This window comes from Ailuropoda melanoleuca, chromosome 8 (assembly GCF_002007445.2).
Source record: "Ailuropoda melanoleuca isolate Jingjing chromosome 8, ASM200744v2, whole genome shotgun sequence".
Classification (NCBI taxonomy): Eukaryota; Metazoa; Chordata; class Mammalia; order Carnivora; family Ursidae; genus Ailuropoda; species Ailuropoda melanoleuca.
The window spans coordinates 34,472,110-34,616,288 of NC_048225.1; the positions used below are offsets into that span (position 1 = coordinate 34,472,110).

At 39.2% G+C, this 144,179-nt stretch overlaps 3 protein-coding genes and 1 pseudogene across 8 annotated transcripts in view; 2 read left to right on the top strand and 2 right to left on the bottom strand.

The window, feature by feature from the left end:
• Positions 1-61,119: 61,119 nt before the first annotated feature.
• Positions 61,120-64,552, bottom strand: LOC100474914 (annotated as a pseudogene).
• A 3,965-nt stretch (positions 64,553-68,517) lies between these two features.
• Positions 68,518-72,348, bottom strand: JRKL (JRK like). Its single transcript, XM_002925708.4, has one exon. It carries the CDS (start codon positions 71,701-71,703, stop codon positions 70,129-70,131), a length of 1,575 nt encoding a protein of 524 aa, XP_002925754.1. The 5' UTR covers positions 71,704-72,348; the 3' UTR covers positions 68,518-70,128.
• Positions 72,349-72,423: 75 nt separating this feature from the next.
• Positions 72,424-105,834, top strand: CCDC82 (coiled-coil domain containing 82). Of its 5 annotated transcripts, XM_019806425.2 has the most exons (9): positions 72,429-72,496; positions 72,884-72,965; positions 77,347-78,095; positions 78,576-78,786; positions 89,429-89,521; positions 91,866-91,990; positions 95,613-95,783; positions 99,760-99,945; positions 104,879-105,834. In XM_019806425.2, exons 3-9 carry the CDS (start codon positions 77,361-77,363, stop codon positions 104,942-104,944), a joined length of 1,587 nt encoding a protein of 528 aa, XP_019661984.1. In that variant the 5' UTR covers positions 72,429-72,496; positions 72,884-72,965; positions 77,347-77,360; the 3' UTR covers positions 104,945-105,834. The 5 variants fall into 5 exon arrangements, with proteins under 5 accessions (XP_011231237.1, XP_019661985.1, XP_034522023.1 ...); XM_011232935.3 differs by lacking the exon at positions 72,884-72,965 and having other exon boundaries at positions 72,424-72,496; XM_019806426.2 differs by lacking the exons at positions 72,884-72,965; positions 104,879-105,834 and adding an exon at positions 100,322-103,662 and having other exon boundaries at positions 72,424-72,496.
• A 3,688-nt stretch (positions 105,835-109,522) lies between these two features.
• The window catches only part of MAML2 (mastermind like transcriptional coactivator 2), a 335,688-nt gene continuing 301,031 nt past the window's right edge, over positions 109,523-144,179 (top strand). Inside the window, exon 1 of one of the 2 annotated variants that reach the window (XM_011232934.3) lies at positions 109,523-111,325. In XM_011232934.3, the coding sequence (XP_011231236.1) occupies positions 110,813-111,325 (513 nt within the window). In that variant the 5' untranslated portion in view covers positions 109,523-110,812. The remainder of the gene's footprint in view (positions 111,326-144,179) is intronic. The other variant, XM_002925710.4, reaches the window with a different exon arrangement.

Genomic DNA, 144,179 nt, shown 5'->3' on the forward strand with positions numbered 1-144,179 from the left:
CAATACTACTCAGATGAAAGGGACATATAGGAATGAAGATTTCTAAGAACTCTGATAATTTATTTACCTTTATTTCCACTTATAAATTTGATTTTGTGCCTGTTGTCATCTCAGAATGAAGACTATTTCTAGATCTGTTTCAAAAATTAAATGAAAAGAGAGAACATAATTATGTCAAAAGATGCTTTTTTTCTTCCCTTTTTGATAAAGCTTTTTTAAATTAATTTTAAGTAGATCAACTATATAATGCCATGAAGAATTTTCCAAAAGCTTACAGAGTCAAAGAGAAAAAGGAGATATAAAATTAATGAACCCCCCCACAAAAGCAGTGAACTTGCATGTATAGGACCTAGACCGTGTACAAGACACTTCAAATACACTTTCTCATTTAATTTTTGACACGACACTACAAAACAAGTGAGATTATTCTGGATTAATGAATGAGAAAATTTTAAGTAATCTCATGTTGTATAACCAGTAAGTAGCAGAGCAAGAGTTTGGTAGAGTTTTGCTTAATTCAAAACACAGGCTTTTTCTACCACACTAAGCTGCCTTCAAGAAAATTAACCTCTGAGAGGTAGTCAAAAGGTTTTCAAGGTTAACTGTTGTTATGTTTTGATTTATTTTATAGGTTACAAAACCCAATAGTGGGTAAAAGCATTTTTAGACCCCACAATGCTGAGGTTAATAGACAGTTGTTTCTCTATTGGTTTCAGTTGTATTAATGTGTTGACTTCAGCATGTTCAGTAACTATCCTCAAGTTCCTGTGTTAGCATTTGCTAAATAATGTGTTCAACTCAAAATTCCCAGTGAGGATCCTCTGGTACAATGTTCTCATTGATCATTTCTTCTAAAAATAAAATAATGAGATCTCATGGCATTGATATGCATTAGTAAAGCAAAGAAAGTGAAATTTGTTTTTTGATTTTCAAGAGACCAACTGAGGAAATTAACATAAGTCCTCTGAATCTATTTCATTTATCCATTCCTCCATTCACCCATTCACTTATTTATTCATTTGTTCACTAAATATATATATATAATTATGTATATATATTTATGTATAATTATATAGATATATAGATATATAGATATATAAATTGGGCACCTCCTTGACGCCTGGCAGTACTTCTACTATGCATGCATACAAGTAAATGAGACACAGTTTCTCCCCTCATCGAACTTATGTTTTAGTAGATCAGAGAGTGGAGCAGAATTAAGTCCAGTATGTATTCACCAGCTCCTTCCCCACAAGGATTAAGTATGAAGTATGGCGGCTGTGTTCCTCCATCTTTTATTGCTCCTTCAGGTGTCCCTCTCCACACAATTACTCTTTCCTGATTCTAGGGCTTAAAAGGGGTAACTTGTCATAGCTGAGGCTACTGCAGTATCCCTGCGGATTACTTTAATACTGCCCACATCCTTAACAAACTTCTCTCGTGACCCTGTTTGATTGTGCCGTGTATTTCCAAGATCTTGGAGACTTTGATTCTTATATTTTTCCAAGTCATACCTTCTCTACTGCCTGCTAACACTTCTAAGAATTTACATGAGGAAGAGAAATGTAGGCTAATTATAAATACAACATCTCCAGAAAAAAAGGTAAGAACAGGAAGGTGAGGGAAAAAAGGAAAAAAGTAGTTAATAAAATGATAGAATGACAAAAGAGCCAAAGAAACAAGGGGGTTACAAAACCAAAATGAAACAGACTGTCCTGGTTTAGTAGCCCCTTCTCGGAACTTTCCCTGGGCTAATCACATAGTCAGTCCGTGTGTGTGTGTGTGTGTGTGCGTGCATGTAGACGTCTGTCTCTGTCTGTGTGTCACTCCCTTTCCTTGTGGTTCTTCTCTGAAAAGCTCTGGTATTTTTTCACAACCACAATAAAGCTGCCTAAACCTGAAAAGGATGTGTCTGCTCTTCTATGTCATTCATTGGTTTACCTTAGGTCACACACCTGTCAAAATAGAAGGATAACAGAAAGAGAAAAATCACCATCTTTCCAGGCAAATGTAATATTTTATTTAAGCAAGGGTTATTAGTATCTACAAAAAGCATTGATAAAGTGTTGTTAAGAAACAAGATATTCACAAATTCCAATATATTATATTACAGGTTATTTAAAACTATAAAGGGAAAATATACCTTTATAATTGAGACTTCTAGCAGTCAGCACCTTAACTAAGTGATCAAACTTGTCACCAATAATCTGATATGCCTCAGAATGGGATGGGCTATGAAGTATATAGATCACCACTTATCAAACATACTTGTCAAAAATGATTAAGTTGTAGCTCGTCAAAACTCTGGGCCTGAATTCAGTTTCCAGGAAAGAGAATAGAGAAACAAGTTAATCAACACTGTGAGGGAAATAATCAGATGAAAGGGACATTCTGCAAGACAGATGATTAGAACTCTTTTAAAAGTGAAAAGAAGGGGCACATGAACCCCAATGTTAATAGCAACAATGTTCACAATAGCCAAACTGTGGAAGGAGCCGAGATGTCCTTCAACAGATGAATGGATAAAGATGTGGTTCATATATACAATGGAATATTACTCAGCTGTCAGAAAGAATGATATCTACCATTCACATTGACATGGATGGAACTGGAGACTATTATGCCAAGTGAAATAAGTCAAGCAAAGAAAGACAATTATCATATGGTTTCATTCATATGTGAAACATAAGGAATAACGCACAGGACAATAGAGAAGGTAGGGAAAACTTAATGGGAAGAAATCAGAGAGGGAGACAAACCATATGAGACTCAACTCCAGGAAACAAACTGAGGGTTGAGGAAAGGGAGGTGGGTGAGGCAACTGGGTGATGGTCATTAAGGAGGGCACGTAAAGTGATGAGCACTGAGTGTTATATGCAACTAATCATTGAACATTATACCAAAAACTAATGATGTACTATATGTTGGCTAATTGAGTTTAAATAAAATAAAAATAACAATAAAAAAATAAAAGCCAATGTCAGAAGACCCTTAATAGCCAAAGCAATATTGAGAAAGAAGAACAAAGCTGGAGGGATCACACTTCCTGATTTCAAACTATATTACAAGCTTAGAATAATCCTAACAGTACGGTATTGATATAAAAACAGACACATAGATCAATGGAACAGAATAAAGAGCCCATGCACAAATCCACATATATATGGTCAATTAATTTACAACAAAGAATCAAAAATATACAATGGGGAAATGATAGTCCCTTCAATAAATGATGTTAGGAAAATGGGACAGCCATATGCAAAAAAAAATGAAACTGAACACCCATCTTACACCACACACACACACACACACACACACACACACACACACACAAAATCAACTCAAAATGGGTTAAAAACTTAAATGTAAAACCTAAAATCATAAAACTCCTGGAACAAAACATAGGTGGAAAGCTCCTAGACATTGGTCTTGGTGATGATTTTTTTTATTTGACACCAGAAATGGATTTAAAAATGTAAAACTACATCAAACTAAAAAGCATCTGCACAACAAAGAAAACCATCATCAAAATTAAAAGGCAACCTATGGGATGTGGGAGAATATTTGCAAACCACATATCCAGTAAGGGGTTAATACCCAAAATATACAAGGAACTCACACAAGTCAATAGTAAAAAATAATAATGGCGAAATAATAATAATAACCCAATTAAAAAGTGGGTAAAGACCTGAATAGACATTTTATCAAGGAAGATATTCAGATGACCAACAGGTACATAAAAAATGTTCAACATCACTAATCATCAAGGAAATGTAAATCAGAACCACCTTGAGATTTCACCTCATGACTGTTAGGATGGTTACTGCCAAAAAGACTAGAGATAACAAGTGCTGGTGAGAATGTGAGAAAAGAGAACCCTTGTATACTGTTGGTAGGAATACAAACTTGTTCAGCCACTATGGAAAACAATATGGAGATGCCTGAAAAAATTAAAAGTAGAACTACCACATGAACCAGCCATCCCATATACCTAAACAAAATGAAATTATATCTCAAAGAGACACCTGTATTCCCATGCTCATTACAGCATATTCCCAGTATCCATGATACGAAAGCAACCTCACTGTTCATTGATGGATAAATGTATACACACACACACACAAACACACATGCATACACACATAATGGAATATTATTTAGCTCTAAAAAGGAAATTAATCCTATCATTTGTGACAGCATGGATGAAACCTGAGGGCATTACATTAAGTGAAATAATCTAGACAGAGAAATACAAATACCACATGGTACCACTTGTGGTATCTAAAAACCAAAGGCAAACAAATAAACAAAAAAAACAAGTTGAACTCAAAAACAGAGAGTAGAAAATGGATTGCCAAGGACTGTGGCGGGGAGGGACAATAGGGAGAGGTTGGTTAAAGTGTACAGACTTTCAGTTACAAGAAGAAAAAGCTTTAAGGATCTATTGTGTAGTTAAACTTGCTGAGAATAGGACTTAAATATTCTCACACACACAAAAGGTAAAAATGTGGGGTGATAGAAGTGTTAATTAACTCAATGGGGGGAATCCTTTCACAATGTATACATATATCAAATCAACAAGTTGTGTATCTTATGATTGTGCTTGTCAATTAGACCTCAAAGAAGTTGAAAAAAAAATCAATGTCAGGAAAAACTATGGAGGGCTAGATTAAAAGAGAGCAAAAAACTAGATTAAAGGAGAGCAAAAAAGATTCAACAACAAAATAAAATATGGGCATCTTCACTGGATCCTGAATTTTTTAAAACAGCTATACAGACATTTGGTAATATTTAGAGAAATTTTAAATATTGACTATTTACTATTATAGAATCATAGAATTTATAGCAGATTGTCATTATTCTTAGAAGATATATGATGAAGTAGTTTGGGTTGAAATCTCACAAAGTCTGCAATTTATTTTCAGTTTTTTTTAATAAATAAGAGAGAGAGAAAGAGAAAGAGAGAGAGCAAAAGTAAAAAAAAAGTTACAAATTGAAATTTAAATGAATGGCATGTGGATATTTACTGTTCTATTCTTTCTTTTTTTTTAATGATTTTTTATTATATTATGTTAGTCACCATACAGTACATCCCTGGTTTTTTATGTAAAGTTCGATGATTCATTAGTTGCGTATAACACCCAGTGCACCACGCAATACGTGCCCTCCTTACTACCCATCACCAGCCTATCCCATTCCCCCACCCCCCTTCCCTCTGAAGCCCTCTACTTTATTATAGGTTTGAAATCTTTTGTAATAAAAAGTCGGAGAAAATAGAAAACAGAAAGGATACTCATCAGTCAGTAACAATGTGTTAAGCACCACTGATCATGGGACATGGTCTAAGGACATTTCCTTGAGCGTATTTTCAAGAACACTAGCCACGTGTTATATCAAAAAAACAAAGACTCCACTGTCAGGCGTGCTTATAGAACCTGCATAAAGTTTCTTTGTAGAAATTCACAATTGCACATTAATGATAATTGCACTTGCATTAATTCGTTAGTTTCATAAAAATTGTATAAAGCTACCTACCTCATAATCTAGAAACAAAAGCACATAAAGGTTAAGCCATTTATCCAAAATCAAAGGTCACGCTCATAAAAGTGTTGAGATGTGAACTGAAGCAGCCAGGTTCCAGAGACACAACCACTAACCAGTGCTCCAGAGACAGAGAGTTCTGCATTAAAGAAGCTTGTGCTCTCTGTCTGACTTGTGTCACTGAGCATGATACCCTCTAGGTCTATCCATGTTGTCACATATGGCAAGATCCCATTCCTTATTGGGGCTGAGTAATTTTCCATTGTGTATATGTGTGTGTGTGTGTGTGTATACACATATATATATAGACCACCTCTTCTTTATCCATTTATGTATCAGTGGACACTTGGGTTTCTTCTACTGTCTTCACTATTACCAATAATGCTGCAATAAACATAAGGATGCTGGTAACCTTCTCAAAATTGTGTTTTTGTTTTTGTTGGGTAAATAGCAGTAGCAGAATTGCTGGATCATGTATTTTTAAGTTTTTGAAGACCTCTATACTGTTTTCCAAAGTGGTTGCACTAATTTACATTCCCACCGATGGTGCATGAGAATTCCATAGTCAATAATACTGTAATAACACTATGTGTTGACAGATGGTGACTACACTTATCATGATGAGCATTGAATAATATATAGAATTGTCTAATTAGTACGTCGTACATCTGAAACAAGTATGTTATACTTCAATAAAAATTAAAAACAAATAAAATAAACATTTTTTAAAAGAAGCTTACTTAATTCAAGTAACACCCCATATTTGTCTCACCTATTATTTCCTGCATTTTTTTTCTGTGCAATACTTTTTAGCCTCCTTAAATATCTGACAAACTGTTTTATCTTGCTTTCAAAGATCATACCATTGTGTTTGACAGATAAGACAACATACATGTAGCAACAAAACAAAGTAGGGCAGATTCAGGTTAATTGTGGAGAACAATCTAGAGAGATTTATTTTGTAAAAGGAAGATTAATGAAGATATCTTGAACTAGAAAGATATTTTAGAAATGCTTAATAGTCAAGAAAAAAGAAGAAATGATCCAGGGAGCATTATTTAAAAATTGATTTTTGAGTTATAATACAAGAAAAGGCGGTTTTATTGTAAACCTTGCCCCAGAATTTGAGTCTGTTCTACTGTTGGTCACTGCTTGACTAAACCAAGTACAGTTAATTTATTATTTTTAGAAAAGATGAATTTAAGTATATCAAGACGATGACAGAAAAGACCATTAGATAGATACCCTTCATTGACCAAGCAGAAAGTTTCTTACCTACTTACTATCTATTCTGTAAGTATGCCTGCCAAAATTGAAGAGCAAATATTCTTTTCAGGCTTAAAACTGTGTTGCAAGAAAATGATAAAGAGCATTCTTTTCGTATGTATAAATATAAACTAAAGCAAAAATGGGGGGAAAAAGCCATACTTTGAATTTATCTAGAACTTCTTGCCTTTTCAAACATTCACACGTGTTTTAGATCATTCTGCGGCAATACCCTCAGGTCTACAATCACCATGAGCAGCAACATTCAAAATTATCCTCAGCAGTGAACACTTGCCTCACCGCGGCATGTTAAAGCATCATATTCTAGAAAATTCACAAAAGGAACTCTATTATAATTTAAAACCATTGTGTCTTTAATGAAGACTTTTTTCTAGATCATGAAGCATTTTAAAATTGCAAACTTACCTTTTAATGGGCAAAACTAGTGGGGTTGTGAGCTGTTGACACCATGTTTCCCATTATATAGAGTTTTCAAAAATTAGTTCTAAATTCTACATCAAGTCTCTCTCCTTATTCTGATACCATTCTCCTTCCAGGCCATAGTGTAAATCCTTACCTTCATATGACGCTTTCTACTTTCTCTACAGATAAGTTTCTGGCATCAAGGATACCTAGGCAAGATTAATATGACTTTCCGACTTAATATAAATCTTTTGATTTGTTGCTGAATGGACTGTTCAGCATTGCTCTCCAACTTCAAGGGACAATGCTGTTTATCATCTGTTCCTGAAAGCAGTCAACCACATCTGGATATTATAGTACTTTGAATTCAGAAACCATGAAATATAAATGTGCTACTATCAGCAGTGAGCAGAAATCAAATGAATCATGTTGGTTAGACATCCAAAGTGGTTTACATTTCCTTTACGTTTCTGATATGTTAGTTAAAAATAAAAAGACGATTAATGTTAGAAGTAGAGATATTTTTGGCAATCAGACTTCAAGCCGAGTAAACTCAGGAGACATAATTAAGGATTTCTTATATTTCACATTTGTACTCTTCCCCAAGGGTTTTTAAAGACTGGAATTTCAGCTAGTCTGTTCTACACACCACAGCAGAATATAAGGCATCTTGCCAAATCCTCATCCCCCAAATATGTTCCTAGATAATAAATTGAAGTCAAATTTTATGAAAGTGTCACCCTACAGGATTTAGGTTAGTTTGCTACCTTTCCCGTCTTCTATTGTCTGTAATAGGGTATACAGGAGATTGTCCAGAGCCAAGTTATGACCCGCACATGACTTTGCTCTAGTAACAACACACCAAGTGTAGCAACTTGCAGTCAGAAGCAGCGTGTGGCTAAGAAACCATTAGGCAGATTTGCTTATCCAGGCCATAGACTGATTCTGAACGCAGCTCTGAAAAAAGAGTTCCAAAGATGATTTCATATATTCATTCAATTGTTCATTCATTTCAAAAATGCCTACTGCAGTTTTATGTTCTAAAAATTTTGGCAGCATCCTTTTAACAAACTTATAGAGTCTAATGAGGCTGCTTTGGGGGACTATAAACGTATCAATGTATAAATTAATTTATTCCTTCAAAAAAATACTAAATGGGTGTCTGCCATGTGACAGTTTTCTAGACACTGGGGGATAAAGCTGTGAATTAAACAAACATGAAAACCTTTCTGGAACATACACTCTGGTGGAGAGACAGGGTAGATAAACAACAAATTATTTTATTTTATTATTTTTTTTTAGATAGTGGTGAGTACAAAGAAGAGGCATGAAGCAAGAGAAAAAGATATGGAGTTTCAGGAAGGAGCAATTGTAGATGGAGTGGCCAGGGAGGTCTCACTGAGAACATGACAGGGAGGACATGTAAATATGTTCTAGTGTAAATAGGGGTGCCTGGATGGCTCGGTGGGTTGAGCGTCCGACCCTTGATTTTGGTTCAGGTCGTGATCTCTGAGTCATGGGATCCAATCCTGCTTCAGGCTCAGTGCTCAGTGTGGAGTCTCTCTCCCTCTCCCTCTGCCCTTCCCACTGCTCACGCTCTCTCTCCCTCTCAAATAAATAAGTAAATCTTAAAAAAAAAATTCTAATGTAAACAATTGTACTTGCCTTTTTGTCCTCAAAGAGAATGGGTTTCTCCCAAGCGAACATGTGAGATGTTGCCTGGGAACACCAACGGCAAACCTGGCCGCTTGCCAGCTCAGTCAAAGGATGTTACAGCAGGCCCAGCTCCAAACAGCGGTGATATGAAAAATCTGGGCCTTACAGAACAGTTCTTACCTGAGGATAAAACATGCTAAAGCCTCACTAACTGGAGCTTCAAGAAAACTTGGAGGATTATGCTGTTTAATCCTGAAGTGACACTCAGTACACAACTTTTGTATCAAGAACTCTTTCTTCCACTGACATATTTGATTAGTGTTCTCTCTTTAAGCCACGTTCCCATTACTCTCAAGTTGCTCTTCTTAAAGAGCCCATCCATTATCCAGGATGCTGTACGTTGTTCACTGAAGCCCCTGGGCACTTTTATTTCTGAAGCAGGGGAGCAAGCGTTGTTCTGAACTGACACCATAACTGCTTAAACAGAACAATAGCAGCCTCTGGGACCTTCAAAAGGCCCCCCACGTACACACTGTGATCCTGTAAGGTAGCAAAGCAGGCATTAGAGAATCTGCATATTACCCAGAGAGGCAACCGTATCGTAGGGACTACAGTAGCAGAGACAAGGGAGACAGCAGGATTTTTGTCCTGAATGCACATTGAACTCTAGCCTGAACAATGACCTCCTGAAGTTAGTGAGAGCAGAGTCCACTCTCTTACTGTTCAATTTTAGAAATCATGTCCTGAGTAACTCCTGCCCTTGGGAAACTTGGGACAACTTATGCTACCTTCCCCTTTCACACCTTTGCTAGTATTTCAGATTTGATGTCTGATGTGGTTTCTTTGAACATTAGGTCCTGGGAATAATTCACACTTCCCTATAGATGCAGTTGCTTTTTCCACTCTTGTGGGTGATCCCTCTTCCTGATCAAAACAGACCAATTGTCTATCATTCATTCACTCAGCAGGTAATATGTGAGGGCTTACTATATGCCAGGCACTGATCTAAATGCTGGAAAGATGGCAGAAAACAAGATAGACAAGAACCCTACCCTTGTGGAGCTGACTTTCTCACGGGGGAGAAAGTCAGTAAGCAATGAACGTAAACTAGACAAATGATTTTAAGTAGTTATAAGTTCCATAACGAAAATCAAAGGAAATGTGAAAGAAATGACTGACAAAGAAAGTTTTTTTGAATAGGGGACATTTCACTAAGTCTTTTCTTTTCCTGTCACCTACCAAAATTCCCATTTGTTATCCCTTACAATCATACCTTTCGTCGCCCTTCATGCCTGGCACTAGCTAATACTTCTCTATCAATGCAGTTTTGGGTTTTTGAAAATGTTTCATAAATGGAATCAAAAGTATGTAATATTTTGGGATTGGCTTCTTTTACTCAGTGTGTCTGAGATTCATGCAGGCTGCTGTGTGTATGACCAGCTCACTTCTTTTAATCATGGAGTAGTATTCCGTTATATGAATATACCACAGTTTGTTTATAAATTTACAGATTGAAAGAAATTTGGGTTGCTTCCAATTCTGGAGATTATAAATAGAGTTGCAATAAATACACATAAATTTTCATATCTCTAGGGTTCAAACGCCTGAGAGTAGAATTACTGGGTCCTATGACACATGTAATGTTTACATTGTAAGAAACTGCCAGACTGTTTTCCAGAGCAACTGTGCCATTTTACAGTCTCAGCAGCAACATGTGAGGGTTCCAGAGGCTCTACGTCCCTGTCAGCACTTAGTATTGTCAGCGCCTTTAATTTTAGCCACTCTCATAGGTATGTAGTAGTATCTCACAATGGCCTTAATGTGAATTTTCCTGTGGGCTAATGATGCTAAACATCTGCATTTCCTTGCTGTCCACACATCTTCTTTGGTTAAGCATCTGTTCAAGTATTTCACCACTTTTTAATTGGGTTGTTTGTTTTCTTACTGTTTAGTTTTCAGAGTTTTTATACACTGGAGTCAAGACCTGAGTCTTGACGTGCGATGACAAGCCCATCATTCTGGTTTGATCGAAGATTTTCAAAAGGGACATAAATAGAATAGGTAGAGACAAAGACACAGATCCAGAGAGATATAATTCTTATTTTATAATATGCATGTCATTGGAAGTGAGAGACACTAAATATAGATATATTATAGCAGTGGAAATATTGGAGAAAAATTTTTCAGTTAAGAGTTTGTTCATAGTTATAATAATAAAATTACAATGAGCTACAAGGATAAAGAGTAATCAGGGAAAAGATGCCTCATTTCTCATTTTAAAAATACAATTTTAATATGGAATCATAGGAAATCTGAAAGGAGAAAAGAATAAAAATACTTTTTAAAGTCATATTCAGAAACAGAATATTTTTTCAACTCTTTGTTTTGCATAGCTGTATTAAAATAGATTTTGCAGAGTTATATAAACTTTTTAACATCTGAGCTTATCTCATTATAAAGGAAGTAGATGTTCGTAGCTGTGAAACATAAAATTTGAAAAAAGCAAAATTTTAAAGGGGCGCCTGGGTGGCACAGCGGTTAAGCGTCTGCCTTCGGCTCAGGGCGTGACCCTGGCGTTGTGGGATCGAGCCCCACATCAGGCTCTTTCACTATGAGCCTGCTTCTTCCTCTCCCACTCCCCCTGCTTGTGTTCCCTCTCTCGCTGGCTGTCTCTATCTCTGTCGAATAAATAAATAAAATCTTTAAAAAAAAAAGCAAAATTTTAAAAACTCAGAAAACCACCATTCAAAGATTACAGTGATATCAATTTTATTTCCTTATGATATTTCACATATGTGTCTTTTCTTAATCTATTTGATATCATACAATATATACTGATTTTAGACAGAGATACCCAGATGAATATTCAAATATTTTGTTGGCTCATGATATGAAGACAAGCTTGGTAAAAGATAATTACTGCTATTGTGTATTTTCTTGGTTTTTACTCATTAAAAACTTCCATATGAGGTAGAAAAAAATAATAATATGCAAGTTGCTTGGAAAGGGGCACAGATTGTGTGGCTGTCAGCACTTCTACTATTACGGTTGTGATAACTATCAGTGTTGACCCCCAAATATTTTCTGTTCTCTGCTTCCAAGTACATTCTCACTTCTTTTTCTCCTTCCTTTCTTCCTTCTGGTTTCATCACTAGTTCTAGCCAACAAGTTATGAACGGAAGTGTACAATCACTTTTGAGAACAACTCATTTAGGTGTTAGTACCACACCCTCGAAATTCTCTTTCCTCATGCCAGGCTTGTGTGCAATGTTCCAGGTGGTGGTGCTCTGACAGCCTGGTCCTGGAGTTCAGACAGGTAGAGCACAGGCCACAGACCTGCTGTGACGAGCATGGTAGTATGAGTGAGAAACAAACCTATCTTGTTTGAAGTCACTGAGATTTTAGCCTTGTCTGCCATTGCAGCATAACCTTGCCTGTTCTAACCAATACAGAAATTGGTACCTAGAAGTCTAAGAATTGCCATAAAAAATAACCTAAAATATATAACATTGGCTTTGGGCTAGGCAGCATGTTGTGAGAAAGACTGGAATGATGATGCTTATGTGAAGCATGGCAAAACATTGGGTAGAACCATCACCTGCAATCCGTGGGGTGCTGGAGCTGGCTAGTGCCCAAGAGTCTCTTCCCAGCACCAGGTTTTAGGATGCTATGTTGATAACTTGAATCTGTCATGGTGAGAGAATTATACCAATAAAATTGAGAAACACCACAAATCACAGCCTTTTGCTTTTCTGGAGAGCTCGCTATTAAACATTTACCACCACATCGAATGCAATAATTTATAAGACAGATCACGCACCTAATGAGCCTGTATTTCTCTGGAGAGATTGGAACGCTAGCAATGTGTCCTAATTGAGGTCTGTTGTGCTTTGCAAAGTAAAAAGGTGAAAGAAAAGAACTGGAATAACAGAGAATAGAGAAAGTCTATGCATTCAGGGACTCAGAGGTGGAAGAGGCAAGTATTTCTCAATTCCAAACAGGAAAAAATTAAAACTTAGTCTAATGGCAAGTATTCATTCAAGGATGTGTCTTTAAACTTACTGATAAAAATCTCTGAGTAGATTGAGATGAAACCTGGAAAATCCATTCAATTTATCAAAATTGTTCAAGGAGAAAAAAGCCTCAAGTGTAGCTATATAGGTATATATAGATACAGGAGAAATAGAGATAAATATGGAGAGACAGAGAGAGAGAGAGGCAAAGAGAGAATGTCAAATAGAATGAGTGGAATCAAATAAATAAGAAGGCTAAGTTTTAAAAACACGTGTAATGAAAAATAAGTCAGGAGTCTGTGAGGGAGGAGGGGGGCAGAGAATGGGGAAGAAATTATTGAATCGCCAAGACTTAAAATGACTCCTAATCATCTTTGTGAAGAAAGCAGACTGATAAGAAGCTCAACTAAAGGGGAAGCCCATTCTCTAATCCTCACTTTTAGATGAAGTCAAAGAGGATAATAGGAAAGGAAGAAGCTCAGACAGAGTAAAGCTAAGGGCCTAGAGACCAATGGACCAGGGAGCCCCTCCTGGGAACCAGAATCAGGACAAATGCGAAGAACAGTCCACATCCCCAAGATAATAGGCCCTTGCAAATTCTGCCTAGTAGAATTGCTATAAATCAATGACTTCTGTGACTCTTCCTTTCTTTCCATTTCCAAACAAGAATGTTTAGCTGTCCTGCTCAATCATAGTTTATTAGGTTGTGGAGAACAGGTAACTAATCTTCTTGGGTCTATGGCTCTATGGATCAAGAGGAACCACAACCAGACCTAATGAAGAAATCACTGTGACTCTCCCTCCATCCCACAATTTAGAAATCACAATGAATCATCCAAAGAAATAAGCAAATAACTTGATATTATAAATGGATAGAACTTTTTAATTTTCTCCCACAGGGAAAGAGAGCATATATGTTGCTTATAGGAAAAATGAGCCAAAGACTTGTTACTAACTAGGTAGAATGTGAATGTCTTGAGTGATGTCCACTACATACTTCTAGTCTCTCACCTTCCAATCTCAAGTAGGGTTATACTCCTAGCCTCCTTTTGGTTGGCTGGGATTATTAAATTTCATCTGGCAAATGATTTGTGAATAAAAGTAACAAAACACTTATGAGCCAGAACATTTCACTTCCAAGGCATGACCTTCCACAGGTCATTTTTTTTCTCTTCCATGATGACTGTCAATGTCCCAAATGATGACTGCGCTGACAGCCTACATCCTGGAACAAAGTCAAGCAGAGACAGCTCTCTTTGCCCACCCAAGATGAACATGGGCATGAGTGAGACATTTTATAACTTTAAGCCCCTAAAAGTGAGGGATTATTTATGACTTCAAGGATAAATTAACACTCCGTTAATGATGCATTTTGATTTAAATCCTCCTCTCATAGTATCTCAAGTTTGTGAAACTTTAGCTCCTTGAACAAACATTGCTATATTAGATTACCACCAAGCAAGTGAAGAAATTCCGTCTAAACTTTGTGGCAACAGATATGGTACAAGAAATACATTTCACAGTGTTAGGAAATGTAAGGAGGTGGAAGGGGATCAGCTGAGCAAACCCAGAAGGCCGAGAACTTTGCCCATAAAGATGACATTAAGATGCTTTCTTGCAATACTTCCTTAGAACACCCATCTCTATTTTTATCTCATTCTATTGTCTTAACCATTCTCTTCTTGTGACTACTCTGTGTCAAGTACTACACTGGAGAACAAGCATTTCTTATTCTTTTATTACCTATAACAGATCACCTAAAAGGTTTGCTCTGTCTAAATTTCAGTGTGATGTTCCTTTATATTTAAATATAAGCCCCATGTGTTACTTCTTTTCCTCTTGTCTTACTCAAGTACGAGGAAATCATTGACTAGAGAAAAGATCTGTAGATGTCACTGGATTGACTCAGTGTCAATCTGTGTGTTCTTTGGTCAAATTGCCTTCTCAGACATTAATATAAACATATTAATATGCCTAAAATGTATTCAGTTTCCAAGAGGTAGCATGCCTTCATCCATAGAGCTCTTTTAATAAACAGGAGATAGAATTTCTGATGATTCCACAGCTTGATGCTCTAACGCTCTGAAGCAGTGCAGTTCATGAAAAGCAATCGTGTCCGGAATGCACCGTTTCCAACCAATTCCTATTCCCAATATAGTCTTCTACTGGTGGAGGCTACACTTCCAAGAATGTAAGATATCATAACTAGTTTCTACTACATTTTGTTGTTGTCTTCTTGAAGTTGTAGTCTTTTTAAAAATGTAGAACATGGTGCATTTGAATTCAGAAATATGAAAAAATCAGAGAACTGACAGTCTCACATAGCAAACCTTGAGAATAGAGAGAATTTGCTTAGTTTCTTGGTGGGCACTGGTTCAGGATCTCTGGTGGGGAAGAAGTATCTTCTAACGCTCTTCCAGATAGGTAGGGCTGCCACGTTTTGTGAGGCGAAGCATTCAACAGGCAAGAATTCTTTTCTCAATCCAGTTTTATGAGAAGCACTGTTGGTTGTTTATGCAACAGCCATTTCCCCATTCTTCATTGCTAAAAGAACCATATTTGTGTATACATGCATATGTGTGTGTGTGCGAAAGTTTGCTTATACCTAGACTAATTATTGGCCACACGATTGTATTTGCCTTTGAAATGAATGAGCTAGGAAGTGCTCATGTGACCCAGTTCAGGTTAATGATGTAAAAAGAAGTCTATGGAAGGCTGGTTCCATGGGGTGGGGTGTGATGTTTCCTCCCTAATGAAAGAGAAACGTGTATGTTTGTCCCTCCCCTCTTGCTTCCTGCTTAAGATACTGTTGTGTTGGAATGCGTTATCTGGAGCTGTGGCAGCTACCCTGGGACAATGAGATGAAAACCTGAGGACGAAAGGCCAATACATGGAGAATAGCAGTAAAAATAAATGAAAGAGCCTGTTTTCTTGGTGTTGATTTTAGGCAAGTGAAGTTTACAGGGGACACCTAACTTCAGGCTATTTGTTAAGTAAATAATAAGTGTCCTTATGTTCTAGTCACTGTTATTCTCTTACTTGTAACTAAATCTAACTATCTGAGAAAGCATAATTATCCTCTTCAAGTAACTTTCCCTCAGATTTTGGCATTTTTTTCTGTGAGTCTTCACCTTTAATGTTGCTATAAGATTTCATTTTTTCCCCTTTTTCTATTGAAAGATTTTCTGTGGAAATTTAGAAAAGTCTGCAGTAGGAGTGACTAGCAAATTTCCATTTTAAATTAAAATCCCATTATTCATCTTTTGATGAGTTTATTTCACCTTCAAAAATATTTGAAAATCTCTGCAATGGGTCCCTCTTACCCCCCCACCACACACACACACACTTTCTTCCTTCTCTATGCTCCATGACTCAAATAATCATATTGTCTTTCACGTGGCTAGTGCCTTACAAACAAACTGAACATGCATTAATACATTTGATCCTCAATTCACATCAATTCAACAAATATTTATTGTATACTTAATAAGCTCAAGGCGCTGGGTTAAGTACTGTGAAGAATACAAAGATGAGGAACTGTTTTCCTGCTCCCATATAGCCCACAAGCTAATTGAATTGATGATACATGTACACCTATCTCTAATACAATTATGACTGTGATATGTATAATTTGAAACATAAGCAATGTGCTTTGAAAACAAAAAGAAAGAATTAATGAATTCTCCACAGGGGAAAATCACTGAGTTCATAGCACAAAATGACCTGACATCCAGACATTAGCTTGTCCTCTTGAAGCTAGCACTAAAAAAGTATATTTATATTCAAGCGGCAGTGAACAAGGTAAGAGAAATAGATGTTTTATACAGCACACATCTGAATCCAGCTTCTATTAGTTATTGGCTATGTGATTTGGCACAAGTCCTGTGACCTCCATAAATGTCTGTTTGTTCATCTCTCACAAGTTGCTAACAAAACTGTATCTTAGGATTTGTTGCAGGGTTCAAAATAAGAAACATAGAGCATTCAGTACACAGTCTGTTTTATGTTGGCTTGTTAAAAATTATTTTTTGTGTTGCTATTATTATCCTTCATAATATCAAAATGGAAATGAAGATTCTGGATGACCAAGGACAGCACATAATGGTTTCAAATGGGTCTGAAATGTGAAGTTTTAGGCAACAGATGAGGGATGAAAGTGAAAAAAAATAAAATAAAAAGATTTTAAAAACAGGCAGAAGAACATTTTACCTTTTTGTCAATTCAGCCAAAGTTTGGCTTTGCTTATACATTCTCTGTATCACTTGGCCAGAGGCCATTTATTCAACCAAGAAGAAGAGGCATCCCATAATACTGCCAACATAGGTGGCTCTAGAACTCCCTTCAATTCTAGGCGGCTCCCACACCTATTATGATTAGGAAATTAGAAGGCCAAACTTTTTAGAAGTATGTATTATAGTAAGTTTTATTATTATTTAAGTATGGCAAGGCTAACAGATCAGGGACAATTGCTACTCAAGAGATAGTTTATTGTCCTCAGTTTCCAAGAAGAAAGGGCACGCCACACCACCCAGGGACACGTGGAGAAGCACTGGGATCAATCAAAAGACAGAGGGAAAAGGGAGACACTGTGGGCAAGCACCTTTATTATGCTTTCCATGGGAAAGAACAGGCAAGATGTGGTAAACAGGCTTAGGTTTAGCTGATAATAATTCCAGCAGTATGTGGGGCCCGGGGGCTTTCCCTACCAACAGGTTGGCTGATACTTGCCCCCTAGGGTAATTAGGGTAGGCGGATGGTGGCTCAGAGTGTGAGAGCTAGATAAAGAGGTGGTTATCTTAAGGGGTCTAGATTGCTTGGTTTGCATTTGAAAAGCATGCTCAGAGGCAAGTGGTTTACTCCCTCTAAAGATAGCTAACCTTAGAAGGAGCAATTCCTCCAGGGTCAACAGAGCCACAGATGTCAAAACATCAAAATATAGAAGAGAAAAGATACAGCTAATACAGGATGTGAAAAATAAAAAGAAATAGAGCATGGGTGTGGGTCATCGTCGATCTTCGCAATTTCAAAGACAAAATCCATAGTACCCTGCTCAGGACTGAGGCTAATCTCCTAGTTCTCTGCTGTTTCACATGGTAGAAGCTACTGGTTAAGTGAGGTATTTTAACCAATGTAGTATGTCACCAAAAATATCCTTATAATATCCCCACTTGAAATATCCCCACTTGAAATGTTCCGTGCTCAGTTAGTATGAATAAACTTCCTAATTCTAAATACTTAGGTTATCCCCAGAAGTCAAAATAAAAGAGAATATTTTTTGTTTGATTGATTGATTTTTGAGCTCATAAGACTATTCTCCTTTTGTTTCAATTGATTTAAACAAATGAGTGCTTGTATTGCTAAAATCGTTTTAACTGAAATTCTTGCAGAAGACTGTCCTGGGTGTAAAGTCATTTAACACCCTCTTCCATCACTCACCTCAGGAAGAAAGAGGTGCTTGTTTTCTTTTTTCTTTAAGAGGTCCTCATTATATCTACAGATGATATGACCACCAGGGATGGAAGAGGAGGGCGAGTCACTCACCCTGAGAAGACAAAATTAGATTTTCAAATGACCCTGGCAACAGGAGTCAGAAATAAAAATAATGACTTTCAAGTACCACAAAGGTGCATTTTGAAATGAGAGACAAAGGGCAAAAATTCAAGAAACAGTTGACATGATGGAGCTAGAAAGAGAGAGTCACAGACATGGCCAACTTCAAGCTAAACAGTTGTCAGGAATGGTACTGTTACTATCGGGGGTGGGTATTCTTGGGAAGCATAAACAAGGGAAGCAGTAACGTGAAGAATCCATGCCACATTTCTGGGCGATGCACCACTTCAGGGAAGATGTGTAAAATCTGGAGGTGATTCAAAAAGGAATAACCGTAATTTTTTTTTTAATTTTACGAAAAGCAGAATAGTTCAACCTTGGGACCAGAAAGTTATTGGGATTCTCAGGCGTCAGCTTCACGTATACCCAGAAGAGGCAGTTGCCCACATGCTGTGAAGGTGCTCTTGCCTAAAACTATCTTCTGCCAAGTTGGCACAATTCTGAAATTCTACCATTAGAAAATTATTCATAGACTCACAAGAGGTCATTTAAATCAAACCAATACCATCTGAATGTATAGACACTAACCTAAAAGTAACCAGTCTGTGATTAAACTATATCTAGTGACAGAGTATATGCTATTTAATGATGATGATAGTGATGATGGCCCCTCTCATCCTCTGACCACCTTCTGTGGGCTACAAATTATGCTAAGAGTTTTTATTTTTAAAGATTTTACTTATTTATTTATTTATTTATTTATTTGAGAGAGAGAAAGAATGCATGAGCAGAGAGAGGAGCAGAGCGGGGGGGATGAGGGGAAAGAATCTCAAGCAGACCCCACTGAGCGAGGGGCCCAATGTGGGACTCAGTCTCACAAACCTGAGATCATGACCTGAGCTGAAACCAAGAGTCAGTCACTTAACAAACTGAGCGACCCAGGTGCCCCTATGCTAAGAGGTTTTAAAACATAGCAACATTCAATTCTATTTTTCGATGGAGAAGGTAGAGCCTGGCATGGTTAAGACTCCTGCCTAATATTTCACAAGTGGCAGGACAGGTAATTGAAAGTGTGCAGTCTGATTTTAGAGTCTCTGCTCTAGTTGACCACTAGACTAAGCAGCTTCCCATCCAATAAATAAGGAAACCCAGGCCCTGAGAAGTCAAGCAACCTTCCAAGATCACGTATTGGTTAAGCCCAGAGTTCGGCTCTGAACAGAGGTCTTTTTGACTCCAAAGCCTCGTACTGGCACCACCATGCCACAGTGCTTTCTCCCTGACAGTCTTTTTTTTTTTTTTCAAATTCTTTTTTTTTTTAATGATTTTTTGTTATGTTAGTCACCATACAGTACATCCCTGGTTTCCAATGTAAAGTTCGATGATTCATTAGTTGCGTATAACACCCAGTGCACCACGCAATACGTGCCCTCCTTACTACCCATCACCAGCCTATCCCATTCCCCCACCCCCTCCCCTCTGAGGCCCTCAGTTTGTTTCTCATAGTCCATAGTCTCTCATGTTTCATTCCCCCTTCTGATTACCCCCCCTTTCTTTATCCCTTTCTTCCCCTACCGATCATCCTAGTTCTTATGTTCCATAGATGAGAGAAATCATATGATAATTGTCTTTCTCTGCTTGACTTATTTCACTTAGCATTATCTCCTCCAGTGCCGTCCATGTTGCAGCAAATGTTGAGAATTCGTTCTTTCTGATAGCTGAGTAATATTCCATTGTATATATGGACCACAGCTTCTTAATCCAGTCATCTGTTGAAGGGCATCTCGGCTCCTTCCATGATTTGGCTATTGTGGACAATGCAGCTATGAACATTGGGGTGCATATGGCCCTTCTCTTTACTACGTCTGTATCTTTGGGGTAAACACCCAGTAGTGCAATGGCTGGGTCATAGGGTAGTTCAATTTTTAACTTTTTAAGGGACCTCCACACTGTTTTCCAGAGTGGCTGTACCAACTTGCATTCCCACCAACAATGTAGGAGGGATCCCCTTTCTCCACATCCTCTCCAACAATTGTTGTTTCTTGCCTTGTCTATCTTTGCCATTCTAACTGGCGTAAGGTGGTATCTCAGTGTGGTTTTGATTTGAATTTCCCTGATGGCTAATGATTTTGAACATTTTTTCATGTGTCTGTTAGCCATTTGTATGTCTTCATTGGAAAAGTGTCTGTTCATATCTTCTGCCCATTTTATGATTTGTTTATTTGTTTCTCGTGTATTGAGTTTGAGAAGTTCTTTGTAGATCTTGGATACCAGTCCTTTATCTGTGGTGTCCTTTGCAAATATATTCTCCCATTCCGTGGGCTGTCTCTTAGTTTTTTTGACTGTTTCCTTGGCTGTGCAGAAGCTCTTTATCCTGATAAAGTCCCATAAGTTCATTTTATCTTTTATTTCTCTTGCCTTTGGAGATGTGTCGTGAAAAAGGTTGCTCTGGCCGATGTCATAGAAGTTGTTGCCTATGTTCTCCTCTAGAATTTTGATGGATTCCTGTCTCACATTGAGGTCTTTCATCCATTTGGAGTTTATTTTTGTGTATGGTGTGAGAGAGTGGTCAAGTTTCATTCTTTTGCATGTAGCTGTCCAATTTTCCCAGCACCATTTATTGAAGAGACTGTCTTTTTTCCACCGGATGTTTTTTCCTGCTTTATCAAAGATTAGTTGCCCAAAGAGCCGAGGGTCCATTTCTGGGTTCTCTATTCTGTTCCATTGGTCGATGTGTCTGTTTTTGTGCCAGTACCATGCTGTCTTTGTGATCACAGCTTTGTAGTACAGCTCGAAATCCGGCATTGTGATGCCCCCAGCTTTGTTTTTCCTTTTCAACAGTTCCTTGGAGATTCGGGGCCTTTTCTGGTTCCATACAAATTTAAGGACTATTTGTTCCAGTTCTTTGAAAAATGTCCTCGGTATTTTGATCGGGATAGCATTGAAAGTGTAGATTGCTCTGGCTAGCATGGACATTTTAACTATGTTAATTCTTCCAATCCATGAGCATGGAATATTTTTCCATCTTTTTATGTCTTCTTCAATGTCTTTCAAGAGTGATTTATAGTTTCTAGAACATAGGCCCTTTACATCTCTGGTTAAGTTAATTCCAAGGTAACGTATGGTTTTTCGTGCTATTGTAAATGGGATGGGTTCCCTAATTTCTCTTTCTTCAGTCTCATTATTCATGTATAGAAATGCAACTGATTTCTGAGCATTGATTTTGTATCCCGCCACATTACTGAATTGCTCTATAACTTCTAATAGTTTGGGAGTGGATTCTTTTGGGTTTTCCATATAGAGTATCATGTCATCTGCAAAGAGAGACATTTTGACTTCTTTTACTCATCACGCTGTCCTTCAAGCTTCTACTGTACAGAATTGTTGTAAATTGAAGAGCATGCCAGGCTCCTGATATATATTCATTGAACAAATATAATTGAATTTATGCAATAGCAAGTTGCATTATAAAATAATTACAATGTGAAAGCTATAGAAATCAAGTTCCATGAAGAGAAACAAATCTACCTAAAGAAATAAATGCTCCCTTTGCCACAATTTGGTTCCCAGAAGAGGTAACAGAATCCAACTGCTTTATAGCTATCTGAGTAACCTTGCAAGGATTTTCTCTAAAACTGGCCACTGCATCATGGCCAACTCATTTATTATTTGGTCTTTGTTATGACAAGGCAATAGCAGGGACTCAAAGCCCTGTCCACTCAGAAATGGATAGAGATAGCCAAGTCTCTGCACCTTCACCAGAAAATTGCTATCAACAGTAAATTTCACTCACTGTTAAACTGGAATCTGACTGGAGTCTGAGTAATGAAGACCTTGAAAACTTATCAACCATTTGATTCACCTTTGAGCCTGACTTTAAATATTCTGAACCAAGATAACCATGTTTAAACACTGGTGAAATACTCCCTTCAAGAAGAAATGTGAGGCAGAGAGCACTCGAGGAGTCTAAAGGAAGATGAAGTGGGCTGTGAAATTCTCAAATATAATTATAAACTTAATAGTGTGTGTATTTGGTTCTGATTGGTGTATAATCATTTAACTAATAGAAAGAAACTAATTTGCTATTACAGCTGTTTTGGAATTACATTTAAAGGCAGAATCACAGTGCACTGGGAATTGCAGCCAGAGAGCCACTGACAGAGTTTCAGCATTAAAAAATTTTTTTTCTCTCTCATTTCTCCATTAATAATGGCTACAAACAGTAACTAAAAATAGAATTAGCACTGAAGTCTGGCAGCAGCAACCACTAAATGAATGGGTCGGCACGTTGTCGTGAGGCTGCTTCAGAGATCAGAGGTGAGGAGACAGTTTACTAAGCTTTGATGACAACTAGTTTGTGGAATGACTTTTTGCTAGAACCTAAATGCTGAAAACCTTCATCAGAAATGGTCCAAAGACTTGGAAATGCTGACAAAGTTCCTTCATATTCATTTTTTTTTTGACAAGAACAGATCTGTTCAGGAGTCCACGTATTCTTTTGAGAACAAAACATCAGCTCATAACCTTGACAAATTAAGGAATTGTGACAAGCAGGATTAACACAGTACCAGACACTCATTATGCAATGTAGATTAATAGGTGTAGACTTAAATTAACAGTAATGATTTCTATCTATATGGATCAGATAATATCTTTATGCGAATCTCTATTATAAAGCAAGGTTACTCAACCTCAGCACTGTTGGCCTTTTGGACCAAATTCTTTTTTGTGAGGGGCTGTTCAGTGCATCACAGGATTTATAGCAATATCTCTGATCTCTGTAGTATGCACACCCCTGCCATGCATTGTGAAAACCAAAGATGTCTCCAGATATTTCCAAATGTCTGTTGGGAGGCAAACGAGTCCCTAGTTGAGAACCAAGGACATAAAGTAACAGCAGCAGAATATATGAATTAAACAGGCAGCACTACCACCTTATAGCATATGAGGACAAATTTCAGGAACAATAACTTTAAGTAATTTGAATAGCAGCTATAAAATGGTTTAATTTCTCAGGAGAAAAAAATGACCAGTTATCATTATTAGAACTTGAGATTCTCAGGAATCTATTTATAGACCAAAGCTAACAACTTAAAAAAAAATACAAGGTTAAAAATAATTTGAGAGTATACTAGTCCAGCAGTTAAGGGACAGCCCAGAACACAGGGGGCAGAGAATGGTGCTTACCTAGTGATATTTGGTTGAAAACAAGCTGAGCTGGCCACTGAATCCAAGTGGCCTTACCTCCGGACCCAACAACTAATTGATGACTGAAGTCAACACTTTCTATTTTTAACTTTAAGCAAGGAAAATGTTAATCACATCATTCCTTCATTTTAAAAAAGACATAATCTATTCCCTTAGACCAGACGAAGTGTGTGCTGCTAAATGCAGAAGATAAAGCTGTTTTTTCCTACCCTGATTTACAATAGACTATTATGACTACAAAGTACTTTGTCTTTTCTAAATTCTTTCTCCTGTTCTTTAAAAATAGAGTAATAATACCAGCATGTACCTCTCTCCTTAATAATAATCATATATGTTGGTTTTAAGCCCATCTTGGTAACATCTCCAAGGTATTTTGAGGTATTCACTGATAAAAGCAAAAATAAACTGTAATATAAAAATGATCAGATCATTCCACTGTGTAGACGATTTGGAGAAATTCATAATGAATCCCTAAGATGTGGCCAGTTTTGCTGGAGTTAATGGTGTTAATCCGTGCCTTCTAATCAACATACCAAAGATGTATGGCAGAGAAAATACGTTTGCCCTGGAAATAAACAAACCTGGTTATAGCCCTCATTTTACCACTTGCTGCCTGGGCAAGCAGTGATCAGCTCTTGGCCTGCATTTCCTCATGAGTATAATTAAATGGGCAAAATCAGTGATTTCTAAAGTGGTTTCCAACTCTAAAAGTCTATGATTCTTTGTTATTTATTTTCTTGTTACATGTGTTCAATACTATTTTGATTGGGGGTGGGGGGTGAATAAAACAGCGCAGCCTGTCAAATATCTTGGAACATTTTATTTTTTTAAAGGTTGATTGATTGCAGAGAGAGAGAGAGAGAGCACGAGCAGGAGGGGCAGAGGGAGAGGGAGAGAGAATCTCAAGCAGACTCTGCACTGAGCGCAGAGCCCAACTCAGGGCTTGATCTCACCACCCTGAGATCAGGACCTGAGCCAAAACCAAGAGTCAGCCACTTAACTGACTGCACCACCCATGCGCCCCTAACTTGGAATTTAAAAGACAAATTCACCAACACAGAAAATAATATGAGAAAACATAGCTATTCTTTTAAATGGAGACTACTGAGTGTGGCAAGAATTCAGAGAAAGGAGATAACAAAGGTTGGAGTCAGAAATCATGTTCCAGGTGACAATAAGGAGACTGGAAGGGATTGTGAGAGTTCGAGGTCCTACAACTGCAAGGGTTCTCAGAGTCCATTGGTCAAACTACATGAGAGGAAACAGAGTTTCAGAGCCATAGTCTGATTCACTCAAAACTCCCAGCTTTTAGCTGCAGAGCTAAAACCAAGATCCCTGTTCTTCTCCTTCCCTTTTTTTCCTGAAATTTATTCCAAATTAAAAAGCTATATCACTTATGAAATCCTTGATCCAATTTTCCAGGAACATCTATGTTCTCATAATTAGTACCTAGGAAGAAGCACAGGAAGAGATGAAATATCTCTTTGAAAGAAAATATATTAAAAAATTAACGCTGTGCGCTAGTCCAATAAAAAGCCTGAAGACTTAGTCATTCCTAATTCAATACCCTAGTCACTGATTTTCTCTATGGAACTAAGCAGAAAATAATCTTCATGTTCTGCTTTCTGCATATTTCCCAGGGATACAAAGATGAAGAAATAGAAAATCAAATCAAGCAAGAAAGTATTCATATATCATGAGAAGTAAATCAAATTCATGGTTCTCCACCTGGCTACCCTTCAGAATCACTTGTTGAACCAAGACACCACCTAAGACTTACAGAACAAGGACCCCACAGTATTGGGCCTGGGAATCTGTCACTTTACAGCTTGAAAAATGATTTTGATGCATGTCCCAGATTAAGAATCATTGGATCAGAGTTTTTAAAAATACCTTCAAATCCAAGATTTCTTGATTCATTATGACTGAAAGTAGACTTGAGTGAGATTTTACTGTGGTGTCAAATCTGAGCAGAAGCAAATAGTGACTGAGAAACTCACCTGGGACAGAAACCTACCTGGCTTCTGGGTACCATTACGAAGAATTCGGGGTGTGGAGACTTACAGTGAAAAGACCCTGTGAACAGAAGAACACTATCCATCAAAGGACCTGTGCCTGCTGAGTGAATTCCCCCAAAAAAAGTCTCTCCTTCAGGACCTCTAGGGGGCTAAAAAGATGATCATTTGAATGGGTGAAGGTGTTATGTCATCTGAATGGGTTGGGACATATCTTAAGTACCATAGGCTCTGAGATTACAGCTTCTAATTTGCCCATGACTTCCCAGCCTGTGGAAGAAGGAAGCAGGGCAGGGGGGAAGGGTGTTCCCTGGGACATGGAAAGAAACAGAAAAAAAAGAGGTATAACACAGAGGAAAGATATGGGTCTTAGAATCAGATTGCATGAGTTGGAATCCCAAATCTACGTTCTGCTTTTCCCTAGCTAGGTAACTAAGCAAATCACGTTAACCTTATGACTCTCAGCTTTCTCATCTAGAAAGCGTTGAAAATAGTACTGGCCCTTTATTGTGATACTTTCGCAATAATTAGACATAAGACATCTGCAGTATTTGCCCAAGTAGGTATTCAATTAATGGAAGCAATCATTAATAGTGCTGGCATTATCCAGTGACGAAAGACATTGTGAAAAGCCACCTAACAGCATGCACACTAGGTATGTGGAAGTACCAGCTAGAGGCAGAAAATTCCCAATAAGGCAGAGAAATGTTTCATCAATCGACTTCACAATTTAATGAAAGCCTAAATAAAATACTATCCTTAACATTGTTCAGCAGAGAATACCTCCCTCCTTCTGCCTCCCCTGTTCCTCCTTCTCCCTCTGTCTGACTTGCTCTCACTTTCTCTCTTTCCACATACATCCCCAACAAAGAAACAAATAATGGCACCTTTATAACCCAATGACTAAACTTGTGTAGCTGGCAAAAAAGAAAAGCCTTCTGCCACCAGTATCGCCAAGCAGGATGTGCTCAGAGGAGGCATGACAGCAGGGCCCCCAAACAATGGTGCTTTACAACCCAAAGTGGAGGTGACCTCAAGCAGATCAAAGCAAAGGAAATGTAGCATAAAAAAGAAAGTACAGCTTTGAGCAGAAAGAAGTCTGGGAAATGTCCATAACACTTCTGCAGCCAACCTGGCACGCGAAAGTCAGGAAGAGGGAGCTCTTTTGATCCAAAGTAATCATCATCCTTTGTAGGTAAAAAGGCAGGACTCCAATCAGCCACAAGCCCTCTACACAACTGTGTGTCCGTAAGTCAGACACAAGGTGGGCAGCATGGGAGGGACAGCTGCCCACTTAACCACTGCCAGCCACAGCATCTATTATGAAGGATGCTTTGCAGCACTAAAATCCGTCTAGGACTCTTGTCAGGGATCATAATCTGCAAGCAAAATGATCCCCAGGGACACTTGGACCAGCTTTCACCATAGGGAAAACTTCACAATGGATGAAGTTTGTTTAGAAAGCTATCCCCTGCCATTTTGCATCTATATAACTTTTCTGATTTCCTCTCTCTTCCTCTCTCCACCCCAAAGGTAAGCTTTTATTGAACGTTTGTTATGTGTAAGATGCTCAGGTAAGGGGATTAGGCTACAAAGATAAATAAGCCTTGAACATTGTGTTCAATATATCTACAGTGCGCAAACAAATAATGACAGGACAGTGTGAGAAGTACCAGGAGAGTGAGAACAAAGTGGGAAAGAGGGAGCTTCATCTGTCAAGGGAATCAATCAGGTGTCATGGAGGCAGAGACATTTGAGACAGACATTAAAGGATCAGTAAGTATTTATGGCTGACAGTACAAAAAACCAATCCAGGCAGAAGTCCCATCATGGGAGATGTGCTTGGGGGACTGACCGTGTTCTATGTGGGATTTAGTACAGGAGAATGACAGGTTGTAAGGCAAGAAAATTAGATTGGCAGAAGATCCCAAAGCACAAACTGTCCTTAAGCACCATTTGCATTGAGTCCTTTCAGGCATTCCTGTGTGCCGAGTGCCCTGCACAGGTCAGATACGGCACATGACCTGTGACCGGGGTTGTGCACTGCTCTTCTGGTTGCCTCACCCAGGTCTCCTCTACACCTTAACACTTCCAGCTCCAGAAAGATCCCCCTTACTGGACTCTGAATCCTCAGAGAATTACCCCCTACAGCCTTAGAAAAGTTAAATTTCTGTTCTTTCAGGGCGCCTGGGTGGCACAGCGGTTAGGCGTCTGCCTTCGGCTCAGGGCGTGATCCCGGTGTTGTTGGATCGAGTCCCACATCAGGCTCCTCTGCTGGGAGCCTGCTTCTTCCTCTCCCACTCCCCCTGCTTGTGTTCCTTCTCTCACTGGCTGTCTCTATCTCTGTCGAATAAATAAATAAAATCTTAAAAAAAAAAATAAATTTCTGTTCTTTCTTCCTAGTGGGTTTTAGCACTTTAGAAGGCAAGCTTGTATTAATGCAAATAGAAAAACGGGTGGGAAAATGTGTGAGCGGAAGGATCTTGCTGCCATTTTTCCAGTACTCTGTAGTATCACTTCTCATTCTATCCACTTGTCCTATTTCCAAACTAGAAGAGAAGCCCCCCTCCCCCCGCTTATTGGCACTGCACCTCTGATCTTTGATTTATCTCCACTTGAAGCCGTATCAGGTCTTACAGGAGTTTCAAGAGATTTCAGATTGCCCCTGCTACACATTCGCACAAAAAGTGAGGTTCCTGTGTGGGTGACATTCCCAAGTGCAGCTTATGTGGCCTGAAACACAAACAAATCAACCCGAGATTGTGTGCGGTAACCAGGGTGCTATAGTCTAACTGCATCCATGACCCTCTCACCTAGGAGAGTATGTTCTGATGGAAGCAATCCTAGGGTTATTACATGGATGATCTTGAATGCTCTCTGACGCATAAAAGAAAATTGTTAGCAAATGCCGTTAGTTCACAACTAGTATATCACATGGGATGTACTCTGAAGTGATTCTACTTTCTAGCGTGACACACTACCAAGTTGGAGAATCACTGGCTAAGTGCTGAACTGAGAAATAGAAACAGACATTTCTCAGTAGTACACTTTATGTCCATGATTCATATGTAGCCTTCCAAAGTGTCCGGTTCACATTTAAGGAATCATTACAAATGGTTTGATCTGACTCATTATTTCACTACAGATATATCATAGAGTCCTCCTAAAGCAACTCAGTGACCTTTTATTCTTTTACGAAATGCTTTTCCACTGGAAATATACTGTGTTGGAGGTTGCAACATCAGCAGGTGTTTGCTTCATTATAATAAGAAAAAACACATTTCATTGTATTTGGCATATAAGCTGAAATTTTTTGGAATGCTATGGTTAAAATAATTGGTTTTTAAAAAAAAAAACAAATTAATGTATGTATGTGTACTATCTCCTCTGAACAAAACTGCAAAAGGAATCTCAGACAAGATCTCATGTCCTACATCAGTCAGCTTGCCATGGAGCCAACGATCCAAAATCCCAGGGGCTTGCAAGAGCAAACATTTATTCTCACTCACACATCTGCATTTTTGGAGTAGACTGGGCTGCTTAGCTCTGCTCTGCATGTCCTTTCATTCAGGGACCTCAGGTAAAGGCTCCATGGGGATGCTCGTTTTCAAGGCAGAGATGAAGAATAAGAGGCAATCGCATTTGAAGCTCCTGTGTGTCTCATTGGCTCATATTCCATTGGTCAAAAACAGTCACACAGACTAGCCCAACACCAGGGGGGCAAGGAATATACACGCTCCCCCTAACAGGAGAGGGAAATCAATGTCGGAAAAAAATAATGCAATCTATCACAGACCACCTCCTGTGGGTATTCACTTGCCTTCCTTTCTCATTCAGACTCACTCACCCACTTCCAAGAAATGTACCCGGAATGTCTCATCCCATCATGGTGTCAGGTGCCAACTTGATCTCATGACAGCCTCTAAATCAGGTATAAAATCATTCAAACACACCATGTAAAATAGCGGAACAGAGATGGAATAACTACAGTAAAGGCCCCCACAGGTGAAGAGGAAGGAAGAGAGGCACTTCGCAATCACTAGTATGCAGCAATTCTGAAATTCTGCTGGACAAACATTAGGGGGACTCCTCTCCTAGGGAAGGGAATGTTCCTGAGTAGCCCCAGTTCTGCAGTCTGCAGGTAGCTCCCCAGCCCCTCATTGTCCGTGGCTCTCGACTCTGCCTCCAGGACATCTTTGGTTTTTTTCATCATTCTTGCTGGTTGCAAAAATCTTGGGAGGGCAATGGAGATCGTGTCATCCTAGGGGAATGAGCAGCTTTGTCAGCTACTTGCCCAAATTGTCTCAAAACATCATGATCTCTTTTAACTGAGGACGACAGTGCTTTGAACAGTATAACTCTTTCAAAGATTTTGTCAGCTCTTTATTTCATCTGATTCTTGTGTGCCAGTAGCCTACTTCGCAATTCTTTGGTGGACGGATGTTTTTCTCTAGACTTAAGGACGCTGTGGGGTTGTCAAGCTAGTGCAGAATTATGCCTTTAGGAATTGTGGCCACAATAATTTCTTTTCAGCCTACATCTTAATCAGTGGTTTGGGCTGGATGTATTTCTCAATTTTAACTTTTGTCAGGTGAAGATGAAAAACAGTCCCATTTTTCAACCCTGAAATTCCAGAATTTAAGGCTCTCTGTTTTCTCTTTCATCTCATCCTGCAAACAGGCCAGTTATTTTCTGGATTTGTTTCATTTTAAAAATACTGAACGCAGCTAATAACAACGCATGCTAGTAATATTCCATTTAAATACCTTTCCAGCCAAAGCCGTAAGTTCACCGGGGAGACTATCTGCCTCCCAATTTGCTGCCACTTTTCCAACCCCCTACAGCTTTCTCCAGAAGGAATTGCTACCAATTTTTATTTTCATAAAACGGCACCCCACTCTTCATACCAGTTTTTATATTAGTCCACAGGCTGCACAAAAAGCAACCCCAAAACTCCAGTAGCTAACAATAACAGACCCATTCCTTGCCCATGCAATGTGTTAGCAAGTGCCACTTGGCTATGAATACCTGGGCTGTTTCACATCTCTTCACTTTTCTTCACCGTCAGGGACCCTGGCTGAAGAGGCAACCGTTGCGTGTAACATAACATACGCATTCTCAGGACAGAAAGGAAGGACAGGAGATATTAAATCAAAGTTAAGATCTTTGCTTGAAAGGAGCAGTTACTTCTCACATTCCATTGACCAAGTTGAGCATAATGGAGTGGGGAAGTATTTTCTTCCCATTCTGAGGAAGGTGGAGTAAATATTTTCAAATAATACAATCTACCACGTACTCTACTGAGAAACCAAACTTATAAAACCTCAGAGTCCGGGATGTGCTAGACCAGCGCCATAAAATCAGTGCAATTATGAGGAGTTTTATAAGGTCAATTATTTATTTATCATTCTGAAAAATAGAAAAATAAAAAGAAACCAATGAACTATTTGGCTTTGTGCTATGAAATCTCACACAAAAATATGGTATCAGAGTGATCAATATGCAAAATTGTTTCTATAAAAGTGAAAATGTGAGAGAAGCATAAAGTTTATTGTGTGCTTTCTGTATTTTCTGAGAATAGAAATGTTGATAGTGAAGTACATTCTATGGACAGTTGCACAGGCAATCTGGATTTGCTGAATCCTTCCAGCTTACATTTGATTCAGTCAAGAACTTTACATCACGATAAACAGGAGCGCTGGGGGGGGGAAATCTCCGCATTGTGGGGTGCTTCTGATTATTCTTAAATAATTCACAAACCTTAAGAAGTGCGATATTCCCATTTGCATGGCAGCCCTTGCTGGGCAAGATAACAAAGCGAAGAGCTCCCTCTAGTGGTAATTCTTCGGCTGTAACTTGTAAACAGAACAGTCTGAGAATTTCATTTTCCTCATTTTGCTTCTTAATCTGGACTCTGAAATTTAAAAAAATAGAATGTTAGAAATATCAACAACATTCTAAAGTTTCTTCTCCCTGTGTCTGAAATCTGTTCATTTGATACTGAGAAGTATTAAGCAATTCAATACTCTTCATATAATAAAAAATGTTAGTCTGTTATTTTCTTATCCTTAAACCGTCACAAACATATATTCAACTTTATTTTTAAGAAGAAATAAAATCTTCACCCGGAGATGGAGCTCGAATAATCTGCAATTTAGATTTTGTTTTTATTGATTATAGGCCAGTGTAATCACGACGAAGAAATACCTAACAAGCTTCTAACTCTCGATATTTCCAGAATGATTACACATTTTATTAACGAAGGTCACAGTCACCTCATTTTATTGGTGTCAATGAAAACCTGATGCGATGTGTTAATTAAGAATCACCATGGCAATGAAAACGGATATCTTAAACGGTTGCTGCCGCCGCTGCTCTTGATGTGTGAGCTCCAAGCGCCCCCTGTTGGACAAAATGCAGCCGCTGAGAAAGCTCGCGTGCTGGGTTCTAGGTAAGCGCTCTCCCCTGGAGTTCCTATTCGAGCAAAAGTCCCATTAAAAACACATAGGCGCTCAGCCCATGCAGAGATAGAGGATCAGGCTTTATATTCAAATCCTGAAAGTAGGAAATTCATTGAAGCTTTATTGTATCTGAATGAATAGTTTTCAAATACCATGGTTTTTTTTTATGATTCAAATCTCATTTTAAATATGATTGCCTCTTTGAGAAACTAGAAACTATTAGAAAACAAGTCAATGACAATATTTTATACTCCGAATTTTCTTTTCAGCACTTAGAGTTATATTTCTTTTTTCACCTAACAGACCTGGAATCCCCTCTGCAGAAGTTTTTCACCCCCTGAGATGATGAGGCTGATCCGCTTAGGTGATCTCTACGTTACCCTAAAGGCAATGTGTCCACTGTGTACTTGAAAACCGCTATCTTTGTAGTAACCAAATCAGAGACTAGGATTGAGCAGAATGGTATAGTCTTAGGGGTGGGGGGAGGCTGCGGTTTTTTTTTTTTTTTTTTTTTTTTTTTTGCATCTAGGAGCTAGAAAGTGCCCTGGTTTTGGCAGAAGCTATCATTAATTCTCTTGGTCAGACTTCCAGCTGTAAGACAGGGATCTTGCCCTTATGAAGCCTCGTCTATGTTCCTTTTTTAAAAATTTTTCTCCTGGGGCACCAGCGTGGCTCAGTTGGTTAAGCATCTGACTCTTGATTTCAGCTCAGGTCATGATCTCAGGGTTGTGAGATTTAGTCCCATATTGGCCTCCCACCCAGCTCAGAGTCTGCTTAAGTTTCTCTCCCCCTCCCTCTGTCTCACCTCCCTACCTCTCTTTCTCAAATAAATAAATAAAATCTTAGAAAAAAAAAGATTTTCTCCTTCTCCTGTGGTCTCGCTAAGCCACTAAAACCCTAAATTTATGACCTGGAGTTCTGGAAAATCAGTCTTAAAAAAAAAAATGGAGAAATATAATCTGCCCTCCTGAACTCAGGAGCAAAACATCTTCTTTTTGTAAATGCCTTTCTCTCAAGAATTGTGAGTTTTATCAAACCATGAGGTGATAGCCTGCCTGCCTCTTAGTAAGCCAAAAGTAATATATTTGCAGAAATAGAAACTAGAATGAGCTTCCTCCATCCATGTCTAGCCATTTCATTTAGCTGCTAAAATATTAATAAAATAACCCCAAATATGATGACAATTGTGGATGTTGCTTATCTGCAATAAAAGTGTTATGGACTAAAGTGTTTTTAACTAAAAATGTATATGTTGAATTCATAATGCCCCAGTACCTTAGAATGTGACTCTATTTGGAGATAAGGTCTTTAACTAAGCTGAGATGAGGTCATTAGGGTGGGCCCCCATCCAACATGACAGGTATATTAACAAGAAGAGGAGGAGCTTAGCACATATACACACATAGAGGGAAGACCATGTGAAGACACAAGAGAGCATGACCACCTACAAACCAAGGACAGAGGCCTCAGAAGAAATGGACCCTGCCAACACCTTGATCTCAGCCTTCTAGCCCCCAGGATTGTGAGCAAACAAACTTATTTTATTTAATCCATCCAGTCCGTGCTACTTTGTATGTCAAACTAATACAAAAAGTGAGGTTGGCATTATTTCTATGACTCCATAATATCAGAAAAGAGATGCTAGTGTTTCTCTTAGCTTTCCCCTCACTTTTTGCCTCATGGCTGGCAGCCAGCTAATTCAGCTCCAGGTAACCTATCTACATCCAAGACAGGAAAAGAGGGGAGAGAATACTCTTCTTTTTATTAAAAATTAAAAGATGTGACTTCATTTTTTTATATATAGACTCATGTTGCAGGTATCAGAAAACTCAAAGAGGCTGAAACAAAATTTATAAGCTCAAGAATTAGAAAATCCAAGAGTAGTGGCAACTTTAGGTATGACTGGACTCACAGATTGAATATTATCTGGAGTGAGATTCTATCCCTTGATTTATTTTTCACCACATCTTCTCCACTCCTCAGAGCTATCCCTAGAAATTCTAGGATTTTTACTGATGGAGATAAGTTGGCTGCGTTCTTTCAAGGCTATCAAGAAAGAGTTCTGTCTCCCAGAATCCCTGGGTAAGAACACATACATGATTCTTCTTTGGTTCACCCTCCTGGCATAATTACGTAAGTACTTCTTCTTACTTCTGTCTTCGCCCAAGCACTAGGAAGTCTGTGTTCACTTAGCAATATTGATGACAGTCAACATTGTAAAGAGTAAAGGCCTACTCTTTATTAATCACTGACTATGCTCCAGGCATGATTCATTATCTCCTTAAATCATCACACAACCTAATGCAACAAGAATGACTATCCTACCTCGAGAAATGTTATTGAATATTGACATATTTTTATATAATTGATCTTAAATAAGTAAAGTAACTCAGCACACATAACTGAGATTAAAAAAAAAAAAAAAAAAAACCAGAGCCAGAAATTTAACACATTTCTGTCTGGCTCTAGAATCTTCCTCCTCTTAGCCAGTTTGCTCCTCTTGATTCCGTATTGTTTCTCAAGAAGTGTGAACAGCTCAACCTCATCTCTGTTTCAAGACGCTCCCCTGCCGTCACTGCTGCCCACAGTTCTGGTAAGTCCTGGTTACTAGAACTATGCCTCTCACGTACTCCACTCATGAAAGGCTAATTCTTTTTTTTTTTTTTTTCCTAGTTGGGTATTCTCTCTCTCTCTCTTTTTTTTAATTATGTTAGTCACCATATAGTACATCCCCGGTTTTTGATGTAAAGTTCGATGATTCATTAGTTGCGTATAACACCCAGTACACCATGCAACATGAAAGGCTAATTCTTTTTTTTTTTTTAAAGATTTTTATTTATTTATTTGACAGAGATAGAGACAGCCAGCGAGAGAGGGAACACAAGCAGGGGGAGTGGGAGAGGAAGAAGCAGGCTCACAGCAGAGGAGCCTGACGTGGGGCTCGATCCCACAACGCCGGGATCACGCCCTGAGCCGAAGGCAGACGCTTAACCGCTGTGCCACCCAGGCGCCCCTGAAAGGCTAATTCTTAACAAACAAAGCCTTCCCTCTCTCCAACCACTTTAATTTTAGGAGGGAAATCATCCCCTTATCCTGGTAAAGAGAATCATTTGAATTCATGTAGTCACTCAACCTCCGCCCCTTTACAACTTTATCTATCTTTTTAAAATTCCTCTGATTTTTTTTAATTATGAAGTTTTATTTTCCTTGAAGCATATTTAAAAGTCAGTCCTTAAAATAGGCTGGTCATGCAGAACACTTGAAAATAAATTGACAGAAGTTATACCAACAGATAAGGATCAAATGAGGGCCCCATTTCACATTACCTTCTTTTGACCAAAGATCTATTTTCAGTGCAGAGGTCAGATGAAGTCAATAGTACCTCTCTGCTTAAATCAGAAGCATGCTAGCATTATCAGCAGCAAGCAGGGTGTGGAACAGAGTGCAATGACAAAGGAAGTTGAATGATATGGACCCTGTCTCTTTAGCGATCACCAATCAAGAGGATATACGATCATATTTGATGCGTGCTTTTCTCAAGGCCTCATCAGTTAGGCGTAATTTGGAAATAATTTAGCCCCATCTGAAGGTTTCAGGAGTTCTGTTCTCCACCTGAACCCCAAATTCCTTTTTAAGAAGAGGTGCCCTTCCTCTGACATCTTTTTTTAAAAGATATATGTATTTATTTTATTTGAGAGAGAAAGGGAGAGAAAGCACATGCACAAGTGAGGGGAGGGGCAGGGAGAGAGGGAGAGAGAATTTTCAGGCACGCTCCCCACTGAGCCCAGAGCCTGATGCAGGACTCGATCTCTTGACCCATGAGATTATGACCTGAGCTGAAACCAAGAGCCAGATGCTTATTCAACTGAGCCACCCAGGTGCCCCTCCTCTTACATCTTTAATAACCTTGTCACCCCAGTATTACATGCACCCCATTGTATTATATTTTCCATTTATGGAAGTGTATCCCCCACAAGATTGGTGGTCTATAAAAACAGTGTCTACATTTTATTCATTGTTCCATGTGCCCTGTCTAGCATAGTGCCTGGCAGAGAGGGCTTAGTACATATATGTGATTTGAAGGGGGATGTAAAGACAGCGGTCCACAGTGTCTTTTATGAGTTCCTGTCCTTCAGCCACTTTGAGGACACAAATAAACTCCAAGAGGACACCTCCCCTTCAGGTGACAATGCTGAAGTTCATGGATTCTCCAGGATGGTTTGCAGAAGCATCCATGCCAGTCTCTGGATGAAATTTGATGCCAGGCTCTGAGACTCAATGGCTGAGATGAGTGACCCAGAAGAAGCCTTCTCAGGATTAAACGCTCATGTGCTACTTTGCGGATTGTGTTGATTTTTTGTTAGTTACTTTCTCACCCTGGCACCCTGCCAAATGAGAGAAGAGGCTCTGCCCTCCTCCCCTTACCTTGTATTGTGGTTGGTACATACCACACAGAGTCCTTTCCACAAACCCACTCCAACCTACAAATCCCTCTTCCCCTCCATTGGGGTCATTCACCACCCCTCATCAGTTCCATTGGCAGAATTTGACTTGAGGCTCACACTTCACTCTGAATGATTACCAAAAAAAAAGACATGGACAGAATGCTGAAGAGTGTATGAAGATTCTCCATTGTGGCAGGTGTCCTGAAACCTGGATGGTAGGAGTTGTAAAAAACACAGTAGAATGCTGTAAAGTGTTCCTGAGATTCTAAACTCCTTCAGGGCAGAGACTGTCTTGTTCACTGCCCTTGCCTAGCACAATGCTTGGCGCATAGTATACACTCAATAAATACCTCTTGAATAAATCAATGAAGACTTGAATACCACCTGGTGGCAAAAGTTCATTATTCACCCAATGCACTTGTGGGAGTGTGTGTGCGTGTGTGTGTGTGTGTGTGTGTGTGTGTGTGTTCTTTCTTGAGAATTCTGAAGTCTGATCCTGAGATCCAGAAGACTACAGGATGATGGCACAGGCCTCATCTCTGATCTTCAATTCTTTCTAGAAGCACAAATATTAAAAACAGAACAAAACAAGAAAAGCACATGAAGCAAGTGCCTCGAGTTAGCATGTTATCGGAATAAGCAGAGACACTGTAAAGTAGTTAAGAGTCTAGACTCTGAAACCAGGCTGCCCACATTTAAATTGTGGGTCAAACACTGAGCAGCTCTAAGACTTTGGACAAAGGAATTAACCTCTCTGTACCTCAGTTTCTCATAATAGGTATAGCATGAACTATAGTGACCGTGGGCTCACGTTGCATAAGGGTGACGGATGAGTTAATACACGTAAAGCACTTAGAAGGTTGCCTGCCTGGCAAATGGTAAGCATTCAACCAATGTTTGTAGTTGTTATTATAAAGAGTTGTGAAGCTCAATTTGGACCCCACAACTGATGAATCAGATTTCAATATATGTTCTGTATATTAAATTATTGTGGTCCTGTTTGGACCAGAGATGGAGCTTATTCTCTTGAGAGTAAAGGATGGAATTTTCTCACTAGTAGGAGTAAAATTTCCCATCATCTATCCTTGTCGAAAAATCAGTTATAGAACTAGAACAGAGAACACAAAGGGCAGGTCTTGATCTAGTCAGATGAAAGACTCCTCAACTACAGTTGGGGACTGACCTATATGAAACACGTACCTTTGAAAAATATCTCACGACAAATGAACATGTCATTTGTGTTAGTCTCTAAAAATACCCATAGCCGTAACTGCAGCTGATAGCTCACATTTACCATTCTAAATGCTGTGCGTGCATTTACTCACGTAATTCTCAATTCAACCTTATAACGTGAGAACTATGAAGCAGGGATCTTGGGCTGTGGCTGAAGAGCGAGCACCCGTGTGCAGGATCTGCGTTCATCACGGTAGACTAGGTGTTCCCGTGGTGACAAAAAACCTTATAGACTTTACACAAAAATAGCTTATTTCTCACTCGCATCACCTGCCCCTTACGGATCAGCAAGCAACCTGCTTCCACCCTGTCACTCACGATGAGCCTAATTGCTCCTGCTGGCAGGATGTCCTTCTGTAGAATCACACAGGATTGGGCCACCACAATGGTATTGACAGGGTCATTTGGGGTGATACTCACGCTGGACACAAAAGAAGTCCTTTGCTCTGAACTACCATCTGTCCCCTACCGTCCCTTGGGCTTAAACCATGTTTGGGCCAGTATGCCAGCTCTTGCCTGTATGTGTGTAATTTGGAACACTACTTGTAGTCTACAGCGCCCAAGGGTGGCAGCAGGAATCCTTTGTTCTGTGGCCTCCCCACAGCTGACACGCAGAGCAGATGACACCCCTCTCGAAGGCTCAGCATTATGTGACAGAGAGGCTTGGGAAATGTGGGGATGATCTCTCTCCTTCAAGGGCAAACGTTTAAATCATTGCTCTCCAACACCAATGGGTTCTTCTAGTTGATGTCTTCTCTGGCCTCCAATTGTGGTGCTAGCCCATTCTTCCAGCTCTGTCTAAAACATACAGATGAGGGACCAGACATGCCTTGTGTGAAGGAGACTGCTCTTCTCACCCTGCCCATGGGCCCCTCACCTGTCCTGCCTGCTGTGGTCAGTGTGTGAAATTCAGGGATGTAGTCAACATTGAAAGAGATCACATTTTAGGAATGCAGAGATTACAGCAGCCTAAGGAGTTTAAGAGAAGACATGCCTGGAAGATGTGTTGTAATCCCTTTACACTATAACATTCTATACAGTACACTTAACATGACCAAAAATGAGTGAATATTCACATTTTCCTTCTTGCACAGGGAAGACTTTCATGTGTGCCCATCGTCACAAAAAAAAAAAAAAAAGGAAAGAAAGAAAGAAAGAAAGAAAGAAAGAAAGAAAGAAAAAGGAAGAAAGAAAACTAGTAACAACCTTTGAGGGAATCATTGGAAGCCAGTATTCAGGAATGGCAAGATGGGTAATGGAGTGTCAGGAGTGATGATGTAAACACCTGGAACGGGAGAACCACAGAGGCAAGAAAGTCTATATTGTTTCAACAAACAGCTTCCAAAGAGTCATGGCATTGTAAGTAATAATAGTGTTGCCACCCTTTCTCCCAGTGGGAGATAGGAAATTAGCTATAAAAGGTGCATTTGATAATAAAGGCAAAAATATAGTTCTTGGACAGAAAAATAAAAGTGATGGTACCTGGACACTACAAAAAAATCTTCACTTGCAGTGGTTGGACAATCAACAAATACTTATGTACTTCTATAACCATTATTCTAAATCTTCATTGATAAATAAAAAATAATATATAATATATAGTATTATATATATATAATATATAATATATATAATATAAAAATAATATATAATATATAATCTCTCTCCCCAGGATCTTACTGTCTGGAGTGGGTATGGGACAGCCAGGTAAAGTCTAACAATAATACAGTGTAATGAGTACTCTAATGGGACGATCACAGAACGCCACGGGATTATGGAGGAGGGACACTAGTATAGTGTGAGAGGTTTATAAAATGATCCCCAGATTTATCCTAAATCTACATGACCCCATGAGTTTTGTGATATATTTTTAGATCAAATTGTTTGTATAGGCAAGGACTGGCAAAATAAATTTTGCCTGGGACTTCCCGTATCCTGCCTTCATTCACAAGCCATCTACCAGAACTAGTCTCATGGTTTTACCTGACCGCAAGGGGGTTAAAACTGTATGTATTCTGAGTGCCCAAAAGGAGAGACCAAATATGATAGACAAGGGTAAGGTTTATTTAACGCAGTAACAAACAAGGATGAAACGGAGTCTGGAAGTTGTATGAGTGGCCACATTTTAACAATTATAAGTTGCTCTCAGGTGGCCCATTCCCTTGTTTATCCCACAACTGTTTCTAAAGCCTTATCAGATATGACAGCCTTGCCTTAGCTGTGCTGTCCCACAATCTATCATAGTGCTAACCGCATATATAGTATATAAGTCAGAGTCCCCAGGATGCAGGAAGCAATCAGCAGGAACACCAGCTGTAGCCTTTGACACAGTGGAGATGAGGATTCCTAAGCCAGGCAGCCAAGGAGACGAAGAAATGACACAAGTGATTGAAAAGAAACTGACACAGAATTTTTTTTTAACTGACAGAGAAATTTCTAGAGAATCTCCTATAGACACTGGGGGGAAGAGGAGTCTAAGGCCCTGAATGAGGGTTGGGACTGGGCGCCATTATAAACTGGGGTATACCTGCATCAAAGAACCTGAAATCTGTCTTTGAACATCTGTCTCCTCTCCAGAGGTCTGCTCTATGGTTCAAATCCTCAGAGCTGGATCTGACATCTAGACTCCCCTTCACCCTTCTAAAGTCAATTCCACTGAAGTTACAGTAGGCACCATAAATATGAAGTTGTGTCATCTTTTTCTGTGAAATTTACATTTTTGGAAGACTTTAAAATAAAAGATGGTCGTGATCTGATGAACACTGGATGTTATACACAACTAATGAATCATTGAACACTACATCAAAAATTAATGATGTACTATATGTTGGCTATTTGAACTTAATAATAAAATAATAAAATAAAATAAAATAAAATAAAAAAATAAAATAAAATAATAAAATAAAATAAAATAAAATAAATAAAAGGTGGTCTTCAAACACTGGTTATTAGAGATCATGACAGGTGGTGAACAAGCTATTTTGGAGTGAGTGGACTTCTTGGTAGTCCTCAAACCCCAACACTTGGACTTGCTCATCAGTATTGCACTGCTATATGTGGTCATCCCAAGATGATTGGCACCTTAAGTATTGATCCTGCCCCGTAACACCTAGATCTGGTCAGCTTCCCTCACCGCCTTGTGTTTGGTTCTTACACACACTTCCTGATGCTTGAGAAACGTAAAGGAGCATGCCTCAACAGCATTGATGTCTTGAAGAAATTCAGGCAGGCCCAATAATTCAATGGTCAGTAACCCCTTGGGTAGAAGTGGGGTAGGGTGAGGGCTCAGTGGGCAGAAGGCACAACATGGAAGACCAAAGGGACTTTTGTGCTGATGTCATGAAGCAAGATTGCTAGGATAATTTTGTATCCAAGAACTACAATTTAAAAAAACAAACAAACAACAAACAAACAAACAAACAAACAAATAAGAAGTTTGCATATTCAGGAGGAAGTGATTCCAACATGTAATCTTATTGATTATATGCGGCAAGAGCACAAGAATTAAATGAGGAAGGGCACGTGAAATAAATTGTTCGCAGTGCTTGCAGCTTCAAAATTTGCTGTTTAGTTCCTAGTTCAAGTCCTATAACCAGCTAGAATGCAAGTATCCCTGTTACATATAAAATCGATGAAGGAAAAAAAAATGTGCTTCTCAGAAGCAAAATCAACATGTGAAATAAATTTTCAAAACTAACAGGCCAGGCATAGTGTCCAACAGGAGGAAATAGTCTGAAGACCAGCACAGATACTGGAGGATAAGAGAAGAGGGACTTTCAGGTCACTGGAGGCAGCCAAGCAAGTGTTTATTCATTTAATCAACAAATATTTACTTTGTCTCTGTTATGCAGGCAGTATGCTAAATGGGAAGTACCTAGGGAAAAAAATAATATATAATCTCTCTCCCCAGGATCTTACTGTCTGGAGTGGGTATGGGACAGCCAGGTAAAGTCTAACTATAATACAGTATAATGAGTGCTCTAACGGGATGATCACAGAACGCCACAGGATTATGGAGGAGGGACACTAGTATAGTGTGAGAGGTTTATAAAATGATCCCCAGAGGAAGCAATACCACCCTGAAATAGAAAAGTGTGGGGATGTTATCCAGTTAAATGTGGAGAAAATTGACCCAAACAAACGAAACAGCATGTGTAGAGGCCCAGAGACAACCAAGTACCTAGTATGTTTGCAAAATGAATCTATGTGGATAGAAGATTATGGGGGGAGGCATCAAGGGATGCACAAGATAAATGGAGGAGTAAGCAGAGGTCAGATTATAAAGGGCATCAGAAGCATACATTAGACTTTATCGTGATAGTAATGAGGAGCCATGGAGGAGTATTGAGCAGCCTTAGGTAAACATTTCCTCTGCTCTTTTCCAGAAATGTACTAGCATTTAGCACAGTCCAGGGAAAAAAGTGTCCACAGTAGCAGCAAAGAGGAAACTCCCCCACTCCCACCACTAGTCAACATCTCCACACTGCTACCAGCTCTCACCCCACATCATTTGATAAAATCCTGTCAGCAGAAAGTAAATGACTTCATAAATTTATGTTCTTATCTACCCAGCAGCTCTCACCAAGCCTTTAGACACTGTCTTATGGGCAATGTTGCTGCAGTACCCTCATCAGAACACCATGGAGAAAATTATATTCCAACAGTAGAATGTCAAAGCTAATTTACAGAGGAATAGTGTTAACTGTCAATCTACCAGTAAAAACCCTAGAAAAATCTGTAGACCAGTAGGGCAGAACACTACCTTGATAGAATCTTAATAATGTCTCAAAATGAGAAATTAGGACAGAGTATCTATAGAGTTTTAGGGTCATGGCTGGGTAGGTTTAAGGTGAGTCTTGTAACTTGGAAACTGGTTGAGATTGAGCAGAATTTTTTCGTTATTATTAAAATCATTTTGGATTGGTAGAGACAGAGAGGCAGAGGTCTTGAAGCAAGTCTTGATGAACAAGCTGTTTCATTGATTCTCTTTCTTTTGCTGTGACTGATTTTCTTTTCTTCCATAAGCAGGCATTTCCATGAGCTAAGTTATTTTTGCCTGGACCCAGCACTGATTAACATAATGATAAGAAACAATGTCTACTCCAATGTCGTTCAACATGGACAAGGAAGAGTGCTGGTTTCAGTTCTCAGAAAGCCACATAATTTCTTTGAACATGTTCCCGCTTAACTGGTAAAATCCAGGTTAATAAATGGATGGAGTTATACAAGTTATCACAACATCTATCCTGTCATTATTAGGTACCATGAATAACTGAAAATTAAATGTAGATAAAATTTAAGTAGAGTAAATAAGGGGATAGCAAAAAACCACTATCTTTTTGTTGTTTGGTTGTTTGTTTCAGAGGTAGAGTTTAGTGATTCATCAGTTGCATATCACACCCAGTGCTCATGACATCACATGCCTTCCTTAATGCCCATCACCCGGTTACCCCATCCCCCTCCCCCCCAGCAACCCTCAGTTTCTTTCCTAGAGTTCAGAGTCTCTTATGGTTTGCCTCCCTCTCAATTTTCATCTTATTTTATTTTTCCTTTCCTTTCACATGTTCAATTGTTTTGTTTCTTAAATTCCACAAATGAGTGAAATCATATGGCATTTGTCTTTCTCTGAATGACTTATTTCACTTAGCATAATACACTCTAGCTCCATCCATGTCATTGCAAATGGCGAGATTTCATTCTTTTTGATGGTTGAGTAATATTCCATTGTGTATATATATCACGTCTTCTTTAGCTATTCATCTGTTGATGGACATCTGCGCTCTTTCCATAGCTTGGCTATTGTGGACATTGCTGCTATAAACATTGAGGTGCATGTGCCCCTTCAGATCACCACGTTTATATCCTTTGTGCAATTGCTGGGTTGTAGGGTAGCTCTATCAAAACCACTATCTTCTTAGTAAAGTCCAATATATTACAAATACTTGGCTAGACACAGATTATGATGAGGATTAAAAGAGAAAATATAGGTAGATACTATTATTATTCTTCGGGAGAATAAATGACATTTTTAAAGTACAAAAATAATCACAACACTCTGGTTTTTATAAACACATTGTGTTTCTTCATCCAAACATCCCAAGATGTGAGATCTTTCATGGTCTGGCCTCGGCGTCATCACCTGCATTACGCTACTCTCATAAACATAAAGTTTCCCCAAATACACCCTGCTTTTTCTGACCTTTGATCACGCCACTCTTTCTGCCTGCAGGGTCTTACTCTTCTTCCAGCCTTTCCCCACCTATCTGGATAATTTTCATTTACCTTTCAATGGTCACCTTAGATATAATATGTTTAAGAAAACGTCCACAACATTCTCGATTATGTGGAGTTAAATGCCTTTCCTCTTCCTTTCTGTAGCACCCTATGGATCTCTCTCTCCCTTAGCAGATTTCACTCTGTGTAATAATTGCTACCACACTTGTCTCTCGTCCCTCATTAATCCATGGGCTCCCAAAGCCAAGGACTTTGCTTTGTTCATCAGTGCTTTGCAACATGACTGATACTTACGTTCACTAAATTATTTCTATTGAATATAGTTGGAGAGTTTCAACCTCCTACATGAAAGGATATTGAATAGAATGGTTTTAAGTGAATCTCCATATTGTAGTAAATATGTTTTATGTGTGTGTGTTTTAGACTTTGAAAACTTTTCAAGGTTATCTCTGGGAAAGGTTCTGTGGAATTTTCTGAATTGTCATAAACCAAATGGAAAAGTATTGAGTCTTGAGGAAACTAAGCTTACTCCTTATGCATATCATGACTTAGCTTGTAGGGCTCTTTGTCAACCCAAAGAAGTCAATGCTAATTAGGACAAATTTAGATATTCTGGCTACCCAAGCAAGGGAAATGACAATATCCAATTAGGAGGATAAATCTCTTGAGCTGCAGGAAATATTAGCAATGCTAAACAATCAATACGCTGATAGCAAAAATAAAGACTGTACATTGAGAACCACAACCTAGACCTAGACCTTGGACAAAGGACAATTGCTTGATAGGACTGCCCAGAGAATAGTCATAAAAGAGCTTTATAGATCTCTCAATGATATCTTAGAGAATTTAGTGCATTAGATATAGCGAAACAATCACTGTCAGTTCTATCAACTATATGCGAAGTAGGAATATAAATATCTTTAAAAGATAATATGCACCTATAATTATAAAGCAATCCACATTTTAATGTGGTGATACCACATTGCCTTTAAAACCTCTGTAAGTTCTATTGGAGATGGACACTTAGTAGACAAAGATGATTCATCAGCCCTCACCTTCCCCGGCCCCACTCAGCTCTGGACACTAGTGCCCTTCATCTGTAGGCTCAGTTTTGTCCGTTTCATCAATAAGACATGAAATAAGAAAGAAGTATTTCAAACACTTCTGCCCTCCCCTAACATCTGTAATCTGGAGCAAGTCTGAATATGGAGAGTTGGGCTGGGTCTTCCACCGCAGATCCCAAGCAGCAGTCCACAGTTTTCTGCAGGAGCAGGAGCTCTTTCTGGAATTCCTGCCCACTTGCAAGAGTCCATATGATTCATAGGCCTTGAGAATACCCCATCTCCAGGATTTGGAATTGCCCAGTCTTATCCCAGATGCTGACTATAAGCTGAAGATTCCCCTAGATTTCAATCTGTGAATATCGTTTTCATCTGCCTGGTCTGCTATTACAGAATGCCACAGAGTGGGTGCCTTAAACAACAGAAATGTTTTTCTCACAGTTCTGGAGGCTGGGAAGTTCAAGATCAATGTAGCATCCTATTTGGTTTCAGGCAAGGACCTTCCTCCTAACTCGCCGAGGCTACCTTTCCACTGTGTCCTCCCATGGCAGACAGCAAGTGAGAGCAGACTCTGGTGTTTCCTCTCACGAGGACGCTAACCCCATCCGGTCAGAGACCCACTCTTATTACTTCATTTACACCCCCCCCCTTAGGCCCTGTCTCCAAATACAGTCACATTGAGGATTAAGAACTCAATATATGATTTTCGGGGGACATAATTCAGCTCATAGTGGAAATAAAGACTAATATAAATCTAAATCAAGCCTAAGTTCTCCATGAATATTCGACAAAAATAACAAATCAACAATGTCTAATATTTATTAAACGCATCCTTTCACTGAGTTATTTCTTATTTTTTAGGATAATATTACTGAGTCAGGTAATACTTCTCCCTGCTTTGCTGCAGAGGAAGTTGAAGGTCTGAGGTATAAAACACCCTAACCAAGGCCCCACAGCTACAAAATGACAGCGTTGGAATCAGAGCCATGTCTGTAGGAATTCAAAGCCCAAGTGAGATCCGTCCACTGTGCCCTCTTAGGTGAAAACTATAATTCAGATCAAGCCTTGGTCCCAGCCTCTTCCCTCTCCTCAGACATTGTTAAAGTTTGCCTCACACACACACCGGAGCTTTGCAAATTACAGAGCTGACAGTGAGTCAATCAAAATGCATTTATTCAGCACCTGTGACCAGACATGGGGGGGCACTAGATGACTGCATATATATCTGTATATGTCTGAAAAGACGAACATAAAACCGGTCCGTGCGGATGGTGCTCTGCTGACACGTCTTGCAGCCTTCTGTCTCTCTGACCCACGCTGTTCTTATTTACGATTCCACATTGCTTTCTGTGTTATAGCAGCTTCCAAACTGCCATCACAGCCAACTTCCTGTCACTTCGTCCTCCCCAGCACAACATCCGTTCATTCTTGAATTCAGCAAATACTAATCGAGCCCCTACGATGCCCTGGATGCCACTATTCCACACCCTTGGGACACATCAGAGAACAGGCAAGCCTTCCTGCTTGCTCCTAGCACCGGGAAACAGAAACGAACGGCCATACTGAATGTATCATGTGTAGCAAAATATATAATGTGTAGAAATGACGGAAAAAGAAAAGGCAGCACAAGGTACGGGAGACGAGGAGTAAGAGAGGAGAATGCCAAGGTGAATCTCTTTGAGGAGATTTGAATGAAGATAAAGGAGATGACAGAAGTCTGTGGGAAGAGTATTCCAGGCAGGAAAGAACACATGCAAAGAGCATGAGGTGAAAGCAGGCCTGGCTTGTTGGAGGAACAGCCTGAGGAAGCCAGCACAGCAGGAGCCAAGTGAGAATTAGGGGGCACCAGATGGCAAAGGGCCGGTAGGCTGTTGTAAGGGCTTTTGTTTTTACGCTGAGTAAAACAGAAAATCATTGCAGGATTCCGAGCAGAGGAGTGATAATGACCAGACTCACATTTTGAAAGTATCATCGTAGCTTCCAAATAAAGGGCGGACTGTAGAGATAAAAGCAGGGGCGTCAGTCAGGGGCCTATTATAATCGTCCAGTAAGACATATCTGATGGCTTGGACCAAAGGGAATAGGGGTGGTGATGGGGAAAAGCGGTTAGATTCTGGATATATTTTGAAAGTAACAGAAACCTCATCTACTGACCCAGCTCTGCCGGTTCTTGAGCCAAAGGACAGGCTTATCCCTCAATGCAGGGGGTGGAGGTGCTTGAAATAATACTAACATATTATGCACTTACTACCTGCCAGTCACACTAATAGCTCATCTTAAAGCCCAGAAACATTAAACAACTTGAGTTAGTAAGCAGAAGAGCTGGTATTTGAACCCAGAACATCCCCCACATAACCACTCCTCACTGCTGGTTAAAGCACACATCGAAGACTTGAGATCTGGTGACTTGGGTAAAAATAGCTGGGGCCAATGCAGCCAGGGGAATCAGGGGAACCCCTGAAGTACCGCAGTCCCTCACTCACCACAGAGGCAGAAGACCATAAATAAAGCAGTAACAACTAATCAACTAGATTCTGAAATGAATGAATCTCTGGGCGCGAGGTGACTCCACACTGGGATGACAGCTAACTAGAAATAACGGCGATTTTACACACTTCCCTGTGTTCTTAAATAGAGGATGGCACATGATTGAACACTTTCTTAATGACTGGAGACAACGTTATGAACATTCATGAGAGCAGTGGACTCCAGGAAGCAGAGCTCCTTACGCCATTTGGCTTTGGGGGAGGTTTTGGTATGATTCTTTTTCAAAAGAGTATATTGAAGCTTGAAATGAGGAAAAGAGATTAAGTCGCTGGCAGAACACAAGGAGCATTTCTGCAGCTTAGGCTCAGGAGAGGCTGATTCGGAGTACAGCCGGGCGTTTGGGACTGCATTTCTGCCTCTGAACAGGAGGGCACGGAGATGATAGGAAGGCGCTGCTGGGGGCTGGGGGGAGCTGCTACCTTATGACTGGCATTTTCCTGGGTGGACAAAGCCGTATGTGAGACTAGAAAAACCCAAGTGAGGACCCTCCCCTGCTCCAGGCTAGGGATGTGCTTACAGGTCCCCAAGCTTTCCTTTCATAAACACCTGAGGTTCACAATTTATACACCATGCGTGCAGTGCTGACAGCTGCCAGGAGAAACAGCACAAGCAGGTGATACAATATGGAGCATCTTGCTGGAGAGAGGAAAGCAAGGGTCGCACATCCATGGGAAAAACACCAGAGTGAAGTCCACACAGATAGTGGCATTACTTTGTTGAAATTTGAACTACAGGGGTTTAACTCCCTCCTAATATATAGCTGTTAAGACTTCCAACTAACCTCTCATCTTGGATTGGGAGTCATATTTTTTAAATGGATTTTTAAGAAGTCGAATCATGGTACATTCCACGGCTGTAAATCCAGGCAGAATTCAAGACCCAGCCCCACCCCTGCCCCCAATGCATACAAATTTCTCCCATTTATTCAAACAAACACTATTCCACATGCTGCTGTGAAGGATTATGTAGATAAAATAAAGGTCCCAAATCTTAACACAGGGAAAATTATCTTCAGTGGGCCTGACCTAGCAGGTGAGCCCCTAAAAGAGGGGGCACCTGGGAGGCTCAGTCAGTTAAGGGTCTGCCCTCAGCCAGCTCATGATCTCGGGGTCTTAGGATCGAGCCCTGCATCAGGTTCCCTGCTCAGTGGCGAGTCCGCTTCTCCCTCTCCTGCCTCTCCCCCTGCCTTCTGCCCTCTAACTCTCTTTCTCTTGCTCTTTCTCTGTCTCTCTTGCTCACTCTCTCAAATAAGTAAATAAAATATTTTAAAAAAGAGAGAGACCAGTCTCCTCCTGGTGAAAGAGATTCAAAGTGTAGGGGCGGATGGAGGAATACCAGAATTTTCTATTTGAGGAGTTCTTAAGGCAAGGTCTGTCTTGCTCCTAAAGTATGTTTTGCTACTAAGTGGCAATCGTAACAGCTACGTTTCACTATGAAGTTGAATCAAAACCAACTAGCAAAGAAAACAATTCTAAAAATGATCTTAGTAAATATGTTATAATTTACTTAATATGAAACCATCTGTGAATAAATTCATTTACCTCCCAATAGTTTATAACTGATCCCTCTTATCTAAACTATTGACCCGTTTTTTCCTTTCTAATGAAGTTCATACTGTTTAAACTTTAAAAAAATAAGTTTTAAGTCTGGGATGCCTGGGTGGCCCATCAGTTAAGTGTATGACTCTTGATTTCGGCTCAGGATGGTAGGATTGAGTCCCCTGTCTTGCTTCACACTCAGTGGGGAATCTGCTTGAGATTCTCTCTCTCCCTCTGCCCCTCCTCCACAATGCATATGTGTGTGTGAGCTCGCTTTCTCTCTCTCTCTCAAATAAATAATATCTTTAAAAAATAGATTAAAAAATAAGTATTAAATTACATTGAGTAAGGAAAGGGTTAAGGTAGAGGCAGGGAGAGGTAGGGGGCCCCTGCCTGGGCTCTGAGACTTGTTCCTAGCAGGCAGAAGCTAAGCCAGAATGAACAAAAGATAAAGAAACACACCACCTGGCCTCTGATGGGAGTATTTTTCTTTGACGGCTACAATATATCATAGAAAATGGCCAAACCTCAAAGAATTAAGTTATTAAGGGTGTCATCAACAGTCTGTGCTCAAACCAAGATGGCACTAGAAACTCAAGGCCATAAGCTTCCCAGTCAGTTCTCAATGAAAGACCAGCCTATCAGCCCTCAGTGGTAGCCCTGTCAGGACCCTCTCACTCCTGAGAGGGGTTCTGTATCCTTGCTTCATAAAACTCTATTGCTTTACTCACTCTCCTTTGTCCGAGAGATACATTCTTCGACTCCGTGAGACAAGAACCTCCCTCTCCCACATCAATATTATCAACAATCTTTATATTTCTACATACAATCCATTCATGCATTTTACCCAGAAATGAAATACTTTTAAAAGGCTCTTCAGAACTCAAAGGAAAAAGGCTATACAAAAATTTAACATCATGGTTCATAAATGTAAAAGAAATTATAATGCCTAGAGAATTTTCATCAGAATCAAGGAATTTTTTTTAAACCATAGACATTTCAAATATAAAATTCTGGCTTTTAGAACAAACAGCAAGAACAATGTAGATATACTGAAAATATTATTTAATATACTCCAACTTTTTAATTAATTTTTTTTCTGATAGGGATTTTTAAATGGTACAAGGAAAAAAATCCTCTCTAATTTTTAATAAAAAATATAAATGCATTTGCTGAATGCAATCTATATGTCTCCCCTTCCAGTCCATTGTTAAAGGCAGGGACAAAAATAAAACTATTCAGCTGAGGCCTTCCAGCTATGGGGAGTGCCTGTTTCCTGTTGCTAAGAGATAGAAACTTCAAAGGTAGAGTCCAGATCCTAGGATCATGACTCAGCAAGATTTCTGGCGCTTGTTACAAACTAACGAGGCTCCTCAGAATCTTATCCACTAGCAAACTGATTGGATGTTAGAGGACTTTACTTGCCAGGGAAAATCCAAACAGGGCCAAGAAGGTCTTGTGTTTGTTCAACTTCTAAAGTGATTCCCGGTCTCCTCTTAAACTTCCCAGCAAAGTGTTCTGCTAAAGCAGTGATGCCCTGTGTAATTAGGCAGGACACTTGCCTGCAAATAACAGAACATTGCTTAAGCAATGAAAGGGGTTTTGTTTTGTTTCATTTTGTGTTTAGGTCACTCAGCTGAAAAATCTAGAGGTAATCCTGCTAGAGGCACAGCTAGATGGAGTGCACAAATACTGTCCCTCAGACTTTTCTCCACGTAGCAGGCATGCGGTCCCCGAGGACCCCAGGCCTCACAACCTCTGAGCCTAACGGCTCCAGCTGTTTAAGAAGATCCTCTCTAAAATCTCTGAAAAGGAGTTCTGAGGAGTCTGACAGCCCTGGTTATTAGGGTCACATGCCCAACTCTGTAGCTGGAAGAAAAAGGGTGGGAGGAGATATGGCAGGCTAAGATGTGCAATCACACCCAAAATATGTGGGATTTGTTTCCTTTCGAGAGCTCAGGTTCTGTGATGATCATAAGGTCACCAGCTAGATCCCAAGACCTGCCTTACTGCCCACCTGCTTATACTCACTAACCTTTGTCTTACCCTTTCCCCTTCTCTCTTTCTGCTTTCTGGCTTTCCCCTTAACTCAAAGAAAACCGGAAACCCCCCCACCCCCACCCCAGTGATGGTAACTGCTCTGATAAAATCTCCCAGGAGCCCAGACCACCCAGACCCTTTGAACTAAACCTGACTCACTCCTGCACAGATGGACCATGGAGTGACCTCTGGAATGACCTACAATTACCTTTACCTCATTATAATACTAAAATCTCCACCCAGAGAGGAGGCTTTGCCTCATTTACGTCACATACAATGTATGTAGAGGCATGTTTCCTTAAGACGCATGCACGACCTCATGCCCACCTCTACACGGATGACAAGGCTGCCCATCTAAATATTCATCCTAACCCTAAACAAAAGGAACCCGTCTCTCTCTCTCTCTCTCTCTCTCTCTCTCAGAGTCACAGCTTTGGAAGCCATTCCCCCTGATCTCCTTATTTGCTTCAAATAAAAGTTTTCTTCGTGAGACAACCCAGCCTGGTGTAGTTTCTGACTCACCAAGGAGTGAACTCACTTTACTTCAAATACAAGAAGGAGACCCTTTATATGCTGGGTGACAAAACGGAGAGAGGTCTCAATACCTCCAGAGAGGAATCCTCTCATCTGTCCCACTATCAGGAGCAGCCATGGATACAGACAAACCAGGGACATACCCCTGGCAGCCAGAGCCTGAAAAAACCGGTCTGACCATGGAGGAAATCAGCCCACTAATGAAGCAGGGAGATCCTTGATATACCTGTCCAGCGGATGTAGTGTAGTCATCAAAGGGCAACGTCACTGCACCTTCAGTTCTATCAAATAGGATTTTTCTTATTGTAGTTAAAGTTGAATAAGGACAAATTCCAGTGTCATGTGTAAGTGTATAAAGAACTGGATTTACCAGAAAAAACATATCAACCAAGGATTAGAACTAAGAGCCTCTTAGTCTGCATTCTCTCACCATCACAAAGAGAGGTCCATACACGGGGGACATACCACAGGTCCCTGTCCCCCAGGGGAGGGATCCTGACTCTCTGCAGTCTTAAGAGGCAATCATAATAAGTTTAGGATACGGAGTCTAAACAGAAAGGATGTCAGCACCCAACAGCCTGAGTATAAATGCCAACACAGCTGAAGTCATCGGACAATGCCAGCTGCCATCACTCGATGGCTGGTGGGGAGTGGGTTGCTGGGGCTGCTAGAAGGGAGTCCCTGTTACTGTGGGTTCAGGCACAGACGTTCCTTCTGGGGGATGGGAACCTCTATCTCTAAGTCCCTGAACAACTTTCTATTTCCCTTCCAGTATTTACTTTGTCATTTAGCTTTCAATTGCAGGGTCAAGAAGTGCTGTATTCAAACCTGACTTGATGAAATAAATATCACCCAAAGATGCTGGGCATGGGACAGATAGAGAAGCCAGAGAGGTTGTCTCCCTTTAGAGAGCATGTAAGTGCTTGCTCTTGCTCTTGGTGTTGGATGTGGGATCATTTGTTGTGTGACTGGGACATTTCCAGGACTGGTAGAGTGAAATGAAGGCAGGCAGTGGGGGCCGAGGTATGCTGGGCAGTCAAGGCATGACATGGTGTGGCCCATGGCAGCTACTGTCTGGCTGTCCCATAGGACTATGGGGTTTTACCTCCATCCTCCTCCCCCTGCCAAGAGGCTCCAGAGGCCTCACTGTTCCTTTTTCTCCTGCCTGTACATTCAGTGATTGAGTTATTCAGAGGCTGACGTGCAGCCTAAGCAGCTCCAGTTAGAATCATTGTAAACTGGAATTAATTGTAAAATGCAGTTGGTTACATCCCTGCTCAGAACTTTAGAGTGACTTCCGGCTAGATTAAATGCAAACTCCTGACCAGAGCTGCAGGATGTGACCCTTATTCCATTTCCTCATCTATCCCTCAGTGTGTGCTGTCCTTCGGCCCCTCAGCACACGCCAGCCCTACCAGGTTTCTCTTATAATACATCAAACTCCTTCAGTTCTCTTCTTTGGGGCTTGTTTTTTTTATATTTATTGATTTTTTTTTCCTTGGTAACTTTTTAAAACACACTTTCAAACTTACAGAAAAGTTATAATAATAATAAAATGAATCCCTGTATACCAATTAGCTAAACGCATCGATTGCCACATTTTGCCCCATTGGTTTTTTATTCTCTCTCTACACTTTATATGTATGTGGCTTTTACTTAAACCATTTGAGCGAGACATTATGCATCTTTACTCCTGAATACTTGCCTGTTTCTGTCCTAAGAATAAGGACATTCTCTTTCAGAATGCAATTAATCAAAATCAAGACATTTAACATTAATACCACACTATTATGTATTCCACTCTCCATATTCAAATTTTATCAGTTGTCTCAGTGATAGTCTTTACGGCAACTTGTTTTCCACTCCATTATCTCAATGTGTCATTGTTCTATCTCTTTATTATCCTTTTATCTGGGGAGGTTCTCAGATTTTCTTATTTTTCTTACTCAGGAATACATCACAAATAAGGGCAGTATCTTTAATTGCTATCACATATAGTCATGAATATTTCTGACATCACGTGACTTCAGACTCCCAGAACATAAATATGTCTTTCTGAAGACTGTTCTTCCCAGGAATTGTTATGCAACCTGAAAGACCGTGATCATAATAGCAAGGTCTCGGGTCCCCTCTCCCTGGAATAGCCTCCAGGAAGCATATCATTTGCACTCTTGTCAATGCCTGGCTTATGCTTTCTTAAGTCTGGACTGCAATTATACTTCATTCCAAGGACCCCTGGCCGCAGCTGGCTCTACTGCCAACAATTAGGTGCCTATGGAATCACATCAGAAATGCTGAGCCCCCTCTCTCACACTAGCCTCCAACTGTTGCGGTTCTCCATTTGGCTGTAGGTTAGAATCACCTGAGCTGCTTTGAAAACTGCTGGTGCCCCGTGCCAAATACGTAAGACTTTCTGGAGAGGTTCAAGTAGGGTTACAGCTCTCTCCTCTCCTTATATGCATGGATATAGATTTTGATTAATTCTTTTTATCACAGCCCAAACCAGGCTCTATCTGAACATTACTGAAGACAGGAATAAGTAAAAGGACCTACAACATTAGCAGGTGTCTTCAGTCAATCATGGGGCTTTTGCAGGGTGCCTCCATGTGGAGCTTCTGGCCTGCCTCCTTGTGGCAGAGAAAAGATCTCTCGTATGAAAGACATTAGAATAAGTTGGCCTCCTATATATTTCATAATTTTTCACCAATCATTTCTTTTTCCAAAAGGTTCACAGATTTTTTTACATTTATTCATTCAACTAATATTAACAATTAATTAATAAAATCAACCAAATTTTGTTTGTTGGTTTCTATCTTTGAGGTCGCATTTAGAAAAGTCTACCATTCTCAGGTTATATAATTATTCATTTATTTTTTTCCAGTAATTTTATTATTTCAATTTTTAATAGCTAAAACATTGATCTATCTGGAAATTGGATGATGCATGGAATGGGGTAAGAATCTAAATGTATTTCTTTTTAATGTTGGGTCAGTTGTTACCCAAAAAAGTGTGTGTCACATTCATTTTTTCCTCACTGATGTGGAATATTACCCTCATCATAAACAAAATTCTTACGCTACATAACTTGTCTGTTTCTGGACTTTCTCATCTCATCGATCTGTCCTTTTCTTCCTCTGCCAACATCAGGCAATTTTAATTTTAATTGTATAGTTGACTTTGCCAATTTCCTTCCTTTTTTTTTTTTTTTAGAAAAAAATGTTAGCTCTTCTTTAATAATTATTGAAATTAACTTTAGAGCCACTTTGGAAAGCTGGAGTTTCAATGGAAATTGTATTCTATTTGTAGATTAAGTTGAGAATTTACTTCTTTACAATACCATGACTTTGCACCCCAGAACATCCACTTAACCAAGACTTCTTTTATGTTCCTTTCCTCATTTTGTAGTTTTCTTTAGGACTTGAGCCTTTTTGTCAGATTCATTTCTAAGTTTTTCTAATTTGATTTTTGAAAAAAAAAAAAGAAAAGAAAGAGTAAAGACCTTAGTTGCCCTGTCTTAATTTCTACATATGATCTTATGCTCTTCAGCTACAGATTCTCCTACACAATGGTTTTTAGGGATTCTAAACCCTCAGGTGGGAAAAAAGACTATTGTCCACCAAAATACTAAACACTTGGGTTAATGGAGTGGTGTTATGAATTTTTTCCATCAGTAGTTGCTGAATTATCTTTATCTTATCTTCATATTTTAAAATGTATTTAAAATGTGAATGAGGAAACTGATAAAAACCAAAAACTCCCATTCTTTCCATTCATAACTTCAGTATGTTATGTGTAGCTGTGGGCATTTATATTCTCTAAGACATTTTTTTGTTAGTCATTCCAACTAGATTTAAAAGCCTTGCATTTTTCCCCCCAATACCTTTCACTTTTATCTTTCATGTCACCAAGGATTATGGAAATAGTAAGTGCCTAGCAAACCATTCCTCAGTGAGTTTATCAGATCTGTTAAATAAGGCGAAAGATTGGGGGGGGGGGAAGAACTACAAAATGTGATGTGGCATTTCAAAATTATTTATGTGTTACCTTGTTTTAGTTATTGTTAATTTCTTTCGAAGATTTTATTTATTTGAGAGACAGAGATAGCAAGAGAGAGCAGAGCAGGAGTGAGGGGGAGAAAGAGAAGAGGCTCCCCACTGATCCAGGGACCCTGGGATCAGGATTCCTTGTTTTTTTTAAATGCAGTTCTTGTGTTAAGTCCACATCCCCAGCTAGACTGTAAGCATCTGATGAATAGGAACTGTCTCTCATATTCCCTACTTTTATGTTCTAGTTAACACAGTTTGGGCACATAAGAGCCAGTTTAGTGAATGTTACTAAATCCTAGCTTGACTAAAAATAAAATCTCATATGCTAAAGAACCAAATCAGCAACAAAAAATGTCAAATATAGAACAGATAATATGTTTACATTCCTAAGCATACATTTTTTACAGCCCTTGTTCCATTTTATGGATAGCTGAAAAGGTTCCAGTCCTCTTCAGGAAGGGATTTTAGCAAAGTAAGCATTGGGGTGGTTGAGGAGTGGGGGATGGGGGGCTGGCTGGTAGGGGCCCTCATGTTTATTACATTGTAAAGTGCCAGAAAGTAGCAAGGGCACGTATAAAAATAAAAAAAAAAGAAAGAAAGAAACGTGTCGGCAATAAATTTAAGAAAAGCTAGATACAAATGTATGTAGATGGGTCATTTCTTGGTTCTAGTTCTGAGGTTGGTAAAGTGAAGGTGACCACTGAGCAACCAACAATTAAATAATCAACATCTACCACTTACTGATGAGAAAATATTATAGATATTATAGATTCAATTTTCTGTGTAATTACTTTCCCCCATTCACGTGAATAATCAAGTTAGGTAGATTTAACCTAGAACTATGTAAACTCAAAATGTCATTAAAAAGCAGAGTCACTGGGACGCCTGGGTGGCTCAGTCAGGTCAAATGTCTGCCTTCGGCTCAGAACATGATCCCAGGACCCTGGGATCAAGCCCCCGTGTCAGGCTCCTTGCTCAACAGGGAGCCTACTTCTCCCTCTCCCTCTGCCTGCTGCTCCCCCTGCTGTGCTCTCTCTCTGACAAACAAATAAAATCTTAAAAAAAAAAAAAAAAAAAAAAAGGAGAATCATTATTCTGAAACACCACAAGATGGTGATGTCGCTCCATTTAAAATGTCTTACACACACACAACACACACTGAACTTTCTCCAGAGGGCTTAACCTGTGTTTTCTTTGTCAAATAATTAAGATTTCAAGATCATCCGTGTCTCCAAATGAAAGAATCATGTAGGATCAAAACCCATCTATGTAATAAAAAAAAATATAAAAGTGGGGGGTTATCTCCCAGATGTCCGTTATCTTCCCTCTATTCCTCGGTTGCTCTATATGTATGCCTCCCCTGTGCTGATTCTCTGTGTCACCATAATTGTCTCTCCCATTAACTTGTGTCTAATACATGATTGCAACCTCAGTGTCAAATAAATGTGTGTGTGCATTCGTCTTGTGAACAGGTTGGCATGACATCTTTTCTATTTCTATTCTTCATCTCTTCTGTTTTTTCATTAAAAAATATTAATACAGCAGTGGTATCTGGGTAGTCCATAACTATGATCAAAAATTTTTTTTCTTTTCCCTTTTCTTTGACTCTATTTTCTCCTGTTTCTTTTCATAATATTCACGAAATGTTTGGTTTTTTTTATATTAGTTATTATTGAACTGAATTAGGAAATAGGAAAATATTTTACATGTTTTGTATGTTTCTGTGGAGGGGGGTAGGGGGGTGTTCATGGACTTTTCTTTTTTTGTGTTCCTCTGGACACCCTGTACTTGATACAAAAAGGTCCCCCTATTCAATTGATTTATGTGGTTTATGGACATTGACTTAAATAAAAAAGAAAAAAAAATCTCATTTGGATCCACTATATCAGTCAGAAATTACAGTCTGTAGAGTGAATTTAAATTGGTTTTCTCTAAAATGTTTCTACAAGAGGCTTGGCCACATACTGATTGAATTTTTATATTTTAAGCTAACATGGAGCTACATTGCCTAATTCCACTATCACATTCATGAAATAATGAAATGTTTTCTCTTTAAAAAGTAATATGTCCTTCTCACCACTACTTTTTGACATCATACTGTAAGTCTCATGAGCACAATAAAACAAGAAGGAAGTAAAGCATATGATTTGGGTAGGAAGAAATAAAACTGCCTTTTCTCACAAGTGACATGATTACTTATGCACAAAACCTAAAAAAAAATTGACAAAAAAATTATTGGAACTAACTAATAAATGATTCTAGAAGGTTGCAGGATACAAGGTTAATATACAAAAACCAATTTCTTTCCTATATACCAGCAAAGAATAACTGAAATTTGAAACTAGAAACACAACACCATTTACATTGGAACCAATCCCCAAAATTAAATATTTGGGTATGAGCCTAGGAAAACAAGTACAAAATCTATATGAGGAAAACTGTAAAACTCAGATGACAAAAATTTTAAAAAAAGGTCTAAATAAATGGAAGGATATTCAATGTTCAAGGATAGGAAGATTCAATATCATCAAGATGTCAGTTCTCCCCAGACTGATCTATAGATGCAATGAAACCTCAATCCATATCCCAGCAAGTTATTTTGTAGATATTGAGAAACTGATTCTACAGTTTATATAAGAGGCATAAGAGTCAGAATCGCCAGGACAATAATGAAGTTGAAGAACAATAAGAGAATTAACACTGCATGGCTTCCTGTAAAGGTGAAGTTATCAAAACAGTGTGGTATTGGTGAAGGAATAGACAAATAGATTAACGAACTAAAATAGTGAACCTAGAAATAGACCTGCACAAATATAGTCAACTGATCTTAGACAAAGGAGCAAAGACAATTAAATACACACAGGACACTCTTCAACAAATGGTGCTGGATCTACTAGACATACACATGCAAAAAATAAATCTAGACATGGGCCTCACACCCTATGCAAAAATTAACTCAGGGGCGCCTGGGTGGCACAGCGGTTAAGCGTCTGCCTTTGGCTCAGGGCATGATCCTGGCGTTGTGGGATCGAGCCCCACGTCGAGCCCCACGTCGGGCTCCTCCGCTGTGAGCCTGCTTCTTCCTCTCCCACTCCCCCTGTTTGTGTTCCCTCTCTCGCTGGCTGTCTCTATCTCTGTCAAATAAATAAATAAAATCTTTAAAAAAAATTAACTCAAAATCTTTTATAGACCTAAATGTAAAATACAAAACTATAGAACTTCTAGAAGATAATGAATCTAGGTGGCCTTGGGTTTGGTGAAGGCTTTTTTAGATACAACCCCAAAAGTATGATCCATGAAAGCAAGCACTGGTCATTTAGACTTCATTAAAATGAACAACTTCTGCCCTGAAAAAGACACCGTTAAGAAACAAAAAGTCACAGAAAATGTTTACGAAACACAAATCTGATAAAAGACTTGTATACAAAATGTACCAAGAACTCTTAAAACCCAACAATAAGAAAACAAACGGCCGAACTAAAAAGTGAGCAAAATATGTAAACATACATCTCATCAAGTAAAATATATAGACGGCAAATAAGCATATGAAAAGATGCTCAACATCAGATATCATTAGGGAATTGCAAATTAAAAAGATAAGACTACTACATACCTATTAGAATGGCTAAATCCAAAACACTGAGGGTGTAGAGCAACAGGGACTCTCATTCATGGCTGGTGGATTGCAAAATGGTATAGCCATTTTGAAAAACAGTTTGACAGTTTCTTACAAAGCTAACCATAGTCTTACCATATGATGCAGCAGTTTACCCCTAAATATTTGCCTAAATGAATTGAAATTTTATGTCCACACAAAAACATACCTACAAAAGTTAATAGCAGCTTTATTCATAATTGCCCAAAATTGGAAGGAATCAAGATGTTCTTTAATAGGGGAATGTATAAACTGTGGTACATCCATACAGTGGAATACTATTCAGTCATAAGAAGAAATAAGCTATTGGGGCAATGGGTGGCTCACATGGTTAAGAGTCTGCCTTTGGGTTGGGTCATGATCTCCAGGTCCTGGGATCAAGCCCCATGTTGAGCTCCCAGCTTAGCAGGGAGTTTGCTTCTTCCTCTCCTTCTGCCTCTCCCCCTGCTTATACTCTCTCTGTTTCTCTCTCAGATGAATAAATAAAATCTTTAAAAAAAGAAGAAGGAGAAATAAGCTATCAAGATATGGAAAGACATAGAGGAACATTAGATGCATATTGCTAAGTAAAAGCCAGTCTGTAAATGCCATAATGTATGATTCCAACTATATGACATTCTTGAAAAGGCTTAATGATAGAGAGTAAAAAGATCAGGGGTTCCCAAAGGTTCAGAAAAAGTAAGGAAAAGAGGGAGTGATTAAGGGATGAAACACCTGGGACACCTGGGTGGCTTAGTCGGTTGAGTGTCAGACTCTTGATTTCGGCTCAGGTCATTGATCTCAGGGGCGTGAGATCAAGCCCCGTGGGTGAGCCCTGCTTCGAGCCCCTATCCAGGCTCTGTGCTCAGTGGGGAGTCTGCTTAAAATTCTCTACCTCTGCCCCTCCCCGCCTCTAAGATAAATAAATCTTTAAAAAAAAAGAGAGAGCAAGAGAGAGATGGAACACCAGATTTTAGGGTCAGGAAACAATTTTGTGTGACGCCATAATGATGGATACATGGTGTTATGCATTTGTCAAAACATTCTGAACAGTGCAACGCAAAGATTGAACCCTAATAAACTGTGGACCTTAGTTGGTAATAATGTATCATTATCGGTTCACTGATTATAACAAATGTGCCACCCTAAAGGGAGATGTTAATAATTGGATAAACTTCAAGGAGGGGGTGGCAGTAGAGAAAAAGGGTTTTTGAGAACTCTGTACATTCTGCATAATTTTTCTATAAACCTAAAAGTGCTCTAAAAATAAGATCTATTAATTAAAAAAAAAAGGTAACCATGTCACATTTTATACTTTTTTTTTATCATTATCTTTTTTATTCCCTTTCATCATTCAGGTTTGTTCTGAACATTAAAATAGGCATGAAGGGGAAAATAATCACATTTTTAAAACTCAGTCTGTCCAAAGTATATGATAATATATGAAACCAAGCCATACCTCTTAGGGGAAAAAAAAGCATTCAAAAATTATTTTGGTATTAAGATTAAAAGATTCAGACCAACTTCCAGGTAAGCCACGTGCAAAGTTTAAGGGCTAGTGTTTTCATTCCAGTGATTTCACAGAAATGAGAGAATGGTGTGTATGATTTGAAATATTCAAATTCTTGAAGGTTTCTGCACTAGCATTTAAATAAACACTAACAAGCTGGCATAGTTTCAGTGGCTTTCAACTTCCCGTTGGATTTCAGAAATGTAGGGATGATCTTTGCCCGAGCTTCTTCCATTATTACAATGGCCTTCGGGACTTTCTCTCTGGCAGCTTTTGCTCCCAGGCCCCTGTAGAGCCTTCCTAGTTTCCCAGACCACAGGGAGGCCACGCTGAGGGGATACAGGGAATGCTGCTTGAGGTAGGGTTTAATGGTTTTTCTGTCCATATCACAGGACTCCTTTCCAGTCTTGCATGTACAGACACCCATGACCTGGTACATCACGTGCAACATGTACACATTGCTGTCCTCAAACACAGAGCTCATCTTCTCCTGGATGAGCTCACAAATCTTCAGCAGCTCACTAAGGGATTTGTAGGGCTTGGCCCTCCAGAACTCCTCCATGACACTGCATACATATCTGACCATGGCATGGATAGTTTCTGCCTTTGGGGGAATCACTGAGCTTCTGGATTTCCACCTTGGCCTTATCCTTGTCTTTGGTGGTACACTCCTGGCACCAACAGGTGAAGAAGAGAGAATCTCTTAACCAGCCATTCTTGTCTTCTTGGATAAGGAGGTCAATGCAGCTGGTAAAAAACACCTTTCCTGGGCTGATATCCTGTACAGTTACTTCTGCTAGGGTCCCCTTGTAGGTCACAATGACACTGGGGCAACAGCTATGATTCATTAACGCGATCTCAGGAAATATTGCTGATCCCAAACGAGAAAGCTCTCCATCTTCCATTGAGAAGCCATTACAGTTACCCTGTGCAAAGAGGACCAACAAGCTATCACTGTCAGGGGTTGGAGGTGCTTGGAGTAAAAGTGATGAAGGGCAGCAACATCACTCAGAATCAAGTCCTTCTTCTCATTGTCTGATTTATCCAGATGTGATGCAAACTCCTTCACGGCTAACAATTTCTCTGAAGGAGTTTCTCTGGGTGGATTTTCTGGTTGTCCAGAATCCTTACAGTCTCGGAGAGATTCCAGTTTTCCCCAAAAACATTCCAGCCTGTGCCTGGGTCAATCTCCTGACACTCCACATTGCAGTAAAATGCCTACTTACATGTTCTACATCTGGACAATCCTTTTTCCTGGTGAAGCAGTACTCACAGTGGTTGCCCTTCTCCTTGACCATGAGCGTATAAGAATACGTCTGACAGGAGAAGAGCAAGTCCCCCACGTGGAAGCTTGCCCTCCCTGCTGCTTGCCTGGGCAGCTGAAGTGCTCCAGGCTGCCATGGTCTGCAGCCTTCATGCTGGGAGTGGGGTAGGACTGGTGGGGCTGGCGCTAAGGGGCACCTGGCACCTCCCTACTGGGAGCCGCAGCTCCCCACCAGAGCTGTTATTGGAGAAGTGTTACCCAGAGCTGTGCGGGGGCTGGGGGGAGGTGTGGAGGGCAAGCTATAATACTTTTTAATGGCTATTCAGAGTAGTTGTGTGAAATCAACTGGATTACTATTATAACATTGTTAAGTTTCAAAGGAAACCGCATAAAGTGCATAAGTCTAGATGGTCTAATCATCTAATAATATACTTACTACGTTTTAAGAGATTTTAACAAGACCCTTTCATTAACTATGGGGTCCAAGATCTCGTAGTGCGATGTGGAAAACACTAGTGAACATGATCTTAATATTGAAAATATAGTTATGACCTCAAATTCCTTGACAAGGGCTATCCCAATTAGCCTTATACATATACTTTTTAAAATCTTTGTCAAATAAATGATGGAATGAATGAATAAATGTATAAGTGGGTTGTAAAATACTCATGGCTTAGTCCTATTGATTTCTGTTTTTCATCTACAGCCAATAAATGTTATATTCCTTATTCCTCCTCTTGATTCCAATGAGCAAAAGATAATCATAAGCCTCAACTACAAATTCTTTAATGCACCTTGACTAAAAATTTTAATAGGAGTCAGAAGATATATATATCAGCATTTGAATTAGAAATTCCAATGGAAATCTATTATCATAGATGTTTTAAGAATATAAGTCTCACAACAGACCATTACATGTTGTTAATTAGATAAAAGAGAGGTTTGGTAACCATTTACATGAGTTGTCATAAAATACTAATCAATGCTTATTTGTGCCATCACAATTTGAGGTTGGCCTCTAGATCGGTTTCTTAAAAATGGCAAAAAAGAAATGTTGAATTTTTTTGACAATAAATCAAAAAATTGCTTTGTAAAATTGAGCTTAAAAATATGTTTTAGGGAATTATATTTGCTAGAAAACTTGTAGAAAACTATTATACACATAAATTGCAATCTATGTTGACATAGGGGGTTAATTTTATCTTAGTAATAGTTTATTATGATCTCAAATTAACTAAAGATTATGTAGATTTTCTTAAAATTAGAGAAATATCTAAATGTCATCCTAGTTGTAAGAATTAATTTTACAGATAAAAAGAACATGTTTACAAGTTTAAAATACAATTCAAAACTTTGATTTACCTAAATTGTTGGATATACTGATCTAGATGGAACAAAGGAAAATGGCCTTACTTGGAAATGTACAGTTGAGACTTATAAAACTTTAGTGATAGAAACCATATCTGGGACAAGTCTACTCAGGGATTATGTGGCACGGGAGAAGAGCAGGGCAGAGGAGCTACACAGAAAGCTATGAAATTCTTTCAATTTCAATAGGAAGAGGAAGAGGAGTCTATGAAGGAAAATCAGAAAGAACAGCCAGGTTAGTGTTGTTGAAACTTTATGAACTCCCTCTATAACTTCTTCCATCTTACTATATCCACTTCCTTTTCTCATATATTAACATTGCAAAACAATAACAAATGAGAATCAGTGTGCCAGGCATACAGATTCTCTTATCTACAAAGCTTCTATGGTGCATAGTTAATAACACCAAACAGAAAACAAGCACAATACACAGCTTTTTTGTATCATCTCTTACTACCTGCTTAACCTTAGGTAGGTTAGTAAGCCTCTCTATGCCTGTCTCCTCTTCAGTAAAAGAGATACTATGACATAAACTACCTGCTTCATATCACAATATTGTTGTGAAGAATAAGTGTATCCACGTAAATCATTTAGAAGGGTGATTTGCACATGGTAAATCCTCGGTGAATGACTTCCATTATTATTGTTATTGTAGCATAGTTAGTCATTTTAAATAGACAAGAAAGGGTCAATCTGTTGTCCTAAGTGCCAGAAACAACCACAACTCCCTATGCAGTTCAATAAAGATTATTGAAAGAGAAGCATATTATCTGTCTCATTATGCTTGTTGTCTAATTCTTTCTAGATTTCCCTTAATTTTTTTTAAAATTCTGTAATTGGATATATTTTGATGACAAAATGTGGTTCTTTGAAACTAGAGAAGTCAAAGAAAAAACTTATATTCCAAAACTCACCATACTTATTGTAAAAGCTAGATCCCTGAGGGTTAAAGATGGTGTCTGGTACATAGTAAGCACTGAGTAAATATTCATTGAATGTGTAAATGAAAGCTTCTGAAAGTATTTTTATTCCTGTTTGGTAATTTGATCAGTGCTCTCCCTACAACCCTTCAATGTGAGTGAATCATGGAACCTCAGAATTGAAAAGGGCATCTCATCCAACAACTGGTATCATGACTGAACCACTTTGCTAACAGCTTAGTGATCTGGCAGTCAATCAGAATTTTAGCTCTACTAGTGAGAGAAAACTATATACTTCTGGGGAATTCACTATATCAGGAGACAATTCTAACACCAAGTTAAGCCTTTTATTGAGCTACAAACTAGATCCTTGTTGTTAGTTGATCCATAGGGAAATAAAATAATTTGTTGTGTGTAACCATGGGCTAAAAGCAATATATAGCTGTCTCTTGCTAAATTCCTAGTACTTAGAGCAATTTCTGGCATATGTAAGTTTTCTGTAAATATTCACTATTATGTTGTTAACATACACTTCATTAATTACTGGTTGATATTAAACTATTCATAGCCTTTTCTACATCAGCTCCCACAAAACCATATTCTTCATTCTTCTCCATCCCACACATTTTGTGTTGACTAGAAATGTACAAAAGGACACCATGAAGAAGATCATTAAGAGTCTAGCAAATGCAAAATCACAGGAGAGGAGCAGCCTAGGTCCATGAGTCACTACTTAAAGAAGGGTCATGCTCCAACCAAATCCTTTATCATCACAAAACTGCTGAGAGAAAAACACTTATTGTAAACCTCTAAAATTCTGAGATGTGTTTCATCAGCTAGAGTTACCCAGATCAATAGAGAAATGGGTACCTTAAAGTGGGGTGTTGCTGTGACAAAAGTCTCAAGTGTGTGGCATTAAATCAATGATCAGGAAGCGGGCATCAAAGAAGTAACTACCAGAGGCTGTATAATTTGGGATAGTGGTAGAAACATTTTATAAATATTACCTTCAGTCACTTGGAAAGCAAACCAAGTACCTGGATCTTGTAGCTCTCCAGCAGTGGTTCTCAAGTGGGGATGACTTGGCCCCCTGGAGGACATTTGGCAATGACGGAAGACAAAACTGAAGTGAAAATTTCAGTTACTTTTCAAGACTGATTCAATTGTTATGACTCCATTCCTATCAGATTACGCCACTTTATGTGACTCCCATCAGAATTAATGAGTGTTTTCTTTGCATTCCGTCAGCATTGTAACACTCAATTCACTCCTTTTTCTACACGTCTGTGTTATAAATCTCTTGAAACCGATAGTCTTATCCATGTATCCCATACATTGCCTAAGATATGTCTTACACAGAGGAAGTATACAGTTAGTGCTTGCGGAGTACACATTTGTTGAATGTCTACTACTCTGCAAAGCATTGAACCTTGATCTCATAATCCAGTATTAAGAGCCATAGATCTTACAGACACTAGTTTTCACATTATTAGGTGTCCCCAGTGACCAGTACCCTTTGGGCATTCTTTCATACCCAACTTCTAATTGCATAGGACTAGTTACTATGTGAAGTTGCTGGTTGCCTAAAATGTGGAAAACAGAGTACATTTCTAAAAGAAACAGGTCTTTTAAGGAGGTTAGGGGTTGAAACATGACAAACTAAATTTTAGTACTTGAGTAGAAACAAGGATACCAAGAACAGAAACTACTATGGCTGTCTGTGGGAAGGAATGGTCAGAGGCAAAGGCTGTATGTACATCAGAAAAGGCTAACTAAGAAAGAGAACAGAGATAAGAAAATAGATAATTATCTGTTTTGCTATTTTAGACCAAGGAAGATAAGCTTAATTTGGCATTTGGTTTAAAAATTATTTCAACTCCTTAGCCCATCTAGGTAGCTCTGACATCAGAATGCTTACTGGAGAGTGTACTACAGAGGGGAAGAAAAGCAACAATTTAAATTTCCCTTCCAAACTTATACCCTCTTCTCAATTGAAGATACAAATTTGGACTTCTGAAGACAGTGACTGGAGGTAGATTTGAGGTCCTAAGCATGCAGGTAATGGAAATGGGTGAAGTCACATTTTTCCACCTTAATTTCAAGATCCCTAAGGACAAGAACCACTCTACCTCTTCTTTTTATGTTCCTAAACACACCTCCCCCAGTAGTCTTATGCATATAGTAAGGCCCAACCAATTTTTGATTCACTAAATTTGAACCTGGCAAAGAATTCCACTTCCCTCACCATTCACCCCCCAAAAGTCCAAATCTCATAAAAAGTAAGTTCCTAATTTCCTGTATCAATCCCTGCAGGTAAACCTACTCTCACAGAATTCTTGGCTACTAGGAGTATGGTTTTAAAGAAACATCGTAACGTACAGGTGGGTTTTCTGAGAACTGTTTTTCTATTGAGGCTCATCAATGAGAAAACCTGGCAAGACTGGTGAGAAAAGATTTTATATATTTATTTGAGAGAATGAGAGCAAGATCGAGAAAGAGCATGAGCTGGGGGAGGGGCAGAGGGAGAAGCAGGCTCTCCACTAAGCAGGAAGCCCGATGCGGGGCTCAATCCCAGGACCCCCGGGTCACAACCCCAGCCGAAGGCAGACGTTCAACCAACTGAGCCACCCAGGTGCCCCTGTGGGTAATTTCTTAATGGAGAAATTGAAAGCCAAACACAGCCTCTGGTGGGACGTTAAAGGAATAGGAATCGGGAACTAAGGATTTATGACCTTGGGGCAGATACAGTACCCAAATAGCTTCTGTCATCATCCACTAACCATTCCCAACTACTGATCAAATGCATTTAACTTGGCACTGACTTTTAAACATTCTGTAAGAAAGAAGAAAAGCAGAGCTTTCAGGGACCATCTATGACGAGCAGCACATACTAGAAAGCCTGGGACTACGATGCTGAAACACACATCATTACAAAACGAACCTCACTGCAGCCCACATGTTCCTTTTTTCTTCTCTAACCAACTCTTCTTGTATTTCAACCTGTCCTTCCTTCTCTTTACCGTATCATCTCCTTTGGACTTTTTCCCCCTTTGATCTATATGGATCTGAGTGTATACATACTCATGTGGTTTTGATAGTAGCAGTTTTCAGTATCTTTGGTCTAGCAAAATTTTCGTATTAGTACAATACTGTGCCAATTCCTCGAACCTCTTTGAGACTGTCTCATAAACTGAAGAGAAATATTTGTGTGAACTGTTTATTTTCCCAACGGTGGGTTTTAAAATTGTTTAAGTGAGAAAGGATCCTTACTGAGCATGGCTAATCAGAAATCAAAAGACAGATGATCCAAGTTTCAAATGCTATTAGATTGGGGATAAATGGAAATAAACAAATGCTATTAGATTGGGGATAAATGGAAGAGGAAGATTAAACTCATAAAAGAGTAAAAGAAAGGGCAGTTGCTGCCACAAGTGTACAGAGAAGTAAAGTCAGACATCTGTGACATGTTGAGGGGTGGGGGGCTGGTGGCAGGAAATACATTTGGAAGATTGGAAAAGGTTAAGAGGTTAGCCTAGGTTGGAAAATACAAGCATAGGCTTTTGGCATCAAATATCGGGTTTAAATTCTTACCTGTACCCAGGTGATCTTCAGCAATTAAGACTATGAGCTGAGCATCAGTATTTCTGCCATAATTTGAGGATTAGATAAGTATATTGCTTAGAACATAACATGGTATTCAGTAATTGGCAGCTTTTATACTTATGCTTAAAGATAAAAGGGTCCAAAACAGAACTATAACCTACCAGTGTTGGCAGCTTTTAGAAAGGAGCAAATAGCTATATATCTAAAAAACAAGAGCAGTCTCTCACAGTCTAGAGAAAGAGTCACAAGATTCACACTCAAGGCCACAAAACAGTGAACCTTTTACTAGATATCAATATTTAAAACCACACAGCTTAACAGTAAAGTTAATTTTACCACTAGGTGGCAATGATACAGCTGAATTTCACGGACAAGACTAATTTTAAAAATTGAGCAAATCCAGACAGAAATTCCAAGAAGAAGCTTTTATACATTTTCATATTAGAAAAATGAAAAATTATTTTATATACAATTGAATTTATAGCAGGATGTATAATTATGATTCAATATGTATGTTAATTTCTGAGGCTTTTTTCTCTGTGCACCGAGGCAATTCATGCAGTAATTTTTAAACAGTTCTCATCACAGAAGTCTTTTAAAAAAAATCTGGACATACATCATGAAGATAACAGAAATTAGGGAAAGCTAAAAGTTTCTCTGAAGTCTTAGAATTCTAAGAAAGGCACTATAAATATAAAATGCAAAATATTTCAATGAAAAAGTTAAACCTTTAAAAAAATGACTGATAGAGAACGTTTTTTAAGGGCCAAAACATGAAATAATATGGAGATTCACATTGCTTTTAAATTATAAATTAAATCAATATTCACATAGGTAAAGTCTTTTCAATGTCTTGAATAAACATATTAAATTTACTAAGCAAATTTATCAAAATTCTGACTTAAATGGATTCTAGAAGAAAGAATACCTTTTTACAAGTGTCAAAGGAGTAAATGATGAAATTCCTTGCAATCTGCCACTTTCCATAATTATTTCTGCTTTCTTCATAAAACAGGTCACAATCTATGGCTTGTTAAAAATAATAATAACTTTATTCTTTTCATTTTTTTCCTTTTCATATCAAATAAAAGGGGAAGGTATGATAAACTTTTTCAAACTATAGACATTTCCAAGTACACAGTAAAAAAAAAACCCATAATTTTAAATTCCCAAGATTCTTCCCCACATATAAGGTGGGAGTTCATAATACCACATGTAACGTTACAAAACCTGTACTATAATTATGAATAAATAATTATGCAATTCATAACATTAAGACCCAAATAAAACAAGCCTATTTATTCCCCTGGTATAAATAACCTAAAATTCCCCGAATTTTCAACTCACAGTTTTCTACAAATGAATAGATCATATCTTTTATACATCAGCTTTCAAATAGTTTTCTTACTAATTTAGTAATCACCTCCTATATATTTACTCCCAGAAAAATCTCCCCCTCTTGCCACCTAAACAAATGTTAACAGAAGTATGATTTCTACATTATTTTTATAATTCATAGATCAGTTTCCTCACTATTGGACTTCACTTTAAATTATTGCAGATCACCCTGAAATCTAAAATATAGCTATTTCTCATTCTGTCAGTGTATACAGATACACAAAACATAACCATTTAAGATGTTAACACAAGAAAAGATTACCGTGGCAGCCCTCATAAACAAAATAGATTTCAGAAAAGTGCTCAATCTGTTCACTGTTATCTGTAATTTTTTTAAAGAAAGTTTAGGGAATGCCACGATAATAGAAGGGATAACTGCAGCTCTACAAAAGTGAATATATGTGTATATGTAACTTGTATCTATACAGAATCAGCTTCCAATTATCTGTACAAAGAGAGATGATGAAAAACACATAATCCTGAAACCACTTCAGATACATTTTTGTATCTGCATTTCATAGGGCTGTGACTGAGAATTGAGAACACAAAGAAAATTAAGCCACACTGCAGAGTTTAAGAGTTACAAACACAATTACCAAAACAATGGTAACAATGAAATGCCATTATTGACTTGAGGTTGTCATCTTCTGTTTATTTCTGATGGTGGCTCGAAGTTTACGTATCACCAGTTTATCAGGCAGAATCATATCACCTTGTTGTTCTAGATAATCCAATAAATTTTCAGTCCATTGGAGAGCAGCTGCATGATTAATATGTTTCTCTGGAATCAGTTCTAGTTCCTCCTCCTCATTTTCACTAGATTCATCTGTCTGGCCTTGCGCTCTTCTGATAATTTCGCTGTCAGTTAACACTTCATAGCCTGGTTCAGTACTGTCCACTTCCAGCCATTTTTCGATGTTCTCAGTAGTCACATTTTCCAGTCCTTTGGTATGTTGTAAAATGGTGGCCACAGTAGAGACAGAAACATCTTCTTCATCAAAGTCCAAGCCTTCTTTCTCCTCTATGGTAGGAAGAATCTTTTTCCATGCTCTGCTAATGGTAACTGGCTTTACTAAATTCCAAGCCATTGCTATTTCATAAAGTGCATCTAGCAGAGTCAGCTTCTTCCAGAATGATTTCAGGTCATTACCTTCCTCCAAGTTGTTCTGAAGAAGACCCGCACGATAGTTTCTCTTCATTGTCGCTATGACTCCCTGATCCGAGGGCTGGATCAGTGAAGCCACATTAGGTGGTAAATATTTAGCAAATATTTGGCCATCATCTGACCTGAGGACGTTTTCATTTGGATGTGTTGGTGAATTATCCAACAGAAGCACAGCCTTTTCCTGCAGGCCTTTAGATCTTAAGTATTCTCGAACCTGTGGCACAAAGATCTTATCAAACCACTGTCGGAAAATGGAAAGATCCATCCATGCACCTTTTTGGCTGAAATAAGAGACTGGCAGGTTTGAGGTGTCAGTTGACTTGAAGGAGCGAGGTTTCTTTGCTTTCCCCACAACACAAAGTTTCAGTTTGTGTAAACCGGTTGCATTGGCACAACACATGATAGTGACTCTTTCTTCAATTGACTTGTGTCCAGAGACAGTGCATTTACCCTTGATCACAGAAGTCCTGGAAGGCAGGCATTTCCAAAAGAGTCCAGTTTCATCTGCATTGTAGATCTGTTCCGGCTGTAAATTCTCTCGTTCAATAAAGTCTCGAAAGTTGTTACAAAAATCTTCCACAGCAGTCTCATCTCCATTTAATCTTTCATTTCTAATGTTAATCTCTCTAATGCTGTGCCGCTGCTTAAAACGAGTTAACCAACCAGCAGAGGGGTTAAAATCACCATCCATTCCCAAAGCGTAAAAGAAGAACTCTGCCCTTTTTGCACAAATCGGTCCAGATATGGGATTCCCTTTTGCCCTTTGCTGGTTGAACCATTCTAGCATTGCTTTGTCCAGTTCCTCATACATGGATGGTTTCATAGATTTCCTCTTGGCCAGAAGACTTGTGGAATCAGAACTGCTTGCATAAGTTATAATCTTTTCCTTATTTTTTCTTATATCCCGAACTGTTGTCTCACCAATTCCATAAATCACTGCCAGTTGTTTGGAAGAACCTCCGTCTTCAAGTTTTTTTATTATATCAAGCTTATCTTTAATAGTTAACACCACCCGCTTCCGTTTCCCTGACATGCTGAGGCTCTGGGACTCAGGGCTTCACCCCACACTCACTCTGAAGCAACCTACAGAATCCTTCCTTCTTCCACACAGACTCACTTTAACAGTTCTACACCCTCAGTCTTGCAACCTTACCAGGAACCAGGTGGCCCTGACCCCGTCCCCGGATTTGCTTGGCCAGCAAAGAGACAGAAGAGGAAGATGAGAGAGGAGGAAGTTTGAGGAACAGGCCTTTAACTTAGATGGGCAGTAGAGGAGGCCCCAAGCCACCGCGGATAATCCGGATTACAAACATTTGTTTTATTCCCCCAGTGGCCGCGTTAAAGACTATAACCCCATCGTGATCACAAACCTCCCTCACGCCCCGATCCAAGGTAAACGCCCGTCACTAGCCCCTGCCACACCCCAAAGTTACAGCAGAGAGCGGAAGAACCAGGGAGTCGGGGACTAGCCCCCTTCCACAAGGGAACGGTTACGTTTGATTTCTTCCCCAGAAGCCAACCCCTTCCACTGCAAGCCACACTTCCCCGTGCTGGGCTTAGCCTGGACAGTCCTCCCGGCCCCTCACAGCCCGCCGGGCCCCTCTCCCCACCTCAGTTGGAACCAGGACCCGTACCGCTCCCTGACTAACGCGCGGCGACCGCTCCTCCCCCAGCACACGCTCCCGGAAGATGCCCCCTCCCGCTGCCGGCCCCGCCCATTGCTCCTCCCAGAGGCGGGACTTCCCCTAGTCCCCGGAAGGAGGAGGAGCGCCGCCAGTCTGGAGTGGGTACCTGGGGCGGAGGCAAAGGCGGAGGAGCTTTGAAAGGTGAGGGCGCGGGGCGGTGCGGGGGCAGCTCGGGGCGGGGACTTGCTCTAGCTCTGGCTGCTAATGGTTTATTAACGGAGCGGGGGAAGCCGCGCCTCCGGGCAGGCGGGGGGGAAAAAATTCCCACGGGCACTCTCAACGAACGACTCAACGTCGTTCTCCACTCGCCTGCCGCGGGGGCTGAGCTGCAGTGGGCGGGGTGCCAGTTTCCTCCGCCGTGGGGAAGTGGGCAGGACTGTTGAGGGGAGCTCGAGTGGGGATTCGCGGGTTTCTGGCCTTTCCAGACCCTTGGTGGTTTTCTGGGTGTGGAGCTCCTCTGGGGCCTGGGGGTTTGTGTCGTCTCTCGAACGTCATCGTGAAGCTCTGTCTAAGGGTTCGGTTTCCTAGCTACCGTGCCCCCTCTCCGGAGGCATAGGAGCGGACTGGCGAGCTTGCTGCGCTGGGTACCTGCGTCCCGCCAAAGAGCCAGGTTTGTAATCAGGAAAATGACTCTGGTGTTAATTTCGTAGAGCATCCTTCCTCTGCCACTCAACCCTGCTAGATTTAGAGAACCACCTTCTGTGTTAAAGATTTTAATGAATACTGTAGTTGTCCCGGATGCGAAGCTGGCAGGATGCACTCTATGCGAAATTGTGAAGCATTGGTTCTTGATTCTAAGTGGGGCAAATTGGCTTTCCTCTATATGTTATCTTTCCATTTCTTATTTCTGTCATGTTCTTCTGCCCTGTTTACCGGCAATGGAAGAACTGTGATAAATTTATTCACAACAATGTGAAGAGAACTTAATCAGAATCATACACTGTAGCCCTTAAATCATGTATTATGCCGGCTTGTTTTGGTGTCCGTAGTGATTTCATCAGAGTGTGAGCTCCTTGGGAGCAGACACCGTGTTGTTGATTTCTTCTAGTAACTCCGCAGCTCTGAGCATGTGCTGGCACATAGTGTGTACATTCAGTAACCATTTCTTTGATCAATAAAGGTTTCCTCTCCAAACTGTCATATGAAAGGAAACATCAGGGAGGGGTGTTGTTTTACAAATAGGAATGCCCCCCTTCTGGTGGAATTTCAGGTAATGGCCGGGGTTCCACTGTCCTTCAAACTTTAAAAATGTAAACTGCCACCTGACAGGGCAACTGATTCCTAGAATGAATCTTTTCTTTAGGATGAGTTAACCTCAAAGTCTAGACTAAAGGATATTTGTTCTGATGAGAAATTCAAGTAGCATCATCAAAGTACCTTTTAGTTGTAGAGCTACTGTGGGTGAGAGAGCAATATGGATTCTTACCTTTAACTTAAGTTCTTTGGCAGACAGCATAGCTATGGTATGTGCCTTGTAAGTGATATTTACTATGAAGCACAAAGTTGTGATAGTATTGATCGTCTTCATTTATTTAAAGCTTTCTGTTTGGAGTCTCTTTGTTTTTCTCGTTGCCTAAAGGTAAGGTATCATTAAAGAATCTTGATTAAATTCTCATTTCAAGAAATTGAGTGTATACTCAGCATATAAAGAAATTACATCCATTGCATGGATTCTTTTTTGAATTCCAAAGACCAAGAGATGGCTTATTCATCAGACTACCTTCACCTTCTCATTTCTCTCCTCAGATTCAGTTCACTCACCTTTTCCCTCTGTCATCATTCTTCCCTGCCCAGATAACATAGTAAAAGTATTCACAATTTTAAAAGAGGAGCCAACCATATTTAAATTATCTTCTTTTTCAATGACAGAATTTTTGATCCTATTGATAAAATTGCAGTTTTGAAATATGAAGAGAGAACTGGAAATTTGGCAGTTGGACAAATGAAACTTGATTTATTTAAACAAAATTTGCTTCTTCAAATATTCAATACTGCAGTTTTCCCAAATAACTTTTTTTTTCTCTCATCAGAGACTGCCTTTTTTGAAATTTTTACTTTTGGACTCGATGGGGAATCCTTAAATTTTGTAATCAGTGTTATCAATAAGATGGTAGAGGGAAGTCTCAAATTTTCATCTCTTTTGAACATTCTTTTCTTGCCTATTGGATGGATGATATCCAGAAGTGTCGGCCTAACTCATGTGCACTAAAATTCTGTTACATAATTTTTTAAAAAGCATGTTTGTAAACTCTAAACTATTTTGATGATTTTATGAAACTAAAATTTAGCATGAATGATAGATAAAATAATAACTTTTTAAAGGCATGCTTTTTACTGCCTTGTATAAATATAATATTGGCAGCAGTCATTGTGTAGGACTGGATGGGGAATCAGGAGAACTGGTTTCTAATCCCTGCTCTGTCACTAACAAGCTGTGTGATCTTCGGTAAGTCATTTAAACTCTATGTCCTTGGCTTTGATATTTATGAGTGAAGGTAGACAGTATCTTCCTTTTAGAATCATTGTCAGGGTTTAAAAAGAGTTATGACAATGCAGTAAAACATTTCATACCTATAGGATTTTTAATAGCTAAACCATGTGCAGTGATAGTTATTTTTATAGTGTCACATTCTTACTCCTTCTACCATTGTCATAGGAGTCACCTATTGATAGAATAAATGTCTTTTGACATGGTATAGCTTTGTGAGATAGTCATCTAGTGTACATGAAACTGCTTTTGAGTACTAAGAAAGTCATCTTTCATTTAATGTTCCTAATGTTCACACTTGCTTTAGTGTATCTACTGAAGCTGTATTTGTCATTTGTTCTCATATATGTTTTTTCATTATTTCTCCTAATTCAGACAGATTTATTAGAAAGACATTACTGTGTAATGCACACCCACAGTTTGTGCAAATTTAACTATGTACTCAAAAAATACTTATTTGTACTATATGGCTTCACGATATAAACTGCCTAGTTTATCTGGTGCTTAATTTTTAAAAAATTAAAAAAAAAAAAAACCAACAGTAATCTCTTTAAAACCTGGAGAAGAAACTGGGTGGACCTACTGTGAAGCAGTATGATACATAAAAAACATACTTTACAGAGTAATACAGAGATTTTTTTAAAGGTAATTTTGACCACAATTCTCATATTTGCTGACTTTAATATAAGCCTTCTGTAATATGCAACCCAAGGGTAATCTCAAGTAACAGAGTATTTTATCTGTTGACTAGGATTTGTTAGATTGCTGTTACAATGCTCAGTGTATCTCCTGGCAGTTACTGTCATAAGGTCACACTAAAGCCTATACTATGAAGAAAATGTCTGGTGTATAATCTCAGCAACTGTTATTCTGATTTTATATGAGGTGTTACCATTGTAGAAACTGTCACATTGCTTTTAAACATAACAGAATTTGTAGAATCAAATGAGTGGTATTTCCCCCACTCCCACCCACCCAAAAAAGGAATCGTCTTGGAAAGTTATAAACTTGATTCAGTGATACTGCCATTGCTCAAAAAATTTTGGTGCTCTATTTTTGGATTCCCTTCAAAGTTATAGCACATATAAAAAATATCTGTAGGTAATTAATGTTCATCTTTTGAAATTGGATTTCATTTCTGGAAGCTGATAACAGTCCCCAGACTAAGAAAAGTAAAAAAAAAAAAAAAAAAAAAAAAAAAGGTATTTAAGCCATTCTTTGGGATAAAAAAAGTGGAGTGGGGTTATTTTCATATTTTTATATATTTTTTGATACTATGTTTTATAGAAAATCTCCAAGAATATTCTGTGCCATAATGCAAATATTGGAATAATTAGCTTCATAAGGTGATTTCTTTGAAGGAGATAGCACTCAATAAAATATATAAGTTCTTATACATATATTATGAGGTCAGTCTCAGTACATTGTGATCATATGTCTATATTCCTTAGCAACTACAGAAGTACATATACGTTACTGTTCTAGCTATCTTACTTGTCTCTGTTTCTTTATTATGTACTTGTGATAATTTTAATGGAGGTCAGCCTTTTGTGAATCAGAAACTTATAGTATTTGTTTTCTTTCCCAATATCATGCTCTGTTTCACCATGAAACTTTTATTTTTTCACCCAGTTTTGGATTGTTAGTAAGTTTTCTATTGGAGTATATCTTGAAGTGGTTTAAAGCCACTGCCATTTTACTACAGTATTTAGAAGCTACAATCTTAGTGGATAGGTGATCTCTTAATTTTGCAATGCTGTCTTCTGTCAACTACTACTTTATAACTTTCTTCATATAAATTGATTGATCCTTTATGTTATAATTCATACCATTTCTCTGTTCAGAATCCTTTGCCTAAGGATGAATGATTCTGGTAATCCCACCCTATTTTTCTATACTTGTCTCTTTTTTCCCAGCATAAAGCCTTTCTTCACACCTTTTTGGTCATACTTACTTAACATAACATGTTCTCTCTCAGTGCCAAAGTTTTGACCTTACTATTTTTACCTGCCTGAAATCCTTTTTTCTGTCATTCTTTTGTTGCAATATAGCCAGTACTTTAGAAGTCTATCAGATCATATCTGTTCAATAAAATCTTCACTGAAGCACTTGCTATTCTGTTCTTCCTGCATCTTTATAATTTTATTGCAGTTATTTTTATCTCTCATTTGTACTAAATGAATACCTTGCATTTTTCTTAATATATGTTTGTATGTTCTACCCATGGATAATAATCTTCTGGAGAACAGGACCATTATTTTTCTATGTATCCCTTTCAGCACAAAATATACCATAATTCTGAATAAATGTTCATGCAATTATTTCATAGATGTTCAATAAATTATTTGTTGAATAGCTATTCTACCATCTTCACTCATATTTTATATGATTTTTACCTTTGTGAACCATTTTATAACGCAAATAAATATAGTTTGTACCATAAATGCATTCACTGTTGTAATCTGGTTATCATTATTATGTTCCTAATAACTTTATTTTGTAGAAGCTTAAGTGAAAATGGTACATGTTAGAAGACACGAAACAAGGAAAAATTCTAAAACTCAAGAGCATGAGCAGAAATCTCGAGTTGATTGGAAGCGGACTAAAAGAAGTAGTATCTCACAGTTATTTGACAGTGATGAAGAGCTTGACAGTGACAAAGAGCTTGACAGTGATGAAGAGTTTGATAGCGAGGAGCTTGACAGTGATGAAGAGCTTGACAGTGACGAAGAGCTTAATGGTAACAAGGGGTTTGATAGTGATAAAAAGCCAGAAAATGAAAGAGAACTTAGATTAATTAAAGTTGAAAGTGAAGGTAGTAACTGTGAGCATCTCACGAACACTGGCAACAGTTCAGCGTATGAAGAAGAAAAGAACAAAAACAAACATAGAAGTATTGACCTACCAGATCATGAAAAGCATTCAAGTCAAGAGGATGATGATCTCAACACACACACAGGACAAATCATAGAAGAGGACTTAGAAGAAGAACACATCAAGCGAGGGAAGAGAAAAAGGATCTCCTCTGTTATGTATGACAGTGATGAGAGTGACGATAGTGATATCCTAGTTAGAAAAGTAGGTGTTAAACGTCCACGTAGAGTGGTTGAAGATGAATGTTCTTCAGTGGAGATGGAGCAAAAAAACCCCGAAAAAACTTTAGCTGCAAGAAAGCGAGAACAACTCCAGAAACTGAAAGAACTCTCAAAACAAAGATCTCGTCAGAGACGCAATAGTAGTAGAGATTTTGAGGTGTGTTTTATTTTATTGGTTTTGTTACTGTTTTTAAATTTTTCCTTAAAGTATTTAATTTTCATAAAAATCAAAGTGTTGAGTCTGTTCTGTTTCTCAATTCTTGAATTTATTTTTCAATCAAGTATCCTTGAACATGTTTGATTGCACGGTTGTATCTAATATACTGTTTTATCATGAGCTTCAGTTTATCACTTTTAAAATTGAAAGACTGTTTAATACGGTCTTTCTTCTTTTTAACTTCTACTTATAATCTTAATGTCCACTTTACACATTTTATATCAGTTACCAAGGAATATTATCTTCTTCCTAATTCCAAAAGTTCAACATTTAACATGACAAGACTTTTTTTGACCTTACAATATGAAGCTAATTTCCATGGATCATTGTTTTGGTTTCAGATTTAATCTTTTACTTTCATATCCATACTGAAAATTTAAAGGTACAAATTTACTGAAGTATATGTTTTAATTTAATTAGGACTCTGAAAAGGAATCCTGCCCAAGCAGTGATGAAAATGATGATGATGAGGATGAGGATGAGGATGATTATGAATATGATGAAGATGGAAATGATTATATTATTGATGACTTTGTAGTTCAAGATGAGGAGGGTGATGAAGAGAATAAAAGCCAGCAAGGAGAAAAATTGACTACATCACAACTGAAATTAGTAAAACAGAATTCTCTTTGTAAGTTAATATCAAGAAAATGTTTTATGACTTGCTCTGATGATGATGATATTATATCAAGTATCGAATCAGCCTTTTACTATCAATTTCTGAGTCATTGATTAGGAACTGTGGTTTTATTTTTAGCTAATTTTGTCATTCTGATAATAGTCTATTCTAGTAGTTTCAGGAACCCTTTATATGGAAAAATTATTGAGGACCCCGAAGAGCTTTTGTTTTTGTGGGTTATATCTATCAACATTTACCATTGTAGAAATACAAAACAGAAACATTTAAAATATATTTATTAATTAACAGACTTTAACATTAATAAGCTTGTTACATGGTAATATAAATAACATTTTTTATTAAAAATAACTATTTAAAAGAGAAGAATGGCATTGTTTTACATTTTAAAATAATTGTATTTAATATATAGCTTAATAGGAGGCAGCTGGGTTCTTATACCTGCTTTTGGTTTCAGTGTATTTTGATGTTTTGGTTGAAGTAGATGAGAACAATTTTGCTTCACACAGATAGTTAGCTGGAAAAGGGAGAAAGATTTTAAAAGTATTTTCAAAATAGTGTGGATATTCTTATTTGTCACTACACCACAATTCAACAAGTGATTGTTTCTTAAAGTCAGTTGCAATATGGAATCTGAAACCATAAAAATGAGTTTTTAGTACTTACTTACATTGCATTCCATTAATCTGTCTTGCAGTTTGAATGGATCTTTTACCTATACATGACTTTGTAATATCATGCATTAGTCATTTGGAAAGTATTGGTTCACTGGGTTATGTAGATTCACCAAATGTTCACACATTTCTTTATATAATATTTTCAAAGTCACATTTGTTAATATTACCACCAATCTCATCAAAATTTTCTTAGGTATGGGGAAGCTGTCAAGTTCACAGCAGCAGATACAAGTTTTCTAAAATTATAATTTCTACTTGAAGATCTGTTTTTTTTTTAATCTTTGGCAACAAATACTGTGAGTTCTTGAAATCACAGGTTCCCTTTGTTCTTTTTTGAGAAAATTGATAAATGTCTGAATGTCCATGGTTTGTCAGTTGTTCACTCCTTCTTTCCTCCCTCCCTCCCCCTTCCGCCTTCCCTTCCCCCTTCCCTCCCCTTCCTCTCCCCTCCACTTCCCCTCCCCTTCCCTTTCTCTTCCACTCCCCCTCCCTTTTCCCCTTCCCTTCCCTTCCCTTCCCTTCCCTTCCATCCTTTCTTCCTTTCTTTTTCTTTTTCTTTTTCTTTAAGTAAGTAAGTAAACTCTGCACCCAGCGTGGGGATTGAACTCACAACCCTGAGATCATGAGTCACATGCTTGTGGTGCCTGGGTGGTGCAGTCGGTCAGGCATCCGAGTCTTGGTTTCTCAGCTCAAGTAGTTATTTCAGGGTCCTGAGATGGAGCCCTACATTGGGCTCCACCCTCAGCACAGAGTCTGCTTCAGATTCTCTCTCCCTCCTGTTCCTGCTTTCTCTCTCTTTAAAATAAATAAATTTAAAAAAAAAAAGTTGCATGCTTTACTGACTGAGCCAGCCAGGTGACCCTGTCAGTTTTTCTTTCAAGTAAACATGGTGTTTCATGATAAATGACGCTTTTTCAGCTGCCAACTCAGTTTTTCCTCAAAGTATGATTGATCATAGTATGATGCAGCATAGGTGCTTTATGCATACTTCCCATTTCATCCTATTGAATACTAAAAGGATGTATGTTCAAGATTTAATAAAATTAATAGTTTTTACTACTTCATCAAGGACATTCTTTAGTGAAAGTAGCTTTTTACTGAGTGTATAGCAATGATGACTACAGTGATTACTAGTGGTTTGGTGCTACTGCTGTGATTCATGTTAGGGAGCCAGCTGCCTTACCCATAGTTACCTTTTGTACCATTATTGAAAATGTCAACATGGTAAAAACAGCATGATTAGCTTAGTATTATTATTTTGACCTCCTAGATCCCCTTGAATGAAGTTGGGGACTTATAGGTGTCTACAGACCACACTTTGAGACCCTGACAATTCAAGGTATCTTAAAATATGTATTATTTTTCTAATCCCTATAATTGTGCATAATTCGAAGACTGTTTTTATGTTTTACAACTCTGGTAGAAACAGGCTGTTGAGTGAATATGTTTTTTATTTTTTTCTTCAAGAGTGGATTCTTTCCAGTTTTTTTAAATGGTCATATTTACTAAAATTATATGTAACATGGTTCAATATCAATCTCATGATTTATGATAAAATAGTAGATTGAGGTATGAATTAAATTTCAAGAAATTTATCAGTTATAGAGATGCCAGTGATAAGCATCTATATTTCAAAAGTCAATGACTACTTTCCTTACATCAGTAGTCACTTGTTTGCCTACCACCTGGACACTGAAATTTTAGGGAAACTCAATTAGGACATATCCCATCATTCTGAATTATAATATCTAGAATGTGATAGAACATTTTCTCAGTGATACCTACTCATGCCTACTCCTGCTAATTAATGAAAGTTAAAGTTCATCATTGCTTCTCTCTCCTATATGTCTATGCTTACTTTTATTTTTTTAAGGGACAATTTTAGATTTACTGAAGAGTAGAAAGTACAGAGAGTTCCTACATAACCCCTCTCACACACAGTTTCCCTATAATTAACATTTTGCATTAGTTTGGTACATATGGTAAAATTGATGAGCCAATATTGATACAGTATTATTAACTATAGTTCATATTTTATCTCAGGGGTCACTCTTTGTGTTGTACATTCTGTGGGTTTTGACAAATACATAATGATGCAACAGGCATCCATCGTTACAATATCATACAAAATAGTTTCACTGTCCTCAAAATCTCCTGTGCTCTACCTATTCATTTCTCCCATCCTCCACTGAACTCCTGGCAACCACTGATCTTTTTAATGTCTCCACAGTTTGCCTTTGCTAGAATATTTTATAGTTGGAATTACACAGCATGTAGCCCTTTCAGACTGAATTTTTTCACTTAATAATATGCATTTAAGTTTCCTCCATGTTTTAATGTGGTATGATAGATTATTTCTCTTTATCACTGAATAATATTTCATTGTATAGATGTACCACAATTTGTTTATTCATTCACCTGCTAAAAGACACGTTGGTTGCTTCCAAGTTTTGGCAATTATGAATAAAGCTGCTATAAATATTTGTGTGCAGATTTTCTATGGATACAAATTTTCAGCTGATTTGGGTAGATATCAGGGAGCTCTGTGCTTGCTTCTACTGTTGAGCATCTCTGCCTCAGAGAGATGAATCTCATTTTTTATGTAATACATTTTACCTTGTGTGTTCCTAATTGCAACTTCTTCCAGCTTTATCCTTGCAAGTTGTCTTTTCTCAGCTTGTAACCATATTCATGCCTTTCCTCCCTTGAGTTGGTATGTTTCATTAACCACTATTCAAAATTTTATTCTTTGTTCCAGTTTCTCATTAACTCTACAAAGCATTGTTGGGCTCTTGCACCTATCAATCCAGTGAAATTGCTCTCATTGAAGTTAGTGATTACTTCGTAGTTGCCAAAATGCTTTTTCAGTTCTTATGTTAAGGTGGTATTTGTTATGTGCTTTGCCACCAAGAATTGATCACTCTACTCTCCCTTTTAGAAAGTTCTCTTTTTAGCTTCTGTGGTAACATTCTATCTTGTCTTTCCCTTTATAATATTGCTTTCCTCTTTTTCCACTTGCCATGTAAATATTGGTGTTCTAAAGGTCATCCTCAAACTCCCTTGCTTGTGCTTCTCTTCCCCATACCTTTAGCCCAGTCTATAGGCAAAAATTGCCAAACTTTTATTTCCAGCACAAATTTCTCCAAAGCCTAAGTCACAATTTTTCATCTTATTGAACATTTCATCAGGGTATCTTTCAGACACCTCAGACTCAATATGTGTAAACTAAATTATTGAGCGCTAACATAAAGGAGTTTTGGGGTAGTGTAGAACTATTGTTTTTTGGGTTGTCATGGTGGTTACACAACTTTATGCATTAGTCATAGAACTGTACACCAAAAAGAGTGAAATTTATGGTATGTAAAAAAGTAAAATTCAATAAAGAGAGCCAAATAAATGGGCATTCCCTCTTCCAAAAATAACCTCAATAGTTAATCTACTTCACTTCTCTTTGCATTTCTCACACTCTTTAAGGTTGATGATACATTATAGGAACTCATTTTTAGTTGGATAAATGGATGATTAAGATAAGTGTATTGGCTAAAGGCTCTTGGGTCCATACTTCAAGACAGAGAAATGTTAGATCTGATCAGATTGCTTAAAACATCAGAGGAAAACAATCCCACACATTTTAGAGTGATAATTTATGACTTGTTTTTAATACTTATCAATGTTTATGCCATTTATGAATATAATAAATAAAATTAAATATAGGCGGTTTCCAATTTGTCAAGGGATTATGTTCTGAAAGTCGCTGTAGGTTAATTCTCACTCTTTAAAAATATATTTTCTCATTAAAGTAATAGCCTATGTAATGAATAATAAACACTACACTGTGGCCTTGGTTAAACTATAATTAGGCTAATATTCCCAGATTCATTCTCTTCACAACCTCTATAAGAACACTGACAACTAACTACTCATAGTCAACATATGGTCACAATTTGGTAGAAAATTTTCTAATTCCAAATTCATGACTCAGGTGAGAATCACAATGAGTGGCCAATGCAATTTTACCTTTTTGAAGAGAACAGTTCTACCTACAGGAAGACATTTTGTCACTTCCTCATTATCTGCCATTTGGCTCTGAGAGATGTATCGGTAACACCTCAGAATAGTTTCCTCTTCCACTACACCTTTGAAGCAGTTGAAGACAATCATGGTCTTTTTTCCTTCTCATAAATCCTGTATTTCCCTAAATTTATTTTGAGACTGCAGCTCCCAGAAAAGATATGATAAAAAGTAGAGGGATAGACTAGCAATCCACTCTATTCCAGACCTATAATGTTCACATGCTAATACTATTACACACACATAGATAGGAATAAACTTCAGATTTGTGGATACTGAAGATTATATTGTTTTTCCAGTACTCTATCATATGTTCAAAGTGACAGAGAAGAAAATACAGACAGAAGATTACATCTCAGTCTACTAGTGCCTTGCTAGATAAATACTTGCTAGTGTACTGGAAATTAGACTAAAAGCAAACATTAACTTAGTCTCTACCTAGGAATTAAAAAGAATAATTCTATCAACATAACACAGAGTGTGCCTAAGAACAGTCTTGCAACCATTTACATTGAATATCAAATTCTAGAATTTTCCCTCTTTTGTAGGATAAGTAAAAAGTGCCAGTGAAATCATATTGTAGCACAAGGGAAAGGTAACAATGCCCTGAAGACTCAGAGGAAGAAAGTGCCTGTGAAAAGTGTTTCATTAAAGGAAACAGAAGAAAATTGTATAAAGCATTTGCTTTACAATCTGTGAAAAGGAAATAGGAAGCTGTAAGGAGAGAACAACTTGAGGGGAAATAGAGCTACCTAAGGATAAGTTGCTAGAAAATTAAAAATATAAAGTCAGAAATAAAATCTATACTGAAAGATGTAAACAACAGAATTAACAGTACAGAAAAATCTTATCAGTGATATCTAGGTTAAATGTAAGAAGTTCCTCTACCATAGAGAAAATGAAAACAGTTCTAAAGAAGAAGATAATACATGAATGAATAGAAATGATTCTATTTCACATATTTCTGGGGGGAAGGTACAGAACAAATGGAAATCTAAAGGAAGAAAATTCTATAGCTTCAATCGGAAATGTAAAAGATTTGAATGTGCTAAGAGACAGCATGTTTTTGGATGGAAAAACATGGAGCTGTGAATTCAGAGGTGTAATAGAAGAAAATATTGTTAAGCTGCTGGACACATGCATTTATGCATGTTAAGGAGGCTCACATCCTAATAAGTTGATGAAAATAGATTTGCAAATAGACATGTGAAGGAAATATTTTTCTAATTATAAGAATGAAGAAAAAGTTATCTAGGCATCCTTTTTAGAATCATAAAAATGGTTTAATACAGGGGTCCTGGGCTGGCTGGCTCAGTCAGTTAGGCAGCCGACTTAATTTCGGCTCAGGTCATGATGCCAAAGTTTTGAGATTGAGCCCTATGTCAGGCTCTTGCTTAGCATGGAGTCTGCCTGAGATTTTCTCTCTCTCTCTCTCTCTCTCTCTCTCTCTCTGCCCTTTCCTCCACTCATACTCACTCTGTCTCTCTCAAATAAATAAAATCTTTTTTAAAAATGGTTTAATATATTAACTGGTTGCATTAATATGTCAAAAGACAAAAATCATAATTTTAATAGATTCTTAAAAAGTTGATAAAATTCAATGCCCATATTTAGTTTAAAAACAAAAAAACAAGTCTTAAAAAATTAGTCATATATTTGTCCTTTACGTAACAAAGAATATTTTAAACAATATATACTTCTAATGAAGCGGTAGAGATACTCTCGTTAAGGAATAAGGAGTACCTGGGTGGCTCAGTCAGTTGAGTGTCTGACTCTTGGTTTCGACTCAAGTCATGATCTCCGAGGTCGTGGGATCAAGCCCTGTGTGGAGCCCTGCATTGGGCTCCACACTCAGCAAGGAGTTGGCTTGAAGATGCTCTCCCTCTGCCCTTCCCTGACCCATGTACACATTCTCTCTCCCTCACTCTTTCTATAAAATAAAATAAAATAAAATAAAATAAAATAAAATAAAATAAATCTTTTAAAAAAAAGAACGATAAAATTTTTCTACTCTGTTCTAGATGTTTTGAACAATATAATAAAAAAAGTAAAACAAGAAATATAACTATTGAAAAAGAAAAGACATTATTTGAACATATATGTGTGTATATATATATATATATACCAAGCTATAAGTTTCTGACTCATTTAACCATGGATACAAAATTAAAAGAAAGCATATGAATAGATTGAGAGCAAGAGGACATGTAGCATATATTTCCATAGTTTTCTTAAATTCTTTTTTTCCTTTTGGGGGAACCTGTTAAGAGTAGAAAAAGAACCCAATTTCTTGCTCTTTCTCTTCTTTCTTACATTAGGCTCATACTTCCATTTCAAAAGAAAGTACACCAACACTCTGTGTGCTTCTATTGAGAGAATATTTATAAACATTCTCTTGGTTCTTGAAATAAACTTAGCACTAGCAAGACCACATCCTTCTCAGGGTTGGGAAAGAAAGCAGAGTCACTGCCGAGGAATTCCTGAACAGTATCTCCCTCTATCCAGCTCTGTGATGTGCTAGGAAGTTCATTTTCTGCAGATATATAAGAGAATATGACTATGGGGATTTGCAAAAGATCTCAGAAAGATGACCAGATTCACAATGAATATGTAAAATTTAATAGTTTTCTTGTATGCTATCAATAATTATTTAGAAGCTATAAAGAAGGAAAATTCCATTTATAGTAGCAAACAAAATAAAGTTCCTAGGCCTAATCTTAGGAATAAAAGCATGACTTTATAGGTACAAGAATAAACTTTACTGTGAAATAGCAAAGAAAACATGAATAAAAGAGACCTAGCATGTTTCTGGAAAGCAATAAATAGTACAAGAAATTATTTCTTCTGAAATTAACATTTTTTTAAGGGGTTGAGGGGCAAAAGGAGAGGGGGAGAGAGAATCTTAAGCAGGCTCCATGCCCAGCTCAGAGCCTGATGCTTGGCTCAATCTCACAACCCTGAGATCATGACCTGAGGTGAAATCAAGAGTCTGACACTTAACCGAGTCACCCCAGAGCCCGTGAAATTAACTTTTTGATTCGACTTTGCAAAACAATTGCTAAAGTTCACTTGGGAAAAATATATGAGAATAAATAAAATTAGACAACAAACAGTAAGTCAGAAGGACTTGCCCCACCAGATATAAAAATTACCGTAACATTTCAGTAAGTGAAGCAGTGTAGTACTGGCATGAAAATGACAGATCATTAAGAAAGGTACATGGCGCTGAGACAGAATCTTAACATATATGTGAAATTAATGATAAAAGGTGCATGGAAAATCAACAGAATGACTCAACTACCCTATGATTGAGTATGGGGAAATTGACTGACTACCTTGGAAAAATCAAGTTATGCATAAACACAAATATTGTTGATTTTCTCCTGTATTCTTTGGCAACTTTTTTATAATCAAAGAAGAAAAATTTAAATGATAGTCCTAGGATGTTCCACAGAAGCTCATCCAATATAGGGATTTGAGCACTGAAAAAAGCTCTGGAGGAGGTCTGAGCTCTAATCCTGATTCTTCCTCTATCTAGTTGTGTGAACTTGGGTAAGTTCTTTCATCATTGGGTCATTTTTAAAAATTTTAAAATGAGAGATTTGAGGGTGCCTGAGTGGCTCGGTCGGTTAAGCGTCCGACTCTTGATTTCAGTTCAGGTCATGATCTCAGGGTTTTGAGATCAAGCCCCACATTGGGCTCCATGCTGGGCATGGAACCTGCTTGAGATTCTCTCTCTCCCTCCCACCATCCCTCTCTAAAAAAATAAAATAAAAAATACGAAATGAAGTGAGAGATTTGAATTATTTTCTCCAGTTTCCCATTCACATCTAAAATTCCATGTTCTGAACTGTATTATCAAACCTAACTACAATGCAGAACAACATCTACTTAGGGGATAGTAGCATGAAATCTGGAGTTACACTATTTGGGTTCTAAGCACTGGTTTCAACACTTAGTAGCTGTGTGATCTTGGGGAAATTTTTCATCCTCTTTGTATTTATTTCCTTAACTAAAAATAAACTGAGGGTATTGATAGTATCTCATAGGCTTGTATTGAGAAATAAAGCAATGCATGTAAGTACATGAAAAACTGCCTGGCATATACTTGCTCAATAAAATATTTTTTCAATCTGAGATGCCAGGAGCTTAATTCCTCCACCACCCATCTATCGACTCAAGCACAGTGAAACTGAGGCCTTCTTGACTCTTTTGAAGGAGATTCTGATATGCATTGGTAGGAGAGAGATTCTGTGGTTAGGCAAAAATTCTCCAGATGATTCTGATCCTCTGCCCTTTCTTTTTACTCCCAATTCTAAAGAAACACCATCAAGGTCTTTAAAATAGAACAATAGTTCCCACACTCTACAGCAGGTGAGTAAGGTTGAGCATCAGCACATTCAAAGACTGATAAAATCAGTGGGATAAAAAAATTCTATTTCAGTTTATTTGATAGTTAAACTTAGGAGCACAGGGGATGAATTTCATGTTTTTTCCCCCTCAACATGTCTATTAATATTCCTAGAACATTTTCCCCTTAATATAGTTTGGGAAGTGCTAGAGTTTAAATATAGTTTAACACTCACAAATTAAATGATATACCAATGCTATTTATATCCAGAGGTTGATGAAAATCTAGTCATAATAGAATGCTATTGAAGTATTATTTCATTTTCCAATTACATTCTACTGATTTTTTAAAAAAATACTCATAAATGGCTGTGATCAGTTCTTTTATATATAGGCCCTCTAAAGTCTAAGGGCCCTGGTGCAAATTATCTGCTATTGTCATTTAATTTTATTAGTGCTTTATTTTGGCCACTTTATTACTTTAATTATATGTTTTCTTAAAAAAGATTGCATACTAAATATTTTTCCTGAAATCTAAAGTTTATACAGCCCTTTTAGTAGCTAAAATATAAGTTAAAATATTTCTCCATGTTAAATCTCATTTTTGTTTTATTTCAACAAAAGTAAGGTCAAAATTCACTCATAAATGCTAACATAGGTCTTATTTTGCTTAAATTTCTCACCAAGCATCATCCACTTTTCCTGAAATGCTCAGGCTGCCCCTAATATTCTTATATGTGCCCAGGCCAGGGCAAATGTTCTGTGATGACTGTTTGGATCAAGGAAGAGGTTGTGTTTGGTAGAGAATATTTCTACAGCCATAGTAAACCCAAGAGCAATGGGAAATAGTAGGGACCTTCTCTCTTACCATTGCATGGCCCATCACAACAAATTCCACGGACCACATTAGGTTAATGGGAAGGTAGGCTTATACATTCGGTATGAGAAAGAGAAGACAGAACTTTTCTAAACTGATATGGAAAATCCTAAATCTGGAGCAGCAGAAAGGGAAATGGAGTTTTTATAGCCATTGGGGTTTTGGCTAGGGTAGTAATTTCTTGGGCAATTTCATATGTACCATGTTTCAGAGAGAAGTAAAGACAGGAGTTTCAGGTTCATATTGAACTATCTACTTATAAAAGTTTTCTTTTGCTTTCTCACTCTAATTGTTAAGTTGATGATTAAACTTAGGTCCACAAGGGATGATTTGGGTGTAGTTTTTTTGGGTTTTTTTTTTTTTTTTTTTTACAACATATCTCTTAATATTTTCTGAGTAGTTTTCCCTTAATAAGTTTGGAAAGTGAAGATTATTTGAAATAACAACTTGAAATTTTGGATTAGAAGCCAGTAAATCTGGAAAATGGAGATTTGCGCAGTGATAAGACAAGTCACCGAGGCTAATTAATTAGCCTATCCTAATTAATTAGGATAATTAAGTGACTTCTCCTACTTATAGTATTAATTTCTTAGAGAAAGGAACATATTCAGGGAATTGTTTTATTTACTATATTCTAATATGTATTTAAAATTAATTTCAGATTCTTTTAGTGACCACTATACTCACTTTGAAAGAGTTGTGAAGGCTCTTCTGATCAATGCTTTAGATGAATCTTTTCTGGGAACATTGTATGGTAAGTTAATACAAATGGAACGATTAGAGGTTTTTTCCTTTTCCAATTTTTAAACACCCTACTAATATATAATATAATATAATATAATATAATATAATATAATATAATATAATATATACTTAAGCAAAACCAAGACCCATTTTTAGGCCCTCCAATTGTTCCTTCTAGGATCAACTATAGCAGAAGCCCAGTCACATGAAAAACTTGTTACTTTTTGATGGCTGAGTAATATTCCATAAATATTACTCAGCCATCAAAAAGAACGATTTCTCAACATTTGCTGCAACATGGACAGCACTGGAGGAGATAATGCTAAGTGAAATAAGTCAAGCAGAGAAAGACAATTATCATATGGTTTCACTCATTTATGGAACATAAGAAGTAGGCAGATCGGTAGGAGAAGAAAGGGAAGAAAAAGGGGAGGTAAACAGAAGGGGGAATGAACCATGAGAGACTATGGACTCTGGGAAAAAACTGAGGGCTTCAGAGGGGAGGGGGTTGGGGGAATGGGATAGGCTGGTGATGGGTAGTAAGGAGGACACGTATTGCATGGTGCACTGGGTGTTATACGCAAGTAATGAATCATGGAACTTTACATTACTTTACATTAAAACCAGGGATGGTGACTAACAATATAGTAAAAAAATATTATTTAAAAAACAAAACAAAAATTAAATAAAAAACTTGTTACTGTTTATTATTTGTGATATGTGGAAAGTACAAAAGAAATATGTCATGTTCCCCTGCCCTAAGAGAGTTCACAGTGAATGTGAGGATGTAGGACATAGACCCAAAACAGCAGAGTAGTTCAATAGCTATGTGTTGTCCCAGCCTCTCTAAGCTCATTGAGTTTCACTGAAAGTTATATGCTGTTTTATGCTTTTGTGCCTTTGCCCATACTGTTCCCTCTTAAAATATAATCCCTTTCTACCCTAGATTTTCCAGGTAAAATTGTTTTCACTCTCAAAACTACTATGATCCACTCAAGTGATATTTTTACTCCCTCATTTGTGCTCTCAGTGTCCTGGTGGTACTGATGTGTATACACTTTTCATACTGTATTGAAAATGTATTTTTGCTTTCCTCCCTTCTAAGAGTACAGAAGAACCACACCTTAGATATACACTTATCCCTTGCATCTAGCACAGAATCTGGAAGTTACTAAAGACTATAACTATGTTGTATTGAATATCTACCTAATTGCCTCAGTGAGATTTCATTCACAGTTTATTAAATAAATATTTATTGAGTGCCTAAGCCTGGCTGGGGATATGGCAATGACTATGACATACAAGATTCCTGCCCTCATGTTGCTTAAAGTCTAATGAGAGACACAGACCATGAATGAGTAAACAAATACATGACATAATATAATTTCAACTAGTGATTAGTTCTTGAAAAAGAAAAAATAACGTAGGTTAAGGAGACCCAAGAGTGGTAAAGGGAAGGAAAGTATCTGTTAAATTGGTCAAAGAAGGTCTCTCAAGAGACGACTTTTAAATGAATGAAGTCAGGGAGAAAGTAATGCATAGATCTATCTGAGAGCACAGTAAGTGCAAAGACCCTCAGGTAAAAGTAAGTTTGATGTGATAGATGAATGGAAAAAGAAGAAGTGGTATATATATCCAATGGAATATTACCTAGCCATAAAAACAACATGGATGGATCAAGAGGGTATAATGCTAAGTGAAGTAAGTCAGTCAGAGAAAGACAAATACTGTATGATCTCACTTACATGTGGAATTTAAGAAACAAAACAAATGAACAAAGAAAAAAGAAACAGACTCATAACTGTAGAGAACAGGTGGTTACCAGAGAGGAAGATGTTGGGGCGGGGGATGAGTGAAACAGGTGAAGGGGATTAAAAGTACACTTACTGTGATGTGCACTGAACAATGCATAGAACTGTTGAATTAGTATATTGTACACCTGAAACTAATATAACACTATATGTTAATTTTACTGGAATTAAAAGAAAAGAGTAAGTTTGATGTATTCAAGGAACAATCAGAAGGCCTCTGTAGTTTTTTCCTTCTCCTAATGCTCTGATGGAATTTTTTTTCATTAATTTTTTAAAAATTTCAAATGCTTTTAACCAGTTAACCAAGTATCTTTTTAGAACTATGGTAAGAAATCCTTAAGTCAACTATTTAATTATTTCCTACTACTGTTTCTCAACCATGGCACTATTGGTATTTGGGGAGGCTGGATAATTCATTGGTGTGGGGGCTTAGATAGATAGATAGATAGATAGATAGATAGATACATAGATAGATACATAGATAGATAGATAAATTTCCAAAAGGGCTAAGTGATTATTTGCTGTTGTTGTTCCCCTGAACAGATGGCACCAGACAAAAATCGTATGCACAAGATATGTTGACATCTCTTCATTATTTGGATAACCGCTTTGTTCAGCCTCGTCTAGAGAGTTTAGCTTCTAGAAGTCGTTGGAAAGAGCAATATAAGGTATATAGTTTAATTTGTTTTTGAGTCTCTGGTTGGGGGGGATGGGAGTGGCAGACCTATCAGGATTTCAATATCCAGCTATTAAACTGAGTATTGACTGAATACTAACTGAATAATCTTCTAAATTATTGGCATTTTTTCTTTGTTAAATAATCAACTTGTTGTTTCTCACCTTTTCTAAAGGCTGCTATTGTTTTAATTATTATAACACTTATTATATGTATCCAGTAGTTAAGTAGTTCTAAATGATGAATAACTTTAGAACATCTCCGGGGCTTAGCCCATCTATTAAAATGAGGAGGTTATCTCACAGGATATTAATTGTTTTTTCAGAAAAGAGTTCCATTGCTAAAGAAGTTTGAGAAACAGTGGGTTTAACTTAAACTTAACTGGAGGACTTTTCAAGGAACATTAATGTGTCAGCTTATACTGTAAATCTTCAAGAGGGTTATGTAGAATGCAATGCTATCCAAATTTGTGTTTTCCTATGAGACTCCTTTTCATGAACTACCTTTTATCACCTCCTAGAATAATTGATTTCCGTAACATAATTTGGGAAACACTGGCCTAGGTTGTCTTTGACATCCTTCTCTACCTTAAGGTTTTGTAATTATTTGTAATTAAGATTTTGTAATTCTACCAATTTCTGGGAAGCATCTTTTTAATTTTAAGACTTATTGTATTCCATGTTATCTCATAGGTTTCTATTTTATGATCTCTAATAGTAGAGGCTGTCTTGTATGATTTTTAATGGTTTTTTCTTAATATCCCTGCTTCTAATATTCTATCTTTTAACAATTAGCAAGAGGGAAAAAAAATGGCAAGGTAACAGAAGTTCAAGTTCCTAACAGTCCTTCTAGCACTTAAATCATTAGCTATTCTACCTCATTTATGTCAGATTTGGTTTCATCTAAGGCCTGTTCAGTCTTGAATTACCTGATAAATTAGCCACAGATGGTTTAGGTTTAAGGGACAGTTATGGGATTACAGAAATAGAAGCCTTCAGTTTGGAGGATGGCTGAGTTTAGCTCCACCATATATGTATTTTTGACTTTGGGTGGGTTTTTAGCCTCTTTAAACTCCACTCTCTTCCTCAGATACAGAAAATATTTACTTAATTTAAAGGGAAATATTTACTTACTTGGAAGATAAAATACATAGCACAGTTCTTAGAACATAGTATAAATATTTTCTTTAATAGAAAAATAGCGTGAATTATTGATCATTTAACTTTGCCAAGTAATTTTCATGCAATGCAAAGTATCTTTTTTTCACAATAGTATTTTTATTATATTATGTTATTCACCATACAGTACATCCCTGGTTTTTGATGTAAAGTTCGATGATTCATTAGTTGTGTATAATACCCAGTGAACCATGCGATAACGTGCCCTCCTTACTACCCATCACCAGCCTATCCTATTCCCGCACCCCCCTCCCCTCTGCAGCCCTCAGTTTGTTTTTCAGAGTCCATAGTCTCTCATGCTTCATTCCCCCTTCTGATTACCCCCCTTTCTTTATCCCTTTCTTCTCCTACCAATATTCCTAGTTCTTATGTTCCACAGATGAGAGAAACCATATGATAATCGGCTTTCTCTGCTTGACTTATTTCACTTAGCATTATCTCCTGCAGTGCCGTCCATGTTGCAGCAATGCAAAGTTTCTTATTTGATCTTCAGAGTAACCTCATGAGGAAGGCACTATTCTTTCCTCTGTTTTAGAGTTGAGAAAACTGTGACTCTGAACACAAGGTTACACAGCTAGTAATTAACTAAGCCAATATTTAAACCTAGAAATCATAAGTTTCTAGTATTTCTTTGACTCCAAAGCCCATGCCACTATGCTATTTTATGCTTAACTATACCATGGTATATTATGCTGAATTTGGATTACCTGATGTTGAAATAATAACTGTGAGATACAAGAATACGTTAGCTTAAAAATTTAGAGACATTGGGGCGCCTGGGTTGCATAGCGGTTGAGCGTCTGCCTTCAGCTCAGGGCGTGATCCCGGCGTTATGGGATCGAGCCCCACATCAGGCTCCTCTGCTATGAGCCTGCTTCTTCCTCTCCCACTCCCCCTGCTTGTGTTCCCTCTCTCGCTGGCTGTCTCTATCTCTGTCAAATAAATAAATAAAATCTTTAAAAAAAAATTTAGAGACATAGGTAATTCAATATGATCTTGGTAGGAATTAGCTAAATTATGCTGAAAAATAAATAATATGACAGATCAACAATGAAAATCTTTTTTTTTTTTTTTAAAGATTTTATTTATTTATTCGACAGAGACAGCCAGCGAGAGAGGGAACACAGGCAGGGGGAGTGGGAGAGGAAGAAGCAGGCTCATAGCAGAGGAGCCTCATGTGGGGCTCGATCCCATAACACCGGGATCACGCCCTGAGCTGAAGACAGACACTTAACGGCTGTGCCACCCAGGCGCCCCAACAATGAAAATCTTAATAGCTTAACCCAACAAAGCTTATTTTTTCAGTTATATTATATGTCCAGTGTAAATCCACAAGAATGTTCTGTGTATTGGAGTCACTCACACAGCCAAGCTGATAGAGCTTTCGTCTTGGATGTGTTTCCATAAGTACCACAGAAACGAGAAGCGAAAGTGGTTTAGTCACCTATTCACTCTCAATGTCATCCTGTTAGTGACATGTGTCCCAAACTGCTATGAAATATGAGAAATATTAAAAGTAGAAAAAATGCAATGTAGTTGTGAGTTATACAGTGCTAAAAAGGAAACTATTGGTATACTGAATATTTAATTACCATTAGGCTGATAGAGAATACAAATGTGGATTAGTAACCCTGCTAATATGCTTACTGTATGTAGTTCAAATATTATGGTAAAACCTAATCTACACTACTAATTATGACAGTAGTATCTAGCACAGGCCTAGAGTGTGAGCAAAAATATGCAACCAGAAGTAATTGCACAGCTTAATAAAGCTTATTTATGAATGCCAAATATTTTCTCAGTTTGCTTACTCATTGCTAATTTAGCTATTAGACTGTCCATATCAGTGCTGGCCAACTAGCAGTCCTAGTTCGAACTTGCTTATTTTCGTAGTCCTTTAGTAAGTAGCCATAAGATGATCAAATCATTTCTAGAATATTTTGTGGGAAATAGGATATAATTTACACCATAGAGACTGAATGTGGTCTGGTTTTTCTCAATTTTTGACTAACCTCAATGAATTCATCTTTTTGTTATAGTATCCTGAATTTTTGCTGCTCTGTTTTTCTATTTTTAACTATAATACCTCATTTACACTAGCTAGAGATGAGAAGAAGGAAAAGAATTAAAATCTGTGAGGAACACTACTTAATAGTAACTCAAAAGTAGGAAACTAATTTTTTTTTCTAGTCTGGTTTCTTTTCATTTAACAGCCTAAATTATAAGTTCTTTTTTTTAACTTAAAAATACCTTGTCAAATATCTACTGTGTGCTTTGTGTTAAAGCAAGAAAAAACAGTGTTTTGTTCTTGTATCCTACCCCATTATTGTGATTCCAAATATTGGTTTTAATTTGGTTAGGTTCTTTTTATGTTTTATTTTGTTGTTATTTTTTCCAATCTTGGAAAGCTTCATTACATTTTTCAATTGTTTTCAGGAGAGGGTGGAAAATTATTCTAATGTAAGCATCCATTTGAAGAATCCTGAAAACTGTTCCTGCCAGGCCTGTGGCTTGCATCGCCACTGCAGATACTCGGTGCATTTATCAGGAAAGTTGTACAACACCAGGACTATGGAAACAGATGATTTCATGTCACATGATAAACAGGTATTTTTTCCTCTCATTTTAGTTTTCAGTATTTAGCTTTTAAAATACATAGCTTGCACAAATAACCCTGTTATTTTTACAAATGGAGAAAGCACTAGGAGAAGGGAAAAGAGTACAAGGAAAGAGGGTATAATTTTTGAATGTGAAAAATATGCCTTGCATATGTTTATGGCACCGGATACTAGGTAGAAAGTTTTTTCCCTTTAGCAAAGAGGAGGCACCTTTTTAGGCTGCTCTGGGTTTTCATCATTAACCTTGTGAAATGGTGTTTACACTTTAATAAAACACGATGATAACAATAGCATTCAGAGCAGCAAGTTCCCATGTAAGCACTTAGACTCCTGGAGGGGTCAGTTGGTGTGGTTAGTTTTTACTACCTGCTATTACAGGAAGGACTTGCAAAGGTGGTTCAATATAATATGTATTTTTCAATCTACAATATCTACTGTCCACCTTACCTAAAAGTACCAATGGACAAAGAAACAAGATTAACATTCTTCCAGGAGACAATTATGAGAAGAAAATAGTTTCACTTACTTGCACAATAAACCGTATTTCAATTTTAAAAAATTCACTCCTAATTCAGATACTAAACTTGGTGTAAGTATACATCACCCGAACTTCAGGGAGGGGAGAAGGGTGTAGGATGAGGATGTGAAGGCAGATAACTGGGGCAAGGGAAGCTAAAGTCCCTTTGGCGTCCAAAAGAGAATTTAACCCAAGTGGAAAATTTTATGGCAGATAATTTACCAAATTGACAGTCCCCAGGCAAATAATTGAAGATGCCTGTCATCTTAATATGAGAATAGAAAGAAAATGATGTTTCAACCTAGAGTATATCAGAAGTGTGTCAAAGTCTAGATAATCAACACATAGTTAAGGTGCTATTAATTTTGAATGAAAAGATAAAACTGAAGAAAATATTGGAAATATTTGAAGAAAAGTATTTGATAAACAAAGCAGTACAGTGTGAAGAGAGAAGTGCACGTGCAGTCTACTTCTATTTATTTTTTAAATCTTTATAAAAGTATTGCATTTATAAATACAAAAATATTAATATTGAGAGCTTCCTCTGGTGAGTCTGTATATCCATGAAGGGTGTGTGTGTTTGGGGGACTCTTAGAGTTGCCTCTAAATATTGCCAGTCAGTTATTAAGCTAGAAATAGATTATTAATCTAAATCCTTCTACTATATTGGGTAGTATGATTCCTCAGTACTAGTGGCAGTAATTGACCAGATGCCTCTAAACAATCTGCAAGAATCACTTAGAAAGTTTGTATGGGGATAATGAATTCAGAATTAGTCTTTAATGTATCATTTGGCAAGTTACTATAAAAACACATTTCTTTTCTCAACAGTCAATATGCAAATCTCCCCATTGTTTAAAAACCAATCTATGATTTTTTATGAATTAAGATACATAGAATCCTAATAAAAGTGATTTAATACTTTAAGGATCATGTCCTATTGTACAGGTCAAAAATAGTGCTGTACATTCACTGTCTTTGCTGTCTACAGCCAATCCTAGAAAGGGAAGTGAGTTAGAAAACCATTTCTGGAATTCTGATATTCCTATGGAAGAGTAAAGATTCTGTATAAAATAGTTATTCAAATATCTAAAAAAGAAAAGAGATCTCACAAAATAAAAGCAAAGAACTTTAATACACCAGTCACACAATGGAGAAACATCAAAGTTAACAAATGTATTAGAAAATTATTATTCTCCATCTAAAGGTATACAATTCTCCATCTACCTTAAAATGCCAGTTGATAGCTCTCAAAGTAACAAAATATTTTTAAATCAAATGATTAAATGCAGTTCTGTCATGGTTGCATTGAAACTAGCAGTTTCAAGGACAGTAAGATTCCTAGAGAGAAAGATTGTGATACATCTTTTTAGAATACTGGATAACTACATATAGCCAGAATCATACTATACATATTCAGTGCCCATAAGTTTATGTTAGGCAAAGTATCCAATAAAGGCAGATGACACAATCATGAAGTTCTCTAAAGCATTTGCCCTTTTCTGTGAACACTTACTAGCAATGGTTTAGGCTTTTAAAATGTGATCACATTTTGGGGAAAAATAGTATGAGAATATTCTAAAGGTAATTTTGGGTTTATTGATCTACATAAGTTTAAGTAGCTGCCAAGAAGGTAGAAATTAGAAATGGAAAGAAGTAAACTATAACATTAAATATTTTCAATGGGTATTTTTGTTTCATACAGGTAAAAAAAAATTAATAAGGATTTTTAAATACCTCTCCTTCCCTCTTCCCCCAACTTAAAAATTTTATACAGATAAATTCCTCAGTTTTGTGGAAAAATAAAATACAGTGTGTTGGAAATTGTTTAAAAATTTTATCCAGAAAGCCATAGGAGACTTTATCCAGAACAGCCATAGGAGACTTCCCCCACACAATCTACTACTGCAACTATTGTGGTACCTTTTTCACTCAAACTAAAAAAGGAGGTATTGGCAAGGGAATTGTTAGCATTGAAATGACTGATTTGATGATAATGTTGAAATGGGAAGGTTACTGGGAGTAAACAAGCAATGTACAATAATACCTGATTATTTCTATTGATCTGAAAAACAGAAAGGTTTTCATAGAACTTGAACAGAAATGTGAACATGGTTTTCTTCAACATTTGAGAATTTTAGAAAGATTGTAAGACATCCCAAATATCATCTTCAAAAGATGATGCATCAAACCTGATTGTTGCTGATCATATGTAACTTTTATTCAGTTTTGCCAATACACTCTTCATTTTATTACTATTTTTTTTGCCAATATACTCAGATTATTATACTTATCACCTCTATGAACCCTTGCAGTGTGGCTTCAGAAAAACAATACAGTTCTTTGTCAGATTGTCAGATAGAATACAAGTTACACAGATCAATACTGTAACTATACCACTTGTAGTGAACTCATGAAAGTATAATCCATTAGTGAATTTAGGCACAGAGATAAATACATAATTTAATAGGACTTTGTCTATTTCCTCAGGTTACTCCATGAGAAGCAGATTGATCATATTATAAAGTTTTTAGTTGTAATGTTTAGTTTTTGGTTTTCTTATTTTAGTTATCACTGTATGTAACAGAGTACATATGCAAAACATTCTGAAGGAGGAATGTTCTGGTTGGTTGATTTCACAAGAAGAATATTCTTAATCATAGAATCCTGGAAGTCTATATAAACATAGAAATTAAAATTCTAATAGTTTGCTAATAATAAAGTATTAATGTGTTAATCATATCAGAGTGACTAATTAAAGAAACAAACATGACTAAACACAAAGTTATTTTTTACCTGACAAAATTTTTTGGAAAAAATTATTTACTGAAAAGCTGCCAATACTTAGTATTGGTTATAAGAGTTTGTTTCAGTTTTATATGTTGCTTATAAGCTAGAAAATTATTGTAATCCAGGCATTTTTTTAACTCAGTAACTATGTACATACAATTGTTTGCATGCTTTTCTTGTTTTCAAGTATGTCTGTCCTTCTGCATTAAAAGCCATTTTTCTTCACTGTCTCAAACTTGGCTAGCTATTTTCTGAAGACTTAGTTCAAGCATCACCAACTCAAGGACTCTTCTCATCTCTGAATTGGGTTAATTGTCCCTCTTCTCTACCTTGATAGCATCTCTCGCCCAGCATTTAACACTTTGTTCTATAAACATTTGTTTCTCTCCCAAGACTATAAGCTCCCCTAATACAGGTAAGTACATCTTTCACTTAATGTATCTACAGTGCTTAGCCCAATACTTGAAACATAGCAGATGCTCAGTTTTTCTTATCTAAGTTATATAATGAGAGAAGGTAAGGGAACCATTGTATTAACATTTTAAAAATTAATAATGCATTTATTAGATTTTGCTAATATACAGCCAGAAAGGCTGTATAATCATTACTATATTTTTTACTTCATATGTCAGATAATAATGTTTATTTCTTGATTTAGGTATTTACTGTTGGCAGAATTTGTGCTGATCGTACCAGAATTTATCATAAACTGAAACATTTTAAGTTCAAGCTGTACCAAGAATGTTGCTCCATTGCAAAGACAGAAGAAGTTGAAGGCGAACAGGTTAAAGAAACAGTGGAAAGAATTTTCAGTCACTCAAAAGAAAGCGGCTGGATTAAGGAGGTAAGGTGAATATAGAAGAATAATCTCATTCATAGATTCTGGAGCCTAATTATGATCAGCAAAAGGATACAAATGACTAGAAGACAGTGAAATTTAAAAGAGAATCTCTCCTTTTCCCCCGTCTTTGTATTTTCTCTTCTTCCACCCATTCCTTTCATGCCTATCATTGTCCAACCCTGAATAGGTGCCCTGATGTTCTAAGCATTCCTTCAGCTCATCAGATAAATTGAAATCAGCAATAATACCGTCCTGTAATGAAGGACCTCTGTCCTTTCACTTTTATATATATGGTATTCCTTACATATATATTAAGTCCCCTTATTTTCTTTGACAAATTGTGGGACTCACCTCTGCTTGTCTGCTTCCTATTCTTTAGAACAGTTCTTGTGACCCGAGAGTGAAGAAGCACCTGGTGCCAATCTGAGGAAAGGATCTCGGCTGCCAGTTCTAATACCACCCACATCCTCTTCTTGAGGACATGGGCTGAGCAGTGAGCACTGTAACTGAAGATCAAGGGGAATGCAGAGGTTTCAGGCCACGGCACTGATTTTGACTCCCCCAAATCCTGTTGATCACTAAATTTGATATCAGGGATAAAGTGGGGGTTTTGAAGAGTGCACTGGATTCCCGAAGATCTGCTGGCAGCTCATAAGCTCTGGTCTGCTCACAGAGCTTTTAGAATTGTTTATGGTACTTGGAAAGAATGCTAATATGATTGCAATCTTCTAAAACAAGTCTAGTTACGTGAATGTATGAAAGAAAACATATAGTAGATTTTCAGGCAACTCAGATCAACAGTATATTTAATCTTTAAAAAAAAAAAAAGCCTGACTTGAGATCTGTTGCCTGGGTTATTTATATCATAGGGAAATTTGTAAAAGAGGAAGATAAAAAAGAAGAGAGCTTAGTGAATAAATTTATAAGCAAAGGGAAAGAAAAAGAGAACAACAGGAACTTGTCAGGACATGTCATGTTCCACAGAGGTCTCCCAGTCCAGAGAGTGACATCAAAACTGGTTTCCCTTCTGACAATTATTCTCCCACCACAAGCCCCAACCCGGGATCTCTCTGTCTCCCCCGCACCCATCTTGACCTTTCTGTAGTCTTTCTCTCATTTTACTCTCCTCAGCTCTTTATCTTTTACTTTGCTTCAACTTCTCTCCTGGTGCTTTCCTCCCTGTCCTCCTCTGTGCTTTTCCATTTACCTTAGGGAGGAGTCATTACTTATCCAGTAAGTCCCGTCTTCATTTTCCATGATGACATGAAATTCTTAGCTGCTTTTATTGTTGCATTTAAGGGTTGCCAACACTCTAGTGGAGTTGAAAAACCTACTGGGACACCACATTTTTTAAAGAATTGTGTACTAGGTGTAAAAAATCACTGTGCATGTATTATACATATTATATAATAATAGTATATATGGGGAAGAAAGTTAAATTTCTTGTAGAGAAAAACTAAAAGCATTTCCAGATCATGTACAAGGTTTCTAACAGAAGGGACCTGGAATAAGAAAAAATATTCTTAGGAGGAAAAAAGCCAACTGTTCTCTTATGCTTCAAGAACAACACTTAGCATTGGGGAGTTAAGGTATTTCAAGATCATGCATGTTAAGGACAACATGCACCTTTTTTCCCCACATGCAATACCAAAGAGCTTCATTTTCTTTTTGGGATGCTTCCTGCTTTAAAAATATCTGTCTATAGATTTTTTCAAAAGATGACCTAGAAACTAAAGTTTAGAGCCACTGTAAACCCATATGCAGCTTTCTGTGCTGTGATTAAACTTCAGAATTAATCAAGTGCTCTGACATTTCTCAGCGTCACTCCACCTACCCCTCACATAGTGTGAGTGTCCTTCTGTGACAGCATCGCATTTGCTTGTGATGTACGCCTTCTTTGGCGGCAGACTCATGGCCATAGCTACCCTAACCCTTTTGAATGCCAGGGCTCAGTGCTGCTTGAGTGGCCCTATCTGTGGCCCTTTTTGCTCTTCCTAATTATTATGTCAACCCTTTCTTTTACCTCATGCAAACTATCTGGCCCTGGCTTCCCCCCCAGCTTGTATTACACACCTTGCTTTTTCCCTTACCTGCCCCTTCCTCCTCCAAGTGTTTTTCTTCCGTTGCCTCAGAACATCTCAGCATTTCTTCCCAAAGACCTGCCAAGGAGACTGACTTCATTCTTCTTGTTCCTCCTCCTAACAGTTGAGCTAGGATGATCTGTTTTTAACTTAGGATGACATTAAAGGGTAGGAGTTACTTGAGTGTAAGAAAAGAATGAATGATAAGAAAATTATAATAAACCAAAACATATAATAAATATAATAAAAATAATTGTCTCATTCTAAATTAGACTGAAAGAACATACTATCATATGCCACTGGCAAAATTCTAACAAATGTTTATTGTTAAGAAGAAAATGAATGTGATGATGGGATTTCCAGAGAAGTTGAAGATAGGGTTGTTGGGATGGGGTGGTGAATACATGAATATCAGGAAGTGGGGAAAGTATATCAATAAAAGTATGAAGTCTCAGTTTTACAATTGTATGTGAATTTTTAATGTATTACATAAAGATTGTTACATAAGAGAGAATTTTAAATAATGATTTGATATCCCACCCCTTCCTGAACCTCTCTTAATGTGGTCTCTTTTTCTTTCCCCCTTTAAAACTTTTTTTCCTTTTCTTTTTCTTTTCGCTCCTTAAACTGATGTTTCTCAAATGGTGGCCCTAATACCTATGTCAGAATCACCTAGAAGTTTGTGGAAAATGCATAGTTACAGGCCTCACTGAAGACTATTGAATGAGAATCTTTGGGGGTGTTAAACACCCCAGTGTTTAACAAATTAGGTGATTCTTAAGCAAATTAAAGATTGAGGGCCTCTGCTTAAAGGTACATGTCACTCTAGGTTCCGTTTTAGCCTCTTTATAGCTCTCTGCCTTGGCAAACCCATTCCTTTCTTTGCGTCTAATTGCTGTTTCTGAGCAGAAGACTCCAAACTCCTTTTATGTTCTGACCCCTTTCTCACACTCCGTTTCCACAGTTCCACCTGTTTTAATCAGTAGGTCCATCCAGGCACTCAAAGGGTAACATAATAAGATTCAAACTCTCCAGATTTTTGGGAAAAAAGAAGGATGAAACAGAATCTTTAGGTGGAGAGAATGACCAGGAAATATGAACTGCCTTCTCTGAGTTTCACTTTTCCTTTGGAGGGCTTTTTTTTTTTTTTTCCCCTTACTAAAGCTGCACCCTGCCTCTCCCCCGACTCTTTAAATCTCAAAAATAGCATACTATAATGGTTAAAAGCATGGATTTAAATATTTTCTAGCAGTAGAATTTGGAGGCAAGTTACTTTATTTCTCTAAGTTGTCTCTTTAGTAAAATAGGAATTAAAACAACAATAATAGAGTTTTGATTGTGGAAATTAAATGATCGACACGTTTTAAGCATTTAGTATTGGACCTAGAAATTAGTAAGTGATCAATTAATGTTAACTATTATTAGTAATAAAAGCAAGGAGAGGTTTTCCTTCCTTTTCTTCATATAGCTGGGATAGATTGTAATTTTCCAGAAAAAAAATTAATAAGAGAAAAAAACAATACAAAGAAAGAAAATATAAAAAGCATAAAACCAATCAACTTTTAAGGTATAGTTTTCTAATTCTAGGGTACTTTACTTCTATCTAGTAGAACCTAAGTACTTGGTCAAAAGAATCCCTAAGTTGTCCAAAGGTTATTTCCCCTCCTGTTCTGTTCTTCATTCTTTCCAGAGCAGGTGATCCAGTCAGAGATCTTTGAGGGGAAAAGTTTCATGGCCCTGTGTAGAAGGAAAGCACAGTCCTCCGATACTTTTCCATAGGTTCCTATTACCACAAAAGTCAGGGTCATCAGGATCCTCTCTTCTTCACTGAGAGTAGAACCAGAGTTCTAAGTGGAATAAAGAAACCGTTAGGTTAGTTAATCTCAACTGAAGTCAGCACTTTGAACCTGTCAAATCATCTGTGGAATTTCCAAATCATCCTGACTCTTACCTTGTCCTACCCTGGTCTTGACTCTTCATCTTCATTGGCTGTCATTCGAATTTGGGATCTCATTACCGAACTTATTACAATAGACTCATAACCAAATGCCAAACTATTCTAGAATGGATGTTTTACCATTTTTCTTAAAATACACTCCAGATCATGTCAATCTCTGTCTTAACACTTCAGCAGTTTCACATTGCCTGTCACATTATTGCTAAACTCCTTCACCTAGCATTTCATACTTGTTATTCTCTGACCACAACGTCTTTGGTTCAGTCTCATCTCTCTCTATTCCTCTAAAAAACCTCAAATTGTAGTCAAACCCCATACTTTCTTGCCTTTTCACTGCTGTATGGACTGTTGCCCCCCACCCCCACCAAATCTTTGCCAACCAAATCCTTTCTCCCATGACAGTTTAAGTGCTTCTTTTTCCTGATCACCTCAACTAACCATGGCTACTCTTTTGAATCTTCATACAGTGTCTATATAGTTCTTTATGGCACATGTTATTGGTGTATTACCACTAAACTCTGGCCTCCCTAGGGACAGGGAAAGCAATTTTTTTGTACTTAGACAGTAATTAGGAAGTATTCAATATATGTTGTGTGTTCAACAAATTTTTGTTGAATAAGTTACTGAAGTTGTTATACTTCTATAAATATGATAATAGAAAAATTGTATTTTATAAGAACATTATGAGATTAATAATAATGTTCAGTTTGATCTCTTGTCAATACTTTATGAGTTAGAAATGCTTATTTGAAATTGTGTCCCTTGTTTATAAGATTTTTGTTCATGATTATCTGAAATGAGAAGTGAAAGTGTTCCTGTTTGTGTCTATAGATAGAAAAGGCCTACCTTATCTTCTTTGCTTTGAGTAAAATAACTAGCTTTTTTATTGTATACACAGAAATATGGTCAACTTCAAGAATATCTAAATTGGGCGGATTACTTTCAAGATGAGAAGTTTGACTGAATTGTAACACATTTCCTTCAGAGAAGATTTTATAAATTCCTGTAAATGTGAAGATCATGAGTCTTGTTTCTCTGTATCATGTGACATATTTATATATTTTGTGTGTATTTTCATGGCAAATACCTTGTTTAAAACATATGTTCATCTTAATTTCTGTGAAATGGCACTCCACAGTAAAATAAAAGTTTTATCTGCTGTACATAGAAAACATAAGCCTAATATTTTTTAAGAGTATTTTAAAGTTATAAAACAATGCCTTTAAACAGATGATTATCAAGTGAATGAGCTGTTCATGTCCTGTCAGCTTAGTAGACAAATACTGTATTTTAAAAATGAATTCAGACTAACATCTACGTGTATTTATTATTGAATCCCTGCCCAGATGTGTTTATTATCGTTTCACAGTATTAAATGATCTGCACTGATATATTCTTTACTACTGTCATTATCTAAATCAGTGGGCCATGGAAGAAACCTAATGTTTCATTCAGTTCAATCCCCTCAAGTCAGAATCAGACTGTAGTTTACCCCTTCCAAAAGAGGAGTGCTTTTCTCCTTTTCTAAAGTTTCCTTTAGAAATAGATCTCAGGCCTCCAGAGTCTTTGAACCCTCACATTCAGGAATAATTTTGTGATATGTGTTTTCATGCTTCATAATGTTCTTTCTATTTTTTATTCGATTTGTCTACATGTTAATGATTAAGATGTATTTTATTTATTTTTATCCATAACCTTTCCCATATATGTATTTATGTTAGGATCCAAAGACCTCAGAGAGACAAATTCAGCCAAAAATAGTTTAAAAGCATACTTTGGCATCTGCATTGCTTTGCACATCTAAATTTTCCCATAATATAATAAAGTGAAATGGTTTCATAGTGACCAAATGGACCCTGTCTATTCTGTATCTTTAATTCTTAAAGGTAGTGTCATGGTAGGATCTATTTCACAATGCAGTTTTCAATAACTGAACCTGGCTTCAGTTATTATGTGGTTCATGCATGGAGTTCAGTGTATGTGCATACATAAAAAGCCACATTTTATTAAGTCCTTACATAGAGATCACTTCATATTTTCTTCAGTTTTCTGAAATTATCCCTATTCTTATTGTAAGCAAAACGAGTGGAAAAAGCTCACAAACCGTTGAGAATACTGATGCTGATGTTTCATGTGAGGAGTACATACTTTTTTGAAAAGTGTGAGATAGAAATTTCAGTCCATATCTCTGTTCTTATTTCTCTGGCACATGGAAATAATCATTAACCAAAATGAAGCCATAGTCGAAAGTTGAAGATGAAGTGACAGTGTCCAACAAGAAGCAAAGCAGAATTAGAGGAAAAGTAATAGTCAAGTTAGAAGGGTGAAGGATCATGAATGACTTGTAAAAAGGAAGGCTAAGGAAAAAGAAAGTGAATGATCTGTAAAGTATCTCTAATGCCCCTGGAAGCATCACTTCTCATACATGTGTGACACTACAGACAAATTTGAGAATGCTGAACAGGGAGAGTTCCTTCCACCTGGAGAGTTTTTCAAATTAATTTATGTATTTTATGTATTGTTTTAAATACCATGCATTTAATTTGTAAAAAATTAAGGCACTATTGATTAAAGGGACTTAATGATGGCAGCTGACCCAGTTCCTAGGTCAGGCGCCTTGTTGGCGTGAAGCATTTTTCCCGTTGGAACAGCACTCTGACTGTTAATCAGGAAATGTAAAAGCAGTTTTGCTGATGTCTGAGGTTACTGCAACCAAGCAAACTTCTTCAGTGGGTGTTTGAAGAATAAAAGACGCTTTTAGGTATACAGTAACACCAAAACAATGGCAGAGAAACAGGCTGTCAGGAAATGAGAATGAGCATGGATTAGGGGGGCCCAAAAGCAAATAGTCCATAAGAAAATGGAAATGTTGAAAAACTGAATCAATCTTTACAGGTATTATGACATACTGTATTGTTTTATCATCATCATAACCATCAATATCATTGATTTGATACAACACTAAAAAATACTTTATAAACTTAAAATCTCACATGTCTGAACTATTTAGGTCTGGGCCTTATTACTGTGTTAGGTAGCCATGGTTAGTAGAGATGATGAGATAGAAATTGACAAGTAAAAGGAAAGTAATGCTTGAAAGAATTCATATGGCTACACAGAAACTGTAGGGTTCGAGAACAATGCCATAAAAAGAGCGGGGGAGGGAAAAGAGGAAAAAGTGTTTATTTTATTGGCAGTTGCATGTAATTGACCATGTTTTCTCACTTGTCTGCTCTCATCTTCAGATGGGTAGTTCTATTCACTACTCATTTCTTGGAGGTATTACAGGACTGGCTTAGACGCCAGCAGGCTGATTAGAGTGTAATTGCAGCTTTGCTACACTGAGGCAGCAAGCCCAATGGTTGAGAGAGCATAGGTTTGACATCAGTGTTGAGGTAGGGTCCTGAGCTGTTACTTCCTAGTCACATGAACTGGAACAAGGCGCTTAATTTCTGTGAGCCTCAGTTTCCTCATTTCTAAATGAGGTTAATGATACTTCTCTTTCAAGACTGTGGATTAAAAGAGATCTATGTGAAGTCCTGTGCCCGAAACAGTGATTAAATAAACAGTAGCTGGGGGCGCCTGGGTGGCACAGCGGTTAGGCGTCTGCCTTCGGCTCAGGGCGTGATCCCAGCGTTGTGGGATCGAACCCCACGTCAGGCTCTTCTGCTGTGAGCCTGCTTCTTCCTCTCCCACTCCCCCTGCATGTGTTCCCTCTCTCGCTGGTTGTCTCTGTCTCTGTCAAATAGATGAATAAAATCTTTTAAAAAAAATAAAATAAAAAAATAAACAGTAGCTGGTATGAATGAAAATGAGGATGTGGATGCTAATGATTTCAACTTGAAATTAAATGGCTGTAAAGGAGAGATGTATACAAAAGACACTCTGAAAAAGTGACTTACACTAGTAAATATAATATGAACACTTCTTAAATTCCTGCTTGACGAGTTTTTAAGGTATGTCCTGTCTAGCATGGTAATCAAAGTTTATATCAGGAAGGAATAGCGGATTTGACTAAGGATTCTGTGTTACTAATGAAAACCAATGCTATGGCATGACTGTAGAGTGAACAGTGTTTTAAATTTAAATGTGAAGTACCCATAGTAATGGAAGATAATGTCTAATGAAGACAACTTTTTAAAAAATCAAGTATAAAATGATAAAAAAAACTCCTTCGATTTTTAATGATACCTCGTGAGAGAGTTCTCCATCAAATTTGCATATGTAACAGAAATATATTTCTGCCTTTCCCCATATGAGTAGTGAGGAACTTAGCCTTGGAAAGGACAGATAGAAGTTCCAATGAAAAGTAAAAAAGTTACATTCCATCAGAGTATACTTGCCCCCAGTTCCAAACAAATATTCCAGAACTCGTGAAAATAAAATGGACTAAAGCAGGCCAGCCTATTGGGAACTAAACTGTAAAAAAATCCAGCCTTACAAATGTTTGCATTGACATTTCCATTCATTTCTATTCATAGGTAAGTCTGGAGAAGGACCATGTTACTAAGATGGGAGAATTGGTTTAGATTAATGAAGTCCCATTGCTTGAGACCTCAAATCCAAATGACTTCCAAGTTAGGACTCACAGCATATTTATGGTCCTGACTATCCCAATAGTGTGCTCACCTGCCTTTACTCTCCATAAGTGATAATGACAAGCAGAGTCCAATCTACAGTTTGAGATCGTAAAGGCAGGGTCACATGAAGATGAGGGGACAGAAGTCTGTAACTGATGTATTTGGTTTGTGTTATTAAACTTCTTAAAACTTGACTACTGCATACTCATTTTCCTCCTTATATACATAAACCAGATAGCCATGGAGACCTCAGGTCTTGCAGTTGTTTGTCATAGGTTATCTTGTATTTTCAAAGAAAAACCTTTCTTTTCTAGAACTGGTGCTGGTGATTTCATTGTCATAAAATATTTTATTTATCCCTACAGATTTGCTTATAATCACCCAGGTTGACTTACCCAAAGACACACAACACAGGCAGGCAGGTAGAGAGACACTCGCCTGCCCTTTCAGAGCTAGCAAAGCGATTTCCTCTGTACCCCGCCCTCCTCCCCCTCCCAACACGCACATACTCACCCGTCTTCCTTATTATACTAATGAACTTTTCCTCGGTGCTCACCCAGCTCTCCTAGGGTGCTCAGTGGTGTCATTTACAACATATTGAAAAATGAAAATGATATCCTTCAGAGGGGCATAATGTAGGTCTGAAAGGGAAAATACATTCCCTGGCCGGGAATTTCTTAAACATTTAGAGCTGGTGAAGTAGTTATGTAGAGGTTGGGGAATTTCCCCAGCCTTCCCCACTTAGCCAAGTGAGGCTAAGCGAGCCCCACAGAGACGCGCAGGCTTTGGGATTTACCTCTTCGGCCACTGGGAGGCCCTCTGCGTTCCCCTTTCTCCGGTGCCTGGCTGCAATTACTCACTCGTGCAGTGGCACCAGCCTTCCACCAGGGAGCCGCGGATCAGCTCTCCCGCCCGCCCCCTCCCCCCGCCCCCATCTGCAGCTTGCTGGCTCTCTCTTTCTCCCTCTCTGTCTCACTCTCTCTCTTTCTCTCCCTCTCCTATCGGAGCACAATGAAAGCCTGTGTATCGCCGTGACTCCGGGCAGTGGAGCCAGTGTCAGCAAAGCGGCTAACAACAGACGGGAAAGAGAAAGGAAAATACAAGCTACTTTTTTTTTTTCCATCTATAAAGCGGAGCAATACAAGAGATAGAACCACATTGCTTATTGCGAGTCCAGACCCTCAGATCCACTGGCCGGGGATGGAATGTACAAAAGTGGACAGAAAAGTGGCTGGACATGACTCGGTGCAATTTGCTGGAAGTTTGTAAGTTTGACCATCGTTTGTAAATTACTCTGGGAAGAGTTTGTCTCTCTTGATACTGTATTAGAATAGAGCCGGGGGTGAGGAAGCGTAAGCGGGAAAGAAAATATGTGTTGAAGGATCTCTCTCAGTGGCTAGCGACTTCAGACTGCTTTCATTTAAGACTAGGAACCTTAGAGGGAATGAGGATTTTACCGGTGATTGGATTAGCTGAAGAAAAGAGCACGGTCCAAAAGTCCAATTACTGACATTGTTAACAATTGAAAAGCTATCTCCCTCTTTTGGGAGAAGACAACATCCTACAATACCCCCAAAGAGGAGAAAACACCGGAGCCAAGGGAAAGGGAGGAAAAATTAAAAGCCAAAAGACAGTCTCTCTTGATTTTGTACATTCTGAACATTGACTTCGAAAATTTTCTGAAACAGCACTTTTTTTTTCTAACCCGAGGAAAAGTAAAGGCTGCAGGTTACATAGACGTGATAGAGATGTGTTTCTCTGCAGAAACATCCCCATAGAAAATTTTCTGAAACAACTAGGTGAGGGGGAGTCCAGCTCTCTATTAATACCTCTCTCAATTCCCTTTGCTGTCTGTTTCTGTCTCTGGCTTGACAATCCCTGAATTCTTGCTCTAACCCCCAGATCGTGTGTTTACAAAGTACCTAGTGGCTCTTGTCAGTGTGGTGGGGGAGAAAAAACCCCACCAACTCTGTCCAACTTCTCGAGAGCTGTCAAATGCAATTAGAGTAAGTTGATAAGGGTTTGTTTCCAACTAATCCTCTGCAATTGGTTTCTGTTCTGTCTCCTAACCCTCTTTTTACTAACTCCCCTCCCCCACACCTTCTCCACGGCTCCCCCACCAACCTCTGAAGACCTCTATTCATGTGGCCCTGAACACTGAGCTCACATTGTCAAAAACAGATTTGCCTGCAATAGCCAGCAGTAGCCTCCTTCCACCTCACCATCCCAGAGGCAGCATTGTGTCCAGTAAGATGGGGGACACAGCGCCCCCACAGGCCCCCACAGGAGGGCTGGGGGGGGCCCCTGGGGCGGGGCTCCTTGGAGGGGGCTCAGTCACCCCGAGAGTGCACAGTGCTATCGTGGAGCGCCTCCGGGCTCGGATCGCCGTCTGCCGCCAGCACCACCTGAGCTGCGAAGGACGCTATGAACGTGGTCGGGCTGAGAGTTCAGACCGGGAAAGAGAGAGCACCTTGCAGCTCCTGAGCCTGGTACAGCATGGCCAGGGGGCAAGGAAGGCTGGAAAGCACACCAAGGCCACAGCCACTGCCGCCACCACTACAGCCCCTCCACCGCCCCCTGCTGCCCCTCCTACAGCCTCTCAAGCAGCAGCAACAGCAGCCCCGCCGCCCCCACCAGACTATCACCATCACCACCAGCAGCACCTGCTGAACAGTAGCAATAATGGTGGCGGTGGTGGGATCGACGGGGAGCAGCAGTCACAAGCTTCAACCCCTGGGGACCAGAGGAACTCAGCCCTGATTGCGGTAAGGCACCTGGTTTTCTCATGATTCTGGCTGTGGTTCGGTGGCCTTTTGCGAGGGTAGAGCTTGCCTTGGCCTGAGGTGGAGTGGACAGCAATGAGAAGGGCCAAGATGTTACCTGACTACCTCCAAGGCCATTGGGTGTGCGGTTTGTGCAGTTTTATACTCTTACTCGTCGAGTTCTGCTGGTGCTCATTCATGGATTTTCCTACACTCGTAGGGTGTTTCTTAGGCAGTAGATAGCCTGAGTTCTCCAGAGGCCCTCTGGAGTCAAGAGGTGGCTACAGGCTAGCAAGATCTGAGTGAGTCACTGAGGAAGGCTCTGTCCCCCCAGAGCCTCCTGTTTTGGCTAGCCACTCAGATTAGGCCCAGCAAGCCATTCCTCAGCCTGAATGCAACTATCAGTCCAGGTGACCTTCATCAAAGCCTTTTCCTTCTTTTCCCATTTCCCCCTCCCCCTTTGAAATGGCCTCTTCTTGGGTTAAGAGACCATAAGTGGCGATGTCTAACAGAGAAGTTTCATGAGTATCCCCTCAGTCAAAAGCGAAATGTGGGGGAAACTTCCCCAAGATTAGTGAGGGAATGTGTTTGAGAGGCTTACTCCTGATTTCCCATGGACGCCCCACCGCGCCCTCCCACCTAGCTTCTCTTCCTCAGCACTACAGTCAGGTAGCGCCAGCCAGCAGCGTTCATGACAGTGGGCAGGCACGAAGGGGCTGTTTACATGCTATCATCCGAGGAAGTACCTTGTCTTCAGCCACTCCTGCTGACAGGACAGCAAACCTGAAAGTTCTGATTAAGTTTCTGGCTGGGAGTTCTTCCTCAGAGGCACAGACACACCCCATCCCAGAGGTAGTATCCCTTGAATCATTGGTTCTTGGTGCCAGTCGTGGTCAGGTGACTGCCTGCCGTGCGCCGGCTTCCCCTGGAGCTGCCGGGCCAGTGGCCTCTGGGTAGAAGGTGAAGCCCTGCCCCACAGCCCTGCAGTCTTCCTCCATTTCTGAGGTCTGTGGGGCCCTTGATATTCTGTGTCCGCTCACAGCACAGCTCCAGTGTACCCAAGCCAGCCCTAATGAAAGTCAGCAACAGGAAATGGCCATGCAAGTCTAAAAGTACTCAAAAAGCCCAAAGGAGAGGAGGGCAGCACATCGAACTCCTTTCCCAAAGGAACTTGGGAAGGAGCTCTAGGGAGAGGATGCCCCCCCAGCCCGGCCTATTGGATGCTTCTTTGTAGCTCCCCCTTATCCCTAGCCTGGGTGTGTGGTTATGAAATTTCCAGAAATTCTGGGAGCTAGGATAGTGGTCTTCTGCCCCACCTCACACACATTTTGCTTGGGTTGCCTAGAACTGCAACTTCTGGCATAAATTCCAGATGAAAAATAACTGCTAACAACTGCCCAGTGTTTGCTGTCTCATCCTAGAACGCAGTTAACCTGTGGGGTCCTGTTAGCGCTAAAAGGCCTAATTTCCCTTCCCTACCACCTGTTCCATCCCCACCTCCCCCTGGAATTCCCTAGGAGAGCAGTGGGAGTTTGTTCTGTGAAAGGGAGCTGCTAAGGTGAATGGGAGTAGGGGTGGGGGGAAATCACTCAAATGGAGAGAAGAATGAGGTTTGTATGTATGTGTGTGTCACTGGCATCTGCAGCCAAAAGTATCTAAATGCCTTGATTGTCCCCAGTAAATTTATAATCTGTCTGCAAGTCTCCCAATAATACTGCTTTGTGTGCTTCGCAGTCTCCTGGTAAGTGTTTCTGGGGATGATACAGGGGAGGAGGCGCCTGGCCTTTTTCAGTGGAAAAGACTGATCTCTGTCCTGGGTGCCAAGACTGGAGGTGGCACTCACATCCCAGCCTCTGCAAGGAAGGTGGCATGTCTGCTTATGGCCGTGTTCTTTGGATTTTTGCTTTTTTCCAACGTCAAGTAAAATGAGGCTGTCTCTTTTTGGGGTGGCGGCGGGGGGGGGCAGTTTGGGATCCAAAATGAAACCAACCAACCTCAGTGGTTAGTGTGACTTTACCATAGCAATATCCATGCTGGGAGGAAGTGAGAGGACGGGGTCCTGCCTTTCCTGACTGAAGGCCTATTGCTGCAGGAGCCAAAGGTGGCTGTTGTACCACTCCTGTTCTAAGAGAGAGTCTGATTTCTCCCTCCTAACCACCAGCCATCTCCTAAAACATTGCCTTGGAGGAGACCCCTCTCCGAGCACAGTGATGATGAGAGGTGCCATGTGAGTTAGGAATACAAAGAACAGTTTATTTCTGATGGTTGCCTTTCATTGAAAACGTGTGACATTGCAAAGGTTGATCCACCACCCGCCTTTTGGTTATTGGAAATTCCCTTCTCCATTTTAGCTTCTAAATTTGGAGCTTTGTTACTCAGCATGGTGTTCAGAGATGGTGATGCAAGTACTGTATTAACCTGATAACATTGTGTTTGAAGGGAGGCCTGGGCATTGGGGAGTGATTCATCAAGCCCATTAGATCTGCAGGTCCCACTTCACGCGAGCTCCTCTTATTCTCAGAAACACTATTAATTTAAAGGGGCCTTTGCGCAGAATGAGTGGCAGAATTCTTTCTTAATTTTATTGCTGTGTCCATAACCAGATTTATCTCTGTCTGGGTGTGCTGAATTTAGCACTTTAATAGTTAATTCGTATGCCATAAGTGGCCATAAAGGTCCTTTCGGAGAGAGAGAGAATATTGATCGTCTAAAATCAGATATGCGCCGCATCCTTGGATGAAAGCTCTGTGTGCTGCCTACTTGCTAGTGCAACGCCTAGTGTGTAGTCAGTCATATCTGAACGTGGAGGGCAGGGAACTTCTGGTCCATGGGATCGCGTTGACTTGAGGGCTTTTGTACTGCAAGAAGTATATAACGTCTGAGTTTTTTTCAATAGCCGAAGTTTCAAGAACAATGCAAGAATAACCTCCAAGCCAGTTCTAATTCTCTCCACATTGAGAGCCTAATTCTGCAGCCCTTACTCAGCCAATTTCTCTGTTTAGCTTAAGTACAAGTTCAGGGGAAGCCCCATTGCTGCAGAGACAGCAGGAACAGGGCCTTTCAGAGGGCCTGGATTATAGGGCTTTGAGCAGATCTGCATTTCTAACCACTTGGAGCAGGCTTTAGGCACTAAATCATTTTCTGGTGAAGTATGTTTGAATCTTTGAATGAACTGTGAAACTGAATAATTGCTGGTCCATGGAACAGTACGGTTTAGAGCTTCTGAGGTTCATTATTAATCTTTCCCTTTTGCCTGAGACAAGCTCTTTTTTCTGTTGCATAGACTGTGTTGCTAGGATGGATAGATAAGTGGTTCCAAGTCATCTTTGGCTTCAGAGATGATCTTTTCTCTAACGTTGTGTGGAGGAAAGAAAGCAGATCAGACAAGGAGTCTGCCTCCTTGATTCTGTGCCTGCTTGCTCACTAACCAGCTCACTACACTAGGACAAGTTACTTAGCAGTCATCCGTAAAACAGAGAGAACAACACTGCTGTCCTAGCTTGTTGAGAGAAGCAAATGAATCTATGTTTCTGAACAGGCGTTGGGGAAAATAAAGCACTGCAGAAATGCAAGGCATTATTACTAGTATTGCTAATAATAAACTACTGAGCAACGAATCATAATACCAGTTTTTCCAGGGATTAAAAGTATACTTAAGCTTTCAGTTGTCTGTTTTAAATGGTGAAATAGCTTTTGTTGTAAATAGAGGGATTGGTATTTCAAATTTAGCGCTGCCAAGATAAGACTGAGTTATCAGTGTACTTAAGTGTTCCTGAAGGTCCCAGGAAATCTTAGTTAAAATGTACAATGTTGTGAAAGTGTTTAGGGTCTTTGCACGCATGTCCTTTACAGGCCCTGGCAGGGACCAGAGCAGCTTGGGAAAGGTGTGTCCACCGGAGCGTTCAAGGAATATTAGAAAAGTTGTTTGCACAAATGGCTTGGGAAAGTTAAATATTTTGTCAACAATAGCCTAAAATGTTAATTGTTAGCTTAAGAAAGTCAAACAAGTTAAATCATTGCCAGAGTTCCCTGGTTATTTTTAACTGATAATAATCAAGTTTCCAATTGACAGTTCACAGTCTGAGAGCTGTAAGTGGGGGTTTGAGAACAGAAGCAGTTCATTGGCCAGATCTGGGTGTCTCTAGCTGTCTACATGATAAATATCCTCCCAGGGACAGTGATAGGAGTGTTTACATTATTTATATATGCAGTGATCATTTCCTTAAGAACTGACCTATTTCTGTTCTGTTTTCCAGAACAAAGTAATAAAGGGAGAGTTCTTATCTCTCCAGGACCTTCCTACTACTTCTTTCAAGTAAATATAATTATAAGATTTCACAAAGGCAAAAGAGTTCAAGTGGGGAGAGAAGTTGGTACAATCCTTTATCAAAAATGGACAGAAAGCTTGCTTTGACAGCGAGGGCTGTTATGTCAACCAAGATGTCTTGCTTGTTTGGGTCAATGTTTGTTTACAGAAGGCATCTGTGTTCTTTGAAATAATGTCATTGTTAGGTGATGTTTTTCAGACCTCAGAGTTCTAAACCTTAAAGTTTAATATTGTGTGACTTCCCTATGCCTGTAAACCTTTTGTAAGTTACCAAGACAAACATGGGTTTTCAAATGTTCTAAGACATAATAATTAAATATGACTAAAAGAGCAGCTATGATTAGCTGTTCTTGTTTTTAATTGTTGTTGTGTGTGTTTGTTTTTAGCGCTGCTGTTTAATCTCAAAAAGCCTGGATGGAAATTTTAAAAAATCATCCGTTCTGCCGTGCATGGCAAGGAAGCTATCCCGAGTGGATTCTATTTCCTTGTTCTTTAATCCAGGCCCTTATATATGTTCATAGGCTGGATCATGTTTAATGAAAACAATTCCAAATTCTTTCTTCTGCATTTTCATGCTAATTTCCCTCACACTGTAACAGGCTCTGTGGGAGAATAGAGAGAAGTACAGCTAAAGACATAGTCCCTGCTCGTTTACTAGTCCGTTTGGCAAATCAAGGCCACATCGGTAAAGGAGCAGTACGAGTACTAACTAGGTGGAACGGACCAAAACTGATGTAGAAAATCAGAAGAAAAAAGGAATAAATACTTATTGAGCCCTAGAATGTACCAGGCACTTTTATATTTTATATAATGCCTTAAAAAAAAAACAAAAACCCGGTGAGTAAGCAACACTTGCCCCACTTCACGAATAAGGAAACTGAGGCTTAGAGAAATAGTAAATGGAAGAATTTAGCACCCAGATTTTATCTTTTGACCTGTATTCGGATCCCACTTCACATCTACTAGCTTTATGAGCTTGGGGAAATAATTTCTTCTTCTTGGGCATCAGTACCTTTATCTGGAAAACAAAGCCAGTGCTCTTCAGCAGAACAGCGGGCACAGTATCAGACACATAGTAGGTGCTCAAAATGTGAGTGCTGTTAGGAGCGGGTAGGAGAGAGCTTCACACCTGGGGCAGCAGCAGGGCCTGGGAGGAGGGCACGTGCGGAAATGTGGGATGGGGAAGCGGGGGGCAGATGGGTATCAGCGTCAGGTGTGGGACAGACAGGGTTGGGTGTGAGTAGTGAGGGGCACAGGTGAGGCTGATCCACTTCCTGGAGGGGCTGAAGCTCTGGCAAGAGTACATCAGCAGCCCTGGAAAATGGTAGAGCAAGGAAGGCTCAGAGGAGTCAGCATCTATGAAGCAATAATAATCCTTCATACACTTGAAGACAAGTATTACACTTCCCCTCCAGCAGCCTCTTCTCAGAGCACATTGCCTAAGTGTTCTGTATTACCTATCTTCCAGTCCCTTGAGCTGCTTAATGCCTTGCTATTTACACACTTCCCTTATTCCCGGTGAGTTATATACCACATGACATGGCCTTTGGCATGGAAAGGAGGTGGTTTTAAAAGCATGCTCACTAGACACAGAAGAGAAAGGAAAAGAAGCAGAACACCTCTCTTCCCAGGCTCGCTAGGCCTTCCAGTGCAAATAACAATTGCCCTGTGGGTAAACGTGTCTCCTCTTGATGTGTAAACTTATCTTCCCAACAAATGAGTTTGCCGGTTTATGAACTTGGCAAAAGTCTTTTCATTAAAAAAAAAAATTGTAAGCAGAAACTTATGAGAAGCTGTGATTCCAGATGGCCTCTGAGATTTACTTGCTTGCTTGCTTTTTAATGCACATGCGTTCTGTATCTTTGACTTGCCCTAAGCTTCAGTGGGATACCATTTTCCCCTATTTGGTGCATGTTCACACGGCACAGGGAAGGTACTCTATGGAAAAGATGGCAGAGGAGAAAAGCCAACATCTTCTGGTTGAAGGTATGATGATGTTGGGATGCTGACCATAGTGAATGGGCTCTCTATGGCTGCCCGCTTCAACCCTTTTCTACATGTATCTAAGGGGCAGATGTGAAAAATTCAAAGCTATTTAATTTCCTTGTAGAGGGGATGAAAAGAGATGTTCATATATTCTCCACAAGTCTTAAAGAAGGCTAGAGAGTTGGGCTCTACCAAATTGCTGAAAGAATGGCTATGACAAGGGTCAAATAATAGTATTTACATGCACTGTGCTCTCTATAGGTCTTAATGATTTTAGCAAAGGTCCTGAAATTTTATAACAAGATTGTGGACGTGGGTGCTTTATAGAGCTTGGAAATTATCTATTAATTCAATAAAGAATTGTTGTGCAGTAATTCTATGCCATGAAAGTTCATGTATCTATGGTGAGCAATTTGATACAGCCTTTGCCCTCTTAGTATTTACGGCTAAGAGGGGTGTGGATAGGGTTGGAAATAGAGGTGTGAAAATTGGCTTAAGGAGGCAAGGCGGCATAGCAGTTAAGAGCCTGGTGTTAGGGGTGAGACTAATTAAACTCTTCTGCCTCAGTTTCCTCAGCTGTAAAATGGAAGGATTGTCATAGAACTACTCCGGGTTGTTGATTAAATGAGGTAATTGCCTGACACCTAGTAGAGGCTCAATAAAATTTAGCTGTTGTAGTTACTGTGAAAGGTGACGAGCCTGAGCCAGATTCATGGTTTTTTCCAGCTCAGGACTCCCATCTCAGAATGTGTGAGAGACGTTTTGTGGGGGCATGGCTTTTCCCTTTAATATTAATTACAATGGTTAGTGATGGATGCCATATTATCCAGTATCCCTAAGTAGTTTAATATGGAGATGTCATCGGGAATAGATTTACATTTCGCTGGCATGGGTTTACTAGTGTTCTTCTTGAGAACAGGCTCAATGAATAACCCTTCCATTCCTGGGATTCTAGGACCTCTGATCTAGAACTTGACTGGAGTGTTTATTTGACTTCTTCTGGAATAGAGGCTGGTTTTCCATTCAGTTACCTAGCAAGTGTGGCATGTAGGCTTTGTGGGTAAGTGAGAAATTTAAACCGTCTATTGAGAGTTTGGAATCATTAGAACTGATTAGTTCAAATTTACCAATTTAGCTGAATTATTAATTCAGACTGCTGAGTAATTCTTAAGTGAATCTGGTCACCGAGACACAAAGAGTTAGAAGTTCCCTCCTGTGGAGATTTAAAATTATGCTTTTGAAAGCCAGATTCCTGGCTCAAGTCACTAAGGAATCAGTTAACTCACTGCAACCGCAAATGAACGGCAGCAGGAGTTTGTCCTCTTCCCACCCCTGACCTGGGGCGTGTGGAAAATTTCACGCCTCGATGTGGTTCTTCGCTTAGAATCTCTTCCTTGCTCAGTACCACCTAAAGGTTGATTCCCTAAGAAACGTGAGGAAAATGTTGCCAAGGCGTCAAAGCAAGTTTTGTTGAGGATGATTCTTAATCAAAAGCATGATGTTTCTCTGAAGAAGTGACAGGATGAGAATAGGAATAGTCTTGTCGGGTGGATGATGTTTGGGCAAGGATGGATTTATTGGTCTTAACTCAGAGCAAAGAATGTAGTCAAAATTTTTTTGTTAGTGTGTTTATTCCCCATCGTTCACACTTAATCCCCCTCTTCCTCTCCAAGTGTAATATTCTTAGGAAATGTGGAGTCAACCTCATGTTGGGTTTGTTTTGTTTCATATTGTTTTAACAGCGTTCTTCCTGAGTCGTCATGGCAGGTTCATACGTTGATAGAGAATCATTAACATCGTCGTTTTAAAAGGTCTCTTCTGTTAGAAATGTGGCTGAGTTTTATTTGTGGACTTTTCCCAGCAACACTGATAACTGTCGTCCACATGCAGCCCAACACCTTGAATTCCTCATTGCGAGACAGAGTCTCTTCAGGTGGTGCTCATGGATTTGAATGGAAAGTTAATTACGTGCCTGGGTTTGGTTTTGTTCGTGTTAGTTTTTTTCCTTTTCAGAAAATTTACTTCATGCAAAAGTTTGCTACAACTTCTAATAACTTACCAGGAGACTTTTGGATACGCAGCATAATCTCTTAACACCGTGGTAACCAGAGTGCAAAGACGTGGCTTAATTGAATACAGTGTGTACCTGTACTGTGTCTTTGGAATGATGATTGCCATACTTAAATGAATGTGCACTGCTCATTTCTGGAGGTCTCAGGAGTCTCAATTATGTAAAAAACGAAAGCATTCTCTGGCTAAGCAGCTGAGAAATGAAGTTTTTTTGTTGTTGTTGTTCACCTAAGTGGACCAATACTTGCTAAACCAGCTATGGCTTGCACATTTGATTGCCACACTGCACCATGTAATTTCAGACAGCCAAAGCATGTGCTAGTGGTATTATCCCATTTGGTTGTTTCACAGAAGTGTTGAAAAAGTACAAAGTACAGACATAAAAGTAAACAGGAAAGAGCAGCGGTCCTCCTGACAGAAACAACAGGCAGAGGCAATAGTTGAGTGACGTTTGCGCCCAAGTCCTGTGGCCACTGCACCAAAGAGAGCTTCCTTTTCTCGCTTAGGTTCTTTGCATGTGGATCTGTTTGCAGGCTCAGTCCCCCAGAGAGAGATTCTGAGCTGTCTTTGTGCTAAATTAAACATTAGTTTTCTCCTTGGGAACTTGATCTTCCACAGACAAGGCAACAATATCTTTCCGAGAGAGCTCCCAGCTAAGCATTTCCCTCAGGAAGACACCAGCTCAGGAGCCTTTTCACCTCCACTGTCTGCTTCTCTGGTGTGAGTGTGTGTTGCTTAGGAATTGTTCAGGCTAACCAGGGCTAGAAGCCCTTAGAGCAAGGACTTGTACTCTAATCCTTGGTATAATAAATAAAAATGGTCAGAGCAGCACCCAGATCATGGAAGATTTTAACCAACCGTGGGAAGGAGTAATTCCTTTGCTCACTGCCTCCCAAATTCTGTACCCACAGCAATGAAAGGAAGTATGTTAAATACAAGCCATCTCGTTTCTAGCCATCTCTCATCTCCATCCTGCCCAGCCCCCAAGACGTCTAGTTCATACTGATCTGAAAATAGGACACTATTCTATCAATTTATAGAGTAGCATAAGGCCTTAGAAAACAGACCAAATTCTTTCCTCAGAGATGAAAAAAAATTAAAGCCCATTTAAAAGAGTAGTAGAGGCTGGGCTAGACCCCAAGTTTTCTATTCCAGGTTATAAAGAGTTGTCCTTTTATTAAGCACTTTTTTAAAAAAGATTTATTTATTTATTTAAAGATTTTATTTATTTGTCAGAGAGAGAGAGTGCGAGCACACAAGCAGAGGGAGGGGCAGGCACAGGGAGAAGCAGGCTGCCTGCTGAGCAAGGAGCCTGACATGGGACTCAACCCTAGGATCCTGGGATCATAACCTGAGCCAAAGGCAGACGCTTAACCGACTAAGCCACACAGGCATCCCAAGATCTGTTTATTTATTTGAGAGAGAAGGAGAGCACGTGTACTGGGGGGAGGGGGAGAGGGAGAGAGAATCTCAAGCCGACTCTGCACTGAGCACAGAGCCTGACACAGGCCTCGATCTGGGACTCGATCTCGCCACCCTGAGACCATGACCCTGAGATCACAACTTGAGCTGAAACAAGAGTCCAACACTTAACCGACTGTGCCACGCAAGTGCTTCTTATTAAGGACTTTTTATAATCTATAAAAACAACAGGGGCAATTTGGGAATTTTTAGTAACATTTTGGTAGTAGGAGGAGCAAGGAGTTTAGAATAGTCTTGTTTAGAGACTACTAGATTGTCTTTTAAATGATTACAATGATTCTATCCCACATGCCCCTTTGTAATGTGACTTTATCCCTCCTCCCATTAAAACCTAGATGCCATTGCCCCCCTTGAATCTTGAATGGTCTTCTGACTTGTTTTAACCAGTGGTATCTGACAGAAATGTTATGCTATTTGTGGGGATGGGCTTTAAGAAGCCCTCCTTGATTTAACATTTGTTAAGAGGGAAAGTCTTATGTTAAATGTTTTTACCATAAATAATAGTAAAATTAATAAAGAGGGCAGGAGAAAACCTTGGCAACTGATAGGTATGGTTATGGCCTTGATGGTGGTGATAGTTTCACAGATGTACACTTATCCCCAGATGACAAAGTTGTATATATTAAATACATACAGCTTTTTATGTCCATCATACCTCAATAAAGTGGTTTTAAAAAAGAAACTTTTTGGAGCACTGAGGCCACCATATAAGGGAGCTGGTGTAGCCAGCTGGAGGAGGAGTGTCCCCACGCAGAGGACAAAGGTACCCCGTCACTGACCAGCACCAGCTGCCAACACGAGAGGGAGGCCGTCGCGTGCCAGCACGTCCTCCAACTCCGTGCAGCCCTATGAGTGAGCGAGCCCAGGTGAAATCAGCAGAGGAACCATCCAGCCAGCCTAGAGAATCATGGGAAACATCACATCATGGTTTGCAGCCACTGTGTTTTTGGGGTGGTTTGTAACTTAGCAAAGGTTAACTGAACCAGAGCTTGGAAACCTTAGCAGGGGCGATGGCTCCCCCTTGTTAGACGTGTTACCCCAGCACTGCTTACTTAACATCTCTGAGGCTCATTTTCTGCTTTTTCTGGTGGTAGCAACTGTGCCAAAGCTTTAGAGGATTAAAGGAGATAATACGCGAGAGCACCTAGCGTGTGGTCTGGCCCGTGGTGGAGCTGCACAAACATTCCTTTCCTGGCTTGCTCCTTTGTCCCTTCTCACTGGGCTCTAATTTAAGCCCCCCTTCCTTTGTCATCTCCCTTCGTCATCTTTGTCACTCTCACTTCATGTGCATCAACATTCTTAGAGGCTCCCCCAGGTCGCCATTCCTCCGAACAGCAATTTATTTTTTCCCTCCTGGATGACGGCCTGGTGCCGTCATTCCTCCTAACTACCAAATCTCCAGCCTTCTTGTTACGCTCCAGGGAACACACCTGCCTCCGGTAGTCTTCCCTTAAAATAGAAGAGGGTTAACCTCATAAAGATGTCACTCCCCTTGTACTGCTATGCTGCCCTTGGGAGAGTCAAACAGCATAGCCAATATAGATGGGCAATGTAATTGCATTCGATCTTCTAGGTCACAGAAGACTTAGCTGGCTACAACAGTGTGCAGGGAAAAAAGGAAGCATATTCCGTGTTGAAGAGCAGTGTTTCTGAACTCACCTTTTCCTTCTTTCTTTTCTTTTCTTTACGTTTCCTTTCCTTTCTTTTGCAGCACATTCTTCTAAGTCCCTCATTTTTCCCACCTGACAGTTCTGTGTGTTCTACTTACTATACTTACCAGATATGGTAAGAGAGTCCTGGCCTAGGAATTGGATGTTGGAGGCCTCGTGATACTAACTAGTCAGCAACTTAGTCAAGTCCTTTTACTTACTTTCCTTCTTGGAAAAACAATAAGGGGCACCTGGTGAGTGGGTTGGATCACCTCAGAGGCCCCTTTTGGGTGACTACACTTTGAATAAGTTCCCTGGTATGTCATTTTTGGTTTACACATTTCAGTCTCTCCTTTAAATGGATCTGTCAGGAAGAACTGAAAGAAGGAAAGGTGACAAGGGGAGGATGTTTTGTTTTTTAAAGGAAATACGAGTGAGGAGGATCTGAAGTAATCTTGGGAGCAAGGTCCAGCTGTGGCGAAGGCCGAGCGCACAGCCCTGTTCATTGCTTAACACTCTTCCTGGGAGTCACGAGCAAATCACTCCATTGCTGACCCTATTTGTTGGAGCTTCAGGTTCCAGTATGATAAACACAGTTGTAGGCCTGGAGTTTGATTCATTAAATTTATTTTTAGAGGAAATACTGCTTTTGTTTGCCTAGATTATCCTAGCTACACTTGGAACATTTCTGTGGGTAAAGAATGAGTACTCTTGTGAAATAATTCATGACATAGAAAATGTGAAATGAAAAGGGAAAGACTCTTATGAAGCCTGCCTTCCTTAGGAATTGACTAGTCTGTCTGTCTCTCATATACACACAATTGAAAAGTGCAGATTAATGGATGGGATTTTATACATGTCACCACTTCATTTTAAAAATATGTTTCTGCTTTAAAGAGGAACTACAAAAGAGAGTCACTGAAAAATTGGTCTGGGGGAGGGGAATTCAATCCACTGCCTCTTTTTTTTTTTTTTTTTTTCATCTTATCACTAAAACCCTAAGCAGAGAGTGTAATCACCTATTTCCCAAGGGCAGCCCTAAGCCCTTAAAACTCAGATCTGTTTAGGGATTTAATAGAACTGGAAAAAAAGGAATGCACAGGATCTGCTCCAAACAAATCAACCAAGGAAAATTTACCTAACCAAATATTAAATCTAGAGGATTTCTTTGATAGCACAATTCCCTCCCTCCCTATCTCTTGATTTAGTTAGAGCACAGATCTGCAAATTATATCTTCATGATTCCTAGAATCTTTGGGGTCTGTGGATCCCATCTTGGGCTCCAGGCCAGTCCAGTGCATTTTCTTTCACAAAACAAGATCTAACTAGCAGGAAGCCAAGAGGGTCATTTGGTTGTGGCTGTCATTTCATTTTGTTTCCAAGGGTAGACACACACAGCTTCGTTGTCTGTTAGAGTAGAGCCTTAGAGATGGTGACTTTTTTCTAGTAACTTTTAAACTCCTTAGCTTTTCTTCTAAGGTTTTTTTTTTTAGATGAAAATGTCTTGGTATTATGCTATGCAACATTGCTTTTCTTTTTAAAAATACTAAGACAAAGGAAGTCAAGTTGCCTTTTTTCCAATAGATTCTTAACTTTTGCTTAGAAAATAGACCCTAGATCCCCATCACACATATCCATGCACATACACCACCCCCCACATACACCCTTTTTTACCATGATTATTTTTAGTATATATGGACACAAATTGGTTACGTGGGTGACTTACCGAGATAGTAGAATGAAGAAATACATTAAAGAGTATGGGAAAGAACAAACTGAGGGCCTCAGAGGGGAGGGGGTGGGGGATTGTGATAGACCGGTGATGGGTAGTAAGGAGGGCACGTGTTGCATGGTGCACTGGGTGTTATACGCAACTGATGAATCATCGAGCTTTACATCGGAAACCAGGGATGTACTGTATGGTGACTAACATAATATAATAAAAAATCATAAAAAAATAAAATAAAATATCAAGTAGAAAAAAAAAACTTCTTTTGAGATTTCTTTTTTGAAAAAAAAAAAAGAAAGAAGAAGATCAGTTTTAAAGGAAATTGCTCCAGAAGACAAGAGCATGCCAAATTGCAGAAACTGGGAAAGAGAACATTGTAACACTATGGTAAGTGTAGAGTGACAAGGGACCTCCATTCTGGTCCAAGTTTTACTGCTAACTAACAGAATCACCTTGTGGCCAGTTGCCCCTCCTTTGCTGCTTAGTTTCCCCATCTGCAACCCAAAAATGTTGGACTCCACAGCACTTTGCTTGGCTGGGTTGTTCTTGTCATACAGGAGTCATCTCAAATATCACCCTAACTCACGTACACGCATAAATGATCCCTCTCTCTCCTCCTCCCCTATCACTACGGAGGTATTGTCTTCATAACTTTTATCACTATCTGAATTTATGTCCCTTCCTTGTTTCCTGGTGCATTTCCTATCTTTCCCCACTGGAACGTAAGCTTCGTGGCACCAGGAAGCTTGTCAGTCTTGTTCACTACATGTGTCTGTCCTAGCCCTCAGCAGTGTCTTAGATCCACAGTAAATATTTGTTAAATGAATGACCAGATCAGTGACTTTTAAACTAGAGATGCCTTTCTTTCTTTCTTTCTTTCTTTCTTTCTTTCTTTCTTTCTTTCTTTCTTTCTTTCTAAGATTTTATTTATCTGAGAGAAAGAGAGAACGAGCATGAGTGGGGTGAGGGGCAGAGGGAGAGAAGCAGGCTGTCCACTGAGTAGGGAGCCCCATGTGGTGCTCGATCCTGGGACTCTGGGATCATGACCTGAGCCAAAGGCAGACACTTAACAGACTGAGCCACCCAGGTGCCCCAAAGATGCGCCTAGAGATGTCTTACGAGTCTTTCAGGAATGGAGATAACACAAGAGAGAACAAAGAACACGTGGTGGGCCTCCGAAGTCCCCACCTCCTGTTTGATTATGCATTTTATACATCTACAGCACCAAGTTTTTAATCACACTAAAGTATCTATATAGGCATATTTATAGGTATAGAGATGCCTTAATGTGATCAAAAACATGGTTCCAGTGCTACAAACATTTGAAAGACACAAGAGTGTGATGGTCATTTAAGATTTTCCCCAGATTGAAATTCCGAAGCCCAGTCTCTCCTCAGTAGAAAACTTTGGTACAAGGACAAAGATGACGGAGTAGAAGTTACATATACTCAGTGACTGCTATATGCTGGGTCCTGTGTTAGTCCCTTAGTCACACAGGAGAGACAAAGTTCTGCTTTGATGGAGTTTACATTTTAATGGTGGGCAGGGGAGGACAGAACATTGAACAAACGAAAGAATGAGATAAATTTAGAGGTACAGTGCACAGAACTTTGTTCCTTCAAACGGCTGATTGGAGATTGATTTGGATTAATTAAACGGAAGCAAATTTTGGAAACACTTCAGGAAGTAGAAAGTGATAAGCATAAATAAACAGCTGCCCTCTGAATAGGAGATGGGGTCCTTGGCCAGTGCCTGGGCGCCTCCCTGCAACGGGGTCTGCCCTGTCCAGGCCGCGTGCTGCTTTGGCCAGTCTGTGCAAAATGCGGGTTCCGATGCCCCTTAGGGAGGAAGGTGGTCATGTCAGCATCATCTGTGCCTTGGAGCTGTTGTGATCATTTCATTAGCAGGCATTGAGATTTGAGAATTAAGGAGAAACTATGGAAAGGCACCCCTTGAGGAAAAGAACAATATTGCCCCTTTTTAGCAAGAGAAAACAATGAGGAAACTAGCATCAGGACCAAAAGGAGGTGGAGGGATAAGTAGGTTCTCAGGGGGCAGGCCAAAGCAGTAACTGGTATTTGCAATCATAATAATACCCTCTTACATGTATGCAACCCATATTGCCCGCACGGAAACCCTATGCTATAAATAAGACAAGTGGACGGGGCGCCTGGGTGGTTCAGTTGGTTAAGCGTCCATTCTTGATTTCAGCTCAGGTCATGATTTCAGGGTCGTGAGATCGATCCCCCTGCTGGGCTTAATGTTGGGTGGGGAGCCTGCTTAGGGTTCTCTCTCTCTCCCTCTGCCCCTCCCCTCTCTAAAAAAATAAATAAGGTAAGTGTAGCTTTTTAAAATTTTATATATGGGAAACAGACTCGGAGAAGTTGAGAAATGCTAATAATATCTTACTTTTGAATAACAAATTTGCAGCTTACAAAGTATGGACACACACATCATCTCAGTTTGTTCTCTGGGGTATTATGCCCATTTTAGAGACTGGTAAGGGACTCACACTGGCCTATACCAACTCTACTAGTGAGCAGAGATGCACCTTCCTGACCCCTGGGCCTGGCTGTGCAGGGCGCACAGCTGGCAGAGTTGGGGAGCTGAGCCCCAAATACATCACTGAATTTGCATCTAAGATGAGGACATTGAATGTCTTGCGCTTCCAGAAGCATACCCACACACATGATTTGAAGCAATGACTCTCCTAGAAAGAATGTCAATCATGAATGGAATGAGGATGTCAGGCACCCAGGGCATATCAAATCTAGAATAAGGGAGGCTGAAAAAAAGGGAGTCTTGTTTTTTGTGTTTTTTTTCTTTTTAAAAATTTATTAATTTGTAAGAATGAATACAAGGCAAGGCAAGAAAGCTTTTTTAATTTATGAAAGGCCACACTTTGCTACCCATATTTCTTATGGATCTAGTGAGCCAACTCGTAGGTCTGGGGAGAGAGGGCTATAAGGTTGTTAAGAATAGAAACTTGATCCGGAGTCAAAGAAGCAGATTTGTCTCTGTAACCAAGATTGGTCTAAGTTTTTCTCAGTGCTCTTGCTTATTTTGGAATGAATATCTTAGATGGAACTTAAGGGAGAGACCTGCAGCTCTTTGCTGAAAAGTGATTTTTGAATCCATTCAGATCCAAGTTGAATCTGTTTTTCATGCCGATGGGTGTTTTCTCATTGCCAGAGAAAATGCAGCAGTTCATAATTGACAGGATTTTGCTTCAGAGTGGAATATACCTTATTTATCTTTGTATTTCTGGGGCCTACAATAATGCCAGATATCTAGTAAGCAAGCATTTTGTAAGTGTTTGTTGAAATTAAACTGTGGTGAGCATGAATTTTTAAAGGACCCCAGTCCTTTCTATTTCTGTGACTAAACATACCATACACCTGATGTGAGACACTGATCTTCAAGAGACCGTTTTGGTTCAGTGTTTGTTTTGTTTTGTTTTTAAATCACAGTCATTAAGTGTTTAACTTGTCAGGCACTCTTCTAAGTGCTTTTAGAATATGAACTCAAGTGTCCTCATAATCACATGATGAAGCCGGTACAATCTTATTTCCATTTGACAGATGAGGAAGGCATATGCCCAGGTCACTCAGCCGAGTGGTAGAGTCAGGATTTGAACAAAGCAGGATGATGCCACTGCTCGTGTGTTTAGGATGGTTTCCTACTGTGTCGCTACACAGGTAATATCAGACTCCAGCTCACTCATGACCCAGGTCTGGGTTTGGAAGCCCAAGTGCAAGAAGACATTTGAAAGTCAGTAGTGATTAGAACTAATTCATTGTCTGAGGTGCAGATGAAATTCAGAATGAGTGCCAAGGGGCTACAGATGAGTCTTTGAGACTGTTTCCAGCCTCCTGGTTTTCAAGAGGTGGAACACGATTGAACATGTAGGGTCTGTGAGTGACAAATAGGTTTTGACTTGCATGCCAGGGGATGTTGGTAGTAACCACCCAGAGGGCTGCGAGGAGGGTTCTAAGGTGATATCCAAGCTTGGTGGGAAGAGGGCCATGGTGGGTTCATTACTGATAACCTACTGTGGGCAGACAGAAGGTAACATGGCTGACAAGCCCCTGGAATGGATTCTTTAGGACCAGGAATCCAAATCTGGGGAATCTCGAATAGAGATTCCTGGTGAAATGTTAACTCTTTCCTTGGAGGAATACATCAAGATCTGATGACACCACTTTATGAAGTTAGGTTTAAATAGGTTAAATAAATTGTAGCTTTAGGTTGTAAGTGCCTTGAAGACGGGTATGTTCGTTGAAGATGTTATAACCTCTGTTCTCTCTGAGAGCTCAGAGAAGGTGACTGAATTTTTTTTCAATATTTTATAAGGTGCAGTGCAAACTCAGCTTCATTCCCTCCCTGACTTGCAACCAGATTGCCCCTAAGCCCCTCTTATGTGGAAATTCTGGAGAGACCATTGCTTAAGATCAGTCTTCTGAGGGAAGTCCATTTTTGGTAGAAGCAGAGGCAGAAACAGTGTAGAAATAGGAAAATGATGCCCCAAACGTGAGATCCCCAGAACTTTGTTTTGGGAATCAAATTCTATGATAGCTTTGAAAACAAATTTAGCAAATATGTATTGAGGTATCATGTCCCAGCCTCATTTTAGGTGCCAGAATAGAGTAGCAAATAAGACAAGTTCTGTGCCCTCTTAGGAAATACTTTCTTATCAGTAGCTTCCCTAGAAGGTAAGTGATACAGCATCTCGAGTATGTCAGTTCTCTGAATTAAATGCAGATTTTTGTGTGATGGCCTATATGCATGTTCAGTGTGGGCCAGCTGTCAGGTTCTCCAAACACTCAAGGACTAAAGAACCTGTCGGTGAAGCTTGTGGTGGCGGGAAGAAGAATCCACCGAAACTAGGCCTAGTGTAATTCTTCACTCCACACAGAGCAGCCAGTTGTAGGAGATCCAAGTATTTCCTCTCTTTGTGTATCCGTTCATTCTGGTTTCGGGAATCTGCACAGAAAGCACACGTAGCTTGCTTCATGCCTAACATATTTCCTTCACCTTGGACTTCTGTTACCTATTTCATTAGCTATCTAAGCATTTTCCTCTTTTCTCAAAGGCAAGCGGTCCTCAAGCAGCAGCTGAACTCTTTTTGTTCTGTTTTGCATTTTAGTTTTGAGCCCAGTCCAGTGATTTGTTGCTTTGCTTTTCAGTGACCTCCCACCATTTTGAGGCTTCCTCCCCTCCCACCTTGACCTCGAACTCCAAATTTATGTCTCCGTGTCACTGTGGGGAACGTCTTGGTGAAAAGGATAAAGCTGGATTGGAGCTTCGTCTCGGGGATTTTCATAGTAACACTGACTCTTTATTATTAGCTGTGCACTCCAGGCTGTTAGAGTTCATATTTTGGCAGTGGACCATCAAACACCCTATTTTTAAGAGCCTTTAACTTAGTTGTAAACATGTGCTGGGACTGGGGCTCACTTTCTTTACTCATATTTACCAAGAGCAGTTTAACTGTTGAAAAGTTGTTATTAAAAAAAAAAAAAAAAGCTCAGACTTCAGGACTATTTTTCCGCTCATCTAACTCAAAACTATGCATGATCTAAAAAAAGAAAATCTGGCATTTAGTTGCTTAATTTGATGGTCCAGTCATACTGGTAATTTGAGGGGGAGGAGAAATGGAACTGCTAGGTCGTTTTACTTTGACAGATGCCCATCAAACACGCATGGAGGGAAGGATGGCTGCTACACATATTTACATGATTGAGGAGAACGGCTCAAAGAAAAGCAGTCCAGTATGCTGAGGAAATTGTTTATGTCCTGAAAGTCTTCTGTATTTAGAATAAAAGTGTTCTGTAGAGGGGCGCCTGGGTGGCACAGCGGTTAAGCGTCTGCCTTCGGCTCAGGGCGTGATCCCGGCGTTATGGGATCGCCCCACGTCAGGCTCCTCTGCTGTGAGCCTGCTTCTTCCTCTCCCGCTCCCCCTGCTTGTGTTCCCTCTCTCGCTGGCTGTCTCTATCTCTGTCAAATAAATAAATAAAATCTTTAAAAAAAAAAAAAGTGTTCTGTAGACACATCTCCTGGGCGCTCGACATTCTGGAGACTTTACTAGTTCCTTAGGAAAACATAAATAATACCCCAAACTCTCACTGGCTTGTAATACAGAGATGTATTCAGAAATTTGGTGAAGGGACGATTATCACAAATATATCTATTTCTTTTATCTCTGGGAGGAATCTAGGCAAGTTCCCCAAAATACATATTAACCTTTTGAGGAGACGGTGACTTACAGGAGCTTCAAGAATTTAAGTGTTCGAAAGGAGGGGTTGAACTTTGACATCTTCCTCTTGTGATTTAAGATTCTCAAAGTTCCACTGTTCAGTCAGCTGAACAGAGCTGCTTTGGGGCTGTGGTGATACTCTAAGTAGTACCTTTCATAATGACTCCCTTCTCTCAGCCTCCTGGTATTCCATCAGACCCTTGATTGTCCCTCCTTGTTAGTTTTGAGGTGGGGCATTAATTGATAGGTGGCATTTGCCGATCAGTATGAAAAGGAGTTAATTCCATTTTATTCCATTTTCCCTCTTGTTGAGGGGCAGGTATCCCACAGGTATATCCTAACTTACAACAGCTATTTGATGGAAAAGCATCCTGCCGTGAAATCATCTTGCCTAGTTTGCATGTCTCTTATCTCCCTGGGCCATCCCGGAAAGCTCCCTGTAGCTTCTGCAGGATGAGCTGGCAATTCTTCCTGATGAATGTTCCTTGCACAACTTTTTGAGTGAGGTGCCACTCTAGGCACTTTGCCGTATCCCGAAAAATCTCAACTGGTTCTGTCTCAGGGCTGGCCTTCTACACAGGAGTTGTTATATGCTCACTGACTTTGTGGTGCTTATTCAATCCGAAACATACCTAATTGTTTTGTTTTATGGGGTATATTTCCTCCACTATTGAATGTAAGTTGCTAAAAGTTTAAAATAGAATCAAAATTAATTTAATGTCAGCAGGAAGATGTTTTTCTTAAAAAATTGCGAGAATATTTCTTCCCTCCCTTTGGGGAGGTGGATACTGTTCCGGAACCTGGGCCTTTTTCATAATAAACACAACTAAAATGCTGTATCTGTGCCCTCCTGGAGTTACGTATGTGCATAACTGTTCCGTGAGTAGCAGAGAAAAGGGGCCATAGTGCATCAGAAGAAAGAACACATTTATGTTTTCAGAACTTTCAGGAGGGAGAAGAATCTGCAGACTTGAGCCTTTAGAATTTCCTGTAAAAATTCTCATTATGGTTTTTGTTCAAAAGTTAGATGCCATTTGCCATGTTAATAAGATGACAAGATTAGGTAATTGTATTCTCTGTTGATGCATAACAAATTACCCCAAAATGGAGCAGTGAAAACAGTATATGTTCCTTTTTTCGTTCTTCTTCTTCTTTTTTTTTTTTAAGATTTTATTTATTTATTTGACAGGGAGAGAGAACAAGCAGGGCGGAGCAGTAGAAAGAGAGGGAGAAGCAGGCTCCCCACTGAGCATGGAGCCCAATGCGGGGTCTGATCCCAGGACCCCGGGATCATGACCTGAGCTGAAGGCAGATGCTTAACCATCTGAGCCACCCAGGCTCCCCACAGTAAATGTTTCTTATCTCACACAGTTTTTAAGGGTCAGGAATTCAGAGGGGCTAGCTCAGAGTCTCTCATGAGATTGCACTCAAATCATTGGCTGGGGCTGCAGTCACTTCAAGACTTGAGTGGGGTTGGAGTCTCTGCTTCCGAGTTCATTGACATGGCTGTTGGCAGCACTCGGTTGGCTATTGGCCAGAGGCCTTAGTTGCTTGCCACCTTGGCCTGTCCTTAGGCTGCCTATGTATTCTCAAGTCACAGCAGCTGGATTCGTCCAGAGACAGTGATCCAAGAGAGTGAGAACCAATACAGAAGCCACAGTCCTTCACAACCCAATCTCAGAAACAACAAACCTTTGCTTCTGCCCATACATTGTTGACCACATAGACCAATCCTGACACAGTGTGGGAGGTGTATGAACAGGGATATGAACACCAGGGAGTAGGTCTCGTTGGGGGCCATCTTGGAGGCTACTGAATGTAGTAATGTATAAACATTGGCCAGTAGCCCAGGTTACCATGTCCCCTACTGTGATTTTGAGGAAGGTTGTACCGCTGACTATTCTAAAATTAGGCCATCCATTCATTTCACATGTATTTATTGAGTGTCAGCCATATACCAGGCACTGTTCTAGGCACTTAGGATACATCGAGGAGTAAAACAAAGATCCTCACCCTCATGAGTCTTATATTCTGTTTTATATTTTGCTTTTCATGTAGCAAAAGCCATGGGTCAGGGAGCCCACGTGATTAAGGTAAGTACATGGACCTCAAACCATTGTTTCGTGTTGGCTTGCATTTGACCAACTTCAGCAGGAAACCGGGAGGGCTATTTTCCTTATCTGCAAGAATAAGGGGAGGCTTTTTGAAAGACATAGTAACAATACAATCTCTCCAGTGATTACATTCTTCTGTTAACTGTCTTAAGTGATTACTTCTCTGTCTTTGATAGCTATGTGAGGAAGTCAAGTCCATTACTTAAGAATTAAGGGAAGTAAAGTCCATTACTTAAGAATTAAGGTTTGGGAGTCAGACCCTCAGATTTGAGTCAGAACTCTCCTGCTTTCTTACGGTGTTACCTGGGGCATGTTGAGTGACTTCTCTGAGGTTCAGTTTTGTCCTCTGAACAATGGTGATAACAGTAGCACCCGTCTTGAAGTCGTAAGCAATAAATGATGGAAAGCGCTTATCATAGGATTTGCTACATAGATACCACTCAATTTTACCTGCCTTTTCTTCATTCTGACTGCATCTGACTGGCCCTTCCCAGAGGTGCTACCAGAAATGACTCCCTAGTTCAACACAAACTGAACCATCCAAGACAGCAGGGGGTGTAGTCATGTCACTCCAGAGCATCTTTCCCAGCCCCCTCCCTTGCCAGAGCTATGGCCGCCAGTCGTGTGTGTAGGAAGTCAGAAGAATAGCTCAGTTGGGGGTTCATGACTTGTTTGGAAGCCTTTGATTTATCATTATGAGTTTACCATTTAGATATGTAAAAGTGCTTTCAATATCCACCTGATGGTTTCCTACTGATGCCATTTCTCTTGCAATATTTTGCCAAGTCATCTGTCAGCACAGTGGCCTGGAAAGGAAAGACTCATGCCCTCTTGGGTTTCTGTCTTAGTCGGTCAATCCCAGGCACCTGAGCCAGAAAGGCCCCTGATTTTTCTCAACACAGCACTGAGCAGGCAGCTGCTTCCTGCCAAGGAGGTGCCTGCCTTCCTGAGGCTGGAAAGCCCGTGGGCCCACTCTCAGCTCCTCTCTCATCTGCCTTCCTGGAGTGGTACCATAAGAGAAATTGGCGGTGATGGGGTAGAGACCCTTGTACCGCCAGCCCCAGAAAGTATATACAAACTGAGCCAGGGGTATGTTTTGGTGGGGGGCGGTGCAGTATATTTTTAGAGATACCTGGTAGTTTGGAGCTCTGTGCATTTTATTTATATATATATAAGTAGATTGTGTGTGTGTGTGTGTGTATATATATATACGTATATATACATATATATACGTATATATATAAATATATCCTCCTAATTTCCCCTTGCCTCCATTGGGCAGGAAGTGTGTGCATGGATGACATATAATCCTTCGAATCATTGGAAGACAGGAACAAATGTGACCAATTTCCAGGCAGTCATGGGCTCTGGATTTGTTAAGAGGAAAAGCCATCTAAAGACACAAGGGTGGAGAGGGCTGGGGAGGAAGGAACAGATGCTTTGAAGACAGGCAATCCTCGGTTTGAATTCTGACTGTAACATTGTTGGCTCTGTGACCTCAACGGATGATATTTTTTTTAAACCTATCTAGGCCTGTTCATAGAGAGGATGGAATAATATACCAGTCCATGAGAAGCACATAGCACTTGGAACAATTTAAAAAAAAAAAAAAAGGCAAAAAAAGAAGGTCCCAGGAAACATTTCATTTCCTCTCTGAACTCTTAACAATTTTCTACATTAATCAAGTTAACACATCACGTTGTTTTTATTAAGAGTAGGTATTTGCAGCTTCTGGGGCTCTGGTTCTAACATTACTGTATATAGTAGTCACTGGGGAGTGTGCTAAAGGCTGGACTCCCCCAGCAGAAATTCAGGAGCTCTGGAGTTGGAGATTTCTGTAGAAGATTTTCAGGCCACATTTGGAGACACAGACTTGGGGGTAACTCCAGGTCTTGGAAAGTTTTGAAGTTATATTGGCTTAAACATTTTAGATGTTTGTGGAGGTCAGATACAAAGCACAACCTTTGAGCTTTGAAGACACTGAGCTGTAGATGTTTTAGAACTATCGATGTACTCCCACGTGCCCTCTGGGTGCTTTAGAAGGCACAAAAGCAGAGATTTGCAAGGGTGCACCTTCCATTCTGTGGTAAAACTGCCGACTTCATGTGTGACCTGGATGGAACAACTTGGTCCTTTCCACAGGCACCATATCAGAACGCAAGCAGGAACAGGACACCAAAGAATATGTATGGAATGCAGGCCTGAAGCTGAAGGACAAGTAAAACCAGAGGGCTTGGGGAGATAGCAAATGCCGAGGTGCTGAAGGCTTACCTCGGAAGTGATTGTGACCACCCACTGGGGTGCAGGGCCTTGGAGCCCCAGTGGTAGAGGAGTTGTCCATAACTCTCTGACCTTCTGTGGATGTTGGATTCATTTTTAATTCCTTCTCAAGACATAGCTTGAATCCCCTATCTGGTCACTACCTTGGCCCAGGTTGGTACCCCCTCTCCCCTCAACTGACGCAATAGCCACCTAACTCAGCTCCCCTTTAGAACGTACTGAGTAGAGCAGCAAAGGTTGCCTTCTTACTACATAAAATTGTTCACATCTTATCCCTGCTAAAAACTGAAGCAGCCTCCCGTTGCGTTTAGAATCCGAACTCATTCATGTCTGTAAGTTGGGCATAGGCTGTGTCCTGCTCTGCTTTTCAAGTGGAGCCCTTGCCTCTCTCCTCCAGCCCTGTGTGGAGCACCCGACTCCTGGAAGAGTCAGGGTCTTTCCTTCCACAGAGCCCCTTATCGTGTTACTGCTCTAACTCGTCACATGGCTGGCTCCTGCTTAATTTTTACATCTCAACTTAAATGACAGCCTGACTACCTGCCTCTTCTAAAGAGGTTTCTCTGTTATTGTTTTCTTTACACTTATTACAATTTGCACTGCCTCTATTTATTTACCCTTTTTTGCCCGTTTTGGTCCATCATCCTCTTTAGAACAGAAATCCATTTTGCTCTGGACTTCACCAGAGTACCCACGGTACCACCCAAGCGATTGGGCATACCAGTTGCTCGTTGGATGAGCAAACAAGTACTATGACTTCCTGTGTTCCACAGGATAGGGTATGAAGAAGAAGTGGCAGGAATAGCTGCTTGTTTCCCAAACAAATTCATCCTTCTAGAATATTACATGGAAGGAAATTGCAGGAGTGTGCAACCAGTGACTCACTCACCCAAACTGAAATTCAAGGAACCAGAGATCCTTTCGTTCTGTTTTCCAGGCCTCCTCTTGTTCAGGTGAGAGCCAGGCTGGGTTGCTGTGCTAGAACACTGGTACCTCACAGTTTATTGGTGCTTTCGACTGCCTTCATGGCTAACATATATAACTGCTGATCTGACTTTTGGGAGGAAAGGAGTTCTGGAGTTGGGTCGTATGAAACTAGAGTTTGCGTCAACAGGACCATAGACTTTTCTCACAGCCGACCCCATAGTACGTGCTGACACTTAGGACAAGATCCACAGCCCAGCTCAGGATGACAGGGAGGTTTCGCGCCAGATGCCCTTAGGGACATGCCAGATTGCTCTCCTCTCTCTTGGGCCTCCTGCGTACCCGGAAGGAAGAGAGTGAGTCATTCTGACCTGTCAGAGTAGCTGAGTGAATGCTACATGAAGATAAACCATGAACATTAAAACTTTTTTTTTTTTTAAGATTTTGTTTGTGTGAGAGAGAGCATGAGCAGGGGGGAGAGGGAGAGGGAGAAGCAGACTCCCCACTGAGCAGGGAGCCTGACTTGGGCTCCATCCCATGACCCTGGGATCATGACCTGAGCTGAAAGCAGATTCTTAACCTAAAACTCAAAGAGATAAAATCTTAAAAGGGTCTGTGAAAGGACTAGAAGCATGGAAGCCATTCACAAGATCCTAGGTACAAGACCTAGTTTAAATTTAAAGTTTGAACGAGATAGCATTCAAATGAATAAAAGGTAATTCTACTTCATACAATAAATAGTACACTTATGGGAAATCTAATTCCAGGAGGTAGTATGCTGAATGAAAATATAGTTGTGAATTAAATTAGATGAAACATGAATATATTCATATAAACATATATATAAACATATATATATAAGATGAAACACAAACAAATATATAAATACATAAATAATTATAATGGGTTACTTAGGGAGTGTTTGGGGATGTCATTTCCAATCTTTGCAGTTTATAACAAGGACAACCACATTTTTCCACAGAACATCCCTTGGTACCATTTCGCCACTTATCCTTTCAGTAAAGGTTTATTCAGCACCTTCTGCACATATGGTACCAGGCCATGACCAGAGTCGGGTGTGGCCAGTTTTCCCTGGGGGGCGAAACCCGTCTGGATGAGAATGTCTTTTATAATTTATGCCTGATAGGACTGAGGAAGGTGGCCCAGGTTGCTGAAAATAGGTTAGGGATGCCATACCATATATTTTGGAAGCTTCCTAGTGCCTCCCATGTACTCTGATAGAACTTCTAGAATTGACACCTGTTGTTTTAAGTAGGACACATGTTTGGTCCTTTCAATTGTGAATAAGAACCCAGTTTCTCACTGGTTGCTGGGACACCTGCTTCCAGCTCAGATCACTGACTTCGTTTGTCCTCTGGCCTCTAGTCTGGATGTCGGGGGCTGAGATGGAGCCATGCCTGCCCCTGCCACTCCTCTGGCAACTTCCCCTTGTGGACCATATTGTGCCAAATATTTATTCTGGGTACAAAATGAGTCTCCGTTATCTGCTAGACAGAATAATGAAATGGTAGTTGACACGGGGCAAGAATTTGGGAGGCATCTTGGAAAAGGGAGAAAAAGGTTGAAGTCATCTGCCCACTGCCCTGTTTCCCTGTGTTTGAGGTTATCTGAGCAGGAGTTGAAACAAAGAGAAGGCGGTGACAGTGCCGTTGTGTGGAATGCTCATTATGCCTCTTCCATACGGCGCTGGTCACCAACCCACGGGAAGGATGCTGTCATTGTCTGGGAGTGGGTGAGGCCTCAGGAAAAAATCTGTGGTATGAGGAAATGTTAAACAAACTGGTCTCGTTTTTATTAGGAAAGAGGGGGATAGCAAGATGACATAAAAATGATTCCAAACTACCACTCAGAGTTAAAGGTGCTGTCTTTGAAATGATCCAGAAAGACTCTGTGTTGGGGCCTGGCAGGCCACACACTCTAGCCATCAGCTCTGTGGCCTGGCCCAGGGTGGGGTGGGGGGGGCGAGTGGTACAAGGTCACTTTGACTCTGTGCCCTTCTGTGGCATCATTTTCATCTTTAAAGCTCGTCAGCCAAGGCAAAGCTGAGTAGGTTCTCCTCTGCAGTACTGGTCCCAGAAGGCCTTAGAAAGCATCCTTTCTTCATCAAGTTCTGTTTCAGTTTGCCTCAAGTTTTTTCCTTTACTTTTTGTATCCCACACCTGCCCCCAAAGACCCCACCGTGGGAGGAAAACAAGCAAATTTAAAAAAAAAATAAAAACTGGGTGAATTGCTATGTGCTCCGAATCAGAGGACTTCAGAGCATGTTTTCAGGATGTATGGATTGCCTGATTTCAGGCAGAAGAATCACCTGGAGTGTTTCATAAAATGCATGTCCTAGGGTTCTATCTCAGACCTTGAAAACTGACATTTCTGGCATAGGGCCCAAATACCTGCCTGTTCTGTAACTTATGAAAGTCTGCATGAGGACAGGTGTTTTAGTGTCTTTTATTCATGAATGTGTCCCAAATATCTAGATCACTTCCTAAAAACACCTAAGATAGGATGGGGCTCCGTAAATATTTATTGAATGAATGAATGCACCAAAGCCTTGTAGGATTTGTTAGGATTGCTTTCTAGTTAAACAGTAGCAGAAACCAGTGGCAGGAGAGACAAGTATTTATTGGGAGGAAGACAGACTTGAAAAGAGGAAGGAGAGAAGTCAGTTTGAAGAATGGGGCAATTTCTGAGAGGCTAGGCCTAGGTGGGGCAATGAAACACAGACTTCGTGCCACAGAGCTTTGGGTGGCCCTTGACAGATGAGGAAAGAAGCTTGAAAAAAAAAAGGGGGGAAATGCAATGAGACGGTGGTTAGAGCAATGGTTCTTAAACTTTATGAGCCCCCAAATCCCCTGGGAGGCTTGCTAGCCCACTGAGCGCTGTCCCCCGCCACCCTGAGTCTGTGATTCGGCAGGTCTGGGATGGGAGGGTTTGCATTTGTGACAGCTTCCCAGGTGACCCTGATGCTGCAGGAAACCTGCCTTGTGAACCTTAGAGTTAGATTGTTGCTTTCAGGAGTCCGGTGGGCTGGGGTATGAATCCTGACTCTGCTCCTTGGGAGCCTTGGGACCATGACGGTTTATCTAGCCTCTGGATCTCAGTTTCCCTAACATGTGAAATAGGGATAATAACGATGATTAAGTGTTGCAACGCCTACTGAGTTGATTCATGTGAAATATTCAGCAAAGTACTAACACATCCAAGCACCTAGTATCGAAAAAATTATTACTTTGGGTGGGGGGGGGTGCCTGGGTGGCATAGTTGGTTAAGCTGCTGACTCTTGATTTCGGCTCAGATCGTAATCTCAGGATCGTGAGTTCGAGCCCTGCGTCGGATTCCACATTCAGCATGGAATCTGCATGAGATTCTCTCTCCTTCTCCCTCTGCCCCTCCTGCTCGTGCTCGCTCTCTCTCTAAAACAAATAAATAAATTTTTTTTAAAAATTATTACTTTATCCAGTGCGACCCCTGTTAACTTTTAGGGGGAAATGAAGAGTGTAGTTGCTCTTCTGATGAAAGAAGAGATAGGACTTTGTAGAACCAGCATAATATTTAATAAGAGGATGGGCTAGTTCACATTCCAGTACGACAAAGCTATTTATTTCTGTGCCACATTATAGTAGCCAGCTAGGTAAAATTAACTCCTGTTAGGGGAGTGCCCAAAGGCTAACTTTTGGATAGGTGAAAGGAGATGTCCTGACTGGAGATGGATGGTGGTGATAGTTATACAAAAGTGTGAACATACTTAATGCCACAGAGCTGAACACTTAAAAATGGTTAAAATGGTAAATTTATGTTATATGTATTTTACTACAATAAAAACAAATGTGGATGGCCCAAGTATCACTTCCAGCTCTCTCCCTGATGATCTCCTATAGGGAAATTCATTTTAGCATGTAATTTAGCAACTATTGTTCAAATCAGCCTACTTAGCTTGAAGGGTGACTACATTTTGAAACACATATTGTATATCTTCTGGGGCAAGCTCTCGGGGCCTGCCATTGTCAGTGCATTCTCTAATAAATCAGTTTTGAAGATGAATCCAGTGATGTTTCAAGGTCCTTATGTTGAATTGCGATCACTTCTCATGCACAAAAACCCACATTTCTGGATTCTCATTGGGTAATTGAAAAAGAACATACCCTGGAGGACTTGGCCTTAAACAGCCTATCTTTTGCTTTGAACTTTTCATTTGTGAGATGATGAACTTGGTTGAAAATATAGGCCATTCCCTCATTCTAGTTACACAGGCCTTTATCTGGTGTCTGAGCCTTCTTTTGATGGCTACAATACTACACTGGCAAGGAAGGATACCTTTGTTCTTAAAATCAAATACTATACCAATGGGGAAAAAAAGGCCTCCTAATAAAAAGCATAAGAAGGATCTGGGAAAAATCATTTAGAAAAGCAAATGTAGACAACTTTCAATTGCCCAGCTCAAGTGAAACTGAACATCATAGAGGTGGTCCCCCTGTTATAAGCAAGTTGGATTCCAAAAGCTTGTCAGTGTACTGTTTATAAGGTGGCATGCATTTTCCTATAGCACCATCTCTACATGTAAGATTGTATTTTGAGCTCCAGCATGGTACCTGGAAAATCAAGAAGAGATGTCTTCACTGGCCTCGGCCATGAGCGTCTTGTCCAAGTTACCCAGTCTCTAGCTATCTACTACTGCTGCCATCCCCATGGGAGGAATGTTGCAAGTTCTGCGTTCTTACCTCAGGGATGACTAACATTCAAGGTTGGAAATATTCTAGAATTCACAATTTGATTTTATAAGACACTTTGCAGAACTATCTTAGATAATAAGGATTTCCGATGGCTTCCTAAAGAAGAATTAAAGTGTGTTTTGACTGTCTAGCTTCTTCTATTTCTTCTCACTTTTCAACTTCTTCTTTTGTTTCGTTTATCATTCTCCTGCATGCCAGAAGTAGGCTTATATGATTTCTCAAAAACTCCTAGCCAACAGAAATAAATATAGTGAAACATAGTAGAGTAGTGAACTATTCAGACCTGGATGTGAGTTTCTAACCTTCCTTTTGCTGTAAACTCTTGAACAAATTACCTGGCCTCTCTGAGCTACAGTGTCCTTATATATAAAATGGAATAATAACTCATAAAGTGTTATTGCGATAATTAAATGAGATAATACATATGAAGTGCTTAGCCTAGTGCCTAGACGTAGTTAGAATTCCATAAATGTTAGCCAATATTATTGTTACATGCTTCTTAGGCTCTTATTGCTATTTTTCTGGCTGTAGTTAATGCACTCATCTGCATTTGCATAAATGATACTGAAAAAGATGTGTCATAATCATTCCATGCATTTGCATAGCAAGTTATAGTTTATAAAGCAATTTCTTGTTTGATCCTTACAACAACCCTATGGAATCCAAAGAGCTGAAGATATGTCTTCTTTTCACACATGTGGGAAAGGGGTAGTGACTTGGTTTGGATTGGCTTTGGCAGACCAAAGAGTCAAACCAGAGTCAAGACTCTTTAGGTCAGTGCTTTCTGTTATGTATGAGAAAGGGTCTCAGAATTACTGATTCCATAGTATTGCCAACCTAAGGACTAGGGAGAAAAGACTTAATGTGTCTCTTGCTTTAATCGTTTGCTTTTTAGAAAACATATCCAAGAAGCCATGCTTTATGAACAGAGTTGGAATGTTTATTTTTCTTCCATGTACTAAAATTTTTCAACTCATGTGCAGCAATGTGGTAACTTGAAAGCTCTTTCCGGGGATTTCGTGCTTTTGGCAGTTTCAGGTTAGGTTCACATGGGGGTGGAATTTGACATACTCTAGTCATCCCCAAGGGAATAATGGGGTTGACGAGATGGTGGACATCTTGATGAATGCTTAAGCAAAATGAACCTAAAATGTTGTTTCAATATTTTTATCACTTCTAAGTGACTCTGACTTTCCACATCCTGATTTCTAGATTAGTTTTAAAAGAAAAACAAAAAACCTTCAAACTTCTGGGACAACAATAGTACTTTTAGTGATTTTCTCTGGATTTGCACATCTCCATTGCATTATCGGTTCTCTATATATCTATGGTAGAATTTCCTTTTTGACGTAATCACAGCATAAGCTGAACCCTTGTTATGACTTATGGGCTCCGCATGTGACAATAGTTTTTAAAAGAGCAAGAAGCAAGTGTTCTCCCTATTTGTCATCACAGAAATTTTGGGGACTTAAGAGTCTTGCAAATCATCCATTTGGAAGGTAAAATATCATAATACTTAAGGCCTTGGGCACTGGAATCCAAGCTCTCCCATTTATTAGCTGAACAAATTGAGGGAAATGATTTCCTTCTAAGGCTTTAATTCCCCCCTTGAGGAGATGGTGACGTGGTAGAACCTGCCTAACGGGGCTTGTGCGGACACGGATTAAGTGCGAAGGTGCAGAGATGGTGCTCAGTGGTGGTTAGACACTGTCATCCAGGCACTCATCCTCCAGATCATCTCAGTAATCTAGATACTGGGTCAGATGCAGCTCTTTGTACAGATTCCATGGTTGTAGGTGAGAACAAATCACTCATAATTATGAGCAGAATAATATCCGATAAACTTGAATCATGCATTATGGAATCTTTCTACAAAAACACATCTATAGGGTTAAACCAAAGGGCAGTTTGAAACTTTGGCCTCTGAGTGTGAATGCATTGTCCAGGATTTCACAGTAAAATACAATAGCATTCCAGATCTCAGTATGATGTCAGACACAATGGATTACTCATTTCAGTGGGAGTTCATTCTCTCTGAAAACCCAAAAACATTCATCCAGAAATTTCAAGACATACTGATGAAGACATTGCCAGCTAACTCCACCAGGGACACTTGGTTCTATTTCTTTCTCTCTCCCTTAGCTCTATATTTTATTCAACTTAACCAACGAATTATTTTTGTTCTATTTTATCTCTTTATGTTGCAGCATTTTTACATTTGGACAGGAGTATGCAGGATGGAAAACAGCACATGTGTTGTTCACTGTTTAGACATGAAAGATTCATTCATTCAACAAATATTTGCTCAATAGTTATTGTGTCCAAGACACCAGGTTCAGTACATGATCCCTGACTTCAAGGACTTTAGATTCTAAAAGGGAGATGGAGTAAAAACAAGCGAACATATCAGAAGATACTATAGTAGCAAGTAGTTTTTGACCACAGAGCCCAGTTTTCTTTAGATTTAAGCTAAGACATAAAGATGTAGGAATTAGCCATGGAATTAATTCTGGAAGGTACATTCAGGAGTAATAGAGCAACTCCAGTGCCTACCTCAATACTTTATGTCTATGATAGGTTTCTTGCTGATAAAAATTACAACATAATAGATTGTGGAGTTTGGAAATAGTTGGATAATAGGGAATAAAACATAATTGAGTATGTACCAAGTGAAAAGTTGATACTGGAATTTATAGCAATACCATAATTATTTAAATTGTCACTAGAATAGATTTTGTGGGCTAGCATTTAAACGCACAGAGAGTCTTGAATGGCATAGCAGTCGCCCAAATGTATGTAAAAAAGTCTTCAGTTACATTTCAGAATTCTGCTGCTGTTTAGCAAATCACTTCATTTTGTTTCCCTCCTGGTTTAGGATATCATTGAAATATCTTGATATAATTACTTCCATACTTCGTCATTAGTATTTTGTATTCTTTTGTTTCATGAACTAACTCTCCAAATTGTAGCTGTGCTGAAATGAAGCTCCCTCTGAAATTTGGTTCTTATTCTGAGGTACGGGGTGGGAGGGTCCTCAATGTAATGTATAGCACTGTATAAGGTTTGAGTCTGGAATTATAAACTCTTCCGTGAGCATGTGGAGGCGTCACCATAATTCAGAGCGGAACAATCAACATTCAGAACCGCACGAAGCTAGGACTGTCTTCCTTGCTCCCTCTCACCCCCCAGTAAAGTGATCCCCACCCATGAGCCATAGACCATTCATCCCTTGGGCTTGGTATTCGTTCTGCTCCTGAACTCTCATGGGCCATCCGTGGACTGAAAATCAAATTAA

Coding starts and splice junctions, on each gene's coding strand:
- JRKL (XM_002925708.4), bottom strand. CDS start 71,703: ATGTCAGGGAAACGGAAGCGGGTGGTGTTAACTATTAAAGATAAGCTT.
- CCDC82 (XM_011232935.3), top strand. CDS start 77,361: ATGGTACATGTTAGAAGACACGAAACAAGGAAAAATTCTAAAACTCAA. Junction 78,787..89,428: donor AGTAAAACAGAATTCTCTTT/GTAAGTTAATAT, acceptor AATTAATTTCAG/ATTCTTTTAGTGACCACTAT. Junction 89,522..91,865: donor TTTTCTGGGAACATTGTATG/GTAAGTTAATAC, acceptor TCCCCTGAACAG/ATGGCACCAGACAAAAATCG.